Here is a 142,111-nt window from a genome sequence, read left to right as displayed (position 1 = left end):
GGCCACCAGGGCGGCGCTGTTGAGGGCCACCACCGACTGGCGGGACTTCAGGGCAGGCCAAGGCCCCCTGCGGACCTGCCGGCCTCCCTTGGCGCTTGAGGGCTGAGGGAAGGGCTGGGGAGGCTCCTCATCTGAAGATTCTTTTGAAGAGAAAACCTGGAAGAGTGAGACTATAGAGTCAGGGGCAGTCTTTCCAGGGCTGGGCGTGAACAGGGTAGATGCAGAATGTCTGTTGAGTGAATACAGAAACACTGAGCTACTGACAGGTCAGATTTCCCTAGGAGGGAAGGCAGCACCCCAGGCCTCCTGCTCCTGCTCCTCACCTGCCCCCGAGTGGCCCCCAGAAGCCCTTCTTAGCCCCCCTCTCCTCCTCTTGCCCCCACTGCTTTGTACAGCCCGTCCTGTGTGCCACAAGGGACACATCTTCCATGCCAGGCCCTGAGATGGGTGCTGAGTGAGGACACCCTGCCTTTAGGAACACTGACACCCCCCATCAACCATCTATTCCCCCCAGCCTTCCACACCCAGTGCCATCTCCTCCAGGAAGCCTCTCCCATATGTCCCCTTCCTCTGTGAGATGAGCTGTTTTTCTTTCCTCCGGGTCAGCCACCTTGGCCTCAAGTTGCAGCGGGGTGTGAGGTGACTCCAAGGCAGGGGCCAGCTTCTGGTCTCACACGTGTGCCCTGCTGCTCTCAGCAGAGCGAGAGCGCTCAGCTCTCCAGCCGCAACTTTGGCTGTGTGAGTGCTGTGACCACTCTGCACCCCATCCTTCAATGGGTTGCCCCTCTGCTTTGGGAGGGGGTGCTGAGGTTGTCCATACCCGTCTGGGTTCAGCAGTTGGTTGTGCAGCTCCTGGCCTGGGGAGGATGCTCCCCCAAGTCTGGGCAGCCCTGAGCCTCAGGAAGCAAGTCCCCTCGGCAGGCTGAGAGCTGCCTGCAGCCACCAGCCTAGGCCTGTTGGGCCGTGGCGCCCACCAGATGGCCCTGTCCCAAGGCTGCGCTCCCGCTCCCGTGGAGAGCGGGGCTCACCTGTCCGCCCTGTGTCTCCTCCGCTGCTGAGGGGATGAAAAGGAGCAGACCAGGGCACAGCCGCCTGCTCAGGAGCCCCCTGCTCAGGGCGAAGCCAAGCCTCAGTCCTGGACTCTCTCATCCTCCCACCACCCACCCCCTCCTCCTCTTGGCCCCCACCCTGCCTCAGCCCAGCTCCTCCAGTGGCCGCAGCCTCACCTCTGGCAGGTCAGCATCGCCGGAGGGGCTGTCCAGCTCGGAGGGCGGCTCCAGGAGGCTAATGGACCTCATGACCCCACGGAGGTTGATACGGGGCCGCGACCCAGGTGCTTCTTTTGGGGCTGCCTGGCTGTCCTCTGACCCCACGGCATTCAGCTCCCCACTGCCCCCCGGTTCTGGCTGAAGAGGTGGGAACGGTGTAGAGACCTCGGGGGCCAAGGGCTCCTCTGGGGAGGCCCCACCTGCTTTCTGCTCCCAGACATGACTCTGCCGGCTGCGAGGGGGGGCCCTGAGTCAGCTTTGGTGACCCAGCGGCCACCCCCACACCCCCTTCCCTGTCCCCCCACCGCATACCTAGCAGTCAGAATGCCCTGGTAGGTCTGCAGCTGGCGCAGGAAGCCGGGGTTGGGGCGGGCGATGGGCCGGAGCTCCTGCACGTGGCGCAGAGCCTGCTCCAGGCTCCAGCCGTACTGCTTCATGGCGTAGGCAATCACTGTGGCAGCCGAGCGGCTGACGCCCATCTTGCAGTGGACGAGCACCCGGGTGCCCTGTGCCCTGTGGAGGCCATACGCGGTCAGCTTCCCCTTCCCCACCCCGTCGCTGTGCCGTGTGGGGGCAGGGCAGCCCAGAGCAGAGGGGAAAGGGGGGGAGGGCCCTGGGGCCAGCAAAGTGGAGGGCAGGGCAGGCAGGCGGCTGAGGCGTGGCGGGCGGCGGGGCAGCACCTGGCGGCCTCCACGAAGCGGTGTGTCTCCTTCCAGTGGGGCAGCAGCTGGGCCGACTCCTCATCCCAGAGGCGCACGTTGTGGTAGGTGAAGCGCTCGGGGTAGAAGTTGTCGATCTCACGGGCCATGTTCAAGATGTGGCTCACCCTGCAGCCCAGGCACGAGCCGGCTGAGGCGGGGCCAGCGCGCGCGCCGGGCGCTCGGTGTTCCCGGTGCTGAGGGTTGGGGGCGTGGTCTAGTCCCAGCGGGGAGAGGGGTGACTGTGACCTTGAGCACATCGGCTTACCCCACTGGGCTTGAGGACTGTCCTCCCCTCCCTGCCCCCGCCTTCCAGGTAGCTGCGGGCTGTCTGCAGCACAAGCCCTTATCTTATCTTACCATCAGAAGTCAGTTAGAGAGGGCCTTTTTTTTGGGGGGGGGGGCGGGAAATGGGGCTGTACTGTGCAGCATGTGGGATCTTAGTTCCCTGACCCACACCCCCTGCATTGGAAGTGCAGAGTCTTAACACTGGACCTCCAGGGAAGTCCCCAGAGAAGGGTTTTTGAGCTCCGCTAGGCCTGGCTGGATGGGCAATAGCTAAAACCTATGACCCTTGTCATAGGGTTGCTGAAAGCCCATGGTGGACAAGGAACTGAAGTGTCAGGAGCAGGCAGCAGGAGAGGGGCCCTTCCTTCTCCAAGAGACGTGGTCAGGCAGAGAGGGGCTTTTCTGCTTTAGAGCTGGGGAGAGGGGAGGGGGGGCCAGGGAGCTGCCAGCAGACCAGCCTGTCCGGGCCTGAGCCCACAGGAGGGGAGCAGCCCTGGGGCAGAGCTGAAAGCAGAGTTAGCAGCTGGGAGAGGGTTCTGGGAGTTTCTGGCCAGGTCTCTCCTTGGGGAAGACGGAGGGTGGGCAGTCCTGAGAGGGCTGGAAACCCCACCTGTTTCTCTGCAGCTCCTCCAGGTTCGCTGCGTTCCACTCTGAGCCCTGGGAACAGGGAGAGCCTGTCATTCAGTCTCTGCCGGCTCTGGCCATCCCCACCTCCCACCCCCAGCCTGCAGCTCACCAGGTAGAGGTGGGGGAAGATGCGGGACGCCCGGTCTTGCTGGGCCATGATCAGCAGCATCTGGTTGTCGATGAAGTCACGGTACTGCTGGAGAGGGCATCCCAAACGCAGCTCCAGGGCCTGGCGGATCTGCAGGCAGGCGGGGGAGGCGAGGCTGGGGTGCCTCACAAGGCTCCTATGCCCCAGCCTCCCCTCTGGGGCTTCTGAGGTCAGTACTGTGTCCCATCGTGGCAGAGAAGCTGAGGCCAGGCACGTGGGAACAGCTCAGACAGGAGGAGAGCTAAAGGGGAAGGCTCCAAAGAGACGACCACTCTGGCACCCAGCCGGAGGGCCCCCACCCAGGGCCCAGCTCCCCCCTTACCCCCGCACCCGGCCCACCTCTTTGGAAGTGACGTTGTCCAGGTCACTGGCGTCCAGCACCTCCCACAGCTCGGCCCGGATCGCCTGCTCCATCTGCTGCTGCTCTGAGGGCCTGGGACCCGAGCCTGTCAGGGCAGGGTCCTTCCCCGCTCTGCCGTGCGCCTCCCCCAAGCCCCCTCCCCGGACTGACCGGCTGGGCTCTGCGCAGGGAGGCCGTAGAGACTCCAGGTCGGCCATGGCCGTCCACTCATTGAGACAGCTCTGGTCAGAGCTCAGTCTGTCCTGGTAGTGGCTGGCCCAGGCAAGGGCACTGCCCCCTGGCACAAGACCACTGTTGAGAGCCGCCTCACACGCCTGGTGCAACACCTGGAGCGTGGCCCTGGGACAGAGGGGAGGCCGGTCACACCGTCCTCCCAGCGGCCCTCCCTGGCCCCTGCGGCCACGGTGGAGCCACGCCCCTTACCACATAGTCTGAATGGAGACAGGCTTGAAGATCCGACTCTGCCCCCCGGAGGTCACGCTGAAGCCCCTGTGGGAGACCCGGTGGGGTGGGACCTGGCTCTAGAACAGCGCCTCCGAGAGGCCTACCCATTAGTCACCTAACCAGGCTGGTCCTCAGAACGTGTACACATCGTCTGAGCTTCAAAATGAGCCCTGTTTGCAGACATGGGGCAGCTGAGGCCCAGAGAAGTTAGGTGACTTGCCCAGGCTCACCCAGTGGATCTTCGGTGGAGCTGAGAGTAGGTCCAGCCTGGAGTTCTGCAGTTGCTCCCCAGTACCAACCCCCCAGGCATACATCACACCTGGTTATTTCACCCTCTGGCCCCGCTCTCTCCTCTCCCTTCTCTCCAGGTGCCATCTCTTACCCGTCTCCATCTAGGTACACCTGGGTGTCACTCCAGAGAGGCAGGACCAGGCCAAGGGTGCAGCTGGGGGAGCTGGCAGGGACACAGGGCAAGTAGCTGTCCATCAGTACCAGCGCCTCCCCACCGGGCCCTCCTGTTCCTCCTCCCCCTGCTCCCACCTGCTGTCAGGGAAGTCCACACCCAGAAGGACTGTCTCATCCTGACTCAGACCTTCTCTGGTGGAAACGACCAGCAGGTAGCGGAGCCGGGGGGTCCGAGCCGCCTCTAGCTGGGCTGCCTGGGGAAGACGGGAAAGAAGAAGCGTGGGGTTGCAGTGGCCCAGGCGACCTGTTCTCCCCACCCCCACCCGACACACATCTGGGTCTGGAGCAGACCTCCACCTGTTCCCACTGTACCCACCCTCCCTCCGCAGATACCAGATCAGTGGTTACAGTCTAGTGGTTCCCAGCTTTGGGATTTCATGGTCCATTAAAATGTTTAAAAAGAGTTTTCTCAAAGGGGATGTGGGGGGAAAAAGGGGAGCGTGGGCATGACATCACCCTTTTTTTTCTTCCTGCTAGGAAGGAAGTTTAAAAAATACCTTTCCAGTTACCATTACCATAATTTGATTCAAGAAATGTTTGTTACCAAAGAAATATTAAGGACCCAATCTCACAATAAACGATGGTGCTTCCGTGAAATGAATTCTGTCTTACAAAAGATTGACTTTGTCTCGTTTTTCCCATCTTGCTGTAGACAGTGAGATGTTCCACAGGCATCCAGGTTCTCACTTTGCCACCTGTGTCCCATCCCCACGTGGGCCCTTCCAGGACACCAGCCCAAGGTGGGTGCTTAGCAGGCCCCCCTGAGCACCAGTCCCTTTGTGGACACCGCACACGGTCAGGAAGGTCTTGTGCTGGTTGAACAGAAACCCGCCTCTAGGTAATTCCCCGCTCTTGGTCCTAATCTTGCCCTATAGGCTCACGTGGGACAAACCTCCCCATCCTCTCCCAGCTCTCTCCAGAAACCTGAAGACACCACCTCGGCCTGTTAAAACAACTCTAGCTGAAACAGCAGTCATCATGGTTTGGGTAACCTCTACGCTCCCCAGGGTGCCCCCTGCCCTCACACCACGACTCTCCAAACGCACACTGGCTCTGTTCCACACTCCCCTCCCACCTGAGGAGTGGCTCTCTCCCCTTTCAGGGGACCAGAGGGCTCTGGACGGGGCCCTCACCAGGCGGATGTCGTCCTGTGGCCTCAGCAGCTCCACCATGAGGTGCAGGTGTTGACTCTGCTCCTGCTTGCCAGGACTCGGGGGCCCGTGCCCGTTGTCTGTCTGGTCCCCGTGGGGCTGACCTTCCCTGGGGGGCTCCTCTGCTGGCTCTGGGCTGGGCCTGGAGGCATCTCCATCATCCCCTCCATCCTGCAGTCCCAGGACAGCCCCTCGGAGTACTGCAAAGCTCTGCCTGGCAGGGAAGCAGGGGAAAAGCGACACCGAGATGGCCCATCCCACCCCTCAGGACGGGGGAGCCAACCCCCCAGAACCGCCTTGAGGACTTGTTAAATCAGGTGTTGGCCCCCATCCCCAGAGAGTCAGCGGGTCTGGAGTGGAGGCCTGAGAAGGTGCATCCCTACCCAGTTCCCAGGTGATGCTGCCTCAGTGCTTGGGGAACCACTGCCTTGGAGGCTCTCAAGCCTCGAGCCCAACTTTCCCTTCCCATCTGACTAACTCAAGAAATAACTGTGAACTTGGTGCGGACCCAGGTGTCCCATCCTGCCCCATAACGCGGGACCACTGGCCAGAGCCAGGCCCAGGATAGTGGATGAAGGAGCCTCAACTGACTGGGGGAAGATGGGAGCAAAGGCAGCCAGCCATGCCCACTAGCAACTCTGCCCCCACATACTAAGTAGTGGGCTTTGGCTGCAAGTCCCAGAAGGCAGTGGCCAAGCCTGGTGGCTGGATGGAGGTGCGTGTGTGGGGAGAGGCGCTCACCTTCGCTGGAGCCGGCTTCTGCGCTGGGACACCTGGTCCTGCTGAGAAGGCAGCCCCCAGGGCAGAGTGAAGTGATGGGAAAGGACTCCTCCCCAGGTTCAGGGTGCTGGGGTTGGGAGTGCAGGGATCACACTCCCCCCACTCCGCCCTCTTCCCTCGTTCCTCTCTGCCCTCCCTCCTTCCTTAACCCCCCCGCCCCCCCCCCCCGCAGTGGGGAAAGGAACCAGAAAAGGTATCAGATCCTTTTCTGTTCCAGTCCACTTTTCACATGGAGACACTGGCGGAGCCGGGCCCAGGTCCAGGCTGGCAACCAGAGGTAAGGGAGTGGGAGCGCTGCTGAAGATGCCTGAGCGTTTGGCCCAGGTCTGGGCCCAGAACGGCTTAGGGCCTCCGCGGGCGCTCGGGGCTCTGGATCTTGCCTTGGTCCGAGTTCCTGGTTGCCTCAAGATATCCCCTAAGCCGCTCCAGCCTGAGACGTGAAGGCCCCCTCCGCACACCCCCAGGCCTGAGGGGCGGCTGCCCGTGGGCAGCAAGCACTCCCCCAGGCCCAACTGGCAGCCAACTGCGTGGGTAGGACCACAGCCAAGCCAGACTCACCGTGGGCCCCACAGGCGTGGACTGGCCGCTGGCCGGGGGCGAGCGGCTTACTGTGACCAGGGCCATGGGGCCAGGCCGGGGGCCCCTAGGCCGGGACGGCGCGACGCCCTCCCTCGGCCCCGCGGGCAGACGGTCCCTGCCCCGCAGGACCAGGAAGGAGAGTCCGGCGCCACCAGGGCCTGGCACCTCCTCGGGGCGGACCTTAAAGGGCCAGACACACGTCCAGCCCTGCCTGCGGAGCCCGCACGCTGTGGCCACCGCCCCTCCCTCCGCGTCTCCGCCTCAAGGCACGTTGGGGGCGGGGCCGGGGGCGGGGCGCAGGTGAGGTGCAGAGCCTCCGCGGCGGGAAAAGGCAGCCTACGCAGAGCTCCAGGGTTCGGTCCCTCCTCCCAGGAGGCGCCCCCGCCCCAGTCCCCGGCTCCGCCCGGCTGGGTCACCTGAGCTGTGCTCTGGGCCTCAACCATTCTGTTACCCCGCAGAGGTGGAGCCCAGGGAGGCAGGGCTGAGGACCCAGGTCTTGGAGAGGACCAGACACGGTGGGTCTTAAGTGGAGCAACCCCAGACTTATTTCTTTTGGCTGGTTGTTCCTGGCACTTCCATTCGGCTTGAGGGGTGTCAGGCTGGATTTAGAACAAACCCACAGGCTCACAAGGGGTCCTCGGGGCCACCTTGGAGGCAAGCTGGGCGGGGCTGAGCAGGTTCAGGGCCGCGGCTGAGGGAAGTGACTTGTCTGTCACTGCAGTCGAACCTGCCAGGTAGGTAGGGGCAGGAACCCAGGTCTGGTCTGCGGGGGCACCGCCTCCGAGCCACCTGGAGAACCAGCCTCTGCCCTTCCCGATTCCGGGGAATTCCGGGTCTCCAGAAGGTGCGATGAGCCTCAGGGGAACTGACGTTCACAGAGCTCCTACCCCGTGAGGGCATTTGACACTTGTCGGCTCATCTTACCCTCCCAGCAGCCCTGAGTGTTGGAGGGGGTCTCATTTAAAGCTGAGGAAACAGGCCAAGGGGACCACGGTCAGGATTCAAATCCAAGCCCCAAGGCCATTACCCACAGTGTCTTGCCTTGGTACACACCCCCCTCACCCCGCCCCGGCCCCGCCAGCCCCACCCCACACTGAGCAGAGCAAGCCTGCTGCTGGGGTCTCTTTATTTCCTTCTTGGTCAAAGGGCAGCTCCCCCCATCTAGGGCTCCAGGCCCCCTGAGCCCAGCAGCTGAGTGTTTATAAATAAATAAATTACAAAAGTGGGTGGGTGAGCAGCCCTGACGCCCTCCCGAGGGCGGGGCTCAGTGCTCCGTGAGCGAGAGCTGCAGGATCCGCTGTAGGTCTTCCTCCTCCTGCTGCCCCCGGCGCTCCCGCTCCTCCTGCTCCCGCGAGGACAGCTCCAGGGCCAGGCGAAGCTGCTCCTCGAAGCTGGGGGGGGCCGGGGATGGGGGCACCTGGTGCAGGGAGCCTGGACCCCCGGGCTCTGTGGACATCCGCAGGCTTTCCTGGAGGGCCCTTCCAGGCCAGGCATGAGAGGGGAGAGCAGACCCGTGAGCGCTAAGGCTGGGGAGGGGACGGAGGGCTGGGCCACGGCTGTGGAGGGTGCAGATAAGGGCAGAGAGGCTGGGACCGGAAGACCCGAGAGAAGAGACAAGGCAGGGTCCTGTCTCCTCAGGCTTCATGCCTGCCGCCCTCCCTGCTGGGCAGCCCTGAAGATGGAGCGTGGCCTCAAAGAGGGTGTGGGGTCCTGCGGCCAGCACCTCCCTGCTCCCTACCCTCCACCGGCCAAGAGCCCCCAGGGCTGGCAGGACCCACGAGGCAGGGCAGGGCTGAGACCTGGCCCTGGTAGGTCCCAGCGAGCTCACCGCTCCAGCTGAAGCTGCTCCTCGTAGGCTGCGGCCTGGGCATGGTGGATGCCAGGCCGGGTGTTGGTCAGGGCTTCCCAGACAGTCACCTGCAGCAGCCAGAGCCCTAAGCTGTCACCTCTGCTACCCCGGCCCACGCCCAGGGCCCGGCCCCAGCCTGCAGCCCACCTGCTCCGCCTCTGTGCCCGCCTCCAGCAGGCTCTGCTGGATGGCAAACTGCAGCAGGTCATCATCCTCGTCACGCAGGGGCTCGCTGCGCTCTGCACCCAGCACGCTGTACCCCTCAGGTACCTCGAACACGGCAGGGTCCACCTCACAGGGGAAGGGGCTCCCTGGGCACAGCAGAGGGGTCGTGCTCAGCCCCCCTCCCCGGCACACAGAGGCGGGTGAACCTCATGGCCCCACGCCTGCCCGCAGCGGTACCTGAAGCTGCAACAGCAGAGCCGGGCGCCGGCACCCACACCGAGCTCAAGGGCTCATCGCAGCCACACAGGTTGCTGAAGGTGATGCGGGCGTTGAGCACGTGGAAGAGGGGGATCTCTGTGAGGAGACAGGCCACCTGAGCCAGCCCTGCCACCACTCCTGGGGGGTGGGGGCTGCCTGGGACCCTCCTGCTGCCCCCGCCCACCCTCTCACCAATCTTGACCGGGAAGCCGGGTGGAAGGCGCAGGGTGATGAAGTCACGCAGCTTGGCAAAGTGAGCATTGCTGATGGCCATCAGGTCGATGATGGGCGTCACCTGGTCCCCCAGGGATAGCGGATGCTCCTCGCTCAGCCATAGTGTCGCCTTGAACCTGCCCGGCCAGCCGCAGGATGTGGGTCGAGGAAGCTCTGGTGGCCCCTCTGCTGAGGCCCACCTACTCTGCCTCTACGTATGCTCTCCACCTAGCCTGGGGGGCCCCCTTCTCTGCTCAGCGGCCCCTGCCTGATTCCCCTGGGAGCTTATGTCCTTCTGGCCCTACAGCCCGGGCTGTCCCCAGGCCCCAGGCTCAGTCTGGCCCATCCTCCTCTTCAGCCCACAGCCAGCACCTCGCACATCACTTCCTCTGGGGTCCAGCACCCGCCCAACACACACACACAGTTTAGGATTGTACGACTAGGGTCACATCCCAGCCCCTGGCTGAGGGAGCCCACGTGAAGTTCCAGGAGAGTGCCGGGCTCATGGGAAGTGCTAGACCTCACAGCTCATCGGGGCCTCCCGGCATCTTGTGAGCGGATGGTCAGATGCGACTGTTCTCATTTTACTGAGGGGGGGTCTAGACTCTCAGAGGGGAAGATGATTCCTCAGGCCCCAAAGCCAGGAGGTGTGAGAGCCCCGTGCCCTTCCCCTCTGGCACAAGCTGGCCCCTAGCAGGTGCTCATTCAGTTGAACAGAAAGCCATCCATTCATTCATTCATTCACCAGGAAGAGCGATCAGGCCTCTAAGCAAAGCCCCAAGCTGGGTGCTGAGGACCATGGCAGCCAAAGCAGACCAGGCCCCTACCCCCAGGGAATAATCTAGAAGGCAGCTGGCTGGGTGAGTGGTCCCCCCAACTCCAGGGGGCCCCGGGTGTGAGGGGAATCTACAACGGCTTGGGGCACAGAGGGAAGCCTGCAACCAGCCCCCAGACCTCACCTCTGTACTTTGCTGGACATCTCAATGGGGCGGCCGATGTTCCTCGACTCCAGGCTGAAGTTGGGGTCAAAGTATTCATCGGGGGAAATGGCTGTGGGGTTTGTGGGGCTGGCTGCTTGCTGTACAGGAGCCTGCGTGGGCCCCAGGACCAGGCTCAGCGCTCTGGAGGCGCTGGCCTGGCCCTGCCCAGTGGCCCCTGCCAGCAGGCCCCCAGTACCCGCCCCCCAGCCCTGGCTCACCCCATTGTGGGAGGAATGCTGCTGGGCCATGCCAAGGAAGGACTGGAATGGAGTCTTTCCCCCTAAGGAGAAGGGGTGGAGCCCATCAGGGGACCTGGGGCCACTGCCCCCAGACTGCCCACACCCACCTTCCACCCTGGGAGCCTCCCGGGCAGTGGGAGGCAGAGTAGATGGGAACGGGGACACCTCCCAGCTTGGCCCAGACACTCTGGCCCTGACCCCACACATGGGTGACCCGCCCATACGGTGTGATTGGGCAGCAGGCAGGCGCACCTGGGTTTACCTTTGATCCTCGCCTTGTCCTGATCAGAGAGGTGCTCCGTGCGTGTGCGTGTCACCAGCTCCACGTTGGTGGCGCTGTACACCTGGGGAGCAGGGGGGACACACGGGGAGCTGGGGGCTCAGAGCCTGTTCCCCACACTCGGCCTCACTAGCACAGGACCCAAGGCCTACTGTCCCCAGGGACAGGTGAGATCTCACTCCCCGCAGTGGAGGCAGAGGGGTCTGAACCCCAGGGAGTCACTAACGAGGGGAAACACTCCTCGCTTCATCTTGGTGATCTGGGTGGGGGTCTGTGCTGTGGGTGATCCCTGTGGGCTCAGCGGGGGCCACACGGGGCTTCCGGAGCCCGTGGACTGCTCAGTCTCTCCCTCCACACGGGGTGGATGCGGAGAAGGGGCCGAGTTCCTGGGCCTTGTCTCCTACCCCAGCCCCCACCACTAGGCTCTCCTGCCTTGGCCTCGTAGCCGCTAACGGTTTCCATCTTCTCAGACCGCCAGCCCCAGATACCACATTTGTTCCTGAAACAGACCAAACAGGAGCTCATGAGGACTCACACCCCCCAACTCTGGCCAAAGTTGTCCCTTCCAAAGACCCCCTCCAATTAGCCTTCCCGCTGTGAAACACACAGGAACCTTGAAGAGGCTGCCTGGACAGCTCGGACAAATGAACAGAGCATTGAGGACTAGGAAGTACTGGGGAATTGTTCATTTTTGCTAACAGTGTTAGGGCTCAGTTTAAAAACATCTTATCTGTACAGTCACGTACAGATACATGTACTGTTGAAATGATAAGGCATCTGGGATGTGCTTTAAAATAAAGGAAAATAAAAAAGGAAAAAAGCGTGGAAGAGTAGATTCAACAAGATTGGCAAAATGTTGGGAATTCCCTGGTGGTCCAGTGGTTAGGACTCAGTGCTTCCACTGCAGGGGGCATGGGTTCGATCCCTGGTCAAGGAACTAAGATCTCGCGTGCTGCACGGCACAGCCAAAAAAAAAAAAATAGCAAAATGTTGATACATGTTAAAGTTTGAGTGATGAATACATTATACTAGTCTATGTGCTTTAAATTTTCCACAATAAAAATTAAAAAAAAAAATGTCTGACTCAATAATAGTTGAAGATTTTATAACCCCATCTTCAAGAAGGGAAAGAAGGAGTAGGCAGATCAACAAGGAAACAAAAGACTTGAACACGCTATAAACTACACTTAATAGATGTCCTTAGAACATTCCACCCAACAACAACAGAATACACATCCTTCAGGACAGACTATATGCTTGGCCATAAAAGAAACCACAACAAAACTAAAAGGAAAGCAATTACACAAAGTATGTTCTCCAACTCCAGGAGTTGGGGATGGACAAGGAAGCCTGGCGTCCATGGGGACGAAAAAAGTAGGACCCAACTGAGAACTGAACTGACGGACTGATGTTTTCCAGTCACGACTGAATGAAGTTAGAATTAAAAACAGAAAAAAAAATTGGGAACTCATGAATATGTGAAAAGTAACTCACTCCTAAATAACCAACGGATCAAACGATAAATCAAAAGTAAAATCAGAAAATACTTTGAGATGAATGGAAATGAATATACAACATATCCAAACTTGTGGGACACAATTTAAGCAATGCTCACAGGGAAATGTATAGCTGTAACCTAATCTTCCATAAGACGACACTGGGAAAATAGCAAACTAAACCCACAGCAAGCAGAAGGAAGGAAATAATGAATATCAGAGTGAAAATTAATGAAATGAAGGATAGGAAAACAATAGAGAAAATGATTCAACCAAAAGCTGGTTCTCTGAAAAGATCAATGGAATTGACAGGAAAAGAGAGATGACTCCAATTACCAGAATCAGAAATGAAAGAGAGGGCATTACCACTGACATTACAGAAATAAAAAGGATTATAAATAAAACAATATGTTGAACAATTGTACCCCAACAAATTAGATAATTTAGATGAAATGAACAAATCCTAGAGACACCTAGAGCTTTCCCAGTGGCTCAGATGGTAAAGTCTGCCTGCAGTGTGGGAGACCTGGATTCAATTCCTGGGTCGGGAAGATCCCCTGGAGAAGGAAATGGCAAACCACTCCAGTATCGTTGCCTGGAAAAATCCCATGGATGGAGGGGCCTGGCAGTCTACAGCTCATGGGGTCCCAAAGGGTCGGACACGACTGAGCGACTTCACTTTCACTTTCAGACCTAAACTACCAATACTAACTCAAGAAATAAACAATCTAATAGATTTGTAATGAGAAAAGGGATTGAAGTAGTAAAAATAAAAATAAACAAAAAAACTACCCACAGAGTAAAGACCAGCCCAGACAGTTTCACCAAAGAATCCCACCACACTTTTAAAGAAGAATTAACACCAATTATTCAGAAACTCTTGCAAAAAATAGACTAGGAGGTGACACTGCCTAACTTATTCTGAGGCATTGCCCAGATACTAAAGTCAGACAAAGATGGTACAAAAAAACTATAAAACATTGTCTCTTATGAATATGGACACAAAATACTAGCCAACCAAATCTAGCAATATATGAAAAGAATTATACACCATGACAAAGCTAAATTTATCCCAGAGATACAGGACTGGTTCAACATCAGATTGAGGGCAGGAGAAGAAGGGGGCGACAGAGGATGAGATGGTTGGATGGCATCATCGACTCAATGGACATGAGTGTGAGCAAACTCTGGAGATAGTGAAGGACAGGAAAGCCTGGTGTGTTCCAAATCACGGAGTCACAAAGAGTGGGACACGGCTGAGTGACCGAACAACAACACATATCAATAGAATAAAAATAAAAAGTCATACGGTCATATCGATAGACACGGAAAAAGCATTTGACAAAACTCAAACCCCTTCATGAGAAAAACACTCAACAAACTAGGAACAGAAGGGAACTTCCTCAACCTGACAAAGGGAAGCCTACAACTAACATCATACTAAATGATGAAAGGCTGAACTTTGCCCCTAAGGTCAGAAACAAGATAAAGATGTCTGCTCTTGCCACTCCCATTCAACATTCTACTGGTAGTTCCAGACAAAGCAATTAGACAAGAAAAAGAAATAAAAGGGATTTGGATTGGAAAGGAAGTAGTAAAACTACTAACAGAGGACATGATCTTACATATGAAAAATCATGAGGAATCCACTAAAAACCCTTTAGAACTAAAAAATGAGTCTGACAAGGTTGCAGGATATAAGATCAGTATACAAAACTCCATTATGTTTTTATAGATTTGCAATGACCAATTCGAAATGTAATTAAGAAAATAATCTATAGTAGCATCAAAAAGAATAAATTAGTTAGAATAAATTTATTTACTCTAAGTGCGAAACACTGAAAACTACAAAACATCACTGAAAAAAAATTAAAGATCTAAAATGGGAAGATAGCCTATGTTCATGGCAGAAGTCTTAACATTATTAAAATGGCACTATTCTTCAAACTGCTTTACAGATTCAACACAAACACTATCCCACCTGATTTCTTTGTAGAAACAGATAAACTGAATCTGGAATTCATATGAAATTGCAAGGGACCCACCCAGAATACCTAAAATCATCCTGAGAAAGAAGAACAAAGTCGGAAGACTCTTTTGTTCTGATTTCAAAAACTTATTATGAAACAAGGTGTGATTAATAAGATAATGTGGTACTGGCATAAAGAGAGTCATACAGATCTGTGGAATAGAATTGCGAATATAGAAATAAACCCACTTGTCTCTGGTCAACTGATTTTTCCACAAGGGTGCCAAGACCATTTAATGGGAATTAATATTCTTTTGAACAAATAGAGCTGGGAGAAGTGGATAGTCACATACAAAAGAATGAAGCCAAACCCTCACCTCTCACCATATACAAATATTAATTCAAAATAAATCAAAGAGCTAAATGTGAGAGCTAAAACCAGAAAACTTTCAGAACAAAACATAAGGGAAAATCTTCACGACTTTGGATTTGACAACAAAGTATTGTTAGATATAAAACTAAAAGCACAAGCAACAAAAGGAAAAATAGATAAACTGGACTTCATGAAAATTAAAAACTTTTGTGCTTCAAAGTTCACCATCAAGAAAGTGAAAAGACAACCCACAGAATGGGAGGAAATGTTTGCAAATCATGTACATGATAAGGGATTTATATCCAGAATACATGAAGAACTCTTGTAACTCAATAATAAAAAGATAACCTGATTTGTGAAATGAGCAAAGGATCTGAATAGACACTTCTCCAAAGAAGATACACACATGGCCAACAAGCACATGAAAAGTTGCTCAGTGTCATCAGTCATTAAGGAAATGTAAATCAAAACCACAACGAATACTACTTCATACCCCCCAGGATGGTGATAACCCCAAAATAAATAAATAAATGAGTGGTAAGTGTTGGTGAGGATGTGGAGGAACTGAAACCCTCATATACTGCTGATGGGAATGTAAAATGCCACAGCCCCTTCAATGAACACTCTGGCAGCTCTTCAAACAATTAAACATCTGTGTTTAATCAGCACATGACCTAGCAATTCCACTCCTAGGTAAATACCCAAGAGAAATCAAAACATACGTCCACACAAAAACTTGTACACTCACGTTTAGGGCAGCGTTATTCATAGTCTAATAGTCAACAGTCAAAAGGTGGAAATAATCCTTAGGTCCATCAACGGACGAATGAATAAACAAAATGTGGGGTATTCATACAATGGATCTGGCCATGAAAAGGAATGAAGTCATTACATGCTACAACTTGGATGAACCTTGAAACCACTATGCTAAGCCAAAGAGGCCAGTGACAAAAGACTGCACATATTGTATTATTATATTCATATGAAAATCCAGAACAGGGAAATTTATGGAGACAGAAAGTAGATTAGCTGGGGGCAGGGATAAGGGGATGGGAGTCGATGAAAGGGGACAGGGTTTCTTTTTTGAGGTGACAAAAATGTTCTAAAGTTGGATGTGGTACACACCTGTGAATATACTAGAGACCAATGAATTGTACACTTAAAACAGGTAAAGTGTATGGTATACAAAATTATTATCTCAAGAGAGCTGTTTTTTTCTTTTTTTTAAAGTGTTTCTGAAGTCTGCTTTGGAACTGGGGTACATGTTGTTGAGGGGATAGGATCCTGGCCCACCCACAAAGGACTCTGGCCTAGACACACCTGCACCCCTGAGAAGCCAGCTCTGGTGCAAACAGGTCACAGCCCTAATCCTTGTCTTATGGGAAAGCATGTGAGGTCAGAAGTCAGGAAACTGGGGACACCCTGACCTAGCCTCCTCCCCAGGAGACAGCTGCCAGAACAGACAGGCGTGCAGGGGCTTGAAGGTGTCACAGGTCTGAGACTGGCAGGTGGTCCAGGAGTCACTGGGCCTGCAGTGACCGCCCCCTGCCCCATCCGACCGGCCTCTGCCGGTGGCTCAGCCTCCCAGAGGCCTGAACCAGAGCCCTGCCCATGGCACGGCTAGGCCCCAACTGACCTCTCGAAGGCCACGTTGCGAGTGTCCAGGTGTGTGGAGACGATGGGAGAGGTGAGGCGACTGGCCACGTGCTCCTCACTGGGCCGCATGGCGGCCAGCAGCGCTTCGGGCTCACGCAGCGTGAGCCCCAGCGTCTCCATGTGCACCAGCTGCCGGTCGTGGTCGACCTCCATCACCAAGGCTCCGGCCTCTGCGTGCCGGCATGGGGGTTTGAGGGTGACCGATCAGTGTGAGGTTTAGACGGCGGCCGCAGGGCCCCCCGACCCCGGGACCCCTCAGCCGCCCGCTGCTGCCGGGTGTGGCCTCAGGCTCTGGGTCCCCCCACCCCACCTCCATTAGATGGCACCGTACTCACAGGAAAGCTGGGGGCCCTGGTCTGCCGCAGGCCGGCCCCCCAAGCTCACCCTGGCCCTTGAAGATGAAGCTCCTCCGGCCACGCTGCCAAGTCATGTGCTCGAAGCCCAGGAGGCTGGTGTCCACCCGCAGGCTCTCACCCCGCTTCCAAACACGATACACGTCACTTGGGCACATCTTGGACACCAGGGGCACTGCGGGGGGTGGGGGGTCACGGAGGTCACCGGCGCTCTTTCCCCAAGGCCCCATCCCGGGCCCCCAGGAGCCAAGCGGTAGGTCCCCACTCACCCCAGCTGCTGAACTCCCACTTCATCTCCACGTAGAAGTCGGGGGCCTGAGAGAGACCAGAGCGCCGCTCAGGGCCCTCCCTGCCTGCAGCCGGGGGGCCAGCCCCACAGGGCACCCAGCCCCTTGGCGGGTCTCGATGTGTCTCTGTGGTCCAGCTCACCCCCCACCCCAGCCAAACCCTGCCAAGCAAAGGGTGGGCCACGTGCGGCCTAAACAGGTCCTCAGGCTATCAGCATCTGCAGGCCTGGGGGCCAGGCTCAAGCCCACCATTTACCTGTTGGGGGGCCTGAGGGCGCTTCTGCCCCCTCTGGGTCCCAGAGTCTTCATCTGAAAATGGGACACAGTGACCCCTCTGGGCCTAACCCCTGGGGTGCAGGGCACAAGGCAGTGAACTCTCCCAGCGGGGCACCCCTCGCCCCGCCCATCGTGTGCTTTGAGAAGGGAGGACGGGGGTCCAGGCCACATCTGCTACGTTGGATGAAATCCTCCTTCCAGGAAATGTGCAAGAACCAGGAGACCCACCCCCTAAAGCTCTGTTGAGATTTCTGGCATATCAGCAGGCTAGTGGTGGGGTTGAGCCTGGCCGCTTGGCCTGCAGATGCTGATAGCCTGAGGACTCACAGACCTATTTAGGCTCACCCTTTCCTGGGCAGGGTTTGGCTGGGGTCGGGGGTGAGTTGGACCACAGAGACACATCGAGATGACACATCATCGAGGACCTTCTATGTTGGCAAAGGCTTTCCTTCCAAAGGGCCCGCTCTCATCCACAGGGCCGGATGCCCCTCTTTCCTGCCTGACCCTGGGCTGGGGTCCAGAGGGAGGGACCCCACTGATAGGGTCAGAAAAGCATGCTGCACAGGCTGGGTGTCATTCCACAGCTGAATCTGGAGGGGTGACCCCACAGAGTCTGTCATGGCCCCCTCCGTGGCGCCCCACGCTCCCCGCACGGGCCACACCTCCGTGCCCTGCTGCACCTGGCGGAGTTTGTTGAGCAGTTCCGGAATGCCGGCCAGCCTCTGCGTGGCCCTCTGGTAGTCCCGATACTGGAGCACCAGCTGCACCATCTCAGGGTCCCCAGTGCTGACGGCCTCCTGCAGGACTGGGGGCACCAGGCGGCTGAGGGGCATTCCCTAGATGGCCCCAGGCTGGGCTGCTCACTCCCCCACACCACCCCCTGCTGCCAGTCTCAAGGAAGCCCCTCTTTGCCTCTGCAGTACCTGCCCAGCCCTGACAGCTCTCTTTGCCCACGTTGGCATTGTGTCGAAGGAGGACTCTCACGGACTCCAGGTTCCCCAGGGATACAGCCAGCTCCAGCGGGGTGCGCCCCCGGGGGTCTTCCTGTTCAATGTCGTGCTGGGGGAGATGGGACACAGCAGGGCAAGTAAGAAGAGGCTGGGGCAAGGAGGCCGCGGGGATGAACAGGGGCGGGAGTCACTGCAGACAGGCGGTGGAAATGGCACTGGTGGCCTGAGCGTCCTGGCAAGGGAAGAGAGGGGGGCAAGTGGGAAGGGCTTGCCCACCTCTCCTGCTCTCTGCCAGGGTCAGAGCTGGGGGCCCGGTGGAGGGGGGCGTCTGGTCAGGTAGAGATGCAGCCGCTGACGTCAAGAGTCAGGGCTGGCCTGAGGACCAGGACCAAGCTGCTTTTCTCAGCCTGGGCTCAGGGGTGGTGCAGCGCGAGTTCGGAGGCTGGATGCAGTGCGAAGTGGGGAGATCGGTAGGGCCAGGCCCAGCGCTGGGAGTCCCGAGGCCAGAAGCCCAAGCTCGAGGGGCAGGTGACCTGGACTTCTGGACCTCCGGGGAGAGGGAGCCGGGCGGGCGGCCTCCGGGATGGAGACCACAGATTTGGGGGAGGGGGGTGGCCAGAAGGACGGCCCCGGGACCTGGTGGGCCTCCTCACCTGGCGGCTGTGCAGCGCGGCCTCCAGTTCTCGGTGTCGGTTCGCCCAGACGAGCCGATGCAGCGGGAAGGTGGGACCCGGGCCTGCCATGCTGGGCCTCAGCGCCGCATCCCGGGAGGGCGGGCGGGCGCGGCGGGGGCGGCCCGGTCCCCCCCTTGGCTTGGGGACCTAGCGCAGCCCCCTCACCTCCAGTCCGCGCCGCGCCGGAGCTGCGCCCACCGCAGCCCCCGCGCCCCCGGCGGCAGTGGCGGCGGCGGCGGCGGCGGTGGCGCAGGCGGCGGGGAGGGAGGGCCCGGCGGGCGGGGCGGCGCCGGGGCGGGGCGGGGCGTCGGGCTTGGTGCCCGCCTTGCTTCGCAGCCATCGAGACCTCGGCGGGGCTGGCGCGCGCCGGGGACGGGCGAGGGGCGCCGCCAAGCAAGCGCCGCCGACCACGGGCGCCAGGGCAGAAGCCAGGCCCCGGGTCTCAGCCCCGGGTCTCGGCCGGGAGGGGTCTGCGGAGGGCGTTCCGGGGGGCAGGGCCAGGCTGCAGCTCAGCCCGCGCCCTGCAGGGGGCGACCCAGGCACGGCGCAGACCAGTCCTCGCGGGTCCGGAAGGGGAAGAAGCGAGGCCGGGGGCCCGGCTGCCCGGCGAGCCGACGTGCGCGCGCACTTGCGCGCCTGCGTGCTCGGCGGGCCGCGGTCCCGCGGCTGTTGGGTCGCCCGCGGTCCCGCAGCTGTTGGGTCGCCAGAGTTCCCCCGGCAGCTCCACGCCTTGACCATGCGCCCGATCTTCCTACCCCAGGCCCCATGGGTACCCGAACGTGCCTGACTGTGCGGGTGGGATGCGAGCTGCTGGCTGGCCACAACCCCGTCACTTCTGAGATGCCCCTAAATGCTCACCAGCTTTGCTTGAAGCCCCCTTCCTGGGCTAGACTCTGCCCTGGGGGATGGGGGCGGGGCGCACGGGAGGCAGGAATGGGAGTACGGGGCGGGGTGGGGAGCCGGCCTGGCTAGCTCAAGACCTTCGGAGGGCCCTTCACTGCGAGGTGGCTGCTTTCAGCTGCCGCGTGCATCCCTTTTGCAGAGGCTGCACTTTGCTCCCAGTGTCAGGAGAGGAAGGAGAGTTTCGAAATCAGGGCCAGCCCCCTCCTCCCGCACCGGAACCAGGGTGCAGGCCTTACTAAGCTCTGGTGTATTACCCTAGCCTTAGCCTTGGTTTTGGCCCCAGACTTGATGAGGCAGCGGCTGGGTTTGGCCAAGGCTGACCCTCAGGTTTCCATTTCTCTGTTTATAAAAGGGTCGTGCCATTTGATCTAGATGTTTGAGGTCTGTCTGTGGGCTGTGAGGCCCTAGTTAACGTTCTCACCTTGCCCTCTCATTGTGGCCAAGTGATTCCTGTGTTATCTGGGATGACTTGGCTACCCTGCACTGTGGTGCCATCAAGTCGTTATAATGTCCTTGGGTCTATGACAGCAGAGGCCTCTGAATGTCTAGAACTCTAAAATCAGGCCCTACCAGACATGGAATGAATAAAGATGTGGTACAGATATACAATGGCATATTACTCAGCCTTTAAAAAGAATGAAATATGCCACTTGCAGCAATGTGGGTGGACCTAACAGTGTCATACTGAGTGAAGTAAGTCAGACAGAGAAGGAAAAATATCATAGTACACCCTTTATATATGGAGTCTAAAAAGAAATGATACAAATGAACTTACAAAACAGAAAGAGACTCACAGATTTAGAAGACAAACTTATGGTTGCTGGGGGGAAGGGCTACTTAGGGACTTTAGGAAGGTCATGTATACCCTGTTATATTGACAATGGATAACTAACAAAGACTTATTGCCTAGCATCTGGAACTCTGTTCAATGTTATATGCCAGCCTTAATGGGAGCATGGATGTATACATGTATGTGTACGGCTGAGGCCCTTTGCTGTTCATCTGAAGCTACCACAACAGTGTTAATTGGCTATACCCCAATACAAATGGTTTTGGTGTTAAAAAGAAATATTTTTTAATAAAAAAAATAAAATCAGGTCCTACCAGCCATCACTGTTGCAGCTCTCTCTAGCCTCCACCTTCTTTAAAAAGTCCCAAGCCCTCTTCACCCCAAATCTAACAGGACTGTCTCAGGCCCAGCCTGTCCTGATTTCTGCAGCTTCAAACACAACTCCCTACCGGTACTTGACTCCTAATTCCATTGTCTTCTCAACCCTTTTCCAGGGCTCCTCCTGACTCCCAAATCAGGCTTCTCCCGGCTAAAAGCCTGTCTATTCCAATGTCACCCCGGTGCCACCTCTAGGACCACACTTCAGCTCTTCCTTGGACCCCTCTGTGCCCGAAGGCCCATGCAATCCGTCAGCAGGTCCCAAGCCAAATGCAGCCACGTTCACCCTTCTCCCTTCCAGCCAGCTCTGCTCCCTGACTGTCGTGGCTGAGTGACCGCAGGGCCCTCCTGGTGTACCATCGTGGACCCCCGTCTCTCTCTAGTCCCCAAGTCCTGCCCATTCCTGCTGGGCCAGGTTCTTTCCATCCAGCCTCTTTGCATCTCTTCCTCCACCACCACCATCATATGACATCTCTTCCTGGACAGAATCACTGGCCCCTGTCTCCCTGACTCGTCTTCCATCTCCTTCTGCACACCCTGCACATGTAACCAGCAACTAGTTCTGCAGTCAGCTGTCAGGTCACCACCCAGCCGCTGTCCAGAACCTTCAAGGACTCCCGAGAGCCTATCCAGGTTCAGACTCCATCTCCATTCCCATCTTCGTGCTGCAGTCACTAAGTGCCCCTGGACTCTGGGTTGGCTTTAGCCTGGCATTCAGGGCCTCCCAGGCCTGCTTCCTTCCCACAGAACTGCTGCCAACCTGAGCCACACCTGACCGCTGGGCCCTTCCCTGCATCAGAAATGTCCTCCCCACCTCGTCCACCCCGGTGCTGGAGGGCCAGCTCCAAACCCATTTCCTTGGGGACTCCTTGGGGCCCTGAGTCCTTGCCTGCAGAGTGCTGCCTGGAAAGGGCAGCAGCGACATCACCCATGGGGGCCTGGACAGCAGAGACGTGGGGAGAAGAAAGTTGAACATAGCCTTTGGGTACGTGAAGCCTGGTGCTTGGGGATCGTTCAGGCTTCAGGGACCTCTACTGGAGGCTGCGCTGCAAAGCCAGAGGTGAGGATGAAGCCATGGCTGAGGCTGGAGGCTGCGTGTGTGGCCCCCAGGGCAGAGGTGCTCTTCTGTCCTCAGCAGTGTCCTCAGCATGGGCCCCGGCGGGCTAGATGCCCAGCCAGTCCAAACATGACACTAAGCACCAGCCTGCAGGCACCTCCTGTTTCCCAGGCAGTGGGCAGAAGACCCCTTTCTGCTCCCCCGGGATGGGACAGGCAGGGTACAAGCCACCCCCAACCCTCCCCAGGCTGTGAGTGCCTGCCCTGGTGGCAGAGATCTGGGCCACCAAGACCCTCCCTCCTCAGGCCCCACCCCGAGGTGGGGGGAGGGGGGGAGAGGCTGAAAATGACACAAGAGTCTGACACAGCCAAGGAATCAGGCACTATTTTTTATAAAAACGCATAGTATCCTTTTTCACTCTTTAAAATCACATTCAAAAATCGGCAGAGGAACGCCCCGGGGAGTGTAGATGGGAGGGGAGGGCCCGCCAACCCAGCCCCGGGGGAGGGCGCGACACCACACGGCAGCGACTGGCACGAGGGGGCATGCTGCGGGCGAGGTGGCGCCCTGGGGGCGGCGGCACTGACGGAACGTGGGGCTGGACCGCGAGGGGCGCGCCGGAGTGGGGAGGGCGGCCCCACCCGCCCCTCGCACTGTGCCGTCCGGCCCAGGCCGGCCCCCGACGGTTCTGAGCAGAAGAGGCCCTGCCCAGCCCAGAGGAAGGGGGCTCGGGGCCAGGCGAGGCCAGCGTGGCACAGCCCCGAAGGTGCCTTTCTGTGGTCCCTGAGCCTGGGCGCTTGGGTAGGAAGAGGGGGGTAGCTGGGATGGGGGCAGCAGCAGCCCCTGCCAATGCCACCCCTCCTGGCCAGGCCCCACTGTGTCCAGGGAAGGTGGGCAGGGAGGCAGCCAGTGACACGGGGGCTCTTCCCCAGAAAGGGTGCAGGAGCCGAAGTCACGTGGAAGGCCCTGGGGTCAGCGAGTCCACAGGCTCCTTTATCTACCGACTGGCTGGAGAGCAGGTCAGTGCAGGCCTGTGTCCCAGTCGACGCAGGAGGGGCCGCGGTGGGAGCTTCAGGTAGCCTCCTTGTGCTGCAGCCTCCCCTGGGTGGGGCCGCCGGGCCACCCAGCTGTGCTGTAGGCACAGAGCTTGGGGGGAGGGGGGGTGGCAGGCCCAACTCCAGGCGACACCGTCCCTGGGGAAGGGTGGGAGGGCGCTGGGGGCTGCTGCTCTCCCTGTGTGGGGGAGACACAGGAGCGGAGGCCCCTGGGGGCAGGGTAAGGTGGCTGAACAGTGGCTGGGTGGGTGGCAGCGGGAGCCAAGGCAAGCGGGCCCCTCCCTGGGGGCTGGGCCAGGCTGGGGCCACAGGAAATCACAATAATTACAAAATAAAACCTTTTCCGCTTGGCGGGAAAACAAATAATAAAAATCCAACAAAATAAATTAGAGGTTTATAAAAGGCGGGCGGGCAGAAGGGTGGCCGGGCGAGCGGGCGGCAGGTCAGAGGCCGTTGGCGCTGCCGCGCTGTATCAGTGGCACCTTGCTCAACTCCACGACGGGTGAGCGCGGCTTGTTCTTCATCTTGGGCACCCGCTGCACCAGCTGCTGGGCCTCGCGGTAGGCGTCGCGCAGCTCCTTCTTCCACTGTACCAGCTCTGGGTCACTCTGCGCGCACACTGGCTGTTAGGCGGGGCCCCGGCCCTTCTGGCCCCGCCCCGTCCGACGCCGCCCCAGTCATTCTGGCCCCGCCCCGGCTCCATCCCGGCCCCACCCCGGGTCCCCACTCACGTCGCACTGCAGGACGAACTGCTTGCCGCCTCGGATCTTGAGGAGCAGGCACTTTCGCTCCTTGATCTGCGTCTCCTCCACCGACTGGATCTCCTCCATGGTCAGCAGGCTCTGCTGCAGGGCGGGGAGCGGGCGGTGAGGGCCTGGGACCGGCCCGCCCATCCCAGGGGTTCCCGGCCCCGGGCTGCTCCTTACCGGGGCCTCGCCCTCGCCCCGCCATTCGAGCCGGTTGGGGAACAGGTAGAAGTACCGCCGCTGCCACTGGGTCAGGAAGGGATTGCCCATCTTGGACATGTAGCCATGCATGATGCAGTCCTTGCCCAGGGCGTAGTCTGACGTGAGAGAGCAAGAGAGGGGCACTCAGCCGGCTGCCCAACCCGGGTCTGAGTCCTGGATCAGCTGCTCTTTGGCAGGGACCCCGGCTGACACCTGAGCCTGCTTCCCATCTCTAGAGCGGGCAGTGGGTGCCCATGGCAGCTGCTGACCCTCACCTTCCTCGTGGCCCAACTGCTTGTTTTTGGTTTTCTTGCGGGCCTCCAGCCGGTCCGTCTCGGCGTTGATGGTGTCAAAGACAGTCTCTGCGACCTCCTGCTGCCACCGCTCCGAGATGGTCAGGGGGAAGTTGCGGTAGAGCTCCTGGTCACTGTCCAGTAGCTTCACCAAGAGGGTGGAGAAGGGACGGCTCTCAGCCACAGGCCAGCCCGGCCGCAGGGCCCGGGACATGGTGGTCTGATCCAATGGCCACCCCTGGGGACGTGTGGGAAGCAGGAGCCCGAGGCCCACCAGGCAGATGGGGCTGACATGGGGATCTCATAGGGCCACAGGACGGAGGACACTGCCAGCCGTGCTCAGGGCTGGGAGGCCAGGCCAGGCCCCATACCTTGATTCCTTTTGTGTCCTCCTCATCAAAGGAGCCAATGTCGAAGGCGTCGGCTGCATTCACCTCCCCTCGTGGGGGGATCAGTGGGGGCGGGTACTGCAGTGGAACAGGGGCTAGGCATCAGGACCGAGCAGGGGCTCCTGAGCACACCACCCGGCCCCGGCTCTGGGCTGTTACCTTTTGCAAGAAGACCATCTGCCAGTCCAGGGAACGGAAGAAGGGGCTCTCCTTCACCTCCTGGGCCCTGTGGGAAGAGTGGGTCACTGGGGCTTGGCACCACCCAGGTTGGGGGGGCAAGGTCTGGGCTGCGGGACAGGCAGCCTAGGTTTAACTGCTGGTTTAGCCATACTCTGGCTCTGCAACCTTGGGCAAGTTCCTTAAACCTCAGCCTGTTTTCTCATCTTTCAAATGGGGAGAACAGCAGTTTCCACGGCATAGGGCTGTGGTGAGTTTAATACTGGGAATCTTGCAACATCACGCCCAGTGCTTAGTAAATGTTTAATAAACATAAAAAGCTGCTGTCATCATCATTAGCAACATCATCTTTGTCCGGTCTGTGCCCACCCCCAGCAGCTGTATGGCAGGCACTCTCCACTTGGGAACACTGGGCAGGGCTGCCCTGGCCCCAACTTGTGAACTCTGCCAAGTAGGCTGGGACCACAGATTGGGGGGGATCCAGTGACAGGACACAGCCTCAGAGGAACACGGGCAGAGGCTCAGGCAGGCTGCCCCAGCAACCCTTGCAGACACCTAGACACCGCAGTGTGGACATCACCCAGCAGGGCGGGAAGGCCTGGTGTAATGGCCGGGGTCCCGGGCACTCACCCTCGGCCCAGGCAGCCTAGCCTCCGGTTGACATCCCTCTGCAGCAGCCCCTCCAGCAAGGAGCGGAGCTCAGGGGAGAAGGAGTCGGGCAGCTCCACAGCCTGCAGGGAGGAGGGGACGTTGGCAGGGGCCCACCCTGGCCCCCATCACAGCTCTGGGCCTCCTGAGGCTGCATGAGGCAGGGGCGGGCAGGTCCAGGCCCCCAGCAGAGAGCTTCCGGATGGCCCTAGCAGGCATGTTTGCTCTGACAGCGTGGGGAAGGGAGAGCATATGGGGCCAGAGGGTGGGCTGCTGGCAGCCAAGACCCTGATGCCCACATGAGACCCCAGCTGCACTATGGCCCCTCATGAGCTCCACCCAGCCTCCCCGGTTTGGGACCCTCCACGCACCATTGTTAATGTCATTCTGTCGATCTCATGCTTGTCTTTGGTCTTGTGCTGCCGGAAAGGGCTATGCCTGGGCAAGAAAAGCCAAAGTCCAAGGTCAGAGAATGGGAATGTGCAAACTGAGGCAGGCTGCATGAGTGCCTGCTAAGTCACTTCAGTCGTGTCTGACCGCGCGACCCTATAGACTGTAGCCCGCCAGGCTCCTCTGTCCTTGGAGATTCTCCAGGCAAGAACACTGGGGTGGGTTGCAAAGAGTCCGACATGACTGAGCGACTGAACTGAACTGAACTTGCCATGCCCTCATCCAGGGGATCCTCCTGATCCAGGAATCGAACCCACAACTCTTATATCTCCTGCACTGACAGGCAGGTTCTCTACCACTAGTGCCACCTGGGAAGCCCATGAAGATCCTTACCAAAGCCAGGGATGGTGCCACCCCTGACAGCCCGGCAGCAGGGGGCCCCCCACCCCAGCCCTGGGGGAAAGCCTGTTTCTGTCCTGTGCACCCGCCCTGGGACAGCCTGCTCACCCTCGCAGCAGCTTGAAGAGCATGCAGCCCAGGGAAAACCAGTCAGCACTGCTGTCGTAGGCCACACCCTTCTGTAGAACCTCGGGAGCCATGTACCCGTGGGTGCCCCTGGCGGAGGAAGGAGGCCATAAGCGGGCCGGTCGGAGGGTGCGGGAAGGGGGCGTGGGGCTGGGGCACTCACACACTGGCATGAGGCTTCTTCTTGGAGAAGTCACAGGCCAGGCCCAGGTCTGAGATGCGCACGTGGCCGTGCTCGTCCAGCAGGATGTTGGCCGGCTGTGGAGGAGGCTCAGTGAGTAGCTCAGGACAGGACCCGGCCGGGCAAGACACCAGCCGGGTGGCTGTCTAGAGGTAAGGGTGTCCAGAGACGGGCCTGGGTCGGGGCGTGGGGGTTGCAGAGGGGAGGAGCCAGGCAGGGAAGAGGGCGGGGCACGAAAGGGGGAGGAGCCAGGCCGGGAAGAGGGCGGGGCCACGGCGGGAAGAGGGCGGGGCGGCGCCTCACCTTCAGATCCCGGTAGACCACGAAGCGGTTGTGCATGTGCTCCAGGCCCAGGATGATCTCCGCGGCGTAGAAGCGCATGTCGGCCTCGGAGAAGACCCCGTGCTGGGACAGGTGGTAGTGCAGGTCCCCGCCTGAAGGAGGCAGCCCGCAGGAGGGGGCGCTCAGCTCCCACCCCGGTCCCCAGCCCCGAGGTCCACCTGGGGCCAGGCTAGGCACTCACCGTTCATTAGATCCAGGATGAAGCTGAGCTTGTCTGGCGTGTGGAAGGCGTATGACATGCAGACGATGAACGGGCAGTCCTAGGAGGGGGTGGAAGAGGAGGTCAGCGCAGGCTGCACTGGGTTTGGAGCCGGGGGCTGAGGCGAGGCGGGCTGCCGCTCACCCCAGTGCTGACGAGCGACAGCATGATGCGCTCGTTCAGGGCCAGGGTCTCCCCTTGCTTCATCTTGATGCGCTTCTTGTCCAGACACTTCATGGCGTACCTGGGGGAGAGGGGTCGGTCCCTCAGTTGGTCTGCTGGCACCTGCAGTGCAGGGCCCCAGGGGTGCAGTGGGGTGTGGCTGGTCCTCAGGGCACCCCCCGGGGGGCCCTCCTCCCCCTCAGGCATCCCACCCAAGGCAGCGGACCCGGCGCTCACATCTTGCCCGTGTCGGCTTTCCGGCAGCCGTAGACCTCACCAAAGCCACCTCGCCCGATGATGCGGTGCACACTGAAGTCGTTCATGGTCAGCTGCGGGGGTGGCAGGCGGGGGAGTCACCACAGGCTGCCCGGGCCCCACCCTGGGAGCAGCAGGGTGTTCCCCCAAGGCCCCTGACCCAGGGCCACCCTTCCCAGGTGCCGCCCTGCCTGGAGCCATCCACACTGGGGTCCCAGCACCAAGCCCACAGCTGCCCCTGGGCGTTGAAGGTAGACTCCCCCGGCCGCCCCGGGCCCTGGGGAGGAGCAGCAGGGAGACGATTCTGCACGCCCACCCAGCCCACTCACGTGGATGTTGAGCTCCACATTCTTCCACTGGCAAAATCGTGTGAATTTATCACTGCAAGAGAAGAAAGAACCCAAGCTCAACTAAGCCTTAGAAAGTGAGTGAAATTGATGCTGGGAGCAAGCTGGCCTCACCCACTGCTATTGCCTGGGCTCCCAAACCTCAGAGTCCTCTTCCGGGCCTGCCAGGAAGAATGCCAACACGGGCTGCCCCCACCTGCCTCCCGGCAATACCAGCATTGTTATCAGTCTTTGGGTTTCTGCTTGGGTCAGATAAACTTAGAGGTGAGATCTTCCCATCTGACCCCGACTTCCTGCTACCACATCCACAACAAGGCTCATCTCATTTCCCTCCTTGCATACGTCCAGTGACACACCACTCTCTCCCAGTGAAGCCCCTATGAGATGGCAGGGCAGCTGGGGCACATCAAGGAACATGCCCCAGGCTGGCTCTGGCCGTGAAGGCCACGGGGGCAGAGGGGTGGGCAGTGTGTCCTCGTGCCCATCCTTACCACCAGCCTGATACTTCTCATCCCCAGTGGGCCCAGCAAGGGGCTAGACAGTCGATGGGGGGAAAGACACATGGGTGGTCCCTCGCTCCCTTTAGACAGGGACGGGTTTTGAGGTGCCTAGTGCTGAGAAGGGCGGGGAGGGTGGGGGAGGTGGTGACCTCTCAGGAGTCCCCGCGCTGGGATGTAGACAGGCCCAGGTGCGCACACGCTGGACACTGACAAGCCGGCGGCTCTCCTCCAGGACATCCGCACCCCTTCTCAGAGCACCCCTTCTGCTCCTGCATGTGCCCCGCTCTCACCTCTCGATGAATTTCTGGAACACGTCTCCTCGGAGGTTCTGGCAAATTTCTTCGATATATGGCTAAGGGAGGGAGTGGGAGGTGGGTGACTGAGCCATAGCGAGAGCCAACCAGGCTTCCGGACTATGCCGCCCATGGGGGACCCTCGCTGGGCTGGGCGGGAGTGGGGACAAGCCCAGCACACACCTGGAAGAGATCTGGAGGCACCTGCTTCTTCACCAGATGGCCCTGGACGTGCTCGATGGCACTCTTCGAGAAGGGCTGGGGAAGGAGGGAGAGACGAGTGACTTCTCCATAGGGCCGGCCCTCCCATCCCCACGCCCAGGCCGGCACATGGGCCCCGGGCACTCACATGTGAACAGGCCAGCAGCTCCTTCATGATGTACGTGTCGAAGATCTCTCGGCTGTAGACCAGGCGCTCCTCCTCTGTTTCCAGCTTCTCATATTTCTTGATCTAGAGGACAAGATCCCCACAGGTGAGCCCTGGCCCAGCGGGGCGCGGGACTGTCTTACAGGTTCAATGAAAGCAGCCCAAGCCCCTCCCTTTCCCCACACGCAGCAGGGCCAAGCCAGCCCGGCCTCACCTCCTCGTAGAACTCCACCAAGGGCTTGGCCTCCTCCAGGTGCTTCAGGCAGAAGTCTCGGAAGAGCAGGTACCCTGAAAGCAAGCGTTTTGCGTCGGGCTGAGTCACAGCCCCACAGAGGTCATCCCATCACGGTGGGGGGTGTGGGCTTGGGGCTTCCTGGGCAGAAGTGGCCAAGGAGGTGGCAGACGTGGTCCCTGCCCTGGACGGAGGCTGGGCAAGGTGGCCTCGGAGGTCACCACCAACCGAAGAGTCTCAGATTCAGGGTCGGGGCGCCCGAGTTCCCACCCCTCTCAGAATCTGCTTCTTCTGATGGTGGCTGGAAAGCGGCAGGCGCCCTGGTGAGACAGAGTGTGGGGCTGACTCTGGCACCTGGCCCCTGCCCTCTCAATGCAGTCTGGAGCCTGCTTCTCCCCCAGGAGGGGGACACACCCAGCGGGCAGCTGGGCCGCGTCGGTGCAGTGAGATCTGCCTGGGCCAGGCCAGGGCTGCTGCGTGGGGGTTGGGGGTGCCCTGTCCTTGGACCTTACACCCCGCCTCCATCATCAGGCTGGCTCTCACAGCTGCCACTCCCAACAGGTGGACAGGGGCGGCAGGTCCACTGGGGGAAACCGAGGCTCAGGGAGACCTGTCAGGCAGGTGGAACCTGGCAGCCTGAGGGGAACTCAGGGCTCTCCTGCCCAGCGGCAGGTCCTGGGAAGGACACGGCAGAGGCTGTGTGCAGAGGGCTCCAGACAGCACGGCCTCTGGGGACGGCAGGGGGTGAGAATGGCTGCAGGAAGGGCAGGCAGGAGACCCTGGAGGACGCAGGCCAGGGGCCGGGCCCCAGAGCAGCCCTGGAGGGCCAGCAGGAGGAAGGGTGGTCCCGACTCCCTCGAGCCTGACATGGGTGCCCAGGCTCAAGCTGGGTGGCTTCGCACACCTCTGGGGGCCCTGCCCCCTCTGCCAGAGCTCTCGGCCACGGCTTCTGGTAAGGGCAAATGGGCCTTTCAACAGTGGACCTTGAGGAACTCGAGCCCCGGACTTCCCAGTGGGCAAGGGGCTTTTCATTGCCACCACCGCACCTGGGCCTCCAACAGTCTTGCACAGTGGCGCTCCAGAATGCTAGCTCTCAGGCGAGGCTCAGAGAGGGGCAGCGATGTGCCCAAGGTCACACAGCGCAAGCAGGGGACCCACGCTGCAGGCCTCCTTGACACACAGACTCCCTAGGCCTGACCTCCGGGCCAGGCCACTCCCATTTCAGAGCCGAGGTCCCTTCTCCGGGAAAGGCCGAGTCAGAGCTGTGGGCGGCCGGGCCTGCTTCCCCGCGCCCCGCCTCCCCCTCCCGCGGGTGCCCGCCTCTAAGGCCGGGGCCCTGGAGGCGGCGGCCGAGGGGCCTGCCGGCGCAGGTTGCTCACAAAGAGGGCCGTGGGGGCGGGGGCGACCGCAGCGGCAGGCGCCACAGGAAGGGCCCCGCCCCTTCCTGTCAGTTCCACCAACGGCCCCAGCAGCTGTGCCTGCGCCAAGGGGAAGCTGCAACTCTCGAAAACAAAAACCCCAAAGGAGGAACTTCCCTGGCGGTCCTGGAAGACTGCTGGGCCCCCACCCCGCTTCAGGGGCCTCCCGGGGCGACGGCCAGGGGCTGGGAGACGGTGGGTCCCGGCCCCCGCTGGGCTGCCCTGTGCTTCCCCCACGGTGGACGGGAGATCTCTTGGCAGAGAGGGGGCACACAGCCCGGTCAGCTGGGGTGGCATACAAAGGCGACCCCGGGGTCCTCCTGCCCCCACCCCCTGGTCTGGCAGCCGGACTGGGAGGTGGGGTGGATGCCCTGGGCTTGGCAGAGCCCCCGCCATACTCACCCAGCTTCTGGGAGAAGATCTTCTCGAAGGTCACCTCGCCCCGGTCCTCCAGGTACTTCTGCATGACGCTGCGGATGCTGGAAGACAGGGCGGGTGGTGGTGACCCAGAGTCCCCATGGCTCCCGCCAGGCCTGCTGGCCCTGCTCCCCTGGAGGGTGGCTGCATCTGCCCCTGGAATCTGCAGTGGAGGGCACTGCCAGTGGCTGTCATGCTCCCTTCCAGCAAGGCAGCCACCCCGTCAGACCTGACCGTGGGTCACACCAGTGGGACCCGAGGAAGCCTGTCTGCCCGCCAAAGCTCCGTCTTCCAAAGCTAGGGTGACCAGCAGGTGGCTGCTCAGAAGTCTGGTCCCAGCCCTTCCTCGTGCTGGCTTCAGGGAGTTGGCCGAACCTCAGAAGCCAGGCCTCACCCATCAGCAGATGATGGATCATGGAAATACGGCCCATCCTCACAATGGGATACCACTTGGCCATGAAACGGAGTGAAAGGCTGGTATACATGTGCCCCACAGTACGGACCAACCTGCGAGTGTTCCACCAAGTAACAGTCACCAAAGCCCACACATTATATGATTCCATTTATACCACAAGTCCAGAAGGGGCAGATCTACAGAAAGCAGATGAGTGAGTGTCAGAAACTGGAGAAGAAAAGAGGAATAACTTCTAATGGGCCAGGGTTTCTTTATAAGGTGATGGGAATGTTCTGGAATTAGGCAGTGATGAGGGCTGCATGACACAGTAAATGTACTGAAATCCACTGACTTTAGCAGTTCAACATGATGAATTTTCTGTCATGTGGATTATATTTCAATATTGGGGGAAGAAAAAAAGTCAAGCCTCAGCTCCCTTGTCCCTAATACCTAAAGTAGGACCCCTGGCCCTGAGCTGCCTCCAGGGCAGCGGAGGAGTGGGGGCTGCCCCTGTGACCACGGAAGCCCAGGTTATCACACTCCCCACCCCCGGTTATCTCACCCCCATCACCGAGTGCTCTGGGAAACTCACACCTGGCCAGGTTTCATGCCTCAGTGGCAGCTTGGTCTCCCCTCCTCTCCTTTCCTGGGCCACCTGCAGTCCCGCCCAGCCACCGGCTGCGGTCCCACCTGGCTCTCGAGATGCTCACAGGGCCTCAGGATATGGGGGGGCCGCCAGCAGGTCACGGGTGAAAAGGATGCTGTGTGCCCACCTCTCCATACCCCTGCCTGCCTCGTGGAGCCCAGCACAGGGCCCTGCTGCCCACCACCTGCTAGAAGGTGCCATGCAGCCCTGCCCCCCAGGGAGGCCCGCCCAGGGCACCGGTCCTACGTCTGCGATTCCGTGACATTAGAAAGCATGAGACGAACTGCATGGGGCCCAGTCAGTTGGAGGAGACTCAGGCAGGAAAGAACGTTCTGGGCCATTGGAGAGATCACGTGGAGGAGGTAGAACCTCACTGGGTTCCTCAAATGCAAACAGGATGTCGACAGGTGGTGAAGCCCAGGGTGGGTGGTAGACGTGGGGACAGGCACGGGAGGCCTGGCCGGGAAGAGCCACTGGGCAGGGAGGAGGCTCGACAGACCACACTTGGGAAGCTCGGTTGGGTGGCGGGTGAGTGGACGAGCTCTGTTGGAGGCAACATGGGGGGAAGCCCAGGTATCTGATGACGCGGGGCCAGGAAGGAGGGTTGAAACAAAGTGGGCTAGGGGCAGGCTAGGGGTAGATGGACAGACGGACAGAACTGACAAGGCCAGTTGGGGTTTTTGAGGGCCCATCAGAGAGGGGGCCTGAGGACAGAAGGCCAGTGCAACCAGCAGACCTTGCCCAGCCCCTAGCCCTAACCTAGGTTCACAGGTGGGGTGACTCCTGCCCTTTCCTTCTGAAGGGGTTGGGGTGGAGGTCCAGCCCTGAGCTGGCCAGGCCCTTGCCTGCACTTGAGCCACATGAGGCAAAGCGGGCGCACACAGAACCACTGTGGGCACAGGCCTGGAGCCGTGATCCCAGGAGCTCGGAGACCCTGTGACCCTCCCTGAGAACTGTCTCTAACAGGAGAGTGGGGTGCCGCTGACCCAGACGGCCCTCCTGTGTCCCCATCCTGTGACTGCAGCCGACAAGAGCCCCAGCTGAGGGCCAGGGGCCCGGTGGCCCTGAGCTACCACTTCAGAGCCAGTTCCGTCCCAGAAAGCGAGGACGCCCTCCACGGCCGTGGGGACTCCAAGGCTGGGCAGTGGCCCTGAGCCAGGCTGGCACACCCTCCCTCCTGGGGGCCACATACCCACTCACAGTCACCACCAGCCTCTGCCAAGGGCACGGCTCCTTGGTCCTGAGGGACTTTCAGGGACACTGGAGGCAAGACCCGACTCCAAGGCCCCCCAAGCACTTAACACATATCAGGAGTTTAAAAATCTGTGATACTGAGCAAGATCCAGCCCCCGCCCCAGGCCTGCAGACTAGAGACAGGAGCCCAGGGAGGCTGTGGGCCGCAGTGTGTGCCCATCCCTTCAGGCCCGCAGCCTGGCGGAGGGCAGCTCAGGGCCTCTCGTTTGGATGGGCACACAGGCTGGGTGGTGTGCTGGGCTGAGTACAGCAGGGGGGCCCAGTGCAAGGTAACGGAGGCTCAGCAGGTCCACAAGACCAGGCAGCCAGGAGGTATGGGTGTGTGGCTCTGGGGACCCCACAAGGGCCAGATTTCTCCTGGGAGGCGGACAGGAGGGCTGGGCCCTCAACCGCTCTGCGGTTCGGCTCTTGGGTCTCTGTGTCCACATCCCGTTCCTGGGTTTCAGGACCTCTTGGTCTATGGAAGGGGGATGGTAACGAGCAAGAAAGAAAAAAGTATCACAGAATGTTGATCCTCCACGGAGGGGGACGGTCAGAGGGGTGGTCAGGGGAATGTCCAGAGACAGGTAGGTGTGGGTGACAGGCAGAGCGACACCAGCCTGTCAGATGACCCCACGGGGCAGCTGGGTGTGGCCCCTGCAACAGTCACAGGGAAGCTCCTCCCCGCCCCCCAGCCCCGCCCCCCAGGAACCAGCAGGACTGGCCCAGGCTCAGCAAAGGTGGCACACGATGGGAATGCCCAGCGGGGAGCAGGGCCTCCACTTCCCTCTGCAGGGCCCCGTAGGCTGGACACACCAAGGCCAGGGAAACAGGCTCTCCAAGGGCCTGCCCAAGAACCAGCAGAGCCAGCAGCTCTTCTCTGGGCACCGCGCCGGGCACAGGCCTTTTCCTCCCTCCCAGGGGCTCTGCCCGCTGCCGGCTGGGGCCCGGGCGCAGCAAGCTAGACCCCGCCTCCCTCGGAAGACCGCACGGGGTGGATGGCCACAGCATTCTTCCCAGCCCGCAGCACTTCACTTTCTTCCTTAAAAAGAAAAAAATGTTTTCTAAATAAAATAAACAACCCCCCCACCCCAACCCCAATCAAACACGAGGTCAACCTCGGCAGTCCTTGAAGGGGAGGCCTCCAGGCAGCAACGTTAGGGTTTCCTGTCTGTTCCCACGGGGCTGGGGCCCAGGGAGCTGGCAGGTTAGGAAAGCGTGTCATGGGGGACACTCCTGCCAGGGTGGCAAGTACAGGCTGGCACGCGAGGCAGTGGCAGCCTCCTGGGCTGGGTCACCTTTGCCTCCTACCCCCGCGCCCTGATACTGGTGGAGTCTGAGTGGCGATGGGCCCACAGCAGCATTCCTGACCCCACCCAGGTCAATGACTCTGATATCCAGGAGCGTGCGGCCCCCAGATGGACATCGGGCTGTCGGGGGAGACCCATGCCTGCATCGTTCCTCTGTCCCTGCCCCCGAAGGACCCCCTGGCTCCCAGCCTCTCGGGGGAAGGGGCTCGGCCGACCTGGTTCCCGCAGTTGCCTGGTGTCCAGGCTTGGGCTCCAAATGGCTCTTCCCTCCTCCCTCCCAGAGGCCAGGCCAAGTTACAGACTTTAAATGTCCAGCTTCCCCATTGTAAAATGAGGATGTCAACAAACGCTGAATCGCCAACACTGAGCTGACCGCTGAGAAAGGCGGAGAGGACACGGCGATAGAAGAACGCAGCCTGTCGTGTTGGGCTGCCTTCTCCTGGAGGGAGCCCCCCTTCTAGAATCTGATCACACCTGCCATGTCCTCAGAGAGTGGGGCTATGACTGGACCCTTCCCCAGGGCAGGGCCAGTGAACATCTTCCCGAGCCCGAAGGGCTGGAACTCTACTCTGCTCACAGACCGGCCTGGGGGGCCCCGTGGGCAGAGCCCAATACCTGCCCTGCCAGGAGCAAAGGCCCCCCGGTGAGAGCTGCCTGGCGGCTGGGGAGACAGCACTTCCGGCCCGCCACCCCAGCGAGGGCTGGGGTGATGGGGCGGCAGGGGGAGGGCTGAGGGGGAGAGCTTCCGGCACCTTCTGGCGCCACGTGGTTCAAGGGGAAAGCTAAGTCCCTGGCTCTGTGGCATGGTGGCCTCCCAGATACACCCACTCAGAGTCAGAGACCGCAGCCTGTGTGGATGGGGTGGGACCTCAGGGTCGAGAGCAAACACGCTCATCTTGATGGTGAGGAAATCGAGGCCAGAAGACGCTGAGAAGCAGCACACCCTGAGTCCCAACCTAGCCAGTGGCAAGAAAATGTCCAGCCCCCCTCCCAAGAAAAGGCCTCTTTGGGAGAGCTGGGGGCAGGGTCCCAGGGGACCCCGGACTTGTATCCTGGCTGTGGGTGCCAATCAGGCTGGGGCAGCCCCAGCTGGCACGTGGCAGGGCCAGGGGCCGTGGTTCCTGTGCTCCTGGATGACAACATGCTAGAGCCACAGTGCAAGCTGGCCTGGGGGCTCTGCACTCGGGGGCAGCCACGCCACGAAGCGACACGCTCTGGGAGAGACGGCTGGCAAGCCAGCAGACCAGAGGCTGTCGCCACGGCCGGGGCACTCCTCTGGGGCATTTCCAGGAAACCTGGCACCACGGTGCCAAGAGGTATGAGGAAGTCCTCAGGGGCTTCTGATGAATATTTCTCAATGATTCTCCTCGGGGCTGACAACATCCTCAGAGCTCGAGGAAGGACCACATACCAAATGGGAAAAAACGACCGAATCGGCCAGCTCTGGAGCAAGTCCGGGGCCGGGAAAGAGAAGTGACACCTCGGGGCACCGCACCCATGAACCCACTGAGGCATGGCAGCCACAAAGTGACGGCTTGCGGGAAAAGACACTCCAGTGGCCTTGTCGCAGCCTGCCGCTCACTGCTCTTGTCCCGTGAGAACAAACCTGGAACAACTTCCAGGGCTCCCTGCCCTGCACTCCCAGGAAGACAGCTATCCGGAACCCCAAACCCAGAATGGCCTCCCTGCTCAGAGAACAGAGCAGCGGACACGTCAGCAACAGAAAACCCACTTCGGAAACCCCGCTCTTCAGCCAGTCAAGACACTACCCTGCCTGTTAACAGCGATGCAGAGGGCAGGTTACTGTCTTAGAAAAGTCTGCAGCCAAACGCCTCATTTTTTAGTATCTTCTGTTTGAAACAGATGAAGGATGACTTGGGTATAACTGTCTTCCGTAATCAGCAGAGGACATTGGCCCCTTGGGGCCACAGGGAAAAAAGAAGGGCAGGTGTAGGACTTGCCCGGTGGCCCAGCGGTTGAGATTCTGTGCTCTCAACGCAGGGGGGCCTGGGTTCGATCCCTGGTCAGGGAACTAGATCCCACATGCAGCCACAAAGATTCCTTATGTGCCAACTAAGACCCGGTGCAGCCAAAAGAAAAAATAATAAGGGCAGGTGTGATGGAGGCTGTGTTCTTCAAAGGCTCTCCGGTCCTCGTGGCTTCTGCTGTCTGTTCCAAGGCAGGAACATAATATCCTGGAGGCTCCAGCTGTGTGCACAGAGCCCGGCCCCTCTGCACAGCCTCCCCAGGTGCCCGCGGCGGGCAGGAAACGCCGCCCCAGACTGTGCCTACACCTGACGTCACCGGGAGTTTACTACTAAGGACTGATCGTGCATTAATAGGGCACGTTATTCCTGGCTTGACAGAGCCCAGATTCCCCGGCACGGATTCCAACCTGTCAAGCTCACGCTCCCTTCGAATCCATTTACTGAGAGAACGGCGGGCGGGCGAGCAACTTAATGGCAAAAATGCGAAATCCCATGATCTGGAAAGGAGAACAGATGGGGAAAGAGGTCCTGGAGACCCACTCCTGGGGAGAGCGGGGGGTGGGGGGGAGCTTCGAAGACCCGGAGGGGATGAGTGCCCTAAAAGATAATCTTATTTTCGGAGGCGAGGGACGGCGGGAGGCGGAGGGATAGGGTGGGAAAATGCTGCTACCGGAGCGGAACGTTCTGGGTAAGGGATAAAAGCCAGCAGGGTTTCTGCTGGTGATGGAGAAGCGGAGGGAGGAGGAAGCAAGAAAACCACCGCCTGCGCTTCTTCCCTCCGCAGACCAAGGGCAGGAAGTCCTGGGAGCGAAGAGTTAACAGGAACGAAGAAGCAGCGGAGGAAGAGCCGCGGGTCTGGGAGACAGGGAAGCCAGAAAAGGGCAGGAAGGAGGAAATTCATGGAGGGGGGAGGGACTGGGAAAGAAAGAGGCAAGAGAAGCACCCGGCTGCAAGAGGCACCCGGCTCTGACATCTGCCACTGGGGCTGCCGCAGTCACCAGGGAGGGCTGGGCATCTCCCGGGACCGCCCAGGCCGGACTCCCCCGCCAGGAGCCCAGAGATTAATTACACGAGGCCTCCGTGGTCATATTAAGCAAACGACGATCATTATGGGACCGTGGCCGCTGCTGGGAAAGACAGACAGCAGCTTCTCCGTAGAGCGGCATTGACCACAGACCCCGAGAGCCGAAGGAGCACGGCGGGGTGTGTGTGTGGCGAGGGGTCCATTGGTCAAGGGCAGCCCCCTCGTTGGACTGAGGTGGAAACTGAGGCAGGCTCGGCCAGGATAAGGGGTGTCCCTAGGGCCCAGGTGAGCTGGCACTGCAGCGGGATTGCAAGCCAGGTCTCCAGACTCCTGCCACACAGCTGCCTCCCTCTGCCAGAGGGCGAGAAATGAGTCTGTCTCCTTTGGATTCTATAGAGTGACAGAAGGGGAGGCCCCTGTGCCAACTCGAAGTGGCCCTGTGCCCAACAGCTCCTGTTCCCCAGTCCCGAGAAGTCAGAGCTGTGAGCCAGCCCAGCTCCCAGCCAAGCCACAACCCAGGCACCAGCCGCAGGGAGGCTGCCAAGATGGACCACCCCAAGGTGGGAACGGCTCCAAATGGCACCTTGTCCTAGGCAAACCACGGCCCTCCTCCCTGACCCCGATGTCGTGGCCGAGGGGAAGACGTGACCCCGGGCGGGGAGGGGACTGGGCCCTGTGAACCAAGACAGCTGATGGCGTGGGGTTGCCCTGTGGCTTCCAGGCCACCCTCCCCCCAGACCTATGGCTCCCTGGGCATGGGGGGCCAGCTGGCACACATTCCTCAAGAGAAGGACCAGGGTGAGCGCAGAGGTCCGGAAGGGTGTGTGGAAGACAGGACGCACAGCGGGGAAAGAGCACCTGGGAGCCCGGAGACCCCAAATTCAAACACCACTTCGCCTCTGTGACCAAGTCTCTTCCCCTCTCCAAGCCTCAGGTGCTTCGACTTATTAAGTGGGAAAATACCAGCTGCCGTGCCCGTTTCCTATGGTTGTGAAAAGGATAAAACGGGGTACAAAGCACTTTGCAAACAGGCAACTGTAAGATACAGTCATAACAACCTTCAGGGCAATAGGCGTCAGACCCAGGGGGTGTGCAGAGCATAAGGCAACGGGCAGCGTCCCCTCCGAGGTGGAAGGTGTGGATTCCGAGGCCCCTGCCCAGCCTCAGCTCACGGCGAGTGCATCGAGTGCACCTCACAGGTGCCGGCCATCCGCCCGAGGTCGTGCCGCCAGGTGGTGACCCTACCTGAGGACCCCTGGCCCCTGGCTCTCGGCCTCCTGCTGCCCCCCTCAATCTCACAGTCCCCCTGCCTTCAGACACCACGTGGTCCTGCTATTTCTTGAGCAACTACTACATGCAAGGCACGACCTTGCCAACCTCGGGGGGTGGTTTTTTGGATCGGCTGAGATGACAGATGTCAGAAATAAATAAATTATTATGACTTCCACCACTACTCCTTTCAGCGCCGTCGATATCAAGGGTGTGACGGGGACAGAAAAAGAGGAACGTCTTCTTTCTCAGGGTTCTAACACCTGCAGAGCCAAGCCGAGGCGGGGCCCCACCGCCAGCAATGCATTCTGGGGCGAGATTACCCAAAAGCAGAGAGTTCCAGAAAAAGCCCCGCCTCACGCTTTGCAGAAGTCCAACCTGCTGGAGGGTCTCGAGGCCGCGGCCACCACGGAGAGCCACTTGTGCACCCCAGAGGCCAACTCCCCCATTTCCTCCCTCGTGGCTTTGTCATTTCTGAACTCATTTTTGTTCTAACTGTCGCTGCTCCCCGGACAGCCCCGGGCTGGCAGTCAGTCTGGTTCCTGTTTTGAGAAATCTGATTGCAAATGTCTGAGAAAAAAAGGGCCCTAACGGCCTTTGCAAAACGCAGACCAGTTTTCCTCTCCCCGGCCTGGTGTTCAGTCAATCCGAAACCCAGTGAACGGGCAGGAGAAAGCACTGGAGATGTCGGCACAGTACCCACCCCCCGAGGCCGTTTGGGCCCCGCTTCACTCAGGATGCCACAGAGTCACAGCCGTTATTTCACACCGTCCACATTTCACAGATGAGAAAACTGAGGCCCAGAAATGGGAAGGGACTTGCCCAAAGTCACATGATAAGACCAAGACAGCTAGGATGGGTCCAGGGTCCTGGCTGGCAGGGCATATGGCTCTTCAGGCAGAATGGCCAGACCCAGGCTCAGGTTAGAGTGGTGGACCCAACGTGGAACCACAAGCCAGAAGCCCTGATTCTGGTGGCCCAGCACCGCCCTGACTTACCTGTGACACTGGGCAGGCCACTCATGTCTGGGCCTTCAGCTTCCCTATCTGATCCACGGAGACAAAACCCCACCTGACCGACCGGCCCCCTGGGTTGTTGCGAGGCTCAAGGGATGGGACAATACTCTCAAAGCCATAACATGCTGGACAGCCTCAGCTACTGTCCCTACGCTGTCCACTCCTGCGCCTAAACCCTGAGCAGGTGAAACTTGGGTATCAGGTCAGTTATCTCCCAGAGAGGTGGCAGCTGTGATCCAGCTGCTGCAGACGTGCTGGGACATCCCCTGGCAAGCAGCACCCCCGGGCTGCACAGGCAGGACTCTCTCCGAAGTCGGAATTCCAGGGGAGAGGGACAGAGCTTCCGGGCGCACACCGGACCCTGCGCCCCACTGCTCCCCACGGCTCCCCCAGCCCCCAGAGTACTCTCAATTCCCACCCCAAGCCAGTGACCTGCCGGAAGACCGGGGAAGATCCCGGGAAGACTCGTCTGCCCCAAACCTCAAGGAAGGGTCCACCCGAGGGGGCCACGGTGGGGGCCGGTGGAACCCCAAAGAGGGTGGTGCTGGGAGTCGGGGCAGCGACAGGATGGACGACACAGTCGGGCCCGGGGAGATGAGCAGGCAGAGGTGGGGGACTCCACGGTGGGAAGCGGGGGACCCTGGGCTATCCAGAGGAGGATGAAGGGGGTGCACGGCGTCCCCGGGGGAGAAGGCAAGAGCGAGGGGGGCTGACGGAGAAGGGGGCCAGGCGGAGTGTGTGAAGCCAAAGGGAGGCAGGCAGAGCCGGCCCGGGGGCAGCGGGCGAGTCGGGGAGCCCGCGCAGCCGGAAAGCCCCCGCGCTGGGGCGCCCCGGGTGTTCGGTGCACAGGGCCGGGGGCGCCGGGGGCCGGGCAGGGCTGCCGGACGCCGGGCGCTGAGGGGGGGCTGAGGGGATCGCGGGGCCAGTGCCCGGGCGGCCGGGGCGCGGGGCTGCGGCGCCCGCCTCACCTGGGCTCGGGCAGCAGGATCTTCTTGCTGGCGCGCGCCGCCGGCGTGGCCTTGCTCTTCTCCATGGCCATCAGGTAGCTCACGTCGGCCAGCACTGCCTCCAGGTCCGCCATCTTGGCGGCGGCGGCGGCCTCTCCCGCCGCTCGGCTCCGCTCCGCTCCGCTCCGCGCGCTCGGCCCGGCCCGGCCGCTCCGTCGGCCTCGGGCGCCGCCGCCCGCCCGGCCCCGCTCGGCGCCCGCGGCTCCGCTCGGCGCGGCTCACAGGCGGCGCCGCCCCATGGCGCCGGCTCGGGCCCGGCCCCGGCTCGCTCGGCTCCCGCCGGGACTGCAGTCGGGCCGCCGCCGCCGCCGCCGCCGCCCGCCGCCGCCCGCGCCCCGGAGCCGCCGCCGCCGCCTCCGGCCCCGCCTGCCGCGCACAGCGCCAGCGAGCCCGCGAGGGGCCGGCCGGGCGGGCGGCGGCGCCCCCTGGAGGCCGCGGGGCTGGACCGAGCCTGACCCCCGAGGCCACCCCGGCCTCGACTCTCCGCCCACGGCCCCCACCGGCCGTGACCTGTCCCCTGACCTGGGACACGACAGGGACCCTCGCCCGCAGAAGACCCTAGACCCAGACGTTGACCACGACTCGGGGCACAATTCGGCTCCCAGACGCCACGATAGACCACGGCCGGGACCCCAGACTTGGCATTGCAGAATGTGACCCCAGGGGCCATGATAGACCACGGCCCGGACCCCAGACTTGGCACTGCAGAATGTGTTCCCAGGGACATGGATCTCAGACTTTAGCTATAACCCCTGACCCCTGACCTTGGACACAGTTGGAAACCTGACACCAGACCCGATCACATTCCTGACCCCAGATTCCAAGCAGGAGCCTCAGAACTAGACCTTGGACCACCCCCTCTGACACCATGATCTCAGGTCACAATTCTGGACCCAATCCCCTTCACACCCAGACCCTGATGCTGACCCCTGACCCTTAACAGGACCCCAGATCCAGATTTGGGGCCACGACCTCAAACACTGATCCCAACCACAGACCATGACCTTGATCCCAGCTTGGTTGCTGAGCCCGACCTTGATTCCACCCCCAGATTCAGACCACTATCATGACTCCAAACCCTGGACTTGGGGGCAGAGCCTGGGCCTGGGCTTGGACCATCAGTCCCAGACCAGGGTTCTGGACCCAAAAATTTGGGACACAGGCCCAGGACCAAGACATCCAACCAGGACTCAAACGAGCCCTTAACGGTTCATCATGGACCTGGGACCTGATGACTGCCATCAGACTCCAGACTTACCCCAGTCCCAATCCCCACTCCTACTCCAGACCCAGTCCAGGCCCCAGGACTCCCACTCAAGACTGAGGACCATGCACCAAAACCCCCCTCCCTGGGCCAGAATTATCATGATTCCAGAAAACGGGATCCAACTTCTCTCAGCCTTTGGTGGGGGGGGGGCCGGGTCATGGGGGTCACTGGACTGCCTGGCAAGGGAAATTTACTCTGATGAGACTGCATGGTGGAGGTGGAGGGGATCCATGTATCACAAAGCAGCACCCCATCTCAGTGCGCTGCTCTTAAGAGCCTCTCTGTGTTTTCCAAGGTGACAAGATTCCCTCCCAGTCCTGGGCACATGGAACCAAAGCCTCATGCCAGTTTGTGGGTCAGTAACCAGGACCTTTTTGCAAAGCCTAGGATTCTCCACCACCATTGTCATGTGCACTCCTCAGGCTACCTTCTGAGATCAGCCTTGGCAGAGCCTGGAACCAGAGCACATCAGTCAGGATGGTGAGGTCCCCTTCTCAGCGGGTGACGCCACCATCCACCCAGACACTCAAGCCAGAACTCCAGGCATTACCCTTGACTCCTCTGTCTCCCTATGCCCTAATCTATCACCATACCCTCTCACCTGGCCTCCTGAGAATCTTCTTAAACCTGTCCGTAGGTCGTTTGCTGGAGCTTCGCGTGACACAGATCGTCCCGCAGCCAGGCCTCTGAGGGCCGGGGCGCCGGGCAGGACCATGCGGCTTCCCCGAGTCTTGGGAGGCTGCTGCCGAGACCGGACTGGGCAAGATGCTCCCGGGACCTGAACGCGTAGAGGGCAGCGGCCTGCTTTGGCCTCCGCCACGTTGTTGAGACCTCAGGAGGCTCCAAGCGGCCCCGAGTCTGCTTTTCCATGCTAGGAGACGGGGCGATGGGGGTGGGGGCTTTTGAGTTTATCGACTGTGTGTCAGGGAGTTTCTAATGCGGGGATTTTGTGCGTGTGAAAGGGAAAGGCTTCACCGTGTACAGCACGTATGCCGACCATGTCGTGGTGTGAAATCAGGTCCACGCGAGGGTGCCATTTCAGGTGTAGATCTTGATAACTATGTCATGGTGCAGAATTTGGCGGAAATGAGTATCACCATCCTTGCAGGTGAGTTTTCATGTTCTTACAGAAAGGATCAGTTGCCTCGAGATTTTAATGTTTTAGTCATCTAATAGAGTAATTAAGCGTTCCTTACCCAGTTAGATTGTGAGTCGGAGGCGAAAATGTAGAACTGGGCTTAGTTGCCCTCAGAACAGTGAAGGGTTAGCACCTCGGCGCCACGCAGCATTCCTTACGCGGTTTTCTTACCGCCTTTGTGTTGCCCATTCACTTTTGGAAACTAGTGGATGTGGTGTCAAAAAAGGCGTAAACCAAACACTTGCGCAGCTTATTTTCCTACCCTTGTATTTGATATCTTCGGTGTAGGAGCTGCGTAAGTAACATATACTCATAAATTAAAAAAAAAAAAAAAAACAAAAAAAAACCTGTCCGCTTCTGAGGATCCCCAGGGCTCCTGCCCTAATACAGGCCCTGACCAGAGATGCCTCTCTCGAATCTTGATCTGATAGATTTACTGTCTACTTAGCACTGAGAAGCAGTGCTCCAGGCCTTCTGGGGATGCTGAGAGTGGGGAATTCAGAGGGGACTCCAGGCCCCCACCCGACTCTGCCGAAAGCAAATCACGTGAGCAAGTTCCTTAACCTGCAAGTCAAAGTCTTGGATGACTGAGTCCTGCTCCCCTCTCAGGCCAGTGTTGCCATCACCCCCTAAGCCCGAGGTACACCCCCCACCAGCCTGTCCATCAGCTCTTACCCCTGGGCCTTTGTTCCTCCCTCTGTCTCGAAGCACTCTGTGTGTCCTCTTCCCTGGCTAACTCCTGCTCATCCTTTAAGACCTACCTCCTCCAGGCCACTCTCCCCAATCCTTGCTCCCAATTTGTGTACATCTCCAGTTCTGCACTTAGTACCTGTTTCCTTGATTTGAAAACATCATTAATTGCAAGATGCATGTCATTTCAAGTTTTTGACAGGGGGGTGGGATGTGTGTGTATGGTGGTGTCCAGTTGCTCAGTCATGTCCAACTCTTTTGCGACCCCATGGACTGCAGCATGCCAGGCTTCCCTGTCCTTCAGCATCTCTTGGAGCTTGCTCAAAACTCAGGTCCACTGAATCAGTCCACGAAGCTTTATTCAATGTTCACATCCACTGGAAAATGCCTCCTGACGTTCATACCTCCTCTCACTGAAACCAAGGCCCCCAGAGCCCACCATGAGACCTGACACAGAAAGATATAGTCAACATTTGATGAATGAATGAGTGACTGAGTGAACGAGCCCCACAGCCCAAGGTGGCACATGGTGTCTGCGGGAGAAGATGGCCAGAGTAATAGGAGGATGTGACGGAAGGCCTCCAACTTCCTCTCCTCCTGCCTCCCCGAAACTCTTCAGGACTCTAACTACAGTCACTCACTGGCCTGGGGTTTCTGGAACAACTCCTGTTTTAAAACTTCTGTCCAGTGAACTCATTAGGCTAGAGCCCCCTGTGAATTCTGAAAGCCCCCCATCCTGCTCCCAGAGGAGGCTCGACCTCCTCCACACCATCTGCAAACCCAGAAAGCCTTTCCCACCCACTGCCCAACCTGCAACTCACTCAGGCAGGCCTGAAGCCAGGATTGAGAGAGAGAGAGAGCCTCCAGGGCCCTCTCCTCGCTGATTCCTGGGACCCTGGAAAGCAGATCCTGGAAGCCTTGGCCTGGGGAGGCTGTGTTTTGGATGGTGCTGCCCTCTGGTGGTTGAGGGAAGGTCGATTGTCAACTTGCCTTTTCAGTCTGGCTTCAGTCCTCAACTAGCCTTTGTCTGGTGCCTAGACTGTGCCAGTCTCTGGCTGGGGTGCTGGGAGTGAACGAGGAGTGGAATCCCATCTCCACCCAGCTGGCAGGCTGCAGATACAGCCATACCTGGCATCTCCCCTGGATGACTAATGCGTGTTGCAAACTTAACATGTCCCACACTGAGCTCTCGCTCCCACCACCCAGCCTAGTCCAACCTGCTCCTCTCCCGCCTCCCCTTCTCAGCCGTGGCTCCTTCACTTTCCAAAAGCCCAGGAGTCATCCTCCACTCCTCTCTTCCCTCACCTGCTCCTGTGCCCCCTCTCCCAGCTGTTATCCAGCTTGTCCCATTGACTACTGGTGTGTCTGTCTCCAAGTATTGTTGTTCAGTCACTGAGTCGTGTCTGACTCTTTGTGACCCCATGGACTGCAGCACGCCAGGCTCCCCTGTCCTTCTCTATCTCCCCGAGTTTGTTCAGACTCATGTCCTTTGAGTTGGTGATGCCATCCAACCATCTAGTCCTCTGTTGCCCCCGTCTCCTCCTGCCTTCAGTCTTTCCCAGCATCAGGGAAAGTGAGTCAGTGAGTCACTTTTTCAGTGAGTCAGCTCTTCGCATCAGGTGGCCAAAGTATTGGAGCTTCAGCTTCAACATCAGTCCTTCCAATGAATATTCAGGGTTTATCTCCTTTAGGATTGACTGGTTTGATCTTCTTGCTGTCCAAGGGACTCTCAAGAGTCTTCTCCAGCACCAAGGTACTGATACATCCCAAGTCCTTCCACTGTGCCCTGCTAAACCCGATCTGAGTCCCATCACCTCCTGCCTGGCACTGACTTCTGCACCAGCCTCCACCCTGCCTCTCCTCTAGCCAGAATCTTTTACAGAGTCTTCACAGGCCTAAATCTAACCCCATCTCCAATAACCACCCCTGCACTTAGGAAACCTACCCCTTTCTGTGGCCTATGAGACTTAGAGTCTGGCCGCTGCCCATCCCTCTAACTCAATCCTCCTGCCCTTCCCTGTGCCCTTTAGTCTCCAGTCTCTCTGATCTTCCTTCTGTCACTACAACTAGCCAACTTCATTTCCACCTCTGGGGTGTTGACTTTATAATTCCCCTTGCCTGGAATGACTTCCCTTTCACTCCCTTCTCATAAGGCAGATTCCTGCTCACCCTGCATCCCATGGGTGGAAAGGTTCCTGTTCAGAGGGCTCTCCCTGGGTGCCCCTGTTTGGTGTGGTCCCTGCTGCATTCCCTCACACTGGGTGCAAAGTTAGGGCCACAGAAACAAAACTCGGGTCTGGTAAGGAAGAAAGCCCCCTCCAATTAACCTGGCAAGACGATATGTGAGGAGATGGCATGCTCAGGAAAAGAGAGCACGAGTTGGCGAAGGTCTTGAACTTGACATTGTCTGCACATGAGCAGGAGTGAGGTCAGGGGTGAGGACTGGCATGTGCCAAGGCCCAGGAGTGCAGGTTTCCTCTTGCTGGGGCTTCACCTCTGTCTCCATCCTGGGCTTTGAAGAGCCAGGAGGATGAACTTGAGGGTGTTGCAATCCATACAGCTCACCAGGGGTGAGCAGACTGACTGAGAGAAACTCCTGCTTAATGTGGGCGGCCACCTCTCTGACATCCAGGGCCCACACAGTGCCAGGCTCTGGCTGGGATGCTGGGACTTCACCTCGTTTACTCACTCACTCATCCAACAGTGTACCTTGAGCTCCTAACTACATGCCAGGCCCTGGTGCTTGGCCTTGGGCATCCAACATAGGAGAGATGGCGAATCTATGGGCAAACCATACATAATAATAAACACTGACGCTTCCTGGGTTCTCTCAATGTGCAGGCCACTGTTTCTAGAACCCAGATGATCTCATTTAGTACTCAAAACATCCTTATGAGGCAAGTGACGAGTTATCGTTAGGGCCAGGAGCCTGCTCAGGTAAAGTCGGGGAAAACTCTTGAGGACTGGCACTTCCACCAAAGCCAGGATGGGAGGGAAGCAGCTTTGCTGGGGCAGGGAAACGAGATTCCCAAGCAAGTGGGAGAGCAAGGCCCTGAGCGAGGAAAGGGGCCCTGATTATCCAGGAGGCTCCCACATCTCCAGGACACAGGCCTTGTGCTCCTTCCAGCATCGTCCGAGGGCCTTTGATGGCCCACAACTCTGTGCCAGGCTTCCAGGCCGCTGCTCCGCCCGACCCGTCTCCGGGGAGCAGCGCCTCTTCCTGGAACCATCCGGAAGGTCACAAGTCCCTGCGCCGCCCGGGGCCCCAGTCTCCCTTTTCCGCCTTAGAGCCTCAGCGAGACGTGGCCCCGCCTCCGTATCCGGCCCCGCCCCAACTAGGCTCCGCCCCGCCCCCGCCCTCGCCCCCCCTCCCACAGGGCCCTCTTGGAGCCGTCCCCAGTGCGCATGCGCCTCGTTTTCCGCGACTCGGGCTGAGTCTTGCGGAGCTCCTACCGTTTGTTTGTGCCTTGACCTTTGAGCGTCTCAGTCAAGGTCTCGTAGACGCCGCCGGCCCCGCTGTAGCCATGGTACTTGCCGTGTCAGGGAGAGGGAGGATAGGTGTGGAAAAGCCCCTCGCTGGGTGCTTTAGATAAAGTTACTTAACCTCTCTGAGCCCTGCCTTTCTCTTCTGTACCCCCCCAGCCTGGCCTCACCGAGTTGTTTTGAGGGTAAACGAAGACGTGTATGCAATGCTGGGCTGAGGGAGATGGCTTTCTGAGCTGTTACTGTTACCCATCCTGAGGACCTTGGACCCCACTTAGGTGTCTCCCTCTCAGGGCCCTCCATGGTCTTTCTCTCCCTTTATTTCTCTTCTCCCCTCCCAGCTTCTTTGCCTCTTTCTCTGCCTTCCCTTTTCTGGATCTTTCAGGGTGTTTCTCTCTGGGTCTTGGTCTCTTTCTGCTTCTCTACCTGTCTTGCCCCCCCAGCACTGCCATGGCGCAGTCTGGGGGTACAACAGCTGGGCTTTCTGCCCCCTTGTCGCTCTCCGGCGTGGGGCAGGTTTAGGAGACAGAAGGCTAGGCTGAGGGCAACTCCAGGTGCTCCCGGACCTTGGGTGTCTGCTCTCACTGTTTCCTGCTGGTACATTGGTGCCAGCGCTGAGGGCTCCTTTCTGGTCTGGGCCCCTGGAAGCGGGGGAGGTAGGGTGACTCTCCCCAGCCAGCAAGTGTCAGGCCTGCTCTGCTGCTGGCCACCCGAATGGCACTTAGCACAGAGCTGACCTGGGAGGACTGGAGGAGCTGGAATTGGCCTTCTCCCCAGGTCCAGCTACCTCACTTGTGCGGTCCACTGCAAATAAAGTGCACAGCCCCTTTTTCAAAACTTAAGAATTTCAAGGGACTTCCTTGGTGGCCCAACAGCTAGGACTTCGCGCTCCCAATGCAGGGGGCCTGGGTTCGATCCCTGGTTCAGGAACTAGATCTGACATGCAGCAACTAAGAAAGAGTTGGCATGGGACAGCTAAAAAAGATCTCCTATGTTGCAACAAAGATAGAAAATCCTGAGTGCCGCAACTAAGGCCAGCACAGCCAAACTAAAAAAAGAAAGAATGTCAAGATGGTGACGATGGCACATTAAACTAAGTGTGGGATCCATCTGAGGGCAGGGCCCTGTGTGACTGCATGGGTCACTTACCCATGAAATTGGTCCTACTTCCCTTTCCTATAAATCCGCCTTTCATTGTGCTCAGTAAATTTCCTTATCCCTCTACTCCTGGAGCAGATGGAGGGGAAGCTGAGCTAGCTAAGTCTAGCCCCACCCTCAAGGAGTTCAAAGTGCCATGGGAGGGGCTGTGGGCACACACCCAGCCTGGTTGCTCAGCAGGCACAAGAGACGGGGGGGAAGGCCCAAGTTCCGGAGTCCTTGGCCCAGTGTTCATGTATGTCCCAGCTCTGCCTTCACTTCCTCTCTCTGAGCCTGGGCTTTGTTATCTGTTCAGCGAAGACACCTGCCCACTCCCTTCCTTGGGTGGAGTTTGAGTGTGAAATGCCACTGCTTGTACACGGAGGCTAAGAATTGAGGCGGATAGGACTGACTCTGCAGCCAGACTCCAGGTTTTACTAGCCAACACACTTCAGGCCAATGTCCATAACTCGAGTTTCTCATCTTTAAAATGAGGGTAAGGCTTCCCTGGTGGTTCAGTGGTAAAGAATCCACCTGCTAATGCAGGAAACAGGTTTGATCCCTGATCTGGGAGGATCCCACATGCCATGGAGCGGCTAAGCTTGTGTGCCGCAAGTACTGAGCCGGTGCTGTGGAGCCCACGTGCTCAAGAGAAACCCTCACAGTAAGAAGCCTGCACATTGCAACTAGAGAGTAGACCCTGCTCTCTGCAACTAGAGAAAAAGTCTGTGCAGCAACAAAGACCCAGCACAGCCAAAACCAAACCAAAACAAGATAATAATAGTAGAGTCGCTGTGTATTTACAGTAGCCAAGGCATGGAATCAACGTAAGTGTCCATTGACAGATGAATGGATAGAGACGCGGTGCACATATACAATGGGATATTACTCAGCCATAAAAAAGAATGAAAAAATGCCAGTTGCAGCAACATGGATGAATCTAGAGATTATCACAGTAAATCAAGTCAGAAAAAGAAAGACAAATACCATGTGATATCGTTTATATATGGAGTCGAAAATATGACACAAGGGACTGCCCTGGCGATCCAATGGTTACAATGGGATGCTTTTACTGCCATGATTCCAGGTTCAATCCCTAGTCAAGAAACTAAGATCTCGCCAACTGCATAGCACAGCATAAATCAATGAAATATGACACGTGAACTTATTTATGAAACAGAAACAGACTCTTAGGACACAGAAAACAAACCTTATGGCTGTTTTTGTTGTTCAGTTGTGGTTATCGAAGGGGAAAGGGGGTTGTTGTTCAGTCGCTCAGTCGTGCCCGACTCTCTGTGACCCCATGGGCTTAGCACACCAGGCTTCCCTGTCCTTCACCCTCTCCTGGAGTTTGCTCAAACTCATGTCCGCTGAGTCATGAAAGGGTCTAGGGGAGGGATGAATTAGGAGTTTGGGATTAGCAGGTAAAAACTACTAACTAAATAATAAATATATCTTGTGCTACTGTATAGCCCAGGGAACATTATTCAATATCCTGTAATAAACCATAATGGAAAAGAATATAAAAACAAATACATACATATATGTGTATAACTGAATCACTTTGCTGAACACCAGACGTTAACACAACATTTTAAATCAACTATACTTCAAAAATAGGGTTGCTGTAAGGATTAGGAGTTACCATGTGTAGATACTTAGACCAGTCTGAGTCAACACATAGAAGGCTCAGTAGATGCCAGCTGTTTTTATTATTTTGTGGCCTGTGAAAGGTATATAGAATGTCCAGGTTAATCCCTTCTGATTGGAAGAGAAACAAGAAGGGCTTCTGGGGGAAGAGGTGAAGGAAGAATAGGTTTTTATAGTTGTGGTGAGGGTGAACACAGCAACTCTGGGGGCTACAGAGGTGCCTGTTCAAGGCCTCTTAGAAGCACCTGCCGCCAGCCTGGTGCTTCTCCTTTTACAGATGACGATGGAGGTTATGGAGAGGTCAGTGGCACATGACCCTGGAGAGTTACACATGACAACTTAAGATTCTGGTATACGGAAGGTGTATGGAAGGTGTACCAGCAAAGGCCCAGAGGTAGTGGAGTTAGTTACGAGGGTGGAGACGAGTCATTTAGTTGCTAAGTTATGTCTGACTCTTTTGAGACCCCGTGGACTGTAGCCTGCCAGGCTCCTCTGTCCATGGGCTTTCTCAGGCAAGAAGACTGCAGTGGGTTGCATTTCCTCCATCAGGGGAATCTTCTCGACCTAGGGATTGAACCCATGTCCCCTGCACTAGCAGGTGGATTCTTTACCACTGAGCCACCAGGGAAGCCCGGAGAGGAGGGGTAAATGATGAGGGAGCTTGAGGACTCATCCCGAGACACACACACTGATGGGTTTTAAGTAGAGAAGTAGTCACATCTGAGAGAAATGTGCTGGCTGCCAACAAGGCAGATGGGGGTTGGACTGCAGGCTCAGAAGTCTTAGGGCTCCTGCTGGAGTCAAGGTTCTGGAAAATGGTGGCTTCAACTAGGGTGGCAGGCATGACATTATCGAGAAGTAGATGGGTTTCTGTGATGTTTAAAAGGCAAAATGGACACTCTGCCTTCCTTGACAATGTCAAGCACAGACACAATCGCAGCCATCCTCAGGAAATGGACTTGGAATCAGCTGACTGTCCAGGATCCCTCTTCTAGAATGTGCAGAATTGGAGATGGTCCTTAACAGCTCGGCGAGGAGGATGGGCAGGGGCCGCCCAGATCCCCTGAAGGGAGAGATGCGAGCCTTTTTGGGACCTCCTGGGTGTCATCTCAGCTCTCCTGAGATGGCGCAGTCAGGTCTGAAGTCAACAGCGGGCAGCATGCAGGACACTCATCTAAAGGTTGGAAGTTTGTACTCAACAGGCAGGACCCAGTGGGACAAATGCCGATGGAGCCGGACACAGACCTTGCTTGGTGGCCTCAGCAGGCAGTCCTTGAGAGGCCTGTTCTGTGGCTGGAGTGGGTGGAGGTTGGCCATAGCCTTGGCTACTGGCTCTCCAGGGATGGCCAGAATAGAAATCCCCAGGCCTGTTCGTAGGGGAGCACGAGTCCTTCCGGCTCTCCCCAAGGACTCAGCAGCACCTCTCCAGGCACCGCCTTGTGGGGAGGAGCCGGCCGGGGTCAGGTAATTGTATACCTAAATTTTCACATCTATTAAAAAGTTCCCTTTGATGCTGTAAAATATAAAGCAAGTGCTGCTTTCGGACATTGAAAAAAGAGAAGGCAAAGCAAGCCACAGAGGCACACAGCACTTCCGCTGCCGCTCAGGGATGGGGAGAGTTGAACTGCGGGGCTCGGGGCGGGAGGCTGCATGCAGTACCTTCAGACTTCCTCTTTCTCATGCACGCGCGCACACACACACACCAAGGCAGAAAAGCTTTTGTTATTTTTGTTTTGGTTTTGAAAGCCTTTTTATTTAAAAAAAAAAAAAAAAAAACCCAAATAAAAATATTTCCCACTGGAGGCTATTTCTTTTTTTGTCTTTTAAAAATTTTTATTACACAAATATCTCCCATTCCCACGTCAGAGGAAAGATGTCCTTGCTCTTTGTAAAACCAATAGTGGAGAACGTTTAGAAAACAAAAGTCCGCCTAGCTTCCCTCCTTTCCCTGGCCCCGAATAATCCCAATGTGTCAACTTAGATAGCGTGACTTGTCCTCTTAATGCTTACATTTAATTTAATTTTTTTTAGCACAACATTGGAGATTGACTCTAAATCAGCAACAAAAAAATATATATTTACAATATTTCTCCGAAAACAAAAACACAACCAAACCCTTTAAACATAGTGACTTTAGGAGTTTTATTTATGGAGCAGTTATTTTTTTTAATCACCAAGTGATTTTATATTATATATATATATAAATTTTCTTCCTTTCCTTTGTGGTTTTTCGCCCCGGTGCTTGGAAAGATGGAGGCAGGGTGTCTGGTCCTGTGGTCTGCGGAGGGCAGGCTCTCCTGGCAAGGCTGTGTCTATGAGCAGATGGCAGGAAATTCGGTGGAACTCCCGGGTTCCTCTGTCCCCAAAGAGAGACATTTCTGTCCTCCACACGGACCAACCCTCACCTCTAGAAACCATTTTCTCCCTCACAGTCCCAGAGGAAAGGGAAACCTGGCAAGGGCACAGGTCCACTGGCTGCCACTCCCGGGCTCCCTTTTCCTCTGACCAACTCAGGTGCGCGGTAAAAATGCTTGTTTTTCCAAACGCAAAAAAACAAAAATAAAAGCCAAAGCCCAAAACAAACCGTCAGCTTGGAAATCTCTGTGGGTGAGATGTCCCAAAGTCAGAGGCACTCTCCCGGAACAATCCCTGCTCTGAGGGGGTCTCTCCACCTCCCCTTTTATAAAAAGACAAGAAAGCAAAACAAAGTCATCTTTTCAGTATTTTCCACAGGAGCAACCGAAAAAAGGCAGGAAGCTTCCAATTATAGGTCATTAACAATAACATTAATAAGGTTTTTGCTCAATACCCAGGGTTCTTTACAGAGAAGTTCCCCTAACTGAGGCACTCTGGAATAAGTCACTGGCATTTCCTCAAGGTTTCAGCCCCAGGTGACTGGGGCCTGGAGACCAATGGAAGGGGCTGAGGGTCAGGGGAGCAGACTGCTGCTTCTAAGGTGCAGCAAGAATCAGCAGATTGGAAGAAACCAACACAATGCCACCCCCTCCCAAGACCCAGTTTTCTCTTAGGAGGCCAGTAAATGCCAGGGTCAAAGCTGGGCTAGGTGGCAAAGAGGGAGCCCCTCTGCCTCTATTGCTTTGGAAGTGGCAAGGGGGCATGTAGCGTCTCTCCTTGGGGTGGCTCACACTTCAGACCCCTGGTGCCTGGGCTCCTTCCCCTCCCCCACAGGGCTTCAGGAGGAGGAGAGCCTGAGGCTGGGCTGCAGGAAAGGGGCCGGGAGGGGACGGGCTGGGGACAAGACGGTGGGACAAGGTTGTGCTATCGCCTTCCTTTCGGATGGGGAGCGGAGTGCAAACCCGCGTCTATCGTTTATCAGCTCTTGCCACAGGCTGCTGCTACTGAGCATCTCCTCACACACTTAAATATTGACCCAAAAGAAATCCCGACCTTTCGTTCCATTTTTTTTTTTTTTTAAAGTGCAAAAAGCTCTCTGCTGCCCTAGAGAGAGGATCTTTGGACAGGCCGTTCAATGCAAAGTAAGAGGGGGCAGCTGATGGGGCTCGACACAGGGCGGTGGAGCGGGAGACGCCAGGCTCCCCTCCTTCCCTCCACACACACGCGTAATACACTCAGCCACACACACAGAGGCACAAGCACACCCCCTTCCATGGCTGCAGGCAGAGGGCAGGTGACTGGCTTCTAAGCAGGACTCCCCACCCCTCCCCAAAGGCGCCGGATCAGTGAGCCGCTGGGGGCCAGACACAGGCCTGGGCTCGGCTGGCTACAGGACCCGAGGCCCAGAGCCTGCCAGGGGGCAGGTGGGGACTTGGCCTAGTTCTCTGACCCCCCCCAGCTGGGGGAGACAGGCTGCTCCCTCTGAGGATAGACATCCTGGGAAAGCCCTATTCAAGCGGGAATAAGGAAAGTGTGAAAAGGGCAGGGAAGGCCAAAGAGGGAAGGGATGGGGAGATGGTGCCTGTCTCAGGATCTGCCTGGGAAGCAGTAAAATGGGGTGTCCCTGGGGTAGACAGTTCCAGCTCCTCTGAAGAGCCTCAACCCCAGTAAGTGCAACAAGGACTTCATAGAAACTAGCAGGAAAGTCTGGGGTGGGGGAACCTCATTCTGTGAACTACCATGAGCATCGGACAGGATCAAGCTACAAGGAGGAGGGAGAGCACAGACATGGACAAGAGGTGTGGACACCTCAACAGCACCAGTGTGATCTGCATGGGTCTGGCCTTCCTGGGGCCGCTGGCCCCTCCTGCGTAAGCCGGGAGAGTGTGACAGAGGAGAGACACGCACTGGACACCACGAGGAGAACCTGGCCACGGAAACAGGGCTACTTTCTTCCCTGGGAGTTTGCTCAGAACCAGGAACTGCTGGGGACCATGGATGGGGAGGAGGGCCCCAGGGCCCAGTGCAGGTGATGGCTGCACAGACACCCCAAAGTGAGAACCCGGCCTCCTGGCCGACGAGTGAGTGGGTGGGCGAGCAAGCGGGCAGGCACTGTGACAGCACACAGTCTGCGCTTTCCCCTCGGATCAATTTGCTACTCCCTTCTCCTCAGGAGGGAGAGGAACAGGCCGGTAAGCCTGAGGTCCACACCCCTCTCTGCCCTGACTGTAAGGGAAGGGCTCAAGGGACAGGAGAGCAGAGAGGGAGTGTGACGCTGGCCTCGGAGCCCGTGCAGGGGCGGGGAGAGAGGCTCTCCTGGCTGGGGAGTCAGGGGAAGATCGGTTTCCTGTTCAGTTTGGGCTGGGTGTGTCTTAGCTGATCTTCTGTATCAGCTTCTCGTCAGACAGGCAGTAGAGACTGTTGATGGACAAGTCTGAGATGAAGTGCTCGCAGGCTTTTCGAGTGATCTGCTTGCATCCTCGAAGGTCGATCAAGGTGACATTGGCGATTCGCCGTAGGTAGATCAGGGTCTGGTCTGTCAGTTTATTGCAACCTGTGGGGAAAGTGACCACAAGGACAATGCTGCGTACACACCCAAAGAAGCCTGCTTCTGACACCCAATTTCCCAGCTTTCCTCAAAAGGCTAAACAAAAGTCCCTGTTTTCCCCTTAACTACCTGGCTCAGAGACCAGAAGTGCCATCCACACGGCAGCCTCTGAAGGCCCCAGCCACCACACTCCCTGCACTGCAAAGCTGACCAAACTGCAGCTGGGTGCTGGCTGTGTTCTCAGGCACCTGACAACTGCTCAAGGCCTCGGTCCCTACCAGTTACAAAAGGAATAGTTCCATGTCTTGTCCATACGTGAGGAAACGAATTAATACGGTTTAGTCAACAGCCCATGTTCTTTCTGTTCTACTGGTCAAACTCCAAGGAGGGCGGGGCTTCCAAGGGGCAGAAGCACCATCTGTCACAAACACGGCAGGGCCATACCTGCCATGTTGAGCTCTGTGAGGGAGTAACGAGTGGAAGACCCAACAGCAGTGAGGAGATTGGAGGACTGGTCTGTCAGGTGGCTGCAGTGACTGAGGTCGAGTCGAGACAGGAGGGGCATGTGGCGAATGATGAGACGAAGCGTGGCATCTGTGATGTCAAGGCCCGCCAGCCGGAAGTCGGTCATGTTCCGGAGCTTGCTGCGATTGTCCTGGCCTGCACAGGCAAGAGAAGGACCTAGATCCAGACTCTTTTAATTCTAGTTCAGCTCAAGCTGCAGGCAGCTTCAGTCATGGATACCTGCAGGCTGGGCTGTGCAGGGGTTAACAAGCAGAACTGCCCACACCCAGCCCTGCCTTCAGGGAGCGAGCAGTGTGGGGGCCGTTTCCAGGAAACCAGACACGTTTTCTCTCTTCCCAGCTGCTGGATTGTGCCTCACTCACACAGCAAACGGGTATGTGTGGAATGCTCCTCTCCTTCCCACGCTCCCACCCTTTTCTAGACCATCAAGGAAACAGCCTTCAACGCTCTTCCTCAACCATGAAGCCTTCCCAGACTTCCTCAGGCTTATACTCTCTAACCCCCAAACTCTACTGACCCGCAAAATGGACTTACTCCTTTCTTTGTAGGTAGTTATCTGTAAATAGTTAACTGTACTTGTACATAGTCCATCGTCCTGTTTTCAACTTCCACTTTTCTACTTTTCAACAGTGTCATTTCTGGGACTACCTGCGCTTCTGGGAATGCTGAAAGGAGCACAGGGAAGTCAGGCCCAGAGCATACCCGGTTTATCCGCCGGTGGAGTCAGCAAGTCCCGAATTTGAGGGTCCTTGATTCCTACTGCCCACCGAAGATCAAGGGTCCTGAGAAGGGGGCAGCTGGAGGTGCTGAGGGCAGAGACTGCAGACCAGGAGCAGCCTGCTAGAAGGAGGTCTTTCAGTCCTACAACAGAGGGAGACAGACATGCAATAATACACTCTACTGGCCATCCAGAGCCTCAACTACCAGCTGATCTGACCAAGGTAAACAGATCCTCAGTCTGTTTACTGGGGGGAGGGAGGGACCATATCCTAAACTTATTCTAGTAATCCTGCTCAAAGACTTCTATGCCCTCCTAAATTACATCTAACTCTGGTGGTAAAATGGATTGCTTGGTTTCGAGCAGAGTAACCTAAGTGTGAGTGACTTCTAAGACCTCAAAGTGCTTAAGGGAATCCTTATAAGGGGCTTATCAAGGCGACATCTTACTCAAATTCTCTCTTCAGAGACTACACCAAGACCACCTGCAGAGCTGGCGGCAGCACCTGACCCCTCTCTCTTCATCTTCCTCAGCGACTGGCCTGCCAGCCCACAGTGGCACCTTGGGGACTGGCAGTTAAAGTGGGACCGGTCAGGTCTCTTGCCAAGCACAAAGGCAGTGATGGCACAGACTGCTGCCCTAAATTGCCCGAAAGCAATTCTAAATAGCGCTGCCAATAATGCACTTTCCCCACCGGCCCTGCGCCCCTGGAAGGACAGCGTGGGGTTGCTCACCTGGCAGCCTATTGACGAGCCATGTCAGCTGTTTTTTGGAGATGTTGGTCCAACTGAGGTCGAGGCTAACTGGCTGCCTCTTGATGATGCCACTGAGAGCCTGGGGTACGATAGCCTTACACCTACTCAAGTCAATTTTTGTCCAAAGTCTCTTGTCGCAGCACCTGTAACAGAAGGAAAGAGAACCAGCTCTCAAGACCTGATATCCCTTGTCAGAAGAACTTCATCACAGGCTGCTGGAGGCTTCTGGGAAAAGCAGAGCCTTGGAGGATCACCCTCCCTAGATGCTTCTACATGCATATAAGGATCATGCCTTGCCATTTTTTGCCTCAGAGAATAGAGATTACTTGACCAGTCCACCCCAATTTACTCTGGCTGGGTTGAGAGCACAGAGCGACTGTCAGGGACACACAGTAAAACAATATACTATAACCCCTCATTTGCATTAAAATGGTATGGCTCCCACCAAAGTGTATACAAAGGAACATTAAAAAAATTTATTGACTCCTTACTGCTGGAAGCTACGAGGCTTCCCTCTACTCTCCTCAAAGTCTCTCTCAACTGCCTGAGACGCAGGGTGGTGCTACCTGGCACATCCAGCTCATTTGTGCCTTGAACTCCAGAAACAGCCCATTTCATTATCAGGTCGCAAGAGGCTCTTTATTAAAATCAGGCCTGGAGAGTCCTCCACCATCCTTGGGTTTCTGCCTCAGTGCTATCTTTACTTTTTCTAGCCAGTCTACATCAGAACAGAAAGGGAGAGGCCTGCCCTTCCGTGACAAGTCCATAGGCCACAAATAGCACTGCAACACGCAGCTTCTCTTTAATATTTTAGAGTCTCTGCTCCCCAGCCTGGCTCAGCGTCTGGCTGGCAGGGGAAGAAGAGATGGCATATAATGGGAGTCTTACGTGGCTCGGCCTAGAAACTGAGGGACAGAGCCACCACTAAGCCCTATGAACAGAAATATTGGGAGAATCTGGGTGGATCACATGTCAATTCAGATTTGGGAAGTAAACTCATGGTTGCAAACAACGGAGTCTTCACTTAAGAGACTGAAAAAACTTCACCCAGGACACATGAAACTTGTATGGCAAAAACAGAGCACTGAATCTCAAATTTTTAATATGTATCAGAATCCTCTGGTGGAGAATTTATTAAAAAGATTGCCCAGCCCCACCCTTGAGGTCCAGATCAGCAGGTCTGAGATATGCCCTGAAAACCTGCATTTCTAACAAGGTCCCAGGTATGACACTGGTTTGGGCATCACACTTTGAAAACTACCATAACAGGATTTGACCTAGATATAAAGGATTTATTCTAGGATTTAGGAACTTAAGGAAAAACAATGTCCAGTGGAAATATTTGTTCATCACCTCTAGGGATGCTCCCTTATGTCTTAATGTTTAACTTGAGAAGAAATGACAGGTTTCACTAAAAAGGACAACTAAGTCTCAGGAAGCTTCAAAACTGAACCTTGCTTGCTGGAGAAAGGCATTCTGGTCTAGGTTTAGAGTATGAGAATTAGAACTGTGGAACTGTGAGCCTGCGAGCACCTGCAAAGTTTCTGAAAAGCGCATATACCTTTCTCGTGAGATGGAGATGTAATGGGGCAGGGGTGTAAGAGCAGTCGTCTGTGTCCCCAGCCCCAGGAGTGACTGGCGTATCACGGGCTCTCAACAAATGCATGATGCGTTCAACTGACTGGGGGCAGGGGGATTCTGACTCCGAAGTTTTAGGACACACTGTACAAACCCACCCCCAAGCCCCAAGGTACAAATCCGTTCAAAGTCCAGTAAGGAAAGACAAGAAAGTACAGAGCAGGGAGAAGGGGCCAAGGGCCAGATTTCCCTGATGACACCTGCAGGCACGACCGGCCACATCTTTAAGAGGACCCCTGTGTCCAGGAAACAGACTGGGTGGATTTAATCCTTTAGGGCCCAACCAGGCTCCAGGAGCCAAGACACATGCTGTTCTCACATGGAAAGCTGCCACCTACGCCCATACCCCTGTGCCTGATCCCTGTAGCCCTGCTCACCATTTATACCACGTCTTGCACACTCGCATACATTCACAAAGTTCTCTGCGGCTGAGGTAGCGGAAGACAGACATCCAGACCTCCCGCTGCATCCAGCTTTCGTCTCCATCCTGAGCCCAACTGCCCCGGCCATTCAGCCTGGCCGCACCCCCCTCCTCTGCACTGTCATCTTCCTCCTCCTCCTCCTCCTCGTCCTCCTCCTCTCCCCCCAGCCCCTCCTCATCCCCGCGCTGGGGGGTTCGGGCTGGGCAGTGCTGGACCAGCACACGGGGGGAATGGCGAAGGTTGGCAGAGGAGGCCGTGATGGCCTGCAGCTTGGGCACAATGGATGTCCCGTGGAGCTCTTTGGTGGGCCTCTGCAGCGTGACAGTGAGGTACGATCCCCGGATCTTGGCTTTCTCAACTTCAGACAGCTCCTTTTTGCCGCTGGGATTGTTCTCCTTTTCCCGTACCATGGTGCGCTCTGTGGCCTGCAGCCGCAGCAACTGCCGCCGTTTGAAGCGCTCATCGCGGCTGGCACTGTGGTGGTCGCTGGGGCCGGCCCCAGGGGATGACCGAGTCACCACGCCCCGGGGGGAGGCCGGGTCGTGGATGAGCTGCAGCATGGAGGTGGGCGAGTGAGGTGGGGGCGTGAGGGGCTCGTCGCAGCTCCGCAGGGGCCGGAGGACTTTGGCTTGCACGGCTTCTTCGTCACTCTCTTCCATTTTTCGCTTCTGCAAAACAGGCCCGCAAATGCCATGTCAGTGCCTCCTTAACTTTGAGAACCCCTACACTTACAGGGTCAACCCCTCTGCTGCTCTCGGGGACTAGCAGAGGGCAGGCCTCTGCTTTTCTATGGGGGAGGGACCTCTGTGTGCTGCAGGGTGGTCATCTCCTCACTGTCTGCAAACCAGACTCTGTAACTGAGCTCATGTCTGTGCTCAATGCAGCTGATTATAGAGTAAAACCCTCAAAATAGGTTGCCTGGGAAATCTACTTGTGACAGAAAGGTCTGTGTCCAAGTACAGAGGAATGGGATCCACATTTGAGCTGCATGATTCCAAAGCCTGCCTTACTCATCTCCTGTCCCAATTTTTTGGTTATAATATAATTCTCTGGGTAAAGAAATCCTTTAAAGAGGCTGCAACTCCTACCCCTACGCAACTTGACCATTTTAAATTCTGCCTCTAATTCAGCTCGTCACCCAAGAGACACTTCTGCTGGAAGAAAAACAGCCTACATATACATGTTTGAACTAAGATGCAGATTCTGACAGCAGTAAACCTACTGACTTTTAGCCCTACCAGGGTCTGAGTGCGACCCTTCCAGGCTGCTTCTCCTCAGCACCCCACACTGTCCCGGGAGACCAACCACAGGTGAGAGATTAAGCCTAGAATGAGAAACTGCACTGCTCCTGGAGGAATCTCTTCAGGATGAAAATGAGGAATTTGAGTTTGGTGAAGCCAATATCCCACAATAAAAGCACAACCTCACCCTCTGGCCCCCTTGTCCCTTCCTAGAGCCCACCTGGGCTATGATGCAATGAAGCCTGACCACCACGTTCCACTAGGTATCAAAACAGCAGCTCAGACTCCCTTAAGGAGACGTTCTATGTCCCTCTGCAACAATTCTGCTCCCTTTTCTCCTTACATTCTTAGATCACTGTGGCTCAAAGAGAATGACCAACTTTTGGGCGCTGGCTTTTACAAGGCATTAGAAGGTAACACTAAATATAGTACCTTCCAGCCTGTCTGCTACAGCAAGCACCCACCACTACCACCACCAGGAAAGACAAAAGTAAAAGTTACCACTAGAAGAAACCTGCTGCTAGTAGCACTTGAAATGAAAACTCTAGCACTCGTCAACTCCAGAAATCCTTCTCCTCAGACCTATTTAGACTGAGAAGTCCAATGACCTCAGTGCCTGAGTGGGAAGAAATAGGGGAAAAAAAAAAAAGCAACAAGGAAATGTGCCCCTACTCTCCTGTTTAGGGCACATGGAGGAGACCCCCAGGGCATGATGACCGACAGGAGGCCAGCGGCCGCCCCTGTACATGCCCTTAGCAGACCTTGTCTTCCTGGCCTGAGGGGCCAGTGCTTCTGTCCCTCTGACAGTACTGGTGACCACTGGACCAGCAATCACAGTCACTTGGGGCCAAGGTCACAGCACAGGTTCCCTCTGGAGGAGCAACTGCCTGTGTAGGACACAACTGGCACAAGGGCAGGGCTTTCCGCCACAAGGTGAAGAAGACAAAATGCGAACCCGCTCAACTGGAAACTCCAGTATACCACTGCATTTACCAGCTGGCTCAGGTCACTGCCTCCCCTCAAGTTTCATTCCTCACAGACCAAGCTCACCTCATTTCCCTCCCCAAACAGTCCAGCTGTGACTCCTCTTTTTCAAGGGCCCCAGGGTGTAACAGAACACTGGGACTTTGCAGAGTCCCAGGGGGAACAACATTCAATAATGCAAAAAAACAAAATTTACAACTCAAAAGAAAAATAGCTAACCAAAGGGGAAAAAAGATAACAAATAAAACAAAAAATAATCTCTTGGGTCAGAAAAAACATGCAAAGGCAAACCTTATTTCCAAACTTGACATTTGCTTCCTTCTCACAGTGCGAGACTGGAAACGTTCCCTTACCTGGGCTTTTTCTGAGCTGTCCTCTTGGTAGCACTTTGGACACTCCCAGCAATTTGGCAATTCCTCATTAAGCAACCCCTCTCCATCCATCTACAGGCAGAGAGCGGTTATTAAAAATCTGTCTCATTTAAAAAACAGACAAAACCTAATCTGTCTCTTAAGTTGCCTTTATCAAACTGTAACACAGACACACGGTTGGGAAGAGTTACTCACTCCTAAACACACTGGTCTACAGGGGAGATAAAAAAAAAAAAACAAAATCAAGAGCCATTTGGCCTTACTCTCAGCCAGTGGAATACTGCCCACCCTCACTCTTGGTTACATTCATCAAATTTAGACTCCAAGAGAAGATTCCCAAGAGTCTGAGCCAACCTGGGTTCTCTTCCCCTGACATATACCTTCTCCTGAGGGCCCCATGCCACTCTGTAAAAGGAACTGAACACACAGGACTGGAGCCAGTGTGGTCTTGCGTGTGGGCATGGTGGCTGTGATGCGATTGTGGCTTTGGTTTGGAGACTGGTAACCAGGTCTCTATGACTCAACTGTTAGGTGAGGATAAATAACAATATCCACCTTACACGGTAATGGTGAGGATTAAGTGGATAAAATATCATATAAAATGTTTAGAAAAATGTGTGACATGTAGTAAACACTTTGTACTAACCATTGTCATCATCATGATGATAATACCCTATTTTATCAAATCCAAGGTGCATATTTTTTCACATTTGAATTGTCTGAAACTGGGCTGCTTCTCACAATTAACAATGTCTTATATAATCATTGTCAGCCAGGTGGCAATCATGATAGTTGACACCTTCAGAAAGACCAAGAAAGTACCAGCACCAACCAATGTACTTTAGATTTACAGAAAATCTAAGATAGACCTAACTTCACAGGGTTGTCTTAAGATTAAATGAGGAGTCATATAAAACAGTGCTTCTCCATTCTGGCTGCATGTTAGAATCACTTGGGGAGCTTTTGAACACACCTGGGCCCAAGGTCCATGATAGAAGAGTTGACTCAATATCTGAGGTTAAGGCTTAAACCTCCTTATTACTTTTTTTTTTTTGGTCCAGCTGTGTGGCTTGTGGGATCTTAGTTCCTGACCAGGGATGGAACCAGGGCCTTTAGCAGTGAAAGCCCATAATTTTAAACACTGGACCCCCAGGGAATTCCTATTACCACCCCAGGTGTGCACAGAGCCTGATACAGACTCAACACACACTCAAGAGCAGATGTCAGACCCCTCTGTGACCCTCAGCAGCCTCTCGTGACAGATGTCCCACTCTCCTGTGCTCCACTCAAGAGTCTTTAGACACTCTGTTAGCTGAGACCTCATGGGCCCCTTAGGCCCTTCCTCACCTGGAGGCAGCCAGGATGAACAATCTCATTGCAGATACAGCATTCCATGAGTTTCTTCTCAAAGTCCTGTGTCTCCTCGTTTTGATCCACCTCTCCACAAAGGGAACATGTGACAGAGTGAGGCAGTCTGGGCTATAAGAGGACAAAGACAGAAACCAAGAAAGAGCAGGCTTAGATCCTTATCATTCAGCTTCCCTTTAACTGAAGATGGACAATTTGGTTCCTGCAATTCTCCAGTAAACACTTAAGAGAGCATGGAGACCAGGTGGAGAGAAAAGAGGTGTTGGCAGGAAAATGACCAAAGAAGAAGATATGAAGAGTCAACTCGCTGAGGAGTAAAGACCAACAGGGAACAGTTTATTTTCAGTTGGCCTATCCTTGGCCTCCCAGGTCCTTCCTTTCTAACCCACTTGAAGAGGGAACAGACTGCAGTGATCTGTCCTTCAAACACTAGCCTCTCATTTGAAAATTAGGCAAAAATTAAATTAGATTATGTTAAATATTAGACACCTTCCTTCTAAATCCAGAGACAAGAGGGACAAAATGCAAAAAGCCATAAAGGCAGCAAAATCTTTTCTTTAGAGCTTTGCAGTCTATACAATATGCATATTTCAGCCCCACCCCTGGCACCCCACCCCACCCCCATATTCTTTACCCAGCAGATCACTCACTGCCAAGCACTGCCGGAGAACACAGGACTGCTTCATGCGACCAGGCCCCCCAAACTTCTTCATGTCCCTGCAGTAGTGACAAACACCACACTCTCCTTGCACGCAGGCTTTGCATTTTCGACATCGCACTCGTCTCCGTCTGGCTCCAGACACGATGGGAGAGGCAGCGGCTGGGCGCACAGGTGTTAACCGTGGGGCTGGTTTCATAGTGTGAGGCTTTGTGATGGGTATGGTAGGAACCCGCACCTTTGGCCGGGTTGGGAATTTAAGCTGGAAAGAGAAAGCAGTGAGGTCAAACATATAAGGCAGCCTAAGGACTGGAGTGGGTAGAAGATGACAAGGCCTGGCAAACAATGGCCTGAGGGCAAATCGCACACAGGCTGTTTTTGTAAACAAAATTTTATTGGCACAAAACCATGCTCATTTTTGTTTTGTCCATGGGTGCTTCCTAGTGCAGTGGCAGAACTGAGAAACTGCAACAGACTGAACGGCCTGCAAAATTTGAAAAATTATCATCTTTATTACATTTATTTACCTACACGTTATCTTCACAAAAAAAGTTTGCCAATCCCTTCAGACTACTTCAGCCACATCCCTCTCACTCTGCTGAGCTGCCCTTTCCTGAAGCTTTCTATGCGCCAAAGGTATTGCAGGGGCCCTCCAGTATTTCCTTATCCTGAATATTATTACTCAGAATACACTCCTGAAGAAGACAGGAAACTACTTGAGGGAGCAACAAGTCTTATTCTTTATTATTCTAAATTCAACCCTACAATTCTGGTACATAGCAGACACTCCAAAAATAGCTGAGCATGAATAAATTTCTCAGGTATATGTTTACAATTTTAGCACCTGTATTTTGCCCTGCTGGTGATCTTTTTAAGAACAAGGACTGTGACTCCCACTTCTTTAATTCCCACCGTGCCTTAAACACTTTTTGGACACACTCAATAGCCAGGGCCGGGAAGGACTAGGCTGTTTCGCGGCAGCCCCATGTGGCCAAGCAGGAGGCAAGCGGGACAGAAGCACTGAGGAAGGAGGAAGTGGTTCTCCAAAGACATGTTTTAGATACACACCTTTATATTTTGCCTCAATGTCCCTGGGATGTGATGGCTCTGCAAGTGGTAGCTGGGAAACACCACAGAAGGGCCCAATTTATTTGCCAGACTCATGACCAAGATCAGAAATCTATGACTGACCTTGACAAAGGACAATATGGGGTAGAATTATACAGGACCTGACTGAAGGGACGTGAAAATTCTTAACTGACAATTTATTAACTAATGGGTAGCTGTTTTCGTCTCTTCTCAATTCAATACTGAAAAGTCCAAACCAAGGGGAACCTTGAGAGTGTGGTCTCACTTCAATGAAGAAACGTTCTAGCCTTTTAAATGTATATCTAATTATTTTAACTAATTTTACATCAGATCTATAAAAAGAACTGAGTCACTGGGGCAGAAGGATAGGAACCGATCCACTCTGGTGAACAAATGCACACGCCGGCATCTGAACTTGGAGGCAGGTCTTCTAGTTTGACAGTTTGTTAAGAGAGTCACCTCCAAAGATAGCTTGACTGAAGAGTCAAAACAGAACTGAGTAATGATTTTCTGTCAGTTCACATTAATGCACAAAACCTGTCTGCTTCTGGTTGTTCTTTTTCTTCCTGGAATGGTAATGGTTAGCCAGCAAAATGTTTCAGCAGCTTCAAGAATAGTTTCTTACCTTATCCCTTTTGGGCCACTGTACTATAGGGACTCCAGTGAGGGCTAACTTGGGATCACTGTTGGCAAGCTCCTCCAGCAAAACCTAAAGGAGAGATAGGAGAGACGAGGGGAAGAAAGGACATAGTGAACAAAGAGTCAACCACTCCTAACAGCATCCAGACAGACTCAGCCTCAGTTCCCCGAAGCACCAAGGTGAAGAGCAGGCTGGCAACTTTCGACATTTTCCCTTCATATAGAGACCCACTGCGAAACAAACAGAAGATGGAAGAGAACTCAAACTATCAAGACTTTAAATTTACCTTTACTCCCAGCCCTGCACTTGTGTGCTCACGGTGACCATGCTACCGTTGTCAAGTGTTGTCACATAGTTCTATACATGACAGTACAACTTTACATCAACTCTTTACTTTTCTATACCAGCTAACGAGTACCATATTTTAAAATAATGCCTTCATTTTGTCGATGTTATTAGCAAATACTGACTGGCAAAAATAAAAAAAAAGGATTGGCTAATACGAATAGCGGGGTCTTAACATCTTGATTCAACCCAGGACTCCATTCTTCAAAGGCTAATTAAAGAAACCTCATTCTCAAATCTCTCTCCCTCACATCCACACGCACACACACGTACCCATATGCACACACGGTCACTTATTTGCCTTTATTCCTATAAAGGGGGCAGCAACAATCTCAGGGGCAATAGTTCTCATGCCTTTAGCCAATCTAGTTTGAATGCCTTGAGGAACAATTCTACAGTAAGAAATTGCCACTCAAGTGAGTCACACTGGTTATTATTTTGAAACAAATCTTTTATGTTTCAGACAGAAATGTCTCAGTCCCAAACCTTCTAGCACAATGAAATCTCTCCTCATCTGACCTCATGAGCCCTAAAGCAATGGCAACTGCAAAACAACAACCCCCACACACACAAATCCAGAAGACAAATTACACAATTTCTTTCTGATTGCTTTAGATGTATGCAGGATATTAACTGTTTCAAGAAAAAGTAAACTTTGATCCTAGACAGGCCAGCATGCCTGGGCCATTTTTAATAATCATTCTCAGAATCCTGTGGGCTCTGTGCCTAGAGACCAGGACTCTTGAAGCATGAGGCATTTCTCTACGAAGTTTTTCCATCCTTAACCTAAAGATCACGCTCCAGATCCAGAGCTAGGACTCAGAAAGACCCTTTAACTAGTACCCAAGAAGCTCCTCCAGGATGAGTCCCTCTGCCAAGTCCCCCAGATGCCTCTCTCCCTCCCCCAAATTGATTTCCTTTGCAGACGTTTTATTTACTTCAAGTTGCTATGGCACCTTATTCTGGAGCCTCCTGTTAGCACCACACTGCGTGGGGGTGAAGAGGCGGGGTGCGGTGCCACGTGGGACCAGGCTCCATCCCGCTCCCAATCTCCCTGGGGTGAGAAATTCAGGTCCATTCAAAATGTGTGCTAGGGAATGCGAGTTCCCCTCCCCCACTTCGCACTGCTCACGCGGAGTAGGACTCTGCCCATTTCCTCCGCCCCTAGAGCACTGAACTGTCCACAAACAGGGACTTTCCACTTTCAGCAAAACAGACTGCACAGAAAGATCCGCAATTGTTCAAGAGTAGAACAGGAACCTAACTATCACCAAAAGCAGTCTACCTGCAAGATTTCTGTGGGGGACAGAGAAGGGTAGGTGGATAAATTGTGTCTGTGTTGGGGTGGGGGTGGAGGGTGTGGGGGCAGCTGTTCACACAGGCACGACTCAGTTACTAGGGTCTGTGTGGGTGTGGAGGGAAATGCAGATTTCCTTCCAAGTCCTATTTCACTGGGGCCATACAACCAAGAACGCCCTGCCTTCATCAAAAAAGGCAGACTCCAGCTGAGGCCCTTCAAGAAACCATATAAAGCAGCCACCACCCTTCACCAGAGGGGTTTTGGGACAGGGAGCGGGGGTGGAGTGCGGAAAGGCTGACGCCTATCTAGCCTCCTGGCATGAGAGAATGTTCAAGCGCAAGCCCACACCCGACACAGCCCAGGAAGGGGACGAGAGAACCGCGGGCGCCTGGGCGGAGAAGGGGAACAGACTCCCAAAGGGAAACGACCCAATTTGAAAGCACATCCCACCGGGAGAGGGAACAAGTGCAGTGACGACGGCACCACCGACACCTCAGCACTATCCCGGACTCGCCGGCAAGCAGTTCTCCTGCCTCTCCGCCACCGAGACCAGTCCCTGCAGTTCCACACACCACACACCCCAGACCAGGAGGGCTCTGCCGCCCGCCCGCCCGCCCGCCCGCCTGACCTTGTGTTTCCCGTCCTCTGGAGCTGCCGAGCTCTTGGATGAAGTTTCCCCAGCGTCTTTGTTTTGCTTTCTGTATTGGAAGTTGTGCTGAAGGAGTTAGGTGTTCTGCCTCTAGGAAAATTTCCAGTTTACTTGAAAAAAATCTGAAATCTCCCAGGGCACCTAAGGCAGGGCAGTCGGGCAATCACCTTTCAGGCTACCCGGAGGGAGCGGCGCGCAGAGCCCTGCGCTCCTTCTCGAGCCCTAGAGCTCAGCCGCGGCTTCCTGTGCCTGCGAACAATGCTGCTGCGTCACCCACATGCAGCTCCCAGAAATGCTTTGCAACGGAAGATGGCAGGAGGGGAGCCGAGCTCGAGTGAGCAAGCCAGCAGAGGGCCCAGCGTCCTGCGGCAGAGTCAGGAGGGGGCGTGCTGGGCAGCGCTCCCGGCGCGACGATTGGAGGAGAGCCCGCTGGGAGGGAGCCGCCGCCCCGCCCTCTCCCTCCCACCGCCCCGTCAGCGCTGGGGCAGAACCCAGGGCCGGCCCCCAGGGCTCTCGCCGGCGACTTCGGAAGGCGCCAGCGGAGGGAAGGGAAGGCTTTAACCCGTGCCAGTCGGTCCCGCGTTCGAACGTCCTTGCCGCGGTCCACACCCCGGCCCTCAGGGTCACCTCCCTGTCACGGCCGCGCTACCCCGGGCTGCACACAGGGCTCTCCTCGCGCCTGGGCAGACAGCGAGTCGCTCGAAGTTCAGCCTCTGCTGCGGAGCCCGGCCCGGAGCCGAGCGCCTCTGGAGTTACCTTCTCTCCCCACCGCCGGCCCGCCTCACCTGCCCCCGCTGCCCCTCCCCTAGGCCAGAATCCAGAACCGGCACACCAGAAACACCTTGGGCATGACACATTCCCACCAAGGGACCGGATACCAACCGTCTGTTCATCTCAGCTACTTCCACAACTGAGGCGGCCTCTGCCCCAGCCCGCACCGTGAGAGCCGCCCTGCTGCGGGCGGCTCCCTCGTGACCAAGTCAGAACAGCTGAGGTGCACCCTCAGGAGCTTCACTCGCTTGCTTCGGCATCAGGCACCGGGAACCTAGGGCCAGCACCGCCTCCACACCTGCCGGTCTCCTGGGGCCTCAGTTAACAGCCCGGACTCTGCCTCTCACCACTCCATCCTCAGGACACCAGCACCCCCGCAGCTCTTCCTATTCCTGTCTTTTGACACTGCCTGGATAAAGCAACCAGTCCCCCATTCAGTCACACATCTTGGTGCCACTTCTGACTGCCACTCAAGTGACACGTGTCACCTACTCTGCACTCACGGATCCACAGTCAGGGTTAAACTCAGACTGAAGGAGCACTCTTTTCTCAGGCTTCAGCATCCAGTATATTGGGGCCAGATTTATGTAACTTTTAGACTCTAACAAATGTAACTTGGCTTTTTGGGAAATTACAGAAGCAGCTTTGAAAGAAACACCTCAGGCCACTGAGAACCTAGCTCTTACCAGTGGAAACATGCTTATTTATTCTAGCTTATTCCAGGACAGTTGTTTCAGCCAGTTTCTCCTGCAGAGTCAATGGCCGAGTAGGCTCTCTGAGGCCTGGGGCTCTGGTGCCAGGGGCAGCATGGTTACTTCTGACATTAGTTTACCAAGGGAAGGAGAGACTTCTGTACTCTTCAGTGGAACTCTTCCTGGAAATGTGTGAATGGTCATTCTAATCCTAAACTTGTACTTTTAGGACTCAAAGACTCTCTGTAATTAGCCTATTATGTTAGAAAAACCTTCCTTAACATTGTGAGAGGTCCTCTTGGAAAATGCTTATTTAGGTCTTAGTGCTATCTAACCTCAAGGGATGATACAGTATGCACAAATACTTAAGAGAAAACAAGTTACTCCAAAACAAAACTCAAGTTCAAGTTGTAGCAAGCACAAATTCTAGAGAAAGAACAAAAATCAGATAGGGCACTCGGAAACTCACTTCAAGTAACTTCCCAAATCACACATTATAAATAAGGCCCAATTTTTTTCTCCTTTTAATTCAGAATAAAAGGTAGGCAACAGTGATGAGAATTAGTAAGAATATAACATAAAACATTTTTAAAGAATTGTATCTATTTTAATCTAACTTTATATGCCTTGTAGCTGAGTTATTCAAAACTTTTTACTCAGTAAGAATGTGAATTATTACAAATATCAGTAAAAACTACAAATGAAGTTTTATTTATACAGGTTCTTTTTTTTCCCCTCCTCTTCTGGCTTAATAGATTAAAATCCAATTATACTGGGCCCTCTATCAGCTCTTCTCTTTGTTAGTGTCAGAATCACTCCCAAAGTGTCAGATGAAGGAAAATTTCTGATTCGTGTTTCTTTATTCACAACCGTAACTCTGCTTCAGTCCCATCATCCTCCTGTGGTAGAGCTTCATATAAATTTTTACATCATAGTTACAAAATAAAATGCTAGATAGACTCTTAGATGAGAACAGCAGTAGCCAAATGAACCACAAAGGAAGAATTTCAAATTTATAAATTTAGAGCTTTTATCATTTACATAATACTGTAGTCATCAGTCTGCATCATCTAACAGGAAAGGGTCTTAACCAGTTAACTAAAAAGAATGGCGCCTCCTTCCCTCAGGACAGAATCTACCTCCAGTCCTCAGGGTCAGGTCCAGCACCTGTAAACCTAGAAGTCACTCACTTACTTTCTTAGCCCACTTAAAATGCCTGCTCCTCCACTGGACTGTAAGCCCCCCCAAGGGCTTGGTCCACAGTATGTTTGCATATTTATACCAACACTAAGCCTGGTTCTTGGCAGAGAGCAGGCAGGGATTACTCACAGTAGTGAAATAAGTGAATTTCAAACATTTGTAATTTTCACAGCATCTCCACTGAGGTAGATGTTATTTTATAGAGGAGAAAACAGGCTCTTATTGATCCAGTATCCTGCCTAACAGTCACATTTTTGCCAAGCTTATCAAAATGGCTTAGAGAAAACAGGAAAGTAGAACAATATTTAAAAACACTGAAATTGTTTCATTAACTGAGTTGGGCAGCCAGATGTATTGATATATTAAGAGCCTCTTTTTATACATACATTAAGAGCTGCTTTATTACCAAAATAAACAGAAAACAATAAAGTCTGATTAAAAATTCAGCCTTCCAGCTGATTCCCACCACGTTGCTATGACCCACTGTCAGTAAGTAGTTAACATGCCCACTCCAGGCCCACTGTAATTTTAGCACATACAAACAAAGATACTTTTTTCAAACATTAATGGGATTGCACTATACATGCTACTTCAGGTCCTGCCTCTTTACTCAACATCTCTCAAGGACATGGCCTCTCAATTTTAGATCAGGAGTCAAGGTTACTTTATATGCTCATTACTTTCCCCTAACTTTGCCAATAAATCAACCTTTTTTAATGCACCATATTTCATCTAATCCCCTTGCAACTCTGTATGATTCTTTCTTCAATGCTGTAGAACATTTTTAGACGCTTCAAAGCCCTTTAACCACATCACTAAAACTGTTTCTCCCAGGGAATATGTAATTATGGGTATCTCATCCCACCAATGTTCCTCTAACCTCTTCTCCTAGTTATTTGTGAGAGCCACACAGGCTACAAGAGACCATGCCTCTCTGTTACAGGAAGGGTAAACTCTGGGCTTGCTTTAGTCCTTCACTGCAGTGTAGCCTGTGTTACCACAGCACTGAGTTCTCTAGCACTGCAGCCTCCAGCTGGGCAGTGATTCGGCACCCACCAGATCCAATGGTTTTTTTTCTTTTTGGTGGTGTTCAGGTTTTCAAAGTATTCAAGTCTGAAACTTACTATTATCTAAAGCTCAAATTAAACATAACAGGTCAAATGTAGGAATAAGTAATCCATTTGATCTTAACTGAAACTACCTGCAGAGATGGGCTCTAAATCTTTTGTCTTCTGTCATCAGCTATATTTTGATATGGTATTGGGTAAACAAGGGAGAACTCAAACACTGCCAGTCTGTGCAGTCATCCTACTGGGCCACTCGTTCTCTTATGACCTGGTCTCTATGCCACCTCTGTCTAATGAGCAAAGGCAGCCATGTTTTCCATGATTCCTGATAAACAGCAAGCTCTCTTAGGGCACTTGTCACAGTGTTAAGAGCTCTCTTTAGATGGCTCTTCTTCAGTCATTCCCTTTCTGGCTGCCTCCCTTTTACTCTGCCTGAAGTTTGACACAAATCGTTCTACATTTTCCCCTACTACTCTGCCTCTATAAATATCCTTATTTAACTATATTAATTAAGAGCTGTTGTTGTTCAGTCGCTAAGTTGTGACCAACTTTTTGTGACCCCAGGCACTGCAGCATGCCAGGCTTCCCTGTCCTTCACTATCTCCCTGAGTTTGGTCAGATTAGTTAATAGTTTGTATATTTCTATCATGACATTTGACCTGTACAACTGACTAGTGAATTATAATGACTTACTACAACTGGATTCAATGAAACCAAATCTATGTATAGATATCCCTTAGGATTAAAAAGATATTTCTCTTTTTCATAAATTAAAAATGCAGATCCCCAAGCCAAAAGAACATTAGTGAGAGATAAACTTATAAAACCTTCCTTCTTAGGGTTCCTAAAGGCAATTATACAAGTTAGTAAATCAGCAAAGTCACAATTTAATGTTTTCCACATCCATGGCAGAATAGCTAGGAAGAAACAACTTCTGGACTTCTCTGGTGGTCCAGTGGTTAAGACTCCATGCTCTCAGTGCAGGGGGCACAGCTTCGATTCCTGGTTCGGTAATTAAGATCTTGCACGCCACAAAGCACCGCCAAGACAAAATTTTTAAAAAAAGAAAGAAGAAAGAAACTTTGCGGAAGTTCCTTGGTGGCCTAGTGGTTACGATTTCAGACTTTCTCTGCTGTGACCCGGGGTCAGGCCCTGGTTAGGGAACTGAGATCATGCAAGCCGTGTGGCCTGGCCAAAAAAAAGAGACAAACTTCTGTAGAAAAAAAAAGATGCTATACTCAAACTCTCAGGAAAATATATATGGCCCATCACAATGAAAAACAAAAAATATAAGTGTCCTTTGTTCACTCAGGGGTAGGAAGTGAGTTTGGGAACTGGCTTGTGAATACAGGAAAGTATGGCTAAGCTTGTTCTGGTACAGTATATCAATCATTATAGATACAGGACCACACCTACCTGGAACTTAGTTATTTCCTCCCACAAACACAAGCCACAATACCACCTGCCTTGTCTACAAAAACTTTATAAAACTAAACTATAAAACTAACTGCCTAGGTTCTATCACTATGGAGAGGACCAACCTCACTAGGTTACCAATCCTTTTAGTCTCTTTAAGTTTTTATCATTTCAATGATGCATAAATAATAAGATATACTTAGAATGTCAACTGAAGAAAGAAAAAAATAAAAAAATTAGAAGTCTAGGTCTTAGCCCAGTCTTTGGAGTTCTTTCCTGAGGTATCTGGCAGAAGGTAAGGAGAACCTCAGCTCGTTGTTTAGTGGTAGCCAAGCAACACTTGTATAAGGATGAGGAATAAAAAAGCTGTACTATGAGATATTTAGCCCATCTTCCTTAAAGTCACATAAATTTATTCCTTATAAATTTTTCTGTGGCTTAAAACAATCTATACAAAAGGTTTTAAAAATAACACGTTACAAATGGTTAACTGGCTTTCTAATACACATACCCGTGCCCTGTGCTGAAGACGTAATTCCAAACAGTGATTTAAAGACTTTTTCATGTTTGTATTAATGGTCACTTTTTTGGGGCTACACAGGGTGGCATGTGGGATTTTAGTTCTCTGATCAGGGACTGAACCCATGTCTCCTGCAGTGGAAGCTCAGTCTAAACCATTGGACCTCTGGGGTAGTCCGCACTGGTTTCATATGAGATATATGAGAAAAGATTTACTAGAACTCTCTCCAGTTCAAAGAGTTCAAACCTGGATTCCCTAAAAATAAATTCGTTTCTTTGAGACCAATATATGAGGAGTGGGTAGGACTTTGAAGATTACTAAGCATTAAAAAGCAAACATATTACTTTGCCACAAAGGTCCGTCTAGTCAAAGCTATGGTTTTTCCAGTAGTCAAGTACGGATGTGAGAGTTGGACTACAAAGAAAGCTGAGTGCTGAAGAAACTGATGCTTTTGAACTGTGGTGTTAGAGAAGACTCTTGAGAGTCGCCTAGACACCAAGGAGACCCAACCAGTCCATTCTAAAGGAAATCAGTCCTGAATATTCATTGGAAGGACTGATGCTGAAGCTGAGACTCCAATACTTTGGCCACCTGATGTGAAGAACTGACTCATTTGAAAAAGACCTGATGCTGGCAAAGATTGAAGGTGGGAGGAGGAGGGGATGACAGAGGATGAGATAGTTGGTGGCATCACGACTCAATGGACATGAGTTTGAGTAAGCTCCGGGAGTTGGTGATGGACAGGGAAGCCTGGCGTGCTGCAAGTCCATGGGGTTGCAAAGAGTCGGACACGACTGAGCGCCTGAACTGAACTGAATGCTGGGAGACTTACTGAGAAAAAAGAAAAATATACAACATGAAGAAACTTGATTTGGCAGTAAGATGAATTACATTTAAATTGACACTTTTCTCAGAAGTTGCCCCAATGTATTTAAGTCTTAATGTAGGTAAATTTGAAGCTCAGTTCAGTTCAGTCGCTCAGTAGTGTCTGACTCTTTGCGACCCCATGGACTGCAGCACGCCAGGCCTCCCTGTCGATCGCCAACACCTGGAGTTTACCCAAACTCATGTCCATTGAGTTGGTGATGCCATCCAGCTATCTCATCCTGTCGTCCCCTTCTCCTCCTGCCTTCAATCTTTCCCAGCATCAGGGTCTTTTCAAATGACTCAGCTCTTGGCATTAGGTGGCCAAAGTATTGGAGTTCTGAGGGCAAGAGTTAGAAGGGGGTGACAGAGGATGAGATGGTTGGATGGCATCACTGACTCAATGGACATGAGCTTAAGCAAACTCCAGGAGACAGTGAAGGACAGGGGAGTCTGGCATGCTGCAGTCCACGGGGTTGTAAAGAGTTGAATACGACTGGAGAAGGAAATGGCAACCCACTCCAGCATTCTTGCCTCGAAAATCCTGCGGACAGAGGAGCCTAGTAGGCTACAGTCCATGGGGTCGCAGAGTCGGACACCACTGAGCAACTTCACTTTCACTTTCGCAACTGAACAACAACAACAACAAATGTGCTTGGGATAAGACTGCCAGAGATTTTACTGGTCATTTTTGTTCTGAAATAGACCTCTTTATCGGAGTGTAACAAGTTCTAAATAACATTTCTTAATATAAACATTTTTCTCAGGCTCACCCTTTTTCTAGGGTCAGCCTGATATCTGCATTTTTAAGATTAGATTTAAATCCTAACTGAACATACAGATGTTCGCATTTTTCTAATAGGGACCTAACCTCATTTTAGGAACTGAAACACTGTACAGCCCAAATACAGACACACACACACTCTTAACTTCTTTCTGGTTGAACCAAGATCACCCCAAACTCCCGAATTTTCTCTCAGAATCCAGAAACTGACTGTCCTAGCCAGGTTAGCAGCCGTTATGCAACACAACAAACCCTTACCTTCACATCAGCAATGAGAGCATCTTCGTCTTCTATCCCTGTAGGGACGCATTTCTTGTGCAGTGGCAGAGATTCCAATTTATCTACAAGGCAACGAAGGCCTTCAAGCTCAAAATGGGTCAGATGCACCTGTCGGTCCTTTCGGGGGCTACACTGGGATTCCCACACTTGGCCATTCTGGGAACCCCGGCTAGAGTCAGATGAGTCCCCAGACAAAGTTTTCTTCAGACTTGGAAGACTTCGGCAGGTTTTGCCCAGTCCATCATAATCCAGGTTGACCCCGTTGGCTACAGGGCTGGTGAGGACAGAACGTCTGCTGCTCAAACGCCGGGGCTCTCGGTCTACTGCTTCCTCATCCCCGTTTCCAGACTCCAACCCATTTAACTCCAAATCTGCCAGTATGAAGAAAAAATGTGGTATGAAATGTGCCACTTGGCCATGTGATCAACAAGAGAAATAGGTAGTAATAGGGACCCTGATGTTATAAATGACAAAGTTACCACAGTTTAAAAATGGTCTTCCCTATTCCAACCCATTTGTCTACTGCTGAAAATCAGTTACAGGTAAAAATAGGATCCTGAGTTAATAGGATAACTGAGGCAACAGTCAACTGGATTTTTAAAAGATTGGGAAGGGTGCAGTCTTTAATAAACAGTGTGCTGAAAATAAGTTACCCATGAAAATAGCTGTACCTGAGTTTCAAGTTCAAACTTAATTTGAGGATTATGATCTCATTATCTTTTAAAAGACTAGTACTAATATGAAGCACACTGGCTTCCCTGGTGGCTCAGTGGTAAAGAATCTGCCTGCCAATGCAGGAGACACAGGTTCGATCCCTGGGTCAGGGAAGATCCCCTGGAGAAGGAAGGGGCAACCCATTCCAGTATTCTTGCCTGGAAAATTCCACTGACAGAGGAGCCTGGCAGGCTACAGTCTATGGGGTTGCGAAAGAGTCAGACATGACTTAGTAACTAAACAACAAAAACATGAAGCATATATATTTAAAAACTGCCTTTGTTCAAAATTTTGGCCATAAAATTAAGCTTTGGAATCAAAATCTTAGCAACATGGTTAATAAAACAACGTGAATATTTTTTAAAAGAAAGATTTTGATAGTCAAAAAAAAGAGTTTTGATAAAAGAATTTTAAAATGTTAACTCATCTTTTATTATGAAAGTAATAAATGCTGACTATTAATAATTTAGAAAATATAGGAAGGTGCAAAGAAGTCAGTCATCCTGTATTCTCCACCCTTGGAGAAACTCAACAGTGTGATGGATCTTCTTTCCATCTTTTTCTATACATATGTGTATAACTACAACTTGACATATTTTTAAACAAAATTAGGATCATTCTATATATACAATTCTGTATCCTGCTTTCACATATTGTTGAGCATGTTTTATTTTCAAATGACAACATCAATTATCCTCAGAGGAAATGCTAAGGCAAAAAAGTATTTTGCTTACATGACCATAGGATATGGCAGTGTTGGCTCCTCTTTATTTTCAAGGAATGGAATAGCCTAAAAATGTGTAACTGAAACTACCTTGACATCCAATAAAATATTTCTCTTGATGTAAGTTAGGGAGGCATTAAAACTCAGAAGAATATACATTTTAGAATCTTACCAACATGACTTAACATTCCCATTTATTAACTCTTAGATCATGAGCAAGTTTTTTAATTTCCTTGAACCTTGATGTCACCATTTGTAAAATATGGATAAATATATATACACCTCACAGGTAATAACAACTTAATGTATACAGACTGCTTAGTTTGGTGCCTGAAATACAGTTAAAGAGTAACTCTGATGCAATCCTAGTTTTTATTGTGCCAAAGACCATTCTTTACACAATAAAACATGTTAAGACTTTTTTTCTGCCCATACAGAGCTGCTTGCAGGATCTTAGTTCCCCAACCAGGAATTGAACCTGGATCACGGCAGTGAAAGTGCGGAGTCCTAACCACTTGATCAATTTCCAAATGATTACTTTCTTGAGGAGCAAAATACTAACACCAGATGAGATCCAGAATATTTCATTTAGCCCTAATAATTCACATCTGGGTAGGAGGATCAATTGTAACCAGTATTCAACTTCAATGAGTGGATTCGGTACTTCTAAGTAGATAAGTGAAAAGATAAACCATAGAAACAAAACAACTGGGGAATAGCCTGTGGAGTATTTCTGGCCTTACCCTCAGTCCTGTGGAGTATCTTAGAAGTTCATGTAGGTTGAACACTTACCCATGCTAAGGGACTCTTTCTGAAATTCCTTAGTTAGGTGAGAGCGGTTGGTTATGCAGTACACATAGCGCTCCAACACGTACCAACACATCTCATAGTAGAATGGATAGCGGAACTTATTAGGAACCTAACAAGGGAATAAAATAATGAGAAAATCAAGCTAATAACAATTTTTCAGGAAAGAGAGTAACAAACAATCACTCCAATAATTAGCCCAGGAAAAACTCTCTCTAGTTAACATGTAATCCTAGGTTGCCATGTGGAGCAAGAATTTAAGTGAATCTCTCAACTTAAAAAATGTTGGTCTTCGGAAATCATCACTAAAGATAACAGGTACTTGGAAAGACCACTTAGAACTATCAAGAAGCTGTCTTGTTGAGTGGGAAAGCATCAAAAAGAAGTTTTGAGACAGAGAGTAAAATTTTAGCAAGGCACAATATACTTATTGTATATATCAACCATTCTTGCCTGTACCCTGAATCAGAAGGCCATGAAACACAGAATATAATGGAAAATGTTTTTATTATGTCCTTACATACATGAAAGTATGATTAGAGATGCATTCCCAAGCTATACCTCATCTAGGACACTAGACTGAGTATTTCCCCCCACATTAGCTCTCAGCTTGCCTGCTTCATACTTTGTACTCTACTAAGATGGTATGTCCGCAAATCAGGTTACTATTCCATGTGGCCTCATCAGCTGCTATCTTTAGCTTTCTTTTCATTCTTCCCCAAAATAGTATGAAATTATTCCAGGTGAATTATAATAAAAATAATTGCCCTTCTGATTTATCATGGTCAAGGAACCGGCAAATCAGCATGGCTCAAGATCAACCATGGAGATTATCTTAAATACAGGCATACCTCATTTTACTGTGCTTTACTTTACCGAGTTTCATAGATATTGTGGCCTTTTTTTTTTTTTTAAACAAATTGAAGGTTTATAGCAACCTTGCATTTGTCAGATGATGACTAGCACTGTTTAGCAACAAAGTATTGCTTTTTTTCTGTTTTAACTCTTGTCTATCTTTATTTTGTTTTCTTAATCATTTTTTAATTGAAGGATAACTGCTTTACAGAATTTTGTTGCAATAAAGTATCTTTAAATTAAAGTACATACTTTTTTTTAAAAGACATAATGCCACTGTACATTAACAGACAACAAATAATGTAAAAATAACTGACAGACTATGTATAATGTGAATATAATTTTTACATACACTGGAAAAAGAAAAATACTCCTGTGATTTCAGTTTACGGCAATATTCACTTTATCGCAGTAGTACTGAACCAAACCTGCCAGATCTCTGAGGTATGCTTGTATATTCTGCCTGTCTTCTTTCAGAAAGGGCTTCTTTCAAAAGGATAAGGAAAACAATATTTTTAGGATTGATCTGAACATGTAACTCCTGAAAATGTTCCCACCTACTTTTCAAAGCTCCATGTCAGCCAATCTTCCCAAATCAAGGAGATTCAGATGGACATCCCTTTTCAAAACCCTTCACTAGGTCACAGGGCATCTTTGGGGAATAAGGAGATCACCTTCCTCATTGCAAGGCAGGAGAGACGTACTTTTTATTAGTTTTCCAATGCAAAGGTTTTAGGCTCTGAATCTTAAGTCTCTGATGCCACTAGAGCTTCAACAACTAGAAGAGGTTTCTCCTCCCTTGTTTGAAAATAAAATTAATTTACTTTTGGTACAGCAGGAGGGAACACAAGAATTAATAGATACTTGATCCCCCCAAAATTAAACATAATACACTGCGCTTCTCTGCTTGCCTTTTAAGTTTTAAAAAAGACTTTGGGAAAGGTCTTTAGGACAACCCCAAATTCTAAACCCTCTGAAACTCTGTTGACAACGGAGTAGTGCTGACAAGAAAATAAAGTAAAATAAAATATAAAATGGGCATTACACTTTTAATTTTTCACTTGGAACTCAAGAGACTGTACTAATAATAGCCAAGATATCATACACCCAAACTACCCCATTACATTTGTTTCCCCCCATTTTACCTATGCTGCTAGACACCACAGAGCACATCAATTTCTAAGGCTGGGTTAGAATTTTTGAAAAAAAAATTTTTAATATTCATTATAAAATTATTGAGCCTTTAAGCACTATCAATAGAACTAACAATACTCAATTCAAATAGTATATTTCTACACCGGCATGGCAAAAGTAACTAACATATTGCATTAAATTTATAACATATTTTATACTTCTTTACTAAAGCATTCTCTACACATTCTCTTTTAAGTTAAACTTTGTAAGTTTAAAGAAGTTGGTAACATAATAAATGTATGTCAGGTTGGTACTGGCAATGTAAAAGCTTGGGTGTAGAAAGCAAAAAAAAAAAACCAAAAACCTCTGTGGACATGTGTAGAGGATCCAGTGAAATTTCATGGAAACACAGAGAGTTCCTTATTTGGAAGGAAAGAATTAAGTCATATGTAGGAAAAATGGAATAGTATGTCTGTTAGATACTGAAATTTGACATTTTCTGATAAACAAAGTCTAGGAAAATTAGATAGATAAACCAAGATTAGTTATTACCAGTTGAACAGTCTGCAGGAGACTCTTTCATGCAGAGTTAAGGTGCTCATTTTACCTATAGTTTTGAATATATATCCTCCTTTCTTCCCTCAAACTGAGCAAACAATTAAGCAATGGGCATAATGGCAATTTTTAGCCAAAAAAGGAAATGCTTTTAAAAAATATTTTCATATTGAACCTTACAACAGGGTAGATGGTATTATTGCAAAATCATTTTGAGTTATGTAAGAGTATTTTACTATGAAATTATGTGATTTTTCTCTTTCAAAACATTTAAACTATTTTTACTGTTACTTTAACTTCAAACTTACTAAACTACTATTGTATCTTCTGTAGTTTCACTATTTATTTTTAACAAACAAGCTATAAAATTCTATAAAATTCACTTCTATAAAATTTATTTTAAAAGCACTGTATCCTCTCTTAATTCTAACAGGGCAATCTCTATAACTCCGACAGCAACAATCTCGTATCTTATGTATATTTTTTTATTTTTAATCCTGAAAACTTTCAAATCCACCAGAAAGTTTATAGAGCAGTACCACTAAGACTTTCATAGCTTTCCCAAGATTCATCAATCATTAACATATCACACTTTTAAATGGTGGGGGGTAAGGTGGAATCTAACTAAAAGAGAATTTTGTGAAAGAAGAAAATTACATGAAATCAAATTTCAGTGTCCATAAATACAATTTATATATTTGAGCCATCCTCACTTTTTAAGTGCTTCATTCTACAAGGCAGAGTAAGTGCTTGTGACAGATACCGTATGGCCCACAACACCTAAAATATTTACTATCTGGTTCTTTACAAAAAAATTTGTCAACTCTTGCCTTAAGGTATCTACTGCATGTAACTTTCCCCCTATATATCCAGGATGATTTATCAGCTATGTAACACACTATGGAAAACTGACAAAATAAGACACACAAATCATTTTCTACAAAGTTTAATTCTCTCATGGAACCCCAGTTGAGAAAGGCAGTGTACACATTTATATATTAAAGTACAATAGTTTGAGTGTTACACAGTAAGCAGAGTAAAAAGAGATATATATGAAACCTCTTCACATTCAATTCTTACATAGTTACTTACCCGTGTTCGATCTTCAATGTTGTATATTTTTAACTGCATGGGGATATTGAAGCTATGCAAAAAATTGCCTCCAAACACCAACGTGTCTGTAGGAGTATACACAGCATGAATCCAGCCTAGGAGAAAAGGAACAGACAGCAGAGGCTATAAGCACTCAATGCAGCGTGGCTCTCTCAGAGCCTGAGCACAAGACTTCTAGATCACACTTTTTACCCTAATTCTGCCTCTTCATGGCTGGTCAAGTTACTTCATCTCTTGTAACCTCAATATCCTCTGTAAATCCAGGATAAATTATACTTTACATGTGTGGCTGTTAAGTACTGGGTGAGAAAATCCATGTCAAATGTTTAGTATACAGTAAACCTGGTACCTGCATTTTCTGGAGCACTTAATATGAACCAGGCTCAACACAAGAGAAGTTACTTGTGTTGTCATTTACTCCTCCCAACAAAACGAAAGGGCTTTAAATACTTGACCAAAGTAGTATTAGCAGGTAAATGTATAGTCAGAATTCTAATAAAGGTCTGTGACTCCAAAATCTCTGCTCCCTCCAAGTACTTATTTTGGAATTTAGTTACCTGATAAAAACTAGCACTAATCCAGCACTCTAGGTTTCATTGTTGTCACTTAGCAGAGGAAGAAATTCTTAATCAGGGCTCTTTATCACCTGCAAAATAGGTCTTATCCATAGATTCTGAATAGCTAAGGATAAAGTGGGGCCCAAATGCGTAGATCTGAAAAGCCTCTACTGGCAATTCTCATACATACTTTTAGTGGAAAACCATGGCCTTGAAAAAAAATTCTCTGCATTTACTCAATAAGGACAAGAAAGAATACTCGACCGTTTTCTGCCCACTTTAGCATCACAACCATTCTTAGTGATAATCTATCCATTTCCTTTTCTTTAAGAAAAGAAGACTGGCTAGGGTAGACAACTCACTTTTTTCTATCTTGCTTACCTGAGGGAATGACGAAGGTATAGCCCTGCTTGAGCTCAATGCGTTGGCAATCTGATACCCGGTCACCCAGAAAGATGTCTCCCTGTTTCCCTGACAGCAGCCAATTCTCGTACAGCTCCAGGTTGTGGGCTGTAGGGGGGATGAGCCAGAAGACCTGTGAGTTAAAAAACTTCAGTCTGTTAACAGCCATTGACATGACCCAGTCGTCTCCCTCAACTGATAAAACAGGTACAAGTTAAGACCAACAGGTAGAAGAGAAGCAAGCAATCCTCCCAGCCTACAGAACTTGACCATTTGGGAAATTCTAGAGGCCTCAGGGAAGTAGACCTTTTCTGTCCTCCACTTCATCAAACAGCATTAGGGCTTCCCTGGGGTTTGATTGTAGAACCCGGAACCTATACAGGACTCAGAGAGAAGGAGGGCATTAAGCTTGTCACCTAGGAGTCCCTTTATTGCCCCTAGCTGGCTGGCCTCGTTAGTTAGGTATACAGTATCTTCAAAAGACAGGCCTGGGTTGCTCGATTCCAAGGTAGTAACCAAGATAAAAAGGACAAAACTCAGGACACCATTTAAATGGATTTAAAGTAAACACAGTGACTCTGGATTTAGAGATATAGCTGTTCTAATTCAGCCCTCACATTTTAAAAGCATCATCTGTTTTCATTCCAGTTCTACTTTTCTCTCATAAATGCTCTTACTTCTTACAAGAAAAAAAGGGTAACAACAAGAGTGTAATACTATAAACCTCTGATACTAATTCTACATTTCCATTCTCACACAGCATTCAGAAGCTGGAATGTAAGGCTTTATGAATGAGGATAATCTTTCGAAATCTATTTATATCCCCTGACAGGACTTAAAGGCTTCCTCTGGCTACATTTCAGACCAATCAATGCCTCTATATAGGGAAAAGTGGTCTGGATCCCAATTTGCTGATTTCATTGTCAATCTGCCGCACTTTGTGTTCCCTTCTACTATTTACTATACTTCCATGCAGAGAAGTTATCTTTTCCTCTTAACACCACTTCCTTGCCTTCATCTGGAGAATTCTGCTTTGGGAATATAGAAACAGGACTGTTAAAGTTTACTAAGTACTGGTGCCAATATCAGTAAAAGGAAAATGGGCTAGATGGATATCAATTTCTACTGGATTCTAGCCAAGAAAGTCAACTTAATCCATGATTCTCTCCAGATACGTGTGTGTGTATCTCCTAATAGACTAGTTTTCAGGGTATATGAAGCATGCATGAACTGAAGCTAAGTCATATAATCGGCTTCAGATTCCAATCCCCATCACAACTGTGACCATACCTTTCCCCCTTGATGGATGTGATACCAAACAGAGGTACCACCGAAGTCCACGTGGAAGTCAGTATAGCAGCCTCGAACACTCATCAGACAGTACCTGACCCAAAAAAAGTAGCAGCTTTAGTGCGCTGATGAGAAAAAGGAGACTTTTCCCACCACAATGCCACACTCTCCCCTGTGTACTCCGCTCCATCTTCCACCTGATATAAACTCCCAGCTGGTGAGAGGAATGCAATCTCAAGTCATCATAGTATCAGAAGAAAAGTGTGTTTTCCTTTATGTTACCACGGCTATGGGGCTGTTACATACACGCTTCCTTTGGAACTAAACTTGACTCTCTTGGGACATGAAGCGAGGCTGCTAAGGGAGGACCTGTTCCTTGCTGTCACTCTGGTCTCCCACAGCACACTGAAGAAAATGCAGGGTAAGCCACTTACTTCTGCACTTTAGGATACTGCATCTCCAAGATGGCATTTGTTGATTCAGTCTGACTTTCTTTCAAATGCCTTGGCCACATATTGTCTACCCAGTCAATGAAATCCACCTTTAAAGGAGGAAACACATTTAGGTTGGGATTAAAGAGAATGCTAAAGTCAAGAAAAACAGAAATTCTCAAAACACATACTGAAATACTACAATTTAACTTCCAGCAAGCAAACAATCTGTTGGTAAATTTAGAGTCAACAGGCAAACATTCTAGGTATAATTATTAAGTGAAAATGAAGACTAATGGTTCCACGAGCATGATCACAAAGATAACACTAATCAAAACAAAGTCATTTAAGAAAAGTCATTAAATGAGGCAGTAGTGCCCAACAAAACCCCCTCTGTGTGGCAGACTGGCATAACCAGCTATACCGGCGGGGGTGGGGGTTGCGGGGTGGAGATAAAAGGCACTGTCTGGAAGATTCCTGTAAACTTATTGAAAGACAAACTGCTAGAAGAGCCAAGATACCAAACATTTAAGAAAAGGAAAGGAGAGGGGAGGACAAAAGAATTCCATAGGGATTTGCAGCCTTACATGAGCAATGTGCTATAGAACCTACTGGGTTAGGAATCAGAAGTTCCAGGTCTATCATGTTTTCTCAAGATCTTATGTGAGGTTCTGGAACTTATCCGTAAAATGAGGATAATTACCTCAAAGGAATATTGTGAGGATAACATGTAAAAACATGTTAAAATTTTTTTGAAATAATGTTATCAAAGTTTAGGAATCTGCTTTTTTCCTTTGGCCACACCACACAGCATGGGGAACTTCCCCCACTAGGGACTGAACCCATGCCCTCTGCAATGGAAGCATGGAGTCTTAACCACTGTATCACCAGGGAAGTCCAGGTATCTGATATCTGTTTTAAATAATATGTGTTGAAAGAAATGAGAAATGAAAACAGTATGAACTTATTTAAACACTTTACACTGAATCATAACATGTCCTATATCTTCAAATGTCTGCACCCAACCACTGAACTCTAAGAAACAGTCTTAAGGAGCTGAGTCAAACAACCATGGATTCAGCAAAGCGCTGGTGCTGCAGGTATCTAACTTATGGCTATAAAAAAGATGTATCTGGTAAGCTCTGTAACTTATGTCTGTATATATTTCATCATTTATTTCCTTACAACATGTATCTAGATAAATGCATACAATCTGTGTGTAATGATATAGGCAAATGTCCAGTGGACACTCAGATGTAAACCGTGAGTTTTTGGAAGGGGTCACTGATGACATGCAAGTTTAAATAAGCAAGATGAGGAACAACTATGAAGATTCACTTTCTGTCCCATTTCAAAGAATTTCCACTCAGGGATCCAAGAGCTTTAACCAAGCATCCACTGGGCCTAGGAACACTGACTGAGCTCCAGGTTTCTTTCTTCTCATCAAACAAAACCTATCTTCTGCTCTCTTAGTGTAGTGGCCAGGATCTCCCATCTCCTGGAACTGTCCTTTGGAAAGCCTTTACCAGAATAAAGAATAACTGACTTGTTCAATATACTTACTATAAGTTCTTATGTCTGGACAGGAAGAGGACAATTAGGAACACATGAGTATTTTTTTTGTCAAGTGTTCACTCAGAGATAGTTCAATCTTTCTGGCTAGAATTCTCACCTGCAGCAGTAAGTCACTCTCTGTCCTCTTTTTGTTTAATATTATTGGGTATCATCTGACTACCAAAAGAATACTGTAATAAGGTGTTCACACCTTTTTCTTAGGTTACTCTTTAGGCTCTGGATAGGCCTTCTGCTAAATGGTCACATCTGTTTGAGAACAAGTCTCCAGGACGGATAATCACCAGTTTCTACCTGCTCTGTACCAATACGAGGCCAAACTGGGACATAATCAAATCACACACTGCAAAAACAGCTCATTGCCTTCCATGAACTAATTTCCCCATCACCAAACTTGCACATTATATCTGCTACTTCTTCATCTACTTCTTCTCAGTTACTGCTGGGATGACAGCAGAAGCCATTTTTCTCCTCTAGAGAGAATCTCACTTCAGGCTACCACGCACAATGGACAGTTTAAAGTTGTCCAGATTACTCTCCCTGCACCTACTTTTGCACATACTATTCCTCTTGCCTGGGATTCTGGTCTTCCTTCTTTGCCTCATTTCTTCTTTCATGTCAAGACTGGGGATCTCTTTACATCACACTGACAGACATTTTCCCTTGGTCTGTACATACCAATGAGTTAGTGATAATAATGAAACTATCTAGTAAGTTGAAGGTATGTATGTATATGTATATGTAAATGACATTATTGTAACCAATTAACCACATTTTAACTTTGAAAGTCAAAGGGTATAATTAGGATAATTTAAATGGAGACAGGATAAAACACTGAGACTTTAAAATAATGTTTAAAATAATAGTACATTACAAATTCTGTTGTTCCAGATGGAATACTTGACTCAAGTGAGTTTTGAGACAGGAATAAAAGTGGTCCAAAAATGATTAGGTATATTTTAAAAGTGAAACCAATCCCCCTCAAGGAAAGGATCTTATAGATAGCCACCTTCGTATAAGAGAGGGGTTAAATCAGTATCTACCTCAGGAAAGTTAAGCATCAAAAACTAACTTTCCCCCATGCTGGGTTGTCAATCTGTTACTACTAATCATCCAACAGAATCTACTCACCTGCCTCTAAATCATTTTTCTCCCAAGCATCTCTGCAAGTATAAACCTATAGGATAGAAATTTACTAGGCAAACTTCCTGTTTACAGTTCTTATCAGAGTGAATTTTAAGACTCTTCCCCATTACATGTAAGTGACAAAGTTCCCAAATTATCAGAATGGCCTCACCCAAAAAAAAAAAAATCAAGTGATGTTGGAAATGATGAACCCTTGGAAAACACAAGTTATTCTTTTTAAATTTTCTTGTTCATCTTCATCCTGCTATGTTTAAGAACTTCTCCCAGTGTATAAACAACCCTCGTGGTGACAATGTGGAGACAATGATTAGACTAACCGTGGAGGGCCTCTGCACCATGTTCTCCAGCCTGGTGTGGCTAAACTCTAGGCTGATGACATTATAGAGTTTTTCTCGCTCCTCCTCTGGGGTCTCATAGTAGCGTGTCCACTGAGCCATGGTCATTTCAATGCCTTTCTGTGTGTTCACATCCATGACATCCACCATACGACGACTCCCTGCCATGAAAGATGCATTGATCATGTCTACTGAGCCACTGATATCCTTAAATATATTAAGAATACACGATACAAATCAAAGTAAACAAACTATTCTTTTTCCTTTACAGTATTCAGCAATAAATAGACAGGAGACAGCTGTCACTTGAAAGAGGTAATCAACCGAAAACCAAATCAGAAAGAATGAGAATGACAGTGATTAATACTAAAAACAACAATCACTCCCTACGGCATGTTTACTACATGGTCAGGTGTTGAATCTTTATTCAATATCTCAATCCTGACAATTTTAAGTACTAAGTACCATTCATAGATGATAAATTTCATACATTCCATAAAAATTTACTGAATTATAAAACATCTTAATGGACACAAGATTCTCAACCAACTGTAACAACCACAACAAAAGACAGAATGCCAAAGAGGCAGCATAAAATAGCAGGGGAGGAAACAACAGCCTCAGAGTCAGAGACCTAAGTTTAAGTCTCAGCTCGAATGTTATTTAGGCAAGTTATTTCATTTCTCTGAACCTTAATATTTTCTTCTGTAACTGGAGAAAAACATCACCTTGTGGGCCAATGTAAGGATTTAGTCAATGAAGTAAAATGTCTGACATAAAATAGATGCTAATTAATTAAACGGCAGTAAAAATAAAAGAAAAATCAAAAGAAAAAAATTGTTTTAACTAGACTGATTGGAGAAGGCTTTTAGAAAAAGAGAGGGAAGAGAAGACATTTGAGTTGGGCCTGGAGGACTAAAGAGAATTTCAGTAAGATTCAACAGTGAGAATTCCAAGGAGAGGTAATAGCGTAAGAGAAGATATGGAGAGGCAGTCCAGCTAAAAAGTTAAGAAAATAGTGGTCAAGCAGGGGAGAAAAGAAAAAGCTGCCATTGGAATATTAAGAGTACTATTCAATTTGTAAGAAACAAACACCTACTATATATACCTAGCCTTGGTGGATAGACCAAGGGTAGTGTTAGGACCTGGTGCCCTGCTCTCAAGGAGTTTACGGTCTAGTTAGGTATAAGAGATAATAGGCAAGATGACAAGAATATGGTCACAACAAAGCAGATATGGCAGGATACACATCAAAAGATAACTGATAATGTAAGACAACATACTGAACTTTCATTACGTGGAAGAAAAGGCAAATGCTAAATCAAAAATGCCTTGGGATACCACTTCACACCCACTAGGATGGCCATAATAAAAGTAAAAGGAATATAAGAGCTGGCAAGGATGCAGAGAAATCAGACTGTGCTGGGTGGAGTATAACATGGCAGAGCTGCTACGGAAAACAGCTTAATGGTTCTTCTGTAAATTAAACCTAGAATGACCATATGACCCAGCAATTCTACTCCTAGGTATATATCCAAAAGAATCAAACACAAGTGTTCAAACAAAACTCACACATTAATGCTCTTAGCAGCTCTAATTACAATAGCAAAAAGGTGGAAATAACTCAAATGTCCACCAATAGATCAATTAACAAAATGTGGCATACCCACACAATGAATGGATTATTCAACCATAAAAAGGAAGTATGCTATATTGTATGCTACAATATAGATAAACCTCAAAAACATTATACAAGTGAAAGAAGTCATACACAAAAGGCTACATGTCTTATCATTCCATTTACGTGAAATATCCAAAATGGGCAAATCTACAGATAAAAGTAGATTAGTGGTTGCCAGGGCCTGAAGGAAGGCAAGAGCAGGGAATGACTACTTAATGGGTATGGGGTTTCTGTTTAGGGTGATTTAAGAATTTCAGGAACTTGGTATTAGTGATGGCTGCAGATTGTGAATATACTTGAATACTTTAAAATTATTACAATGATAAATATTAAATTATTAGTATTTAACCATAATTTAAAAAAATAAGTAAATGCTTTTCTTTAGGAATGTAGATCAAAGCAAACACCATTCTGCCAATGCTATCAGAGCACTTGAATAAAAGAATGACAGTCAGTCATAGTAATAGCTAACATAAACTGAGCACATACTATGTGCCAGACACTGTTCTTCACATTTAAGTAACTTGCCCAATGTTACAAATGTAGTAATTAGTGGAACTTGGATTTGAAACCTGTCAGTTATGAGTCCACACTTTAAAAATCAACATATCCCCTCACATAAAGTTTCCATGATAGAATGGTTTTCTTCTTTTGGGGACATGAACTGACACTGGAGATGTAACATTCTTAAGGTACAAAAGAAGACTCAATCACCCAAAGTATATTTGTAATAATGGATTATGTAATCACCAATATGTTGTTCACTGAATTTTAACAATCATCAGTTATCCAAGAAAAAAACTATCCAGACTTCAAAAAATTGGGGCGCAAAGCAGAAAGCTGAAATTTCTGACAAGTCTTGCCAGTTTAAATATAATCACTGCCTTATTTAAATCACAACAAAGTTATCTGTGACCATCCACAGGTCTATTTGGAAAATATAAGATTAGGAAGGGCCCCAACCATTTTTAGCAGCAGACATACAGAGGACATGACAAAGTGGTAGGAAGTGGGAAGAAATCCCACTAGTGAGTAAGTAAGTCTCTACATTAGTATAGCTCAGAAATGTGGATACTGTAAGTCTATGACAGGATCTAGAAGTCTATATTTTTAACAAGTACCACATATGATTCTGATGCAAGTCATCTGTGGACTATAAACCCATGAGAATGCCTGACCAATAGAGAAAAGCTGTGGTGGCCCATTAACTTATGGATCCAAGGAATTACTTCCTGGAGGTCATTAGGAAAAAAAAGTCAAGTAACAGACCAATAAGTACTCTACTATTAGGTTTTCTGAAGCCCCTTGAGAACACTGCCTTGTGAAGAGTAACTACTAAACAGATTTACTGTTACACCCCAAAGACTATGCTGAGTAATAGGAAATACACAGTGACAGGGAGAAAAGTGGAATCGAACACAGAAACGTGTAGGGGAGTGAAAAATACAGGGATTTAGAGAACCTCCCTCTACCTCGGACATTCACCTCTTGGATAAACAGCTTTTCAACTGTCGAAAAAAAAGCCCTCAAGTGGCCAAGAGATAGTACTGCAATACTTAATTTCAAAGGGAGAGCCTGCACTGAAGCTTCAGCATAGAGGACAAGGACAACAGAAGTTGTCTGGGGGAAAGCATCCAAAGCTCCTTTTTGTTTCACGTTTTGTTAGAACATTTCCAAAACATTTTAATCCACTTTACTGCCTTATCACGTATATGAGAGTAACCATCTCTGAATTCCTGAGGATCCTGGCATGTCTCAGTGCCACAATGAACACCAATGATGCGCAGAAAATTGACCCAAAGCCTTTCCCGGTGGTTCAGATGGTAAAAAATTTGCCTGCAATGTGGGAGACCAGGGTCGATCCCTGGGTTGGCAACAGACCTTGGAGAAGGGAACAGCAACCCACTCCAGTATTCTAGCCTGGAAAATCCCTGGAGCCTGGCAAGCTACAGTCCATGGGGTTGCAAAGATTCGGACATGACTGAGTGACTTTCACTTAGTGATACCAGACGTTTTCTTCTTTAATTACAGTGTTCTAATTTGTTTTCCCCCTAAATTTTGAATTTAATGAAATACAAATCTGATTAAAGACTCAAGTTAACCAATCACTGAGGAAGAGATATTTTAATGTATTTACTTCTCAGTTTACAAAGTTTCAAACCTTAGCCATGTTGCCAAATGTAGCGCTGGTGAAAATTTCCTGGAAATTTCTCTATGGCTTTTAGGGAAGGACAAGAATCATAGATGAGGTTTCATTCTTGGCTCAGAGAAATACAATTCTACTTTTGAAATTTTACCCTGGAAGGCAGGCTCTTCATGGAGAGAAAGAAGGATGCACAGTGATAAAACTGGAACGCAGGAAAGAGGCAGATGTTCAGATGCTGTATGTCTAATGAGAAGTACTCAATGAAGCAACTTCGGTAACTCCCTTCGAGAAAATTCTCAGTTGCTAAATAGTAGTATCTAATCAAGAAACTATTTCAGGTAGTATATACTTCAAATAGACATACAGTTCAATGCTCCTAAACCTTAAATCTCAGTAAGAGATTTAAGACTCAGCTGTAAATCTTAGATCTTTGCCTCAAAGACACTCAAAGGCCTCGAGTAACACTTACCCACACACATTTTGACATCATTCACAGTGAAGTCTGGATCTGGCATCCTATGAAACAAACACCAGTAAGTATAATGGGAAGCACAACTATTCTAGTCAGGGTGAGTTTTTTCTTAAAGAACTAAGAACTCCCCAGTCAAGCCTCATCAATCTTCAAATTGAGGATTAAAAAATATATTTTAAATATAAATGTTTATACATATACAAACAGATGAACATATATATGTAGGAAAAAAGAATATATGAGAAAAGGTTAATAGGGATTATTCAGGGTGGTAGATTTCAGGAGATTCAAATTTATTTTCTTTATAGTTATCTATATTTTCTCACTTACCTGTAACGACACACTTCAATTATCTATGCTTTGGATTATCAATACTGCACTGTCTATAGCCCTGGGTGTAATGTGACCACTTTACAGCCAAACCCAATCAGTGAACACTTACTTTATTCCAAGTCCATCGGAATTCTTGAAAATCAGAGGATCTCTTAAACCACCCCGCTGGATATACTCTACATTAAAATCTGTCACCATAAGAAAACAATTGTTAGAAAGGCCAAGAGGTTTAGCTGGAAAAAGATAAAATATGTAACACGATAAGAGATGGTGTTTGCTATTTCTGTGTACACAGTTTTGTTGTCAGGTAATACATGCTTGTTATTAAGAAGCATCTGAGAAGTAGGACTCAAGGGGTTTGCTAAATCTCTATTTCCACAATAATTCAGAATTTAACCAACAGGGGATAGTACTATTGAGTCACCTCATAAATCCCAAGCAGAAATCACATCCTGTGCCTGAACAGCCTAACATGTAACTCTGCCCACTGCAATACAAACCATGACATCCCTGTCAGTTTGCCGAAGAACAAAGCTGCACGGCACACAGGGACCTCAGTTATGGTGGTGCAGGCACATGCATAAAAGGACTGCTATTGAACTATTCTTAATTAAACCCAAACCAAGGGATGAGAGACGAAGGAAAGGCCTTTAGGGAAAAAATCCCAACATTCCTGTCCTAATAAACGCATGCTTCTTCCAATACAGCAGAGAATGACTCATGGGATAGGACTAGGGGGCCGGGGGAGGCTGGTGCATGAGTGGCATTGTGTAATAAGAGAAAATAAAGATAAACAGCATCACAGCATTAACAGGGAGTATTCTGGCTGCAGACATGCTGAGCGCACAGCTCCCAGAGTCTACAACCTCCATCAGGTGGCTGCAGGTCTGAATTCAAATGATACTGACCTTTTCCTTCCATAAAAGTAACAAAATTTGCATTATATTTGTTGGTGTGGAGTTTCTCTTCCAAGTCAAACGTTCTTTTCCCTTCAATTTCATCATCTGAAATGCCATCATCTTCATAGCGTCGTCGCATGGTACCACGCTGGGAAGAGAGGGACAGAAGGATGAAATCATACACCTTTTCAAGATTTTCAGTTGCTACGTTAAGCATCCATTTGCCTTGCTTTGTAGATCTTTTTCTCAAATGAAGGTCAGCTAATATTCTCACAATGTACAAAATTTAAAATGAGTCACTAGGTTCCCCACTTGTAAATTTTACATTGCTAACTCTTTGAGCCTACAGATATAAATTTTCAACAAAAATATGACCAAATAGGGTCTACTAAACATTTTTTTTCCTGGCTGCACCACACAGCATATGGGATCTTAGTTCCGTGACTAGGGGTTGAACCCACACCCCTTGCATTGGGAGCACAAAGTTTTAACCACTAAACCACCAGGAAAAGTCCTACGAAACATTTTATTCATTTACCATTGTTTATCAGAGGGTGGACAAACTGTCTTTATAGACATTACAGACCAGGATACAAAACATAATTTTTTTATGGGAAAGGCTACTTCTGGATTAGCTTTCTGAAACAACCTTTGAGAATAGACTAAAACATTTTAATTAATGAAGCAAAACCTCTTTTACAGCAGATAAAGTTAACCTAAACAACAGCATTCCAAAGAGCAGACCATCAATACTTAGCATTAAAGATAATGTCTTCCAAAGGAAAATATACAAATGGTCAACAAGCACATAAAAAGTGCTTAGGATCACTGGTCATTAGGGAAAATACAAATTAATACCACAACAATATACCACTTTACACCCACCAGGATGACTATTACCAAAAAGGCAGACAATAACAAGTGTTGAAGAGAATTTACACCCACCAGGATGGCTATTACCAAAAAGGCAGACAATAACAAGTGTTGAAGAGAATGTGGAGAAACTGGAACCCTTACAGAATGTTAATGGGAATGTAAAATGTTGCAACCATTCTGGAAAAGTTTGGCAGTTCCTCAAAACGTTAAACAGTAAATTATCATTCAGCAATTCTCCTCCTAAGTGTATATCCAAAAGAATTAAAAACATATCTAAAATGCAGATGCTCACAGCAGAACATTATTTGTAACAGCCAAATGGCAGAAACAACCCAAATGTCAGTTGATGAATGGATTAAAAAAATGTGGTATATTTTGTTACAATGGAATATTATTTGGCTATAAAAAAGAGCAAAGTACCATTATGTGCTACACATGGAAGAATCTTGAAAACAACGTAGTAAGTGAAAGATGCCAAACACAACAGACCATGTATTACATAATTTCATTTTTTATTTTAATTTTTTGCTGTACAAACGACCTTTACTGTGTACAACGGGAAGTGGAAGAGGAGGAGATACAACAGCTCTGGCTCCTGGGGCAGCTCCACAGACTCAGTCACTACCCTCAAAAAACCAGTTTCATTTTCATGATATGTCCAGAATAGGCAAATCCACAGAGATAGAAAGTAGATTAATGGATGCTAGGGTCTGGGGAGACGGAGAGATAGAAAGTAACTTAACAATGTGGGTTTCTTTGGGGAGCAATTAAAAATGTTCTAGAACTAAACAGTGGTGACATCTGCACAACCTTGAATATACTAAAAACCACTGAGTTGTACACTTTAAACAGGTGAGTTTTATGGTATATGAATTATCTTGGTAAGCTGCCTGTTTTAATTTTTTTCTTAAGATAACATGTTGCTTATGCTGCAAATTTACCTTTTGGTATAGTTTACCTTAGCCAGTACTAAACTTGCTGAAATTTCTGTAACACACACACACACCGGACAACTTGCGTGGAAGGCAATGGTAAAGGAGCCCAACTCCAGGCTGTGCTGTGCTTAGTCGCTCCACTGTGTCCAACTCTTTGCAACCCCACGGACTGCAGTCCACCAGGCTCCTCTGTCTAGGGGGATTCTCCAGGCAAGAACATTGGAGTCGGTGGCCATGCCCTCCTCGAGGGGATCTTCCCAATCCAGGTCTCCCACAGTGCAGGCAGATTCTTAACCACCTGAGCCACCAGGGAAGCCCTGTTAACATAAAACCCCAGGGTTCAAGATTTTGGGAAAAGATGCATGTGTCATGGGAGAAAATCAGAAGCCGAATCTCAGACGGCATACTAGCAAAGGAAGGATTTCCAGAGAGACATTCCATGGCTTCCTTCCAATCTAACTTGAGCCGCAAGCACAGCTAAAGGTAAGAGCTATGGTCCCACTTGAAGCAGCACAGCAGGGAGGCAAAGAACGCACACACTCCACTGCTTATACAAGGGCCTGCCTAGCCCAGACCCCACCATCACCTGGTTACACCCAAGTGGAGCTCCTCACTTTACCTTTCCCATATCCCTCTGAGTATTAAAATAGTTTAAACAAAGAAAAAAATATCTACCACCTCACTCAGAACACCCCTCTCCTTATCAACACAAACAGAAGGAAACAGGGAGCACGGCAAGCCTTGGGTTCAGGAAAAAAAAATGGGAATGGAAAGAGGCTGGTTTGGTCCTTAGTTTCCTGGTGAGGTTCCCTGCGGCCTCTGTCCACTGCCACTGCCGGGGTCGTCCCCATTCCCCTGCCTGCCAGAGTGCTCATCAACTGAGGTTCCAACGGGTTGGGGAGGTCCAGATGGGAAGGAATATGGACTCGGGGACTGAGGTGCCAAAGGCCCCCACCCCCAGTATGTGCTAAGAACCACCAAACCTGGAATTTAAAGTTTAGATACTGATGATCTAGAATTGATTACACAGCACCGGAATTTATATAAACTCGTTAAGAAAACGAGACACTGGAGAAAAGTCTCTTAGGGAATGGGACCAGGGAAAGAGCAGAAATAAGAAATTAAAATTAAAGTAAATAAAACTGACAGTTACACACCAGAGGAGAGCGAGAGTCAATTTACCAGTTTTAGGTAGAAACACTGATGAATACCTGTTATCTCTTCCAAGTTTGGCAAAAAAACCCCTTATAACACTCTTACCTAGCAGTTTGTTGCCATAAGTCACAGCTTAAAGCCCCAAAGATCTATTTTTAGTAGACCTCTCACTTACTCTAAAAATGCCACCAATGCTCAAAAATACTTTTAGGTACCTTTATATTTGAAGGGAAGCTGGTTATTTTCGCTGACAATTTCTTAAATGGGTTTGTGTTTTGAAAGGCATCACTCAGTTCTCTTCCTCACCTTATTACATATACATGTCTTAGAAAAGAACTCCAAAAGATGAGTTCCAAGTATGTCAAAAAGCAAGAGCAATACCACTGAAATAAATATGGTTTCCCACAACAATCATTTTTAGAAAGCATTCATTTGCACCCAGAAATAACCTCCTCACATACAAGGTCAACTGATTTATGACAAAGGAGGCAAGAACATATAACAAGGAAAGGACAGTCTCTTCAATAAATGGCGTTGGGAAAAGTGAACAGCTACACACAAAAGAATGAAACTGAACCACTATCTTTTACCATACCCCAGAATTAACTCAAAATGGATGAAAGACTTAAATATAAATTTGAAACCATTAAACTTCTGGGCAATAAGCTCCTTGACATTGGTCTTAGCAATTTCTTTTTGGATCTGACTCCAAAGGCGAGGGAAAACAAAAACAAAAACAAACAAATGGCAATAATATGTGTGTGTGTAGACACACACACCGTGAAATACTACTTAGCCACACCTACACATAAAATTTTGATATCTACAGCAACATGGATAGACTTGAAGGGCATTATAATTTGTGAAATAAGTCAGGCAAAGACAAATACTGTATGATATCACTTATATGTGGAATCTAATAAACATAACAAATTAGTGTATACAACAAAAGAGCAGCAGATTCACAGATATAGAGAACAAACTAGTGGTTACCAGTGAGGGGGGCAACACAGGGGTAGAGGAGTAGGAGACGCAGACTACTGAATGTAGGACAGGCTCAAGGATGTACAGCCAACATAAAGGGAAAGAAGCCTTCAAAAGCTATAAAGATCCTAAAAACTAAAAAAATTTTTAAATGGTGCTGGGACAACTGGATAACGACATGTAAAAGAATGAAACTCATTTCTACCTCATATCTTATAAAAAAAAAAAATACTAACCCAAAATGGATCAGACTTAAATGTGAAGGCTAAGACTATGGAATTCTTAGAAGAAAGCACAGTGCAAATATTCATGACTTTAGACTAGGCAATAGTTACTTAAATAAGACACCAAAAACACATGCAACAACAAAAGAGATTAACTGGACTTAAGAATTAAAACTTCAAAAACACTACCAACAAAGGTAAAAAGCAATTAATTTACAGAATGAGAGAATATATTTACAAATTATATATCTCATAAGGGCCTAATATCCAGGATATATAAAGAATTCTTACAACTTAAAACTGAAAGGACAAAAAATAAAATTAAAATGGACAAAGGTGTGAATGAGTATTTTTCTTATAACTGGCCAATAAGCACATAAAACATCATTAGTCTTTAGCTCATCAGTCATTAAGAAAATGCAAATCAAAGCCGAAATGAGAAACTACTTAACACCTACTAGGTGTAAGTGCTGGTGAGGATGTGAAAAAAGCAAAAGCCTCACACAGCCTCCCGTAGCTAGTGGGAATACAGAACAGAACAACTCTATGGAAAAGAGTCTTGCAGTTCCTCAGACTGGTTGAGAGTTACCATATGACCCAGAAATTCCATTTCTAAGCATCTACACAAGAAAATGAAAACATGTCCACACAAAAACACACACACTAATGTTCATAGTAACATTATTCATTATAACCAACAAGTAATAACAAATGGATGATAACAAATGGGAAAATAAAACATAGTATATATCCAAACACTCTCTTCCAACAACACAAGAGATGATTCCACACATGGACATCACCAGATGGTCAGTATCCAAATCAGACTGATTATATTCTTTGCAGCCAAAGATAGAGAAGCTCTGTATAGTAAGCAAAAACAAGACCTGGAGCTGACTAGGCTCAGATCATCAGCTCTTTATTGCAAAATTCAGGCTCAAATTGAAGAAAGTAGGGAAAATCACTAGGTTATTCATGTATGACCTAAATCAAATCCCTTACGACAATACAGTGGATGTGATGAATAGATTCAAGGGATTAAATCTGGTAGACAAAGTGCCTGAAAAACGATGGATGGGGGTTTGCAACACTGTACAGGAGGTGGTGACCAAAACCATCCCCAAGAAAAAGAAATGCAAGAAGGCAAAGTGGTTGTCTGAGAAGGCCTTACAAATACCTGAGAAAAGAAAAGTGAAAGGCAAAGGAGAAAAGGAAAGATACATCCAATTGAATGCAGAGTTCCAGACATAGCAAGAAGAGATAAGAAAGCCTTCTTAAGTGGCCAATGCAAAGAAACAGAGGAAAAAAACAGAATGGGAAAGACTAGAGATCTCTTTAGGAAAACTGGAGATACCACGGGAACATTTCATGCAAAGATGGGCACAATAAAGGACAAAATTGGCAAGGACCTAACAGAAACAGAAGAGATTAAGAAAAGGTGGCAAATATACATGGAAGAACTGTACAAGAAAGCTCTTAAGGATTCAGACAACCACGATGGTGTGGTCACTCACCCAGAGTCAGACATCTTGAAGTATGAAGTCAAGTGGGCCTTAGGAAGCATTACTATGAACAAAGCTAGTGGAAGTGATGGGAGTTTCAGCTGAGCTATTTCAAATCTTAAAAGATGATGCTGTTTAAGTGTTGCACTCAATATGCCAGAAAATTTGGAAAACTCAGCAATGGCCACAGGACTGGAAAAGGTTAGTTTTCATTCCAATCCCAAAGAAAAGCAATGCCAAAGAAAGCTCAAACTACCACACAATTGCACTCCTTTCACATGCCAGCAAGATTATGCTCAAAACCCTTCAAGCCAGGCTGCAGCAGCACGTGAACCAAGAACTCCCAGCTGTACAAGCTGGTTTAGAAAAGGCAGAGGAGTCAGAGGCCAAATTGCCAACACCTGTTTGAATCACAGAAAAAGTAAGGGAATTCCACAAAAACATCTACTTCTGGTTCATTGACTGTGCTAATGCCTACGACTGGCTGGATCAAAACAAACTGTGGAATATTCTTAATAAGATAGGAGCGCCAGACTACATTACCTGCCTCCTGAGAAACCTATATGCAGGACAAGAAGCAAAAGTTAGAATTGGACATGGAACAATGGATTGGTTCAAAATTGGGAAAGGAGTACTTGAAGGCTGTATATTGTCACCCTGCTTATTTAACTTATATGCAGAGGACATCATGAGAAATGCTGGGCTGGATGAAGCACAAGGTGGAATCAAGATTGCGGGGAGAGATATCAATAACCTCAAATATGCAAATGATACCACTTTAATGGCAGGAAGTGAAGAGGTACTAAAGAGCCTTTTGATGAAGGTGAAAGAGGAGAGTGAAAAAGCTGGCCTAAAACTCAACTTTCAAAAAGTGAAGATCATGGCATCTGGTCCTATAACTACATGGCAAATAGATGGGGGAAATGTGGCAACTGTCAGATTTCATTTTCTTGGGCTGCAAAATCAATGCAGATGGTGACTGCAGCCATTGAAATTAAAAGATGCTTGCTCCCTGGAAGAATAGCTATGACAAACCTAGACAGTGTATTTAAAAGTAGAGATATCATTTTGCCAACAAAGGTCTGTATAGTCAAAGCTATGGTTTTTCAAGCAGTCATGTATGGATATGAGAGCTGGATCATAAAGGAGGCTGAGTGCTGAAGAACTGATGCTTTTGAACTGTGGTGCTGGAAAAGACACTTGAGAGTCCCTTGGACAGCAAGGAGATCAAGCCAGTCAATCCTAAAGGAAGTCAACCCTAAATATTCATTGGAAGAACTGGTGCTGAAGCTGGAGCTCCAATACTTTGGCCACCTGATGCAAAGAGCTGACTCAGTGGAAAAGACCCTGATGCTGGGAAAGACTGAGGGCAAGAGGAGAAGAGGGCAAGAGAGGATGAGATGGTTGGATGACATTACTGACTCAATGGAAATTAAGTTTGAGCAAACTCAGGGAGATGGTAAAGGACAGGCAAGCCTGGAGTGCTACAGTCCATGGGGTTGCAAAAAGTTGGACACAACTTAGCGACTGAACAATATATTCATACAATGGAATATAGTTAAGCAATAATAGAAGGGAATGAAGTACTGATAAATGCCACAACCACAGATGAACTTCAACGAAAACACTAAGTGAAATAAGCTAATTACAAAAGACCATATATTTTAATGATTACCTTTATCTGAAATGTACAGAACAGGCAAATCTATAAAGACATAGGCTGGAGAGAAGAGAGATGGGGAGTAACTGCTAATGTGTACTGGGGTAATGAAAATATTCTAGAATTAGATACTAATAATGTTTTCACAACTTTGTACAGATTTACTAAAAACTACTAAATTGTGCACTTTATTATTATTAAAAAAAAATTTATTTGGTTGTGTTGGGTCTGAATTGCAATATGTGGCATCTTCACTCTTTGTTGCGGTATGCAAACTCTTAGTGGCGGCATGTGGATCTAGTTCCCTGAACAAGGGCTGAACCCAGGCCCCCTATGCTGGGAATGTGGAGTCTTAGCCACTGGACCACCAGGGAAGTCCCTGAGTTGTACACTTTAAAAGGCTGAATTGAATAGCATATGAATTCTACCTCAATACAAAATAATGATGGGCAGTCTATAACAGAAAAAAGGTTAAAACAATGCACATATTTAAGTAGAGCAATGTATTTTTATGACATAAGAATAAAGTTTGACACAGACCAAATCTTGCCTAATAACATTTTTTGAGAATGCAAAATTTTTTTCTAAATTTTCATAGCCATTTCAGTTGACTTTATATGAAAGGATACATAGATAGTGACTAAAAAAAGTTCTTAAGTAGTTCATGAACCACCATGCTGTACCAGAAATGCAAAAGCAGTTTGTTAGTTCTGAGAATCTCCACTCCATCAACTAATGTCATTCACCACATTAACAGATTAAAGGAGAAAAATTAAATGATCAGCTAGATCTGAGCTGTCCAAAATGTTAGCTGCTAGCCACACGTGGCTGTAAGACTTAAGTTTATTAAGATTAAAAACATTTTCAACAAATGATGCAAGGGAAACTAGGTATCTGCACGCAAGACAATGTGTTAGACCCTTACCTTAAACCATTTCATTTAAGTACAAAAAATTAACTCAAAACACATCAAAGACCTAAATGTAACAGCTAAAACTATAAAATTCTTAGAAGTAAAAAAAGGAAAATCTTCACAGCATTAGCTTTAAAGAGGATTTTTTTTAATGACATCAAAAGCAAAAGAAAAAAAAAATAGGTAAACTGGATTTCATCAAAAAATTTTTAATTTGTGCAAAAAACACTATCAACAGAGTGAAAAGAAACCATACAAGAAAATATCTGCAAACCATATATCTGATATGAGATTAGTATCTAGAATATATGAAGAACTCTTTCAATTCAACAACAACAAAAGAAACAACCCAATTCAAAAATGGGCAAAGGACTTAAATAGGAATTTCTCCAAAGACGACACCCAAATGGTCAATATGCACTGAAAAGATGCCAAACATCACCACAAATCAAATCCATAGTAAGATACTACTTCACATCCATTAAGATTCCTATCACCAAAAAAAGAAAAAACAAAAAACCCACGAAATAACAAGTGTTATCAAGGAAGTGGGGAATTAGAATGCTTATGCATTACAGGTTGCAGCCTGTGTGAAAAAACAGTACAGAAATTCCTCAAAAAATTTAACACAGAATTGCCATATGATCCAGTAATTCTACTTCTAGAACCAAAAGAAAACAACCAAAAAGTAGGGACTCAGACACTCAACATCAATGTTCATCATGCCATTATTCATGATGGTCAAAAAAAAGGTGGAGATAGCCCCAAATTTCCATTGACAGATAAAATGTAGTATTTATACATACAATGAAATATTATTCAGCTATGAAAAGAAATGGAGATCTGATACATGCAACAACATGGGAAAACCCTGAAGACATTATGCTAAGTGAAATAGGTCAGACAAAAAGATAAAATATTGTATGATTCCACTTATGAGGTAACTAAAATAGACAAATTCATACAGAGAGAAAGAGACTAGAGATTAGCAGGGGCTGGGGGAGGAGGAAGTTGGAGGAGGCTGGGGAAGTTACCATTTTATGATTACAGAATTTCTATCTGGGGTAATGAAAAAAAGTTTTGGAAACAGTAATGATGGCAGCACAACACTGAATTAACACCACTGAATTAATTTGCTTAAAATGGCTAGATAGGCAAGTTTTATTGCAAACACCTTACAATTTCTAAAAATAATGTAATATATCAAAAATCTCCCTTTAAGAGTCACTGCACAATTCCTTCATTTTATATCAAATAGTTTTCACCTATGATAACTTCTGAGAATCAGGAAATATGACACAATTATTTTAAAAAGAAGAAAGGTAAAACTGACCTAAGTTAACCCTTTCAGAAAACAGAAAAACAAGAAAGCTAGACTATCTAGAGGGAGAGCTTATCCCTTGTCACTTCTACTACAGACACTTTGCTGTGTGATCTTAGGCAGTTAAGTGAATCATTTAACCTCTCTAGATCCTAATTTTCCCTTGGAGGTAAATAATACAAGGTCCCTTTGTGCTCTACAATAAAGTCCTCACCACCTGATTCTCAGCCTTGCTCTCTGTTACATTATACTGTGTTGACATTTTGCTGACCCATAGCCCCCTCCGTCCTGACCAGGGACACTGAGAGGCACGAGCCGTGGGTTGGCAGGGCAGCCCTCCAAGGGACTTCCACATCATCCTCCTGTCCTCCCCACTCCCCCCCCCCATATTAAACAAATCTCCATGTATCTCAATCAACCAGATGTTAAGGCAGTTATTTCTGGAGAGCTTAGGCAATTACCATTACCCAAGGGATCAAAGAAATCAGAGAATGAAGAAATTGTATAAAGTATGAAAAGGCAGTTGCTTCTTTATTAATGACACCCAGAAGGGCTACTTCTGTGAAGGTGAACCATGATGCCAGGACAAAGTAACAGCAGTAACGGCAGTTAACATTCGAGTGTTGAATATGTACCAAGTACTGTGATAAGCATTCTGCATGTATTAACACATGTAAGGATACTATCCTCTCTTCTCTATGACAAAAGGCAAATAAAGGATAGACGTAATCTGCCCAAGTTACAAAGCTAGTAAGTGGTGCAGCTGGGACTGGAACCCAATTCTAGAACCCATGGTCTTAACCACTGCTCTCTACTACTGAAATCACTAAGCAACGAAACTTTGGCCAGACCAGTGGCTTGGGGCAGCTGAACTAACTGTCAAAGGAGGAGATCCCAGACAACTGAAATGGCTCCGGCAGAGCAAGGAGGTGAAGTGGTGGGGCTGTTGGCAACGAAGCAATCTATAAACCAGAACACCATGCCTGATAGAAAGATCAGCCAAAATATCTTCCCGAGGGAGGGAGGTTTCTGATATGTGCTAAGGGATATGACATTTCCCTTACATGTTATTTAGCATTTCACCAATACTGACTTCTAATTCTAGCTTTTACTTGTTAAATTATCTTCCTGGACATTCAGTTATTTTGGCTGAAGTAAAAATATTGCTATTTCTAACCAGAGACCATTTTACATCAAAGAGTGCTTTGAACCTAGTACATTTATTATATATGCTACTTAAAATTTGTTTTCATTCTCTGCATTTGTAGTCAGGGACATTTATCACACACCTTCTGTAAAGATGACGTTGCCAACATTTTTTTTTAAACCAAGATTCATTTCTACATCTCCTACTGTCTCTAAGTTCTGATCTGAAATAGAACCTCACTACCTTAGAGAAAAGTTTTTAATTACACAGCCTCTTTGCTGGTGATGGTATAAGAAGCCAAGTAACAACAATATTTTCATGTCCCACATCATGATACTGCTTTAAAGAAAAAGTCTGGGGGCATCTTTTTATAAAGCTATACGGATTACATCTGAACCTTTCCAACACACACCAAATCTCTACTTGATAAGTGCATAATAAGCTCTTATACATTGTCAAAGAAAGAAGTAAGCTCAGGTTCTCAACTGGTCCCCTTCACAAAAGTATGAATACATATATATCCTAAAAATCAACTAAACTTTAAGGTGTTGTTCTCATTTTCCTTCTTTCCATATTTTTGAAAACCCGCTATTACTGTAAGATCACACACTGGGGCAGGTACATATGTAGATGAATCACTGCCTACCACCTTTCTATGTGTGTACGTGTGTTTCTGATATAAAAATTATTTGAACACTTACTCATTCATAAAACAGGGCACTCATTATGGAGTTATATTGCATACAAAGATAAAAGGCACAGTCTAGCGCTAAGATTTCTGGCCAGTAGGGGGAGACAGTCATGTAAATAAATTACAGTATTACCATTAATGTGATATGTATTAAGACAGGTAGATATAGAATTTATTAAAGTCCAAGAGGAAGGAGTAACAGAATGGTTGGTGAAGGTTCCACTTGAGAAATGTTTTCTCATTCAATATAATCTTACTGAACATCTACTAAGTGCCAAGGACTATGGATATAGATTCTATATCCTCTATACTCCTCTGTAGCGGTGACCTCTGTAGCTTTTGAACTGCGGTGCTGGAGAAGGCTCTTGAGAGTCCTTTGGACTGAAAGAAGATTAAACCGGTCAATCCTAAAGGAAATCAATCTTGAATATTTATTAGAAGGACTGATGCTGAAACTGAAGCAGCAATATGTTGGCCATCTGATGCAAAGGACCGACTCATTAGAAAAGACCCTGATGCTGGGAAACACTGAAGGCAGGAGAAAGGGACGACAGAGGATGAGATGGTTGGATGGCATTACTGACTCAATGGACATGAATTTAAGCAAGCTCCAGGAGATGGTGTGGGACAGGGAAGCCTGGTGTGCTGCAGTCCATGGGGTCGCAAAGAGTTGGACATGCTGAGCAACTGAACTGAACTAAACTTCTCCCCACCGGATTACTGAGGCTCTCCTTAACAGAGGGTGAATAACAATTTATTTTCAAAAATAAAAGTTATAATATTTGTTTAGAAAAATGTGGTAACTTCATCATATCTCATGAGAGATTTTAATGGGAATGTCCTAAGGTGGTACAAAAACAGCAGGAATCACTGCCTCACGGTGACTACACCTTGGGCCCAAGTTTTTCCCTTTCAATGTTAATAACACCCACTGCCCTTAACATAGAAAGAGGCTTGAGGACAAGGATAAAGGAAGACACATGCTTAATTTTAACACAACTGCTTTACTGTATTACAAAGAACGTGTACTGATCAACTACATAGCTGAAAAGCTTGCATTTCTTTTGTTGACACTTCAGCCTTCAAATATTTATGGGCTAACTGAAGATCAACTTATGCAGAGACCAACAGCACAAAGAACACTTTCTATATATACAAAACATTAGCAGATCACAGTAATTCCAACAAGACAGAGTAATCCATAAAGAGAAATTTGGCAAGAAGCTTATTCACACCTAAATCTCTGATTTTAAAAAAAGAAAAAAAGACAGCTGAGAAGGCAGAATGCTCAAAAGCAGAGGGATATACAACACAAAGTGAACGTCTTCCCTAAAAGTTCCCTCAGAACTAATGTCAAATACTTAGTATGTACAGAATGATCCTAAAATCCTGAGTCAGGATACACTTACTCAACCACAAATATGTCCTCTAAAAAACCAACTGGCTGAGAAATGAGTTACAGTGCTGGATCTCTTCCATCAACATTCCCTGCTTTTCTGCATACTATTTGGTATAATCAACTGTTCAGTGTGCTTGCTGCACAATTAATCATGATAGTGCCACAAGTCTATAAAAGAAGAAAACTGCTATAAGTAGCAAAATCAGTCTCTGAAATTCAGGATGAAGACAGGCATCTCAACACCATCCTGAAGAGAAATAATCTGAGTTCAGACATTACAGAAAAAGCACATGTTCATTCCCCTAAAGGTTTTAACTAGAATATACATACACTTTTCTTCTTGGATACTGGCAAAAGCAGTACTCAGCAATATTACATGTTCTATCAACATGCAAATGTTCAGTTTATCCTCCAAAAGAAGCCCAGTCAAAGCATCAGAAAAACTGGAAATAACAGCATTTGTCAAAGTCCAAATCACCTTGGGGGTTTTACTTCTTAAGTAGCTGGGAAAAAAGATGTGTAATTCCTCACTCTACTTTCTGTCCCACTCTCAAATCTTCACCTCCTTTTTGTAACCACAGAATGTTTCTTAAACTTAGCACTCTTACTATCTGACATTCAACAGTTACTCTATGTTAAGTGAAATCATTATCTAAAAGGAATATAAAATGTTTGCTTTTTCTAATTTTTATCTCCCAGAGCAGAAAAGGGAATTTTGGAAGGACTGATCACTAGGAAACAATTTTCAAATTACCCACACACAAACAAAATGGAAAATACCACCCACCAAAAATGGAAACAATAATGAACTCAGAAATATTCAGTTTGTCCCTCACTCAACAAATGTCTTAATTTATTTTCCTTAGCCAATGAACATCCTCTGAAATTCAAATAGTCCCTGAACACCTATGTTTACAGCCTGGTTTGTTTCTATAGCAACAGACACCCAGAATGCAGAAACAAAGATAATGCCTAGTTTCTTCACCATCTTCTGTAACCGATGCAACTGTAAGTTATTAGTATGATATATGGCACAAGCAGAGCCATTTCCAGTTCCTAGAAGGTAAAGATTATCTGTTGGGCAAAACAATTTATAGAGAAAGATAAAGCCCCTAAAAGTTTACCTCAAATTTAAAAGGGAAGTAAGAACGATCTGCCAGTCACTAAGAAAGGTACAGTGAACCTGAAAGGACAGTTGATTTTGGAAAACATTAACTCTACTTACTCAGTAAATGATATGAACCATTAAAGGTGTCACACACACTGCTTCTCCTAAATTTTAGGTGAGTTAGGGGAGACAGCAAGCAGTCACTTGAAGCCAGAAGATATTACATAAACACACCTATTTCCAGCCTTGCTATATTCCTCTGATCAACATGCATTTCTCTATGGTCCTCCTCTCTGGAGCTCTGACTAATGCTCTGATTCATACACAAAGGTCAATCTCTTAACCAACACATGACTTCTTTCAAACTCAAACCTGAGATTTAGAGGAGTCATGAAATTTCATTTTTAAGGACTAGAAGCTCTGGAAGGAACTGGCAAACAATCAAGAGCTGGTATTTTAAGATATCCCCCACAAACACATATGCTCTTCCCCTCCCCCACTGCCATGGCCGCAGTAGAATCTTGCAAGACCACTTTCCATCTTTCAGTCATTCATTTGTGTCAACTAAGGTTAAGGCACAGAAAATTGAGTCTTCACTTCTGAATTAACCTAGGAATGTAGTAGAAGAGTGGCAAAGTAACCCACTGCACTAAGAAGCCCAACAGTAAAAGGAATACTCAATAAAGCAGTTATACTCAAGCTAAGAGAGAAACCAATAATGCAAGTTAATGACCAGGTTTGCTAACTTCCTCCACACATTTAAAACATTGCCAATCTCCTCCCAACCAAGTGAACATTCTTAGAAAAATTCACCTACAGGTATGACCCCACTTATTACTTATTATCTTCAGCAAAACTACACAAGGAGAACAAAGCAACCGGAGTTGGAGTGGGTGTTGGCCTGGGTCTAGATACTGGTACTTTGAGCTTTGAATTCCCTAAGCTTTCATTTTCTTGGGTGAATATGTCAAGAATTACACTTAATTCTTGACACCACAGGATTGTGGTGAGGTTTAAATGTACATATGCAAAAACACTCTGCAAACTGTAAAGTGCCGTATCAGTTCAGTTGCTCAGTTGCGTCCAACTCTTTGCGACCTCACGGACTGCAGCACACCAGGCTTCCCTGTCCTTCACCAACTCCCCAAGCTTGCTCAAACTCAAGTCCATTGAGTCAGTGAAGCCATCCAACCATCTCATTCTGTCCTCCCCCTCTCCTGCCTTCAATCTTTCCCAGCATCAGGGTCTTTCCTAATGAGTGCCCTACACAAGAGGCTAAATGGAGTAGTGGCAGAGCCTAGGGTTCAAATAACAGTTCTGCCTCTCACTGTGTAAAAGCCACTTAACTAACAATTGTAATAGAAGCCATGGCACAGGACTGGATGAGGATTAAGTGAGCTAAGACATAAAATAGCCGGCATGAGCTCAAAAAGTATTAAGAATTGTGGTTTTGAACAGGAATCAACACTGGATTGGGAAATAAACATCTTTCCCAAAAAGAGTGATTTGGTTTATGTGGCTAGAGACAAGTCCTACTTGACACACCTTTTCTCATACAGCATTAAACACTGGGTAAGATTTTCTCCTCCTTTATCATCCCAGGTGGCAGACTTCTAGTAAGTTTTCTAAGCCTAACCCTCTCAGGAGCTCTTTTATGGTTCCACCATCTCTAAATGTTATACCAAATACCTAATCCTAGGGATAAAATTTCATGAAATCCAACAGCTATACCCTGTTCATCCCCACACTGCCAGCTCTTTTAATTTAATATGAAGTGGTCATTCCTGGAAGGTGTTATTTAGGAGACGCCTAAGTGGTAGAGTTGGTTCCACTGTTGTTGTTTTCTGGGTAGAAGGAACCCAGAAATCAACATTTCAGGAATAATATGACCAATAAAGGAACAGTCACATGTGAACAGGGGAAGTGCAGAGCCAGAACAGAGGAGCTACGTGCTTATACAAGAAGAAGTTTTTGGACACCAAGACAGACTAGAACAGAAGATAAGACTAAAGGAAAAAAGAGAAGTGATCAAAAAAGGAGAAGGTTTAGAACACAGTTCAATTCTTGACATAAAATAAATTTCACACCTGCCTGCCTGTGTTGCCCTAAAATCTCTGAAGGTATTACAGGAGTAATAATCATATACATTTATAGAAAATAAAAATTAAATCATGCCAATCTGGATTATCTGGCATCTATTTCTATGATTCTCTTGTATTGCTGGGATGTAATGAGAGAAAACCCTAGTGAAAGGTAAATTGTGTTAAATTTTATACTGCCAAGAGAAAGGGGAATAGACAAAGAAATTGAAGTGGTACACCTTCACTGTACTTTTTAGGAAGCTTGTTCAGTACTGAAAGAAAGTTTCTAAGAGAGACAGAGTAAAGACTGAGAACAGGGACCTAAAAGCTCTTTCCCCACCATCATCCTCATAGAGATTCTAAGCCTGGGAGTCCCATGGCTTTTGTACCAGAATTTACATGTACTGAGTACTTACTGTAGGCTGGGTTCTGTCCAAGACAGGAAAGAAATAAATAGAAGTGAGTGGCTGTTTTCCAGAAGCTCATAATTTGTTTGGAAAACAAAACCCACTTAATTAAAGACTAGAGGCATAGGCAAGAGCAGAATGAGAACAAGAACTTAGAACAGGTTTAGACAATCCACTTTCACACAGGTGAGTGTTGCTATGAAATGCTACAGCTAAATATCAATGTGACTAGATGTTACTACATTTTCTATCATAATAATAGCTAACATATGAATGCCTCCTTATGTTAAGCATTTTCTTTTCTGTGTGTGTGTGTTAAGCATTTTCAAACCCATTTCTATAGCTTATTTACAATCCTTACAATAATCCAATGAAGCCAGTAAAATGTCAATTTTAGTTATGAAGAAAGAACCAAAAAGGTTAGGTAACAAACTGGAATTACTTAACAAGTAGCTATTCTTAATCCCTACAACAGAAGTTCTGGAATTTTTTGGTCTCAATCCCTTACACTCTTAAAAATTACTGAGGACCCCAAACAGCTTTTGTATATATGGGTTATACAGGTCAATATTTAGTGATTACAAATTAAAATGGAAGAATTTCTAAATATGTAATTGCAAAACAAGCCTTGTATTTCCACGAAGGCTCAAGGAAAACCAGGATTTCAAAGTAATGTTTCACTGGACCATGAGGAAGTACAAAGATTAGAGCAGGTGTAATCAAAAGTAGCTAGTTAAGAGCACAATGAGTACTGAAAACTGAATTAATCTCTGAAAAAAACACATGTAAATCCTACTACTTCACAAACTTTTAGAAAACACAGGAATACATAAATACACATTCAATTAATCCTGAGTGATATCATCACACATCAAATAGTTCTGGAAAACTCCACTGTATTTCTAGAAAATCTTCACTTTAATTAGAGAATCAGACAGAAAAAGGCAAATAACATCTTAGTATTACTACAAAGATAGTTTTGACTTCACAGATTCCTATACATAAAAGAATCCTGAGTATGTATCATACTATGGGAACCACTGTTTCACACCAATCCTGTTTAAATCCTGGGTCATAAAAATTAATTTAGGTCATTTATGCATTTTTTAAATGAAATAATAGAATAGAATTAAGTGGAGAGTATCAGAAAACACAGTATGGGTTACCATTTCCTGAAACTTTTGTTACAATTATGTATACCCAAGTGTATGAGTGTACTGGCTCCTAACTGAAAAAGGTGTTTCCTACTGCAGTCAAAAGAGCTGGCAGTGTGGGGAAAGACACCCTACCACACGCTAATTTCCCTATACTACTGCCAAACCAAAGGCTATACACATGTAACCTATAATCTGTATACTGAAAACTGAGAATCTGTGATATTCTCTGATATATTCTGAGAATCTAGATATTCTCCAACATGTAGGCTACTAAAGGTTTCAGATGGATAAAATGTCTACAGAACAGTCACAGTTTACCTTACCGTGGTTTCATGCTGTTGCCACAGCCATCTCTAATGCTTTTCTACCACCTCCTCTTCCACAGTCAGTTCAGGTAAATAGGAAGGCAACAGGGGTTATCCAAGCTCCATCACCACAAACAAAGGTGCTCTTTCCTTCCCTCTAAACAGAGTTCCTGCTCTTAATAACAGGTTTATTTCCTAAATGAAGGGCCTGCTTTCACAGCAAACTGGTCAACTATCACTCTGTTGCTGGCATTATGGTTACTGCTCTCATCCTGAATCTATAGGATTTCCTGGGTCAAAACAGCAGCATTCAACAATGGTTCAAGCTGTAGATGTCTCTCCTTATCCTGGCAAAGGCAGGCCTGCATCTGGCGAACTGCAACAAATGGTAACAGCGGAGAGTGAAAGGCAGAGCCTGTCTGCACCAACAGCTGAAGCGCCACCAACAGCTGAAGCTCCACCCACAGCCTGGGCACAATCCAGGACACCCAGAGATCTCAACAGAGATCTCAACAGAGGCCACAAAGACAAACTCTACTGGAGGCAGTGAATGAAACGTGACATCACTGCCTCTTCCTCTCTACCAGAGCTGAACTACAGAATTTTATCTCAGAAGGTGTTTCTCAATTAGTCCAAACAGACCAATAAGAAGCCTGAGGAAAATTATCAGAAAAAAGGCAGGGAGGCAGGGCTAAGTTCAATGATGCATCATAATGGCACAATATATTTTTTAAAAACTGTAGTAACCTACACATAATGTAAGATTTTTAACCATTTTTACATGTACAGTTCAGTGGCATTCACACTGTTATACAACCAACATGACTACCCTTCTCCAGAAGTTTTACATCCCATACTGAAAGTCCACACACCAAAATTTGTACACACTTACAGCAGTTTAAGTGTCAAAACCTGGAAGCAACCAACATGCCCTTCACTAGGTGAGTGGATAAACAAACTACGGTACAGTCATACAATGAAGTGTTGCTGCTGTTTAGTTGCCAAGTTGTGTCAGATTCTTTTGTGACTCCACAGACTATAGTCCAGCAGGCTCCTCTGTCCATGAGATTTCCCAGTCAAGAATACTGGAGTGAATGCCTTTTCCTTTTCCAGAGGCTCTTCCTTACCCAGAGATCGAACCCACATCTCCTGCACTGGCAGTAGATTCTCTACCACTGAGCCGCCAGGGAAGCCCCACAATAGAGTATTATTCAGCAATGAAAAGAACTATCAAGACACAGAGATATGCAGGAAACTTAAATGCATATTACTAAGTGAGAAAAACTAGTCTGGAAAGGCTACAATACTGTATTTGGAGTCCAACTATCTGACATTCTAGTAAAGTCAAAACTATGGATATAATAACCCAAATAACTATAAATACAAAGAGCTAACCCTAGTATAAACTACAGACTTTGGGTGATAACGTTTTATCACTTTAGGCTTATCAATTATAACAAATGTACCACACTAATGCAAGATGTTAATAACAGGGGAAACTGGGAGGCGAGGTGAGGGTATGTGGTAACTCTGTACTTTCTGCTCAATTTTTCTGCAAATCTGAAACTGCTTTAAACATAAAAACTTAGTAGTTAAAAAAAAAAATCTATGTCACAAAAACAAAAAGGCTATAGGGACTGTTACGAATCAGTAAACTTTTACTGTAAGGGGCCAGAGAGTAAATATTTTAGGTTTTGTGGGACATAAGGTCTCTATCACAACTATTTCAACTCTGCCACAGAAGCATGAAAACAGCCAGAGACAACACGAATGCATAAACTTGGCTTCATCTACAGATACTGAAATCTGAATTTCATATAGTTTCTATATGTCATAAAATACTGTTCTTTGGATTGTTTTCAACCATTTAAAAATGTAAAAGCCAAAGAACTGAAAACACATATTTAAACAAATACTCGTACATAAATGTTCACAGCAGCACTATTCCAAACAGCCAAAAGGTACAAACAACCCAAACACCATCGCTGGGCAGAGAGTGCGGGACACCTGCATCAAGGAAGTATCATTCAGTCATAAGAAGCAATGAAGTATCGATACAGGCTGCCACGTGAATGAACTTCAAAAACATGCCGAGTGGAAGAAGCCTGACACAAAAGGTCACATGTTATTCCATCTATATGAAACATCTAGAATAGGCTCATCTATAGGAACAGACAGTCAACTAGTGCTTCCCAGGAGCTGAAGGGAGGGGCTGATGGGGACACTGCTGAACAGGACAGGGTTTCCTTCTTAGGTGTTTAAAATGTCTTGGAACTAGACAGAATGCACTGAATGTATTAAACGTCAATACACTGCACACTTTAAAGAGGTAAATGGTTAATTTATTTATGTGAATTTTACCTCAATTAAAAAAAACAATACAGGGGGAAAATGTAAAAGCTATTCTTACTTTGGGGGCTGTATAGAAACAGGTGGCTAGTCAGACTTGATACATGAGTTATAGTATGTCAATCTCTATCCTAGATTAAAAGAGACTGAGGAGCTATAATTAAATGGAATGCATAAACTTGGAATGAATCCAGAGTTTTAAAAAGCCAGAAAAGAGCCATTTAGGCAAATGTGAATATTAGGTAACAGGGAACTGCTGTTATTTTCTTAGGTTATGACAACAGATTTGTGATCAGGTTCATACCCTTATTTAGGAAAGACATGCTGAAATATTTAGGGGCTTCCAACTGGGCTTCCCTTGTGGTTCAGCTGGTAAAGAACCCATCGGGCAATGCAGGAGATACAAGAGACACAGGTTCCACCCTTGGGTTGGGAAGATCCTTTGCAGGAGGAAATGGCAACCCACTCCAGTATTCTTGCCTGGAAAATTCCATGGAGAAGCCAAGTGGGCTAAAGTCCATGGGGTCACAAAGAGTCGGACATGACTGAGCACACACACAAATATGTCATGATGTGCAAGCATTACTTTCAAATAATTCAGCCTTGAGAAAGTATATACAGAAATAATGTGGCAATTTTTAGAAAACACTCGAGGCTCTAGGTGAATATACAGATGATCATTATACTACTCTTTCAACTTTTCTGTATTAGAATTTTTTCAAACTAAAAAGGTGTGGGGGTAAATATATTTTGTGAAGGTAGAAAACTGCCTTCAACTGGAGACAGCAGAATACAAAGGTTGACAACAGGCAGATTCTTTATCACTGAGACACCTGGGAAGCTCATATGCTTGGATTATTGAGACTATAAAATATAAATTCTAATAACTAGTACTTGTAATATTTACAAAATTACTAAATACTATCTTTTTATACTGGGTATATGAAACAGAAAATACATTTACCTGTGTATTATTTGTGTACATGCGGTTGTGTATGCATGTATAAAGGCAAAGAAGACAACACGGTAGGATACATGTACTGATAAAATAGTTCCTTGAGGGGAAGGGATCAGGGCTAAAGCCATTAGGGGCTCTTTAGCCTTATTTATTTATTTTTAAGCCTTATTTATAATACTTTACATAATAAAGTATTATATACTTTTTAAAAATTTTTTATCTATATCTGTATTATTCTTTATCTATAATACTTTATATAATAATATATTCCTACTCTATTTGTATAATTAAAAACCAGTCATATTTGAAATATATAGAACTAGCTGGTTATATAACTTAAGTTTTGAAAATTATAATAGATACCATTTATTGAAACTTCGTTGTTTGCAAAGCAGTCTATTTTCATTATCCTATTAAATCCTCAAACAACTCTAAAAAGGCAAGTATCATTATTACCCCTAATTTACAAATGACTAAACTGAGACTCTGAGAGGTTAAGAAGTGCTCTATTTAAGGTCGCACCATGTCAGCATCTGGAAGGGACCCCAAACCACACTAGAGCAAATTCACACAGAAATTGACAGATTAGTTACAGCCTTGCTAAGGGAATATTCAGTTAATGTAGGAGTAAAGAGAAAACACTCCTTAATTTTTGCCATTGTTAAAGAAAAATATTTGCTTATGTACCTGCCAGACTCAATGAAGGAAGCTGTAGGACCCTTCCCTGACTGACTGACTGACTGCACTGAACGCGCTGTGGCACTCCAAACCTGCCACAGGCTCAGCAGTGGCAGGCCACGGACACCCAGCCTCGCCTCAGCTCTTTCCGTCCATTCTAAGCAAAGTACAGTAGATAAATTCATCTGGACTGCACTTTAGGGTGTGGATTATTTGTTTCTTTTGTTTTTAACTGGAGGGTAATTGCTTTATAATGTTGTGTTGGTTTCTGCCGGATAACATCTTGAATTAGCTGTAACTACGCGCGCGCACGCACGCACACGCACACGCGCACACACACACACACACACACACACAGCCCCTCCTTCTTGATCCTATCTCCCACCCCACCTGCTATCCTGTCCCATTAGGTGGGCAGGGCACCAGGCTGGGTTCCCTGTGCCATGCAGCAGCTACCACTAGCTATCCATTTTATACACGGCAGTGTGTATATGTTAACAGGACTTTCTCACTTTGTTCCATTCTCTCTTTCCCCTGCTTGGATTATTTGTTTCTGATAAAGGAAAAACCCTACGATTTGAGTTTTATCTACCAAACATCTCACTTTTTGTTGTTGTTGTTAAAGGACAGCAATAATGACAAGTATTTAAAGCAACTGTAACTGATCTAGTAAAAACTAAGTTAATAAATGTACACTCGGTCGATATTTACATTACCACTAGAATAAAGTCTTGCTACAGGAATCTCTAATGTAAGGTAACAATGCAGTGTCTCTGAAGCTCATGATCCTTGAACTTCTCTTCCCTTTTTACTTTAATAAAGTTTAGCTAGGTTCACTGACTTCTGAAATCCAGTGGAAGGTATCTCTTTTAACCTGACCTCTCCCAGGACGGCACAAGGAGCTGTGGTTAAGCCTGGCTGAAATACCAACAAGACTCACCTCTATTCTCATATGCCAAATCTCCCATAACAGCATTGCTTTTAAGTTGATTACCTACTCCAGAGAGTAAGAATAAGGAGATCAAACCAGTCAATCTTAGAGGAAATCAACCCTGAATACTCACTGGAAGAACTGATGCTGAAGCTCTAATACTTTGGACACCTGATGCCAACAGTCAACTCACTGGAAAAGACCCTGATGCTGGGAAAGATTGAAGGCAGAAGGAAAAGGGGGCGACAGAGGATGAGATGGCTGGATGGTATCAAAGCAATGGACATGAACTTGGGTAAACTCCAGGAGATGGTGAGGGAAAGGGAAGTCTGGCATGCTGCAGTTCATGGGGTCGAAAAGAGTCAGACGCGACTTAGGTGAACAAAAACATATTCTGGGCTTCTATGTCAGACACTGTCACAAATCTTAGCTGTTTCAACTTCCATCTTGCATGGGATATTTAATCTGGTTCAGGAAATCTTTACTGCTAGTGCTACAAAGTAACTTTAGTGCTGGGCCAGGTTCTGAGGAAGTTTCAAACATACTAACATAATTCCAGACGAACTAAAAAAGCTACCTACCTTTAAAAGCTTTTGCTCTTGCTGCTGCTAAGTCGTGTCAGTCGTGTCCAACTCTGTGCAACCCCACAGACGGCAGCCCACCAGGCTCCTCCGTCCATGGGACTTCCCGGGCAAGAGTACTGGAGTGGGGTGCCATTGCCTTTTCCCTTAAAAGCTTTTACAAAACATCTTATACTCAAGAAATCATTAAACTCACTAAAATGAGGGCAGAAAGCATGGAACTATAGTTTAAAACCAATATTTTTTATAGCCAATATTAACCTGAAGAGTTTTTTTCTGCAGCAAAAAAAGAGAATAAATGGTTCTTTCCCATTCACCATTTCAATATTGCTCATTTTGTATTTAGTGACTTCAATTCATATTACACATGCTGTTTCAAGCTTCTTTCCTAAACTGTTTCCTGTTCTATCACCTTTTCTTACAAATGATGACCTCATGACTATAAGGAACATCAAAACTTTAAAAGCTAGCAATTAGTTTGCCTCCCCTACAATGTCAGGCCAACCCTTTGCTCTATATCCTACTCTAATTATCAAGGCAACTTCTCACCTTCTCATTGGGTCTCAGTAATTTCACTCAAATCTCAAGACAACTAAGTTCTAAAACGTGCCTTTTGCACTTTACTTTCTAAAATTATTTCTCTGGCTCTCTGTCCTCAATAGTTTAAGATCCAGCATTTCCAGAGAAGCTATTATTTAATTCTGATTCTTGAATATCAGAATATCAGATATCAAGAACACTGATATTCTTGAATATCAGTCTCCCAACAACATAGTTCAAATTTCAGGTACCACGGTATATGAGCCATGGGGTAGCTGCCTAAGTACAAATTTTACTGCTCGAAAAAGTGGCTATGAAAATGACAGATGTGTATTGTGTCCAGTGACCAATCACACCCCTTCTTTCAAAGTCTGCTGATGAGTCACTGGGCACGTTACTCAGTTCACACACAAATAGCACACAGTGTGTAACTGTGTTGATGCCTAGCCTCCAGTAATAAATTCACATGAAACTTTACAAAAATAGATAATCAAAAGAGGGAACCAGCCCTCAGAGATAAAAATGGAGAAAGAGATAAATAGTAGTAATGCTGGAAGTGAAATCTGAGTAGAAAATAGAGTTACATGCATCAGATGAAGTTAGTGCAGGCAAACTTCTCGACATACACATTAAGGAAAGTGATGATGGTGATAAGGATGAGGCTGTCCCAGAAAAAGAGACACCAGCAAAAAATGAACTCTCAGGGGACTTCCCCGGTGGCCCTGTGGCTAAGACTCTGTGCTCCCAAAGCAGGGGGTCCCGGGTTCAATCCCTGGTCAGGGAACTAGATCCCACATGCTGCAACTAAGATCTGGTGCAGCCAAATAAATTAAAAAAAAAAAACGAACTCTCAGTAATATTCATGACATTGAAAGTACAAAGGATAAAATGCTGGAAGTCAAGGCATCCGGAAGATGTTTGCTCCATATCTTAAGTTACATGACAAGAAGCAGGCAAGCACCGTTCAAGCTACGGTAAATTTTTAACAAAGATATAGAACATTTTAATATTCAGTATTTCTAATGTTTTAAATTATAGTCTATCAAATAAACACCTTCCAGACCCAGCTATCAAACCTAGGTGTCCCGCATTGCAGGCAGATTCTTTACTGTCTGAGCCACAAGGGAAGCCCCCCAGAAACATATGTTTACTATTGTTTTCACTTTCTCATACATTTATAACTAATGATGAAATCATTTTTAATTTTGACAAAAATTGTAAAGGGCACATCATTTTTCCCTTTGACAAGGATCTTACAAGGTCTCAGTACGCAGGGTCATTTTTATAGTCCCATACTACCATGCAAAGGGGAGAAGGGGGTGTGGATATATGTAAGTGTGTGTGTGTGTTTGTGTATACAGGTATGGAATTTAATTTATTTACTGAAGCATGGTTGATTTACAATGTGTTAGTTTCTGGTGTGCAGTAAAGTGACTCAGTTACACATATATATACACATATTCTTTTTCACATTCTTTTCCATTATTGTTTACTATAGGATATTGAGTAAAGTTTCCAGTACTATACAGTATGACCTTGTTGTTTATCTATTTTTTATATAATAGTTTGTATCTGCCTAATATATGCACCCCCCCAACCTTTCACTTTTGGTAACCATGTCTGTTTTCTGTGTCTGTGAATCTGTTTCCGTTTCATAGGTAAGTTCATTTATGCCATATTTTAGATTCCACATATAAGTGATAGGGCTTCCCTTGTGGCTCAGCTGGTTAAGAATCCACCTGCAAGGTGGGAGACCTGGGTTCAATCCCTGGGTTGGGAAGATCCCCTGGAGAAGGGAAAGGCAACCCACTCCAGTATTCTGGCCTGGAGAATTTATAGTCCGTGGGGTTGCAAAGAGTTGGACACAACAGAGCGACTTTAACTTTCACTTCAGGCTCCCCCGTCCCTGGGATTCTCCAGGCAAGAACACTGGAGTGGGTTGCCATTTTCTTCTCCAATGCATGAAAGTGAAAAGTGAAAGTGAAGTCGCTCAGTCATGTCCAACTCTTAGCAACCCCATGGACCGCAGCCTACCAGGCTCCTCCGTCCATGGGATTTTCCAGGCAAGAGTACTGGACTGGGGTGCCACTGCCTTCTCCGCTAGGTCCATCTATGTTGCTGTAAATGGCATTATTTCATTCTTTTTTTGGCCAGGCCAAGCAGCTTGTGGGATCTCAGTTCCCCAACCAAGGACTGAACCTGCGATATAACAGTGAAAACGCTGAATCCTCGTCACAAGAGCAGAAGGCAATGGCACCCCACTCCAGTACTCCTGCCTAGAAAGTCCCACGGATGTAGTAGTGAGGCTGCTGGATTATATGGCAACTCTATTTTTAGTTTTTTAAGGAGCCACCATATTGTTTTCCAAAGTAGCTGCACCAATTTGCATTCCACAGGTGTGTATTTTTTTGCCCACCTACTCCCAAACCATCTGAGAATAAGCTGAATATATGATATCCCTTTACTCCTTAATACTTAAGCATATATTTTCTAAGAATAAGGATTTTTTTTTTACCATAGAACAGCTGTCAGAGATTACTTTTTAAGAAACTATCTACTCTTAAGGAATAAAAGATGGAATCAATGCCTGCTGTTCAATGTCAAAGATAGCAGCTGTGAAATGTATAAATTAGTTTTTCAGATGCAGTATCTTTCAGGGAATTATATAGTTTAAACTTTCTGTTTAAGACACTGTCAACAGTAAAAGTAAATGAATAAAAATAAAGTAAACGGATAAAGAAAACTCCCTAAAGCTAGTCAAATATTCAATTACGTTTTAATACTCCCTAGTATGTAGGGAATAAAAATAAATTTTCATAATCTTCCCTTTAACATGTTACAATCCTTCAGGTATTCAGCAATTACAAGTAGAGCATCATGACACTACACAAAAATGTTAAATTAAATATACTACAGAGTTAAGTATACAGCAAAAAAAAACCTCACAAGTAGATAAGGAGAGAATTATATTTAATCAAATTCATTATATTTTTAATCACTCCCATGTGCCAGACATTAATATTCTGATAAATAAAACTGTAATGGTTCCTGCCCTCAGAATCTAGAGTAAGTGGAAAGACAATCAGGGTATTATTTGCTATGACAGCAGAAAAATCTACTGTTAAAGACATAGGGAGAAGAGGTACCTTACCTGCAGGAAAAGAAGGAGATGTCAAAATTTTCCCAAAGGATGAAACATAGAAGCTGAAATCTGAAGGATAAATTAAATTCAAGAGAGGAAGAAAAGTGTTCGACTCAGAATTACACATGCAAAGGCCCCAAAGTAAAAGAGGACACAGAGCTTTAAGAAAAAGAAAGTAGCTGAGTACAGTATCATTTTCAGGTAATGGGAAAAGAGAAACAGAGAATATGGTGTGACGGAATGAAATTCAACCGGAAGGAAAAAGACCTGGTTTCTAAGCTTGCTCTATTAGTTGTATAACTTTAGGACAAGTCATTTTACCTCTCTGGGCCTCTACTTCCTAATGAGCAAAATGAGGACACTACCATATTCCCCTTCAAAGAGTCATCTCAAAAATCAAGTTTTAAAAAGCATGTTACAAATAAAAAAGAAAAAAAAAGATAAAATTCTGTTTACCAAAATATACCACTAAGAAAAGAAAATCATAAGTCACAAACTTTTGGAAAAAATATTTGCAGCACATTAAGTCTAACAAAGGACTTGCATCCAAATATATGTTGTTTTGTTGTTGTTTAGCCATTTAGGTAACTGTGTCCAACTCTCTGCGACTCAATGCACTGCAGCCCGCCAGGCTCCTCTGTCCATGGGATTCCCCAGGCGAGAACACTGGATCGGGTTGCCATTTCCTTCTCCAGGGATCTTCCGGGCCCAGCGATCAAACCAACGTCTCCTGCACTGGCAGGGCAGGTGGATTCTCTACCAACGAGCCACCAGGGAAGCCCCATCCAAATACAAAAAGAACTACAAATCAACAAACAATTAAAAGGTGAACAAACCAATAAAAAAAGGGGGGGTGGTGAGAGACTGCACAGACACTTTTTTCAAAGAAAATACACAATAAGCACATGAGAAGGCACTCAACAAGATTATCATCAGAGAAATACAAACTGTAATACTACTTCACACTCATTACAATGGCTAATGTCAAAAATGTTGGCAAGAGGACTTTCCTGGTGGTCCAGTGTTTAAGACTCTGTGCTCTCAATGCAGGGGTCAAAGTTTCAATTCCTGGTGGGGGAACTAAGATCCCGAACGCTGCATGGCATGAACAAAAAGTGTTGGCAAAGATATGGAGCAAAGTGAAGATCTCATACACTGCTGGCAGAAGCATAAAATGGAACAGCACTTTAAAGATACACATACATTTACCATATGACCCAGCAACTACTCCTTTGTATTTTCTCAAGAAAAAATGAAAACATGTCCATATCAAGACTTACAAGAATATTTACCACAGCCTTATTCGCAATAGCCAAAAACAAAACCACAAATGTCCAATCAAAAGGAGAATAGACAAATTATAGTATGTATGCACAATGGAATATATTCAGCAATAAAAAGGAAAAAATTATGGAAACACACAGACAAATCTAAAAAACATAATGTTAAGTGAAAGAAGCCCCTCAGAGAAGAGCAAATGCTATGATTCTATATTTATTAAGACTGGCACATTTAGTCTATGGTGACAGAAGTCAGATATAGGGATGGAACAGGACACTATAAGACAAAGGGACACAAGGAAATTTTCCATGAAGACAGAAATGTTATACTGTCGAAACTCACCAAACTCAATGTAAGACCTGTATATTTTATTATATTTTAAATATTAACATATCTCAACTTAAAAAAATAACATGGCTATGAAATCAGCACAATTCAGAAAGTAGGAAATCCTATATGACAAGTAACCAGATCTTTCTACAAGAAAAGAAAAAGAAAAGGGGGAAACAGGGACTTACAGGTTAAGAGAGACTTTAAACACATTAACCATACACAACATGTGGATGGACCTTATCTGACTCAGGATTCAAACAAACCAATCACTTAAAAAAAAAAAGTGAAAAAAAAAAAAAAAGTGAGAGTCAGTAGGAAAATCTGAATAATGAAGATATTAAGAAGCTGTTCATTTACTGAGACACTGGTAATATGCTTTTAAAGCCTCCATATTACAGAGCAACATAGATAAATCTCCAAAAGTTGGGTGCAACAAGCCAAAATACACGTTCCAAAGTTCAAAATCAAGTAAAACTAAGCGAAAGCCCTAGGAGTCTCCACTGGAACAGAAAAGTGAAGTTAGTGTTTGGGAGGGGCATGAGCAAACTTCTGAGGTGACAGCAACTCCAAATCTTGATGACTGATAGTTACAAGAGAATTCATTCTGCGATCACGCACTGGACTAGAAGTCAATATGTTTTATGTTCTTTTCTGTAGGTGCTTTATACATCACAAATAATAAGTTTTACTAAAAATTCAGATATACATATAACTGACGTATGTTACAGATGAAATAAATTACTCAAATAAAAGTATCTGGGATTTAATTTAAGATAATTGTAAGGGAGCAGAGGATACGGATGAGAGTTCCATATGCTGATAATCACTGTAGCTGGGGATGGGTATAAGGGAGTATATCCACTATTATTTATTTTGTGTATGTTTAAATTTTTTCACAGTAAGTTTTTTTTAATGTTCATAACCTTAAAATACTGTACTTCTAGGGATGATAAGGATATACCCAGAAACATTAAAAAAAAAAAAATTCAAAACCCACTGAAATGTTGTGAAGCAATTAGCCTCCAACTAATAAAAAAATTAAAAAAAAAAAAAAAAATTAAGTTCACCACTTTTTCTTTTTGGCCGCATTGTAGAGCATGTAGGATCTTAGTTCCCTGACTAGGGATTGAACCCGCAGCCCTAGTAGGGAAGTGGAAGCACAGATTCTTAACCACTGGGCTGCCAGAGAAGTCCCTGCACTTTTATTTTCAATGTTCCCCAAATGTTTAAAACAGAGAAATGGGCAAATAAAGTATAGGAAATCACAGTACACCTTTAGTCAATAAAAACTTTAGTAAGAATTTTTAGTGACTGGAAAATGATTATGATAAAGTTAAAAAGAAGATATAAAATGGTATCAAGCATAATCCCAGCTACACAGAAATACTTTTATGCATGGGGAAAAAAAACTGGAAGGAGATATGTTTAAATGGTAATGATGGTTAAGTTTAAGATTATGAATGACTTTCCTGTATTTTTCACAGCCAGTGTAACTTTTATCAGTCGACAAGGTAAAATCCTTTAAACATGTTCCTCATTCACTCACCCAAATATGGATTCTATCAATGCTGAGGGAAGAGTCATCAGTATTACATTCTAAAAGACTGATCAATATGGGAAAAGGTAAAACAAAATTTTACCCATGGGAAAATCTTATTTGAATTTTTCTCAAGTCCTTTGTATTATTTCTGTATTTAATTATAATGTTAATAGGAGTCTTTTATTATCAAATTACTCCCACAGTACAACTAATCAATAAACTATTTTAGGATTTAATAGTATACAAAAAAGCACTGTCCCGAAGGAACAAAAAAGTATACAAAAAAGCATTGCCCCTTTTCAGAAATTGAAGAGAGCCTATTTCACAGGTAGGCAAGCCAGTGTGTCTAGTTTAAAGTCCTGTGGCAATGAACCCATCAGACTTGTGAAATGAACAGACAGGTTCTGATTCAAACGGTCCGCTTGACCTTCTTTTGCCGTTCCATCAGTGCTTTCACAGAAGTCAATGAATCTGATTAATATGGGTGGGCATATGTAAGTCATTTCAATAGTTATTATCATAGAACAAGATTTGAGAAACTCTAGCCAATAGTTTTTAGTTTTCAGATGGATCTTAGAACTTAAGGCATCAAATTAAGGAGCTGTGCACATGTGATTGGGCTTCCCAGGCGGCCAACACAAGTGACATAAGAGACATGGGTTCTATCCCTGTGTCCGGAAGATCCCCTGGAGGAGGAAATGGCAACCCACTCCAGTATTCTTGCCTGGAGAATCCCATGGACAGAGGAGTCTGGCAGGCTAGAGTCCACGGGATTGCACAGAGAGCAACTTAGCATGCATGCATTCAGGTGATCAGAAAACTCAGTCTATAAAAAATGAGAGAAGGCTGTTCTTACACAGGAAAGACCAAAAGGCCTAGAGATGTGATGCCTTCCCAGATCTAAAACTACCACCACCACCCACCTGACATCTGATCATAGCACTATAAATTCCTTTTACCCAGTGAAAGTAGAGTCTGTTGGCTCATGGCTGGTAACTGAGAGTTCCTCACACCTCCAACCTAACTTAAGAATGCTAAGTATCAACAAAGCTTTTCCCAAATGTCCTGTTAGAATGGCCACACGGGTTCCATGAAGTGAGAAACTAGAGAAATATAATTTAGTTAGAATTACAAAAATTTTTAACAAAGTTTCTCTACAGAATTTTTAAAACAGAATTTGGAATAAAAAATTAAATAAGGAACAAGAAGTTGGATGTTTCCATATGTTTTCCACAATAAAATGTTTGGGACAGTTCCTAATACTTTCATAAATGACACAGAAGACAATACAGAGAAATATTTCAAACAGAGTGGGATAAACTGAGAAAAGGGCTTAAGCCATGTGAATGAGCATAATACTATTAGCCTTTAACTTAGGCAAGTTAAAAGCAGAATGCCTACAGGAAAATTAAGTAATCCACATAGTAATTAAAATACAATGGTTTTGGACTAGTTTCATCTAATAAAAAGTCATCCCAATACATGTTGATACCTCATGACATTAGCCCAGAATCTCTGATAGGGTTCTTTACAGAAGAGACCCAATAAATAATTGATTATTTAAATATGCTACTGTAGACAGAAAGACTAACAGATTAGTCACTCAGGCACATCTGACTCTTTGCAACCCCATGGGCTGTAGTCCACCAGGCTCCTCTGTCCATGGAATACTCCAGGCAAGAATATTGGAGTGGCTGGCCATTCCCTTCTCCAGGGGATCTTCCTGACCCAGGGATCAAACCCAGGTCTCCTGCACTGCCAGCAGATTCTTTACCATCTGAGCCACCAGGGAAGCCCAAGGACTAATACAAAATATCAAAATTACATTCTTACCTTTGCAAAAAACCACGGTATTCTCTTTCACTGAGTGATACCAACCAACAACTGGGAACAAGAACAAGCCAAGAACTCAGGAGTCATCTTCCTCTTCAAGGGCATCTAATGTCCCACCAACTCTATCTCGACTCAGTCACTTCTCCATGTCCATTCTTGGTACAAAGACTTCGTTATCACTTCTTTCTAAGCTATTATAGTAAATTCTTATCTGCAATTCTTCCCTCACTAGTCTATCCACCACAACACCCTCCCAGGGCAGTCTTTCTAAAGCAGATACCATCAAGTATTCCCATGTTTCTAGTTTCTGTCATGTCTCCTCACTGCCTGTTGCATAAAGTACAAACAACTTGACAGGATTCAGACTCTTCTGATCTCAGACCCTCTCCGGTTGGTATCTACTAGCTAACACTGAACTACTACTGGTAATGCCGTAGTGCTGTTTCATATTTCTTTGCCTCTCAACATGCTGGTTCCTCTGCTTGGAATTTCCTTCCTCATCCTCTGGCCTCTTGAACAACCTTAATGTCCCAATATCCAGTTAGTTTACCTCCACTTTTAAGACTTTCTTTCCTCAGTCATACCCTCCTTTCTCTTGTTTCTTTACTTTATACATCCTAAATTTCATTTATCACAGCAGAGCCCAATTCTTTGTCCTCCTGACTACAAGGACAGGGTACAGATACTCATTTCTGTATCCCCAACACATGCATTAAACATCAGCAGTACACCCAACAATGTTTGTTGAATAAATAAATGAGCAAAAGACCAAAAAGAACAAAACTTCTGAACCTACGACAATTCTTACAGTTTTGGTAACCACACTAAGAAGCAGTTAAATAGGTAGAAAATATTTAGAGAAAGACAATTACAAAAAGTAAAGAAAGAAAAAAAAAAGCAGCTTTTTCATCATAAGAAAAGATGAAAGAAAACAGGCTTCTTCAATTTACAGAGTATGAGATGGGTAATAACTAAAGGTAAAGTTACTATGTATAAAATAAATAAGCAAAAAAGATATATTGTACAGCACAGGGAAATACAGCCATTGTTTTGTAATAAACTTAAATGGAGTATAAATCTATAAAAATATTGACACACACAAAAAGCACAAAAGATAAATGGAACAAACATGATATTGTTTACTAAATCCTGGAAGTGTTCAACCATGTATATTAAAAGGAGTTCTTTTTAGGAACTCTATTATTTAATTTGACAGAGAGCAAACTTAAACTCAAGGCAGTAAGCCAGAACGCCAACGGTGCAAGTGGACTGCATGGAAAAGCACCCAGCACAGTGCCAAGCACAAAACCCGCGTCTGACACAGGCTATTACCCGGCTTCCAACAGCAGAGTGTGCGACTCCGTCTATAGGAGTACATGAGTATCAACAATAATCAGTGCCTTTCAGTCCACAACAACTCGCTGAAGGTAACACAGAGGCACACATTACTAAGAGAGCTCCTTGTTACAGGAAGCAAATACAGCCCCTCAGCATCCACATGGGATTTGTTTTAGGAACTCTGCTTACCCTCCACCCCTGCCACTGGAAACCAAATTCCACAGATACTCACTCAAGCCCCTTATAAAACTGTGTAGTATTTGCATATAATCTATGCGCATCCTCCCATGTACTTTGAACCATCTCTAGATTACCTATTACAACACTATACAAATGATTATAAATATGATGTAAATGCTATGTTAAGTAGGTGCCAGCATAGCAAATTCAAGTTTTGCTTTTTAAAACTTTCAATTTCCCCCCTGGATATTTTCAATCCATGGTTGGTTGAATCCATGGATGCAGGCTGCAGGAACACAGTGGGCTGATTGTATGTGTATCTACTACTGCAAAAAAAGCAACCTTTACTTTTTGATACTTCTTATTCTGCCATACCACTCATTAGAGTCTGCCTAAGAAATGCCTGTGCTGTATCTTTCCCTTCTCTTAACCACTCTTTTAAGGAGAATCTGCCACTGGTAGAAAAGCATGTATGTACGCTAGATGCACACACAGATATAACCACATACACACACTCCTCCTTTGCTTTGTGCAAGCAACAGGCTTCAAATACTTCTCAATCTACTGCCTCTGCTTCAAAAACCTCACTATTTAGCTACTACTAGTTTAGAAAAACATCCTCAAATTCAACTGGTAGGAAATACATATGAAGAAAAGTTTTAAAAATAACGTTAAGTTATAAAGTTTAAATTAAGGTAATTAACTAATTTCTTTTTGAATGAAGAGAAAAAAAGATGGCTAAAATAACTCTAGCACTTCTCTTTACCATCTATTAGAATCACTTGGAAGACTTGTCAAAACAAGTCTGGGTCCATTCCAGTTTCTGATTCAGTTAAGTCTGAGTTTAGGACCTGGGAATCTGCATTTTTAATAATTTCCCAGATGACATGGTCATCTGGGTCACACTTTGAAAACAACAGCTTTAAACTATTTGAAATGAGAAAGATTTTGCAGGTGAATAAGGCTGAAATAACTGATACAGACTTCCTGATGACCAAGCTAAAGTCTTTTAATTGTTAGGGTTCCATTATTATGTTGTATATGCTTTATGTACTTTCAAGGACGTGCACGACACATTTCTGCTCATTTCAATAGACATCTAGGCATACCTTGGAGATTCATATATAAAAACTGTTTATATTAAGTCAGGTCTACTACATGTGCAAAAGTATTGTCTAAAAAACCAAATATACTTTAATTTCAAAATATTGCTAAAAACAATGCTAACCATCATCTGACAATGCAGAGTTGTTATAAATCTTCAATCTGTAAAAACTGCAATATTTGCAGAACGCAATAAAATGAAGCAGAAATCCAGGCAGTCTTTAGCAACTGATTAAATATGGAGAGTAACAGAGAAAGGACTAACAGTTGATAATGCCATTGACAAAAAATGCAGTGATCTCTTCCATCTTAAAACAAAACATAACAAACATTCAAGAGAACATCCTCTGGACCTTACACTTGTAGCTAATGACTTGCTCCCCTTCTCTCTTCACAGCCAAACTTCTCTAAACTTCTCTTCATTCACTATTTCACTCATCTATTTTGAAGAATGTCTTTTGCCCTCAAATGCCACGAAAACTCCTGTTTAAAAGTCTCCAGTAACCTCTATGTTGCCAAATCCAGAAATCTCAGTCTTCGGTATACTCCCCCTCTAAGGAGCAACCAGTTCAGCTTACCATTCCCTCCTGTTTGGAACACTATCAGTGTGAAGCATACAAACTGGAGTCAGACAAACCTGGACTCAAAAACCAACTGCTCCGGTGGCTACTCAGTGGTCTTGAGCAAATTATATAGTCCCTTCTTGGGTCATTTCCCTGATAATAGATAATAAAAGCACCTACACTTCATACATTTACAAGCATTCAGTTCAGTTCAGTCGCTCAGTCGTGTCCGACTCTTTGCGACCCCATGAATCGCAGCAAGCCAGGCCTCCCTGTCCATCACCAACTCCCAGAGCTTACTCAAACTCATGTCCATCGAGTCAGTGATGCCATCCAACCATCTCATCCTCTGTCATCCCCTTCTCCTCCTGCCCCCCAATCCTTCCCAGCATCAGGGTCTTTTCCAATGAGTCAACTCTTCACATGAGGTGGCCAAAGTTTCAGCTTCAACATCAGTCCTTCCAATGAACACCCAGGGCTGATCTCCTTTAGGATGGACTGGTTGGATCTCCTCACAGTCCAAGGGACTCTCAAGAATCTTCTCCAACACCACAGTTCAAAAGCATCAATTTTTCGGCGCTCAGCTTTCTTCACAGTCCAACTCTCACATCCATACATGACCACTGGAAAAACCATAGTCTTGACTAGACGGACCTTTGTTGGCAAAGTAATGTCTCTGCTTTTTAATATGCTATCTAGGTTGGTTATAACTTTACTTCCAAGGAGTAAGCGTCTTTTAATTTCAAAAGTAAACATCTTTTAATTTACAAGCATTAAATGAGTAAAAATACACTAATGCTTAGAACAGTGCGTGATAATCACAGGGCACCACAGTCCCTTGGCTTCCAAGACACCACTACTTTTGATTTTCCTCATATTGCTCTGTTCCCTCTTTCTCTCCCTCTTTGCAAGTCACTCCCTGTTTGAAGCGAAGTCAAAGTGAAAATTGCTCAGTCTTTTCTGACTCTTTGTGACTCCATGGACTATACTGTCCATGAAATTCTCCAGGCCAGAATACTGGAGTGGATAGCCTTTCCCTTCTCCAAGGGATCTTTCCAACCTAAGGATCAAACCCAGGTCTCCCACATTGCAGGCGGATTCTTTACCAGCTGAGCCACAAGGGAAGCCCACGTGTGAACTACCACACATGTGCCGATGAAACCCAGCTGTATGCTAATAAGCTCTTCCTAAAGCCCAGAATGGGCCTTCCTTTGTGGCTCAGACGGTGAAGAATCTGTCTGCAATGCAGGAGACCTGGGTTCAATCCCTGGGTCGGGAAGATCCCCTGAAGAAAGAAATGGCAACCCATTCCAGTATCCTTGCCTGGAAAATCCCATGGATGGAGAGCTTGGCAGGCTACGTATAGTCCATGGGGTCACAAAGAGTCAGACATGAGTGACTAACACTAACTAAAGCCCAGAACCACAGTCAGTTACCTGCTCAACAGTTCTACCAGGATGTCTCACAGATACTTCACCCTCAACCTATCCAAACTTACTCAAAACTGAATGTAAGCCCTTCCCTTCAATCTCCAAACCTGCTCTTCCTTCAGAGTAACTTGTATCTCAGTAAAAGGACTCCAGCACAAACCATTCACAGGAGAAAAACTTGGGAGTATACGCTTGTATATATTCATTAACCTTGCCCTTCATAGAACCAACGAACCAAAGTCCTTTGACTCTATTTCCTAACTGTTTGTGAAGACCTCTATAATTCTGTTGTCAGTCTCTCGAGCATACTAGCATTTTATCTTACCTGAACTGTTTTTATTCCAATCCCAAAGAAAAGCAATGCCAAAGAATGCTCAAACTACTGCACAATTGCACTCATCTCACACACTAGCAAAGTAATGCTCAAAATTCTCCAAATCAGGCTTCAACAGTACGTGAACCGTGAGCTTCCAGATGCTCAAGCTGGATTTAGAAAAGGCAGAGGAACCAGAGATCAAATTGCCAACATCTGCTGGATCATCGAAAAAGCAAGAGAACACCAGAAAAACATCTACTTCTGCTTTATTGACTATGCCAAAGCCTTTGACCATGTAGATTACCTCATGGTCACCCTTCAGGTGTCGGCTTTAAAGGCTTTCTCAAGAAAAGGTGTTCTCTAATGCCTGCTGGCACTCCTGAAGCTTAGATTATGTCACCCTATTATACACCTTCACTGCATCCGATATTTATCTTTATAGTCCTTTGTGTAACTACAACTAACATTACTAGCATTAAGTATTTAATATCTGACTTCCCTAACACTGTAATCTTGTGACAGAGGGACCATGCCTCTCTGGCTCATCACTGTATCCCAAGTGCTCTGCCTGGTGTCTGACATGTCATTAAGTGCTTGAAACATTTTCTCATTCCTACCTCAGGGCTTTGCATTAACTGGTCCCTCAGCCTAGAGCTCTGCTGACCCAGATCTGGTCACTCAAGCCCTTGAACTTCACAAGACTGGCTCCACATCACTCAGGTCTCAGTTACAAAACACCATCTTCTCAGGGAGCCTTTACCAATGACCCAAGCTCAAGGAGTGATCCCCACACTACAAGTATTTCATCCCCTTCTTAACTTCTTCAAAGTAGCCAGCACTATCTGAAACCACAGTTATTTGGAAGTTCTAAAAAGCAAGGCCCAAATTGAGTGCCTGACACAGATTAAGCATTCAGCAAACATTTAAGTGAATGTATCTCCTGAAAGAGAAAAGATGACTTGGAGACCATCCTAAATAGAAAAACATTTACAAGCTGTATTCCAACGAAGTTGAAGAAGAGGCAGTGTACCTTAGACTGCCTACTGTGAATCCTGGCTCCTTCCCTACTTTAGTTGCTCAGCAGTCTCCGACTCTCTGCGACCCCATGGGCTGTAGCCTGCCAGGTTCCTCTGTCCACAGGATTCTCTAGGCAAGAATACTGGAGTGGGCTGCCATTCCCTTCTCGAGGATCTTCCTGACCCAGAGATTGACCCTGGGTCTCCTGCACGGCACCAGATTCTTTACTGTCTGAGCCATTGGCTTGGCTTACTTAGCTTTATAACCTCTGGTAAGTTACTTAACTGCATTATGTCTCAGTTTCCAAACCAGAAAATGGGAATCATAGAACCTACCTCAAGGGGTTGCTGAAATTAAATCAGTTAATATATGTAAAATGCCAGTACCAAGCGCACAATATACACTCAATGTACACTACCATCTATCAGACAGGACTTTCTCCCTCTGTTTCAAATATACAAGGTGGCTTTTCCTTTATCTCATCCACCCAAAACGCGCTCCTTTGGGTTTTTTTTTCTTTTGCTCACTGTGCAACTCCAATGGCATCTTTCACACAGTTTAAGAAATGTGAATGATACCCTCTGGAATTGTGTAACATGGTAGCACCATCCCCATTTTCTAGCAACTCCCAGATTTGTGATTATCAAAACAATAAAATGACCAAAAGACAAAAAATAGAAATGTACTTTGTAAATGATTAAAATACTACAAAACAAGCACTATATTTACAAATCTACATTCTCTCAAAGTTACTGTCAAAAAAAAGGAAGGCTAGCTAGATGATACAAAAGAGTTTTGACACAAAAGCATTTGTAACTTCTGTGATCCAGGGATATATGAAAATGAACTAAGGTTAGGAAAAGGAAGTTGCTCAGTTGTGCCCAACTCTTTGCGACCCCATGGACAGTAGCCTGCACCAAGCTCCTCCATCTATGGGATTTTGTAGGCAAGAATACTGGAGTGGGTTGCCGTTTCCTTCTCCAGGGAATCTTCCCGACCCAAGGATCGAACCCAGGTCTCCCGCATTGTAGACATATACTTTACCATCTGAGCCACCAGGGAAGTCTACTTTAAATTCACACTGAGGGCCACACCAATTCATCAGATTGTTTCTCAGGAAGAGCCATGGGTTATTCAGCCACAGGGTAATCAACCATATTTCAATATTTGCTCATGTCAACACCACACCTTTTATCTTTTTTTTCTATTCCTCAAAGAGAGTATCAAAACATTATAACTTTATTATTGATCTCAAGACAGTGAGTATTTACTTTGGTTACCCACATTAGTCAATCTTAGAATAAGTGAAGTGAAAGTCACTCAGTCATGTCCAACTCTTTGCCATCCCATGGACTGTATGTAGCCTGCCAGGCTCCTCTGTCCATGGAATTCTCCAGGTAAGAATACTGGAGTGGGTAGCTGTTCCCTTCTCCAGGGGAATCTTCCTAACCCAGGTCTCCCACATTGCAAGGTGGATTCTCTACCATCTGAGCCACCAGGGAATAAGTTAAAAGGAGTAATAAAGAAATCTGCAACTAGGTTGAGGACTTGTCATGACCATGAAGTTACTTCTGTGAAAATTCAACAACAACAAAAAAACCATTTCATGTTTATTTGGGCAAAGCCCTGAAAAACGCAATCTGAGATGATTTCGAGATGTTCCGTGTTGGACTTAAACCTCTAAGATTAACAGCAGATAATCAGGATGGAGACCCAGAACCCATCGACTGAATCTCTCTTTAAATCTGAATTTTCAAACTCCCACTATTACTGGATAATTCTCTGTTGTAGGAACTGTTTAATGGAATGTTTTAACAGCATCCCTAGTCTCTACTCACTAAAATAACAGCAGTACACCCCTAGTCTGACAATCAAAAATGTCTCCAGATATTGCCAAATGTCCCCCCTGACAGGGCAAAAATTACCCCCAGCTGAGAATCTCTGTTTTAAATAAATCTGTCCCAACTGTCTAAAATATCCACCAATATTCTCACCTCCCTCTTTTAAATACCCTCCCACTGATTTACCTGATAATCGAGATAATTCCAGAATCCACCTTAATTCATTTCTTTGCCTCCAGAATCCTCAGAATTCACTTAGCAGTACAACTCTCTCAATAACAGGTCAGTTCTCTTGTTTAAAACTAGAGTTGGTAATGCAGTTGGTATGAGGACTCTGGGCTCATGATCCCCAGTCAAGCACTCTTTTCCATCAAAATACACTGCCATCCATCAGACAGCAAGTTTTGTCAGTCCTTCATTGCCCAGGAGTCTTGCTTCTATCCTTCCTTTCCATTTCTACTCTCCATACCCCAGAGTGGTGGTTCTAAAACTTCTGCACGCATCAAAACCACCTGGCTTGTTAAAAACACAGGTTACTGGGCCCCAACCTCAGAGTTTCTGATTCAGCAAGAATGGGGCAGGGTCCAAAAATACACATTTCTAAGCAGCTCCCAGATTCACAGATAAGGTCTACCTTGCTGGTAAGGGGACCACAGTTTGAAAACCACTGCACTTGAGTGCAGGTACCTATCACCTCAAGAGGTAATATGTTTCAATCTTCTTTCAGACACCTTCCTGACATAAAACTACAAAAATATTACTCCTAAAACACCACTCTGATCAAATTAGTGTTCAATTAAAAACAAACCATAACCTGTAGTGGCTCTCTATTTTCCATAACCAGCTTTCATAATTGTTTAAAATGTGTTCCCTACATTACCAACACTACCTCCCAAAACAAATCTTCTACTTTAGCCCTATTAACCTAACAGTTTACCAGACCCCCCACTCCATAGTAAAGCTTATGCTATCTTTACCTTCTGCAAGGCCACCCTCTTCCCTCCTCCTCTCTACCTACCTGAAGGAGGCCTTCACCACTGTATTTGTCAAAACCACTGGTTTGGTCACTATCTGCTGCCTTTTATCTTTATGCTTTAAGTTTTTACCAAGTACTCACAGATAGAGAAAACCCCCAAGAACCTAAAATTTAAAACAGAAAACAATGATATGAGTGACATGCATAAATAAAAGGCTTGACACATATACAAACTGCACAAATATTGCTACTTTAATAGACCAAGTGCAATAAGTTCAGAACTGACAAAAAGAGAAAGAACACACTAACTTTTAAAAAACATGATCAAATGTTGGCTGTCAAGTATTTGTAGCCATCTCATTTAGGATGTTAAGCAGTGATCTGTTAGGAAAGAAATTGCAAAAGTAGCCTCAAAAAAAGATAAAGTACTCAGTTTACAACTTCCTACAACAGGAGTACCTATTTGTTTTCTGTATGAAATACGCTGCAAGAGAGATAATAAGGAGTGAAAGGAGAAACAGGGTTCAAGGTCTGGCTCCACCCCTTACCAACTTTGTGATCCTGGTCAAGTCAAGGCAGCTCCCTGGGCCTCTATTTCCGTAACAAAAATATTAAAGTTTAAAATTATACCATCTACCTTACAGGGTTGTTTTGAAGATTAAAGGTAATGTGTTTGGAAGAACCTGGCCTAGTACCTAACACATGATAAATGTTTACTGAATTTTAATCTCTGTTGATAGGAAAGCACAATGCAAAAATACAGTATTATCCCAAAAGTGAGACCAAGAGAGCAAATTAATAAAACCTGACTAAGGACGTCCATTCCCCAAGAGGAAAAATAAAGAGAGACATAAAATAAGAATGTCATGTCCCTCTGCATGGTATATACCAAATGTATCCATTCCCCAACTTAACAGTCAAGACCAAGACTTGAGAGTAACACAACCACCATCACTTTCAACTTCACAACCATAAGTTTATCTTAAAAGTCAGCAAAAACCTTAACATAGAAGGTTTAACAGGATTTGAGGAAGAACTTATTTTAGTATATGTGCTGCCGAAGCGAGCACTGAGGAAGAACTTAAAATTCAGACTGAGCTTTTACAGTTAACTAATATTTTCTTATTTGTTGTAGTGGCCTAAATACTATAAATGTGTTCATGGGGCATGTGTGCTAAACGTTTAAGTTTTCATTTGTTAGAGCTTAGGCATTCTGGTTCTTATGTATATACTACAGAACCCAAAACCCCAAGAGTGTGTTCATCCCTGTACACCAAACTCTCCTCCATTCTTGATCTATTCCTAGCAGTCAAGAAAACTCATAGCAAAAGAAAGTATTTATGAGGGGTTTCCACAATATCAACAAATAGTTACTGAGCATTTTCTATATATTGCAGACCGAGAGTACTTTCTTCTCTCTTTTTGAGGCTACTTATCAAGCACTTTCTATGTGTCAGGCACTATTCAAAGCATCTAGTAGATACCACAAAAACAAAGTCCCAAATTTCAAGGAGCTTATACTCTAATGGAGATATATGCACAAACTTAAGTATGACAGTGATGAATGCTCAGCAAAATAAAACAAGTAACAGGGCTTAAACACATCCCTCATTCTGGGTCCCCGAAATACAGGTCACTGTGGGAGACTGATGCTTAAGTATAAGAATTAGCTCCCTCATCATCTGCATTTTGAATACCAAAACTAGGCAATAAGATTTTCCTATATTACTAGGAAAGAGACTGCAACAATATACTCTTTCACCAAGAGACTGACAGTTAAGTCTAATGGAATAATTATAAATAAGCAAATTCAACAAATTAGACCATGCTATAATTTTTTTAATTGTTAAGCTATGGGAAAAAAATGGCTTAAAATTAGGTTTTTGTGTTGCCTGGTTTATTCCTGGCCAGAAAAACCTTAGAGAGAGTACATTCAAAGTAGGACTGTTTATAAAAGGGTTAATGTGTTTATTGCTCCTGAATCTGGGGATACAATTTTAAGGGTAACTCAAAGGTGAGAATATCATAAGGGCTTGGTGCCCTCAGTTTCCTGCAACAGATAAAGGATTCAGCTACTTCAGAGAGAATCATATATAACGCACATTAACAGGATTGAGCATCCAATAGTGTAATAATATCCTTTAGAAAATCTCTTAATTTCATCATCATGATTGACAAGCAAGCTGAATTCTCAAGTAAATCAGCATCTCTCCCTTCAGATAACAGCACTAGCTTAAGTCAAGAGAAAAAAGTATTCAGAAATATAAAAGAGAAAAAAGCATAACTTCTTTAACCCTGAAGCATACTGTCTGAAGTATACTGTCTTTGCTTTCTTTATACACTAATGTAGTCATTCATTTGTTTCTACAATTGCCTTTGGCAGGGGCTAGTGAATTTTTTCCATACCAAATGTAACTACACCTTACTCATTTACTTTAATGCACATTATTTTGCCGTTGACTTTCTATGCAATAGCAAGAACTACTTAGAATTGGTGTTTTGACTTCAAAAACCTAAAAGATCATCAACTACAACTGCTAAGGATTTAACTAATATTTTAGACTAAGAAACTCTAAAATACTATATAGAACATTCCCTGTAAATGAATACTTATATATACATGGCTGTGACAAGCATTCAAAACTGCTCCAACACTTTGGCTCCTGAAACCAAATTAAGGAACAAAAGTTCCATAATTAGTACCTGGCAATGTTTCTCAATAAGGTCCCACATCCAAATTTACTAGAAATACAGAAATAAATCATCTTTACCTCAGGACAACCAAATAACCACCCATCACCAAAACTGAAGGTTCTATTCCTCTCACTTTAATACCTCCTTAGGGATGTCAACTTGCCATGGAGAGCTATCTGGCTTTCTTCTAGAAATCTATACACAAAACTACTAATATTTTCATTAAAAACAAAATATTTTCATTAAAAACATACATACCATCTTCAAAGGTGTAATTCTCCTCCACAAATACTAGTTTGACAAAAGAAAAGCCAATTTTTAAAAACTATTTCTGATTTTTTAAAAGATGACTTGTCACAAAGATGATATAAACATCATAATTTATCTCACCAAATCCAAGTCAGTTAAAAGCATTCAAGAGGATCTAGTCAATCATGAATAATACATGTTCTTATTAGTAAGGATACAAATTTTTTTTCGGATACATGAAAGGTTCTCAATATAAAGAAGTTTTGTTCCAACATGAGTCTGGACTCAGACTGTTAATACTGGTACTACATTTTCTCTCCCAAGAAGCTATTCTGAAGATATGTCACAGAGGGACTACCATTTAGATTCTGTCCTCTAAAACAATATGGAAGTAAAAGCCGGTAACACTATAATCAATATACTAGGTGATTCAATTCAATTTGACAAACATATAGCATGAAACCAAACTTTAATCACAAAGCCAAGTTAGTATATCTGTCATTTATTCTCTTTCAAACTTTATGTTCCATGGCCAGTAACTGCAAAGCAAAACTAAATTCTATACTGACCTACTTTAAAGAGACACAGTGTTATAACTACTGCAAAAATTAGCCTTTATGTCATGTTAGTCTTAAAATTCCTCAAATAACTAACAACACAGAATTCTGTAATATAAGTGTTGGACACAGAGCCATTAAGAGCTCGGTAGGCACACTGCCATTCAAAGAAGCCACCAGTATCATATCAAAAGTTATGTTATGGAAGGGATTTACACTTCAGATATAATTTTGTCATGCAATTTTAAAAAGGAAAACAAACATCAGTCACTCTAAACTCCAAGATTATTACCCAAAATTATAAGAAAGATTCTCCCAAAATTTCTGCTTTATCCTCTTACACAACACTTTTACAAAATCACAAACCAGAAGTAAAAATATGCTAGATAAAGAAAGGTTAATATGTGCAACAGGTAGCAATCATTTTACAATTAAAAAAAAGAAAACTTACCAGGACAAAAATCACACTTACCACTACCTTTCTACCTTGTTAAAAAATGTGAAAACTTGTTTTGAAAGACTAGATCCAAAAAAAAAAAGAAAGACTAGATCCCAAGATATCTTATTTACAAAACAGCTCAGCAATCCTACCAGCTGATATGATAAAAACGAATTCCAAATAGCGGTAACTAACTGGGAAAGAGTTTTGCAGCATCTTCTTTCTTTTCCCAAAGAAAAATTGAACTCAAGAAATGTCAAAACAAAAAATAAATCCCAAATGTACAAAATTCCACTAATGATAAAAAAAAAAAAAATTCCACTAATGATATACTTTATTTATAAAGCTTGGAGATAAAGAATTATAATCTCAACACAGACTGGGAGACAAGAAGCAAACCTCTGAAATAAGGTTTATCAGAAGATTATTGCCTACTGGACATATTAATACTTGCCAACATACACCACACCTTTTCAACAGTCACATTAAAGGGGTGGGGGTGTGGGAAGAACAGCTTATTCTCAAAGAGTCTGGAGATCAACAGAAAAAGAGAATCATTCTTTTTTCCTCCAAATTCAGTCTAAAATGCAGAGCCAAATAAAACCAGCATAAATTCCTTTAGTTAATCTTCTAAGTCTTTCAGTTCACCAAATTTACATAATGAAGACAGTTCTGTGGCTTTCCTCATTCCCCACTCTACAAACATAAATTCAAAATTCTGAAATGAATATATGGTGAGTATTAATAAAGCTCTCTTTGACGAAGAAAAACAAAAATCAAATTCTTTAACTCCAGCAGGGAAACCCTGAGAGGAAAACAGGGCCTAAAGGACAAAGTATCCACATGCAGACACAAGCTAATTCCCTCCAAATCATTACTAAGTAGAAATTTATTTCCATAAGAGAGATCACATACATCCCTCCCAAAATACAGAACTTTATCAGCATCCGGTATTCTACCTTCTCTCAATCAATACCCTTCAACACTATCAATGTTGATTTGTGTTAAAAAAAAAACAAAACCTTACTTTTACTCCCCAGCTCAAAGCCACAGATCTTGGTACAGCATAATCTAAAAAAACAATTATACAGAACTATCCTTCCTCAAATAGCTTTGCTCCTAAAATTTACATTCTAATCTAACTCAATTAGATTTATTACAATTTCAGTATTTTGAAATTAGGAATCCTTGTCACGCTGTAATTCACAAAATCGTCTGATTTACAATCGTTTTGGCAGTAGTTAAAGGCTACCTATACATTCATTTCCAAATAGGATGACTATTACGGCTGTAACTACTTGGCCTAAAACCCACATGAGATATTATCTTCCCTCCTCCTCTGGGGCAGAGAAAAGCCACCTGAAGTTTTAATCACAGTACGTTCACAAATGGAAACAAAATAGTTATTCTGCTTCAAAATTGAAGGAAAAAAAAAAAGGCAAGTAAATACTAACCAATCTCTGGCTGTAACGAATCCTTTCTTCTTCGGGTTCCATCTCTCACTCTTCTGTTGAAATTCTAGAAAGAAACCACTCCAGGGCTGCCTTCCTCTTCCTCCTTAGGAACCAGATTGCAACACTAAAGAATAATGATAGGAGCAGAGATGAGAACTCATCCTCGAACTCAAGCTTTTTTCCCTTGGAATTAAATATTTAGGATATGTGTAAGTTAAAGTTTTCCTAAGAAACGGGGTTCCTCTTCATCAGTATGGAAACTCTCAGCTTTGGGGCAAGTGGTTCCAAACCAAGATCAACAATCACATTACAACTGTCTGAGGCCTATAGGCAAAAGAAGATGGTTTCAGTTCCTTACAGTCGGGCTACACCACTTGTTTTCTCCCCACAGGATTACAATAGGCAAGGCTCCCCATCACAGCAACATTAGCAAAAAAAAAAAAAAAAAAAAAGCGGCAGCGGCGGGGGGGGGGGGGGGGGTTAGAACTTTTCTCTCCTAGAGCTGACCAGGTAAAGCAGGCACTGAACTAATCCAGATCCTAACCAAAATAGTTCTCTTCCACCCGCAATTAGAAACTAAATAAAAGGACAGGCTAACTACATAAAGAGAACAAGAAAGGAGGATTGAAATGAAGACTCCAAAACAATTTCCTATACACCTCTAGTAAAATCCGTATACAATCGTCGCCGTCCTTCCTAAACTCCCCGGATCTTTTCATTCCCAAACCACCCCAACACAAGATGCGTACAACTCTGAAACAAATTCAAGAGAGCTGCAAATCAGAAACAAAAATTAATCAGATCTTTCTGTTTAAAGTAATAAAACAAGCGATTTTACTTAGACATATAAGTCAAATTCATCTTTTCCAAACATTAAAAACCAGTTTGCGCGACGGTCGATCCCTAATACCAAGGTTTTTCTTTTTCCTAAATAATTCTCAGGGATAATGGCTTCCACAGAGAATGCAGATTTTTTTTTCTTTTTTATAACTACATTATGGCCACGTTAAGAGCATCCTTTCAAAACTGCTACGAGACCCGAGGACCCGATGACACAGTTTGCAATAGCAGTTCGTGGCAGAGCCCTCCTGGAGGAAGCCCTCGCCCCAAGTCGGGAGGCAAGCCGTGTTTGCACCCCCTGGGCGAGGACAGCCCGGGCTTGGGAACAGTCAGGGCCAGAGAAGAAAAAAATGGCAAATCTCGCCGGGTTCCCCCCGGGAAAGGCGTTTCAATGGTTCGTTCACCCATCAGAAAAAGAAATAGAAACTTTACATTAAGTCTTTAGATAACACAACGAACCAAAACTTCCAAAGGGGGAGGGGGGTAAACGATAGGAGGGGGAAATCTCACCGGGGATTTTGCTCGAGAGTTCTTGTCCAAGTGAAAAGTGAAAGATTCCAAAAACTGAAAAATTAAATCCCAAACGTCGTCTTCGGTTTTTTTCCGTGGATCAATCCAGTATCCAGAGGGTCAGAGCGACCCGGAAAAGAGAGGAAACAGTTGCTGAATCAAACCACCTCTTCTGGCTTTGCAGACCGGGAGTCGGAGGCGTCAGGAGAGGGGAGCGCGACCCCTCGGCGCCGAGCCCGGGGCGCCCCCGCCTCCCCCGGGCGAGCGGTCAGCAGCCCGAGCGCAAGCCCCGGACCAGCCCCGACCGCGGGGAGCGCCCTCTTCGCCGTGCCCTCGGCGAGCAGCCGCTCGGCCGCCTCCGGAGCCCGGGAGCGACGGCCGATCAGCTGAGACCGGCCGACCCGAGGCTGCCCGCGCCGCCCCGGCCCCCCGGAACGCGGGCCCCGGCCCCGGGGGGCGGAGAGGGCGGGAGCGGCGCGGCGCGCCGGGCTGGGGGCCCGGGGTCCCCTCGCGTCTCCCCCTCAGCCCGACCTCCGCGCTGCGGGACGAGCCCCCGGCTACTCCCCAGTCGCAGAGGAAGGATTCCGGGGGATGGGCCCCCTTGGCGTTGCCCCTCCTCCCGGAGCGCCCCCTGCCCAGGATAGACAGAGCGGCGACAGGCCCAGCCGCTGGGAAGGTGTTCTGCGAGCCGCAGCCGCCGCCGCCGCCGCCGCTGCCGGGGAGGGGTGTTGTTTCCCTCACACAGGAGGAGCCGCTGAAGCAGCCGCCGCCATTTTGAACCCGTCAGACTCTCACATACACACAGCTCCTCCGCGGCGCACTGCGCAGGCGCCGCCTCCCCACCCCTCCTTCGGCTCGCCTCTTCAGCCCCCACCCCCCTTCAACCCTCTCTTCGCTCCTTACCGCTCTCCGGGGTGCACGTGAACGCGCACGCGTCACTCCCCTCTAACGCGGATACTTTGCCGGCGCGCGCACGCGCGGATGCGTCGGCCTGGAATCGCCCGCGCCCCGCGACGCCGACGCGGCTCCCCGCCCCGCCTCGCGTCAGCCTGCCCGCCCTCCCGCCGGCCCACCGCCCCCGCTCCCCGTCGGCCTTCTTCCAGGGCTCCAGCTCGGCCCGCTGCTCGCGCCTGCGCGCAGGCCACGGATCCTCCTCCGCGCGCGCCCTGCCCCCCACACGCCCTCGCTCGAATACACACCTCGCCTCTGTGACCCCGCCCCTCGCCGGCCAGCTGCGCTGGCGGCCCTCCCCCACCTCGCCTGGGAGGGTGGTGACCCCCGACCCCCCAGAAAGCACAACACCCCCCCAAACAGTGGGGAGAAGCTCCCCCGTCCCCTTCAACCGCCCTTTGCCCCAGTCAGCCCGTCACAGTCATACAACCTGAGGGCCGGGCGGCCTGGGCGAGGGCAGCCGTTGCCCGCCTCAAAGCGGGGGTCTCCTGGGGTCAGGCCTCTGGGCCGGGTCGGCCAGACTGCCCGGGGCGAGGGGGCGCAGGGAAGGGGCGCCTTCCCGCCGGCTGCCCTCCCCTCGCGCGCCCGCCGCTGGGCCGAGGCCGGCCTGCCCTCCATCCCCGGGCAGGCCCTTGGCGCCCCCGCCGCGGGGCCCGTCCGCCCTCGGCTCGGGGGGCTGCTTGGTGCAGCAGCCTGGCCCCGCCTCACCCACTCCTCGCCGCTCCGAAGGGGCAGGAAACGGGAGTAGCATGTCTGTCCTGGGCTCGGCTCCCCTGGGGGGAGCTCCGGGCGCTTGACAAGGGCGTCCACAGGTACCAGGCTCGGGAGTGGTCGCCGCGACGGCCCGGGGGCGTTGGCGGCCGGCGCGCCCACCGCGGGCCCGAGGCGCCTGGGGAGGTGGCCCTGGAAGCC

General features: G+C 47.7%; 4 protein-coding genes and 1 non-coding gene across 12 annotated transcripts in view; 1 reads left to right on the top strand and 4 right to left on the bottom strand.

Moving 5' to 3' along the window:
- The window catches only part of SSH3 (slingshot protein phosphatase 3), an 8,627-nt gene extending 835 nt beyond the window's left edge, over positions 1–7,792 (bottom strand). Inside the window, exons 1-14 of one of the 4 annotated variants that reach the window (XM_043451109.1) lie at positions 6,789–7,792; positions 6,192–6,232; positions 5,433–5,664; positions 4,375–4,493; positions 4,217–4,288; positions 3,814–3,879; positions 3,541–3,729; positions 3,369–3,462; positions 2,991–3,119; positions 2,865–2,911; positions 1,949–2,095; positions 1,581–1,781; positions 1,227–1,500; positions 1–156 (exon numbers count right to left, since the gene is read on the bottom strand). The exon at positions 1–156 is cut by the window's left edge and continues 835 nt beyond it. In XM_043451109.1, the coding sequence (XP_043307044.1) occupies positions 1–156; positions 1,227–1,500; positions 1,581–1,781; positions 1,949–2,095; positions 2,865–2,911; positions 2,991–3,119; positions 3,369–3,462; positions 3,541–3,729; positions 3,814–3,879; positions 4,217–4,288; positions 4,375–4,493; positions 5,433–5,664; positions 6,192–6,232; positions 6,789–6,854 (1,833 nt within the window). In that variant the 5' untranslated portion in view covers positions 6,855–7,792. Of the gene's footprint in view, positions 1,108–1,226; positions 1,501–1,580; positions 1,782–1,948; positions 2,096–2,864; positions 2,912–2,990; positions 3,120–3,368; positions 3,463–3,540; positions 3,730–3,813; positions 3,880–4,216; positions 4,289–4,374; positions 4,494–5,432; positions 5,665–6,191; positions 6,233–6,788 lie in introns of all 4 variants that reach the window. The other 3 variants (XM_043451110.1, XM_043451111.1, XM_043451112.1) reach the window with 3 other exon arrangements.
- A 124-nt stretch (positions 7,793–7,916) lies between these two features.
- On the bottom strand, positions 7,917–19,050 carry ANKRD13D (ankyrin repeat domain 13D). 3 transcript variants are annotated; one of them, XM_043451114.1, is made up of 15 exons: positions 18,807–19,049; positions 18,127–18,262; positions 17,866–18,008; positions 16,910–16,955; positions 16,672–16,815; positions 16,268–16,457; positions 11,226–11,292; positions 10,776–10,857; positions 10,493–10,554; positions 10,254–10,384; positions 9,274–9,431; positions 9,061–9,177; positions 8,806–8,969; positions 8,638–8,726; positions 7,917–8,287 (listed from the first exon to the last, which is right to left on the bottom strand). In XM_043451114.1, exons 1-15 carry the CDS (start codon positions 18,894–18,896, stop codon positions 8,074–8,076), a joined length of 1,833 nt encoding a protein of 610 aa, XP_043307049.1. In that variant the 5' UTR covers positions 18,897–19,049; the 3' UTR covers positions 7,917–8,073. The 3 variants fall into 3 exon arrangements, with proteins under 3 accessions (XP_043307049.1, XP_043307050.1, XP_043307051.1); XM_043451115.1 differs by having other exon boundaries at positions 17,884–18,008; XM_043451116.1 differs by lacking the exon at positions 10,493–10,554 and having other exon boundaries at positions 10,254–10,307; positions 10,766–10,857; positions 18,807–19,050.
- Positions 19,051–22,330: 3,280 nt separating this feature from the next.
- Positions 22,331–41,274, bottom strand: GRK2 (G protein-coupled receptor kinase 2). 3 transcript variants are annotated; one of them, XM_043451106.1, is made up of 21 exons: positions 40,941–41,274; positions 31,078–31,154; positions 29,240–29,313; positions 29,008–29,109; positions 28,842–28,916; positions 28,656–28,717; positions 27,848–27,899; positions 27,501–27,592; positions 27,246–27,345; positions 27,084–27,162; positions 26,864–26,994; positions 26,543–26,637; positions 26,362–26,469; positions 25,836–25,902; positions 25,447–25,547; positions 24,799–24,865; positions 24,622–24,717; positions 24,233–24,395; positions 23,937–24,073; positions 23,742–23,855; positions 22,331–23,618 (listed from the first exon to the last, which is right to left on the bottom strand). In XM_043451106.1, exons 1-21 carry the CDS (start codon positions 41,051–41,053, stop codon positions 23,454–23,456), a joined length of 2,070 nt encoding a protein of 689 aa, XP_043307041.1. In that variant the 5' UTR covers positions 41,054–41,274; the 3' UTR covers positions 22,331–23,453. The 3 variants fall into 3 exon arrangements, with proteins under 3 accessions (XP_043307041.1, XP_043307042.1, XP_043307043.1); XM_043451107.1 differs by having other exon boundaries at positions 23,742–23,852; positions 40,941–41,267; XM_043451108.1 differs by lacking the exon at positions 40,941–41,274 and adding an exon at positions 31,600–31,670.
- Positions 41,275–43,555: 2,281 nt separating this feature from the next.
- On the top strand, positions 43,556–43,692 carry LOC122431504. Its single transcript, XR_006266528.1, has one exon. It is a non-coding gene; the product is annotated as a small nucleolar RNA SNORA13 (small nucleolar RNA).
- An 8,775-nt stretch (positions 43,693–52,467) lies between these two features.
- KDM2A (lysine demethylase 2A) lies at positions 52,468–141,046 on the bottom strand. Its single transcript, XM_043452818.1, has 21 exons — positions 140,249–141,046; positions 138,899–139,022; positions 92,719–92,857; positions 91,920–91,998; positions 91,475–91,521; positions 87,161–87,339; positions 84,129–84,235; positions 83,695–83,788; positions 82,384–82,537; positions 81,425–81,540; positions 77,774–77,900; positions 75,523–75,914; positions 65,642–65,725; positions 63,920–64,189; positions 63,249–63,380; positions 61,884–61,973; positions 59,261–59,973; positions 57,225–57,388; positions 56,475–56,633; positions 55,692–55,907; positions 52,468–55,253 (listed from the first exon to the last, which is right to left on the bottom strand). The coding sequence occupies exons 2-21, from the start codon at positions 138,938–138,940 to the stop codon at positions 55,072–55,074; spliced, it is 3,486 nt and encodes a 1,161-aa protein (XP_043308753.1). The 5' UTR covers positions 138,941–139,022; positions 140,249–141,046; the 3' UTR covers positions 52,468–55,071.
- Between the last annotated feature and the right edge of the window lie 1,065 nt (positions 141,047–142,111).

The sequence above is a fragment of the Cervus canadensis genome, chromosome 29, assembly GCF_019320065.1.
Source record: "Cervus canadensis isolate Bull #8, Minnesota chromosome 29, ASM1932006v1, whole genome shotgun sequence".
NCBI classification, from domain to species: domain Eukaryota; kingdom Metazoa; phylum Chordata; class Mammalia; order Artiodactyla; family Cervidae; genus Cervus; species Cervus canadensis.
This window is presented reverse-complemented; position numbering and strand designations above follow the sequence as displayed.

Coding starts and splice junctions, on each gene's coding strand:
- ANKRD13D (XM_043451114.1), bottom strand. CDS start 18,896: ATGGCAGGCCCGGGTCCCACCTTCCCGCTGCATCGGCTCGTCTGGGCG. Junction 10,385..10,492: donor AGCATTCCTCCCACAATGGG/GTGAGCCAGGGC, acceptor GGGCCCACGCAG/GCTCCTGTACAGCAAGCAGC. Junction 8,970..9,060: donor CTCTGCTGTTGCAGCTTCAG/GTACCGCTGCGG, acceptor TGCTGTGCCCAG/GGAGCCCCTTCCCCTGTGAG.
- GRK2 (XM_043451106.1), bottom strand. CDS start 41,053: ATGGCGGACCTGGAGGCAGTGCTGGCCGACGTGAGCTACCTGATGGCC. Junction 28,718..28,841: donor TGCCTCCAGATCTCTTCCAG/GTGTGTGCTGGG, acceptor TCCCTCCCTTAG/CCATATATCGAAGAAATTTG. Junction 27,900..28,655: donor TTCCAGAAATTCATCGAGAG/GTGAGAGCGGGG, acceptor CTTCTCTTGCAG/TGATAAATTCACACGATTTT.
- KDM2A (XM_043452818.1), bottom strand. CDS start 138,940: ATGGAACCCGAAGAAGAAAGGATTCGTTACAGCCAGAGATTG. Junction 64,190..65,641: donor AGTGGCCCAAAAGGGATAAG/GTAAGAAACTAT, acceptor TTCTCTTTCCAG/CTTAAATTCCCAACCCGGCC. Junction 56,634..57,224: donor GCTCGTCAATAGGCTGCCAG/GTGAGCAACCCC, acceptor CCTCTGTTGTAG/GACTGAAAGACCTCCTTCTA.